Here is a 144,179-nt window from a genome sequence, read left to right as displayed (position 1 = left end):
CCTACTCTCATGAATTCTCGCTAAATATAACAAAGTAAATATATACCTGAATAACAAGAAAGATCAAGCCCTTGATAGTAAACCAACACAGCCCTTCAGTCACAGCCTGTAATAATATCCTAAGAACACAGAAACATAGGGTGAATGAAGGTCCACACATAACAGACACATTTGTACTCTATTGAACCCTCGTATTCAATCATATCACACATACCACAGACTGTTAGAAGGACTCAATGTATAAATGGGGGTCCAAGTATTCCGTAAATACTGTAAATATGTTCCAGACAATGTTCCATGGAAACGGTAGTGTGTAGGAAGCAAGAACTACAACACTCCGCTCTCTTTACTTCAGAGGAACCACAAATAATGACCCACTAGTACATAAGGCTTTCACAACAGTAAAACGTAGTTGCGACCACTACTGAATTCTGTTCATGTGCTCCAATAATAAAACAAGAACATAGATCCTAGGAACGTGTAGTTAGCCTCACCACAACGCTCCCGCTTGTATTGCTCCCAGTAATAGCCAGGAATGTAACGGTGACACGTAGTTAACCTCACTACCGTGCCCCGCTACCTACACCAACATGAATGAATATTAAAGTATGGTAACGCGTGGTTTCGACCGCCTCCGGGCTCCGCTAAATCTCAAGTCAGGAAGTCTCCAGGAAGCATTCTCTAGCTTCCAGAATACCAAAACCAGAACAGGTCACGAATGCAGAAATGCAAGCCGCCAGGGGCGGCGGAGATAATGTGCAACGATACCTTCGGGAATGACTCAAACCTCTCGGCAGGAGATTCAGGCAGGAGTACACCGGAGACCAGCACAGTCGCTCTCCGATCGGCAGATACAGGAACCAGGGATTAGCGTGTAGAGCAGCCGCTCTCACGCTTGAGACAAACAGGACACGGAATAACGCGCAACCGGAAGCGCATCCCTCCCATAGTTGTACTTCCTGAAAGAAGCCTCGAGGCTCATGGGAAGTGTAGTTGTTTGTGTGGCAGGCGCGATAGACAGCGTATCCTGACACACTACTCTGCACTCACTACTCACACTCTGCACTCACTACTCACACTCTGCACTCACTACTCTGCACTCACTACTCTGCACTCACTACTCTGCACTCTGCATTCACTACTCTGCACTCACTACTCTGCACTCACAACTCTGCACTCACTACTCTGCACTCAGAACTCTGCACTCACTACTCTGCACTCACAACTCTGCACTCACACTCTGCACTCACTACTCACACTCTGCACTCACTACTCACACTCTGCACTCACTTCTCACACTCTGCACTCACTTCTCACACTCTGCACTCACTTCTCACACTCTGCACTCACTACTCTGCACTCACTACTCTGCACTCTGCACTCACTACTCTGCACTCACTACTCTGCACTCACTACTCTGCACTCACTACTCACACTCTGCACTCACTACTCTGCACTCTGCACTCACTACTCTGCACTCACTACTCTGCACTCACTACTCTGCACTCTGCACTCACTACTCTGCACTCTGCACTCACTACTCTGCACTCTGCACTCACTACTCTGCACTCACTACTCTGCAATCTGCAATCACTACTCTGCACTTTGCCCTCACTACTCTGCAATCACTACTCTGCAATCACTACTCTGCACTCTGCACTCACTACTCTGCACTCACTACTCTGCACTCACTACTCTGCACTCACTACTCTGCACTCACTACTCTGCACTCTGCACTCACTACTTGTTAGATGGACCTGGAGAGTCGACCGAGGACAAGGGGAGAGGTCTCCGGGGAGAGCCGTCTCCAGCGATCGTACAGACGAGTAACTTCCCCCCCACAGATGTACACCACACAAAGATAAGGTTTAACGTTCTTAATAAGCAATCTTTAGGTACGGTAGAATGGTACAAGGAGGTCAGGACTCAGGGGTCCCCTCGATTCTAGTCTCTTGGATGGGAAAGGGGGTAGCGGGACAGTCTTGTTACCAATCTGGTAGTTGCGATGATATGATGGGTAGCTCACAATCCTCGAGCTCGGCGTTCTAGAAGGACGGGCCGCTGCAGCGCCGGCAGGTCCCGAGATGATCGAAGGTAGCGACGGTCCGCGGCAGCGCCAGCAGGTCCCGGTGGAGGTGGTAGTTACAACGGTCCGCGGCAGCACCAGCAGGTCCCGACGAGGATGAAGGATGCAGAAGGTTGCGGCAGCGCCAGCAGGCAGGACGATAGTTCACAAGGCCGGGCTGCGGCAGCGCCAGCAGTCCGTCAAGGATGAGTTCTTCACGGTGTCTCTCGACTCCAGGATACAACTGCCTTCCTGCTCTGGAGCTGCCCCAGTTATAGGGCTGGCGCCCTTTGATGTCCGGACCCTCGCACTTGGAGGTCGGGGGTCTGGGATGAGGGAGTCCAGACACCCAGCAGGGGGGTGGAGCCAGCGCCCGAGGGAGCTGGGAGCGATCGGCACCTGGCGGGGGAGAGCCATCGACACTTCTTTCTCCCATTGACCTGCCAAGTGGTCCGCTCACCTCCTGGGTGGATGGTGGTGCCGGGATGTCGGGGCCTAGCCAGGCCCAGGGTTAGGGTCGAGTTGAGGCCGCGCTGCCTCGTGGTGCAGTGTCCAAGTTGGCGGCCGGGCCGGGCGATGGAGCTGACAGTGGCTCGGCCCAATGATACAGAGATGTCCGGGGGCAGGAGTCCCGTAGGGGACGGGGTGCGGGTTGCTTCTGGGGGTAACACCTGGAGAGCCGGTGTCCTGGCCCTGGCATGCGGGGAGGGAGGGAGCCCTTCATGTGGCCTGTCCAACATGCGTCCCCCCCAGCTGAAGGCGGGGAGAGTCACCCATCCTCTTGGGGACTCTCCTCGTCGAGGCGGAAAAAGCGTGACAGGCCATCCGCGTTGGCATGGTCTTGGCCAGCTCGGTGCTCCACAGTGAAGACCATCCCCTGCAGAGAGATGGACCAACGCAATAGTTTGGGATTTTCCCCCCGCATCTGCATTAGCCACTGCAGGGGCCGATGATCTGTTTGCACCCGGAAGTGGGTACCGAAGAGATAGGGCCGGAGCTTCTTGAGGGCCCACACTACTGCGAAGGCCTCCCTCTCGATGGTGCTCCAGCGCTGTTCTCGGGCCAGTAGGCGTCTGCTGATGAAGGCCACCGGTTGGTCAAGTCCCTCGGGGTTCAACTGGGAGAGGACCGCCCCGATGCCATGGTCGGAGGCATCAGTTTGTACGATGAATTCCCGGCTGTAGTCGGGGGCCTGGAGCACAGGGGCAGTGCACATGGCGGCCTTCAGCTTCTTGAAGGCCGCTTGACAGTCGGGAGTCCAGTTGACCTTCTTCAGGTGGTTTTTGGATGTGAGTTCTGTGAGGGGCCCCACAATGCTGCCATAGTCCTTCACAAACCGCCGGTAGTATCCGGTGAGCCCCAAGAAGGCTCGGACCTCGGTTTGCGTGACTGGAGGTTGCCAGGACTGGATGGCAGCGATCTTGAGTTGAAGAGGTGCCACCAGACCGCTTCCCACTTGGTGTCCGAGATAGGTCACGGACCCTTGGACAATTTGGCACTTGCTGGCCTTGATTGTGAGGCCAGCCTGTTGGAGGGCCTGCAGGACCTCTCGGAGGTGGCGGAGGTGGTCTTACCAGTGGCGGCTGTACACAGCGATATCGTCCAGGTAGGCGGCGCTGAACTCCTCGAGTCCCGCCAATACCTGGTTCACCAGTCGCTGAAAAGTAGCTGGAGCGTTCTTCATGCCGAATGGCATGACCTTGCAGTGGTAGTGGCCATCGGGGGTGGAAAAAGCGGATCGTTCTTGAGCCCGGGGGGTGAGGCCGATCTGCCAGTAGCCCGCTGTCAGGTCGAAGATGCTGAGGTAGCGGGCAGCCCCCATGCGGTCGATCAGTTCATCTGCTCGGGGGATAGGGTGAGCGTCGGTTCTGGTGACAGCGTTCAGACCCCGATAGTCGACGCAGAATCGGAGCTCAGGAGTGGTGCCTGGGGCAGCAGCTTTGGGGACCAGCACGACCGGGGGCTCGATGACCCCGAGCGTGAGCATTTTTGACACTTCCTCTTGGATGCAGGCACGTACCTGATCTGGTACGCGGTACGCCCGATGTCTGATAGGGGTACTGTCCCCAGTGTCCACGTCGTGCAAGCACCAGGGGGTGACCCCTGGGGTGAGGGAAAACAGGGTCGCAAATTGCAGCAGGAGGCCCCGGCAATCTTGGCGCTGCTCCGGGGTGAGGGCATCTGAGAGTCGGACCCCGTCCACGGAACCATCTTTCTCATGGGTCCTTAGGAGGTCAGGGAGGGGCTCGGAGTCTTCTTCCGCTCCACTGTCGGTAGCCATCAGTAGGCTGAGCTCCGAGCGCACAAAGTGGGGTTTGAGTCTGTTGGCGTGGAGGACCCGGAGAGGTTTCCGGGGAGATTCCATATCGATGAGATAGGTGACGGGGCTCTTGCGCTCGACTACCTTGAAGGGCCCCGTCCACTTGTCCTGCAAGGCACATGGTTCGGTGGGGGACATCACCCATACTTGTTGGCCAGGTTCGAATTCGATGGAGGAGGCATTTTGATCGTACCATTTCTTCATGTCCTCCTGACTGGCCTCCAGATTCGCTTTGGCTATTTCTCTGAATCGTCTGGTCTGATTGCGTAGGGTCAGGAGGTACTTGAAGACGTCTGGAGGGGTCTTCAGGGGGGCCATCTCCCAACCTTCTTTGACTAGGCTGAGGGGCTCTCAAACAGGGTGTCCGTACAAGAGTTCGAAAGGGCTGAAGCCTAGGGACTTCTGGGGGACTTCTCGATATGCGAAGAGGAGGCACGGGAGTAGCACATCCCATTGGCGACGGAGGGGCTCTTCCAACCCCCGATCATCCCCTTGAGTGTGCGGTTGAACCGCTCGACTAGTCTGTTTCCTTGAGGGTGATAGGGGGTCGTGAATCGGTAGGTGACCCCGCACTGTTGCCAGAGGGATTTCATATATTTTGAAATAAAGTTTGTGCCTCTGTCGCTGAAGACTTCTCGGGGGAAGCCCACCCGGGAGAAGATCCCCATTAAGGCCCGGCCGACCACCGGGGCTGTTACAGTTCGCAGGGGGACAGCCTCGGGGTAGCGGGTGGCGTGGTCCACCAGTACCAGGATGAACCGATGTCCTTGTGCTGTTCGGGGGTCCAGGGGCCCCACAATGTCTATTCCCACCCTTTCGAACGGGGTGGTAACAACTGGGAAGGGTTGCAGAGGTGCTTTGAGTTTGCGGCCGCTCTTCCCGCTGGCCTGGCACGTGGGGCAGGACCGGCAGTGGTTGAGGACGTCGTTTCTCATCTTTGGCCAGAAAAAGTGGGTCACCAGGCGACTGTAGGTTTTGTCTTGTCCCAAGTGTCCAGCCAGGGGGACATTGTGGGCCAAATTCAACAGGAAGTCTCTAAAACGGAGGGGCACCACCAACACTCGACTGGCCCCTAACTCCGCGATTCTCTGTTCACTATACAACAGGTCGTTGTCCCAATAGATCCAATGGGCTCCGGCGGTATCTCCCGCGCTCTGGGTGAGGGCTTGCTGTCGTAGTCCCTCGAGGGAGGGACAGGTCTTCTGCTCTTGACGGAACTGTTCCTGGGTGGGCCCCCCCTCTTGACGCCACTGGGCCTGGTCGGGAAGGTCCTGGAGCTGAGCGAGCCCTTCGGGGGTTTGCTCTGGGGGGTCGGTATGGTCGGAGTCTTCCACTGGAGCGATCGGGGGAGGAGGTGCTGGCCATTCTGGTTCTTCAGGTCGGGAGATGGCACAGGCGGCCATGGACCGGGTGGTTACGCACGCCCAGTCCGGGAGGCCCAACATCCCCAGGTGCTCTCTTCTTTCCACGGCGGCCCACGGTGAACTCTCGAGATCATTCCCCAGGAGACAGTCCACGGGGGCATCATCTCGGACTGTCACCTTCAACATGCCGGAGACTCCTCCCCATTCGAAGGGGATGCAGGCCATCCGACACAGACTCTCGGAATCGTCGGCTGAACGGACGGGGCAGAGGATGTTCGGCAGGATCTGTTCTGGGGTCACCAGGTGACAGCCGACGGCCGTCACACTGGCCCCCGTGTCACGTAGGGCTTCAGCCCTGCGCCCATTAATGTTCACCCACTGACTGTATTTTCTGGTGTTGGTGGGTAGGGGAGCCCGCTGGATCATGTCTCTTCCCCCTAGGCACGCTAGAACCATGGCGGCCGGTTCCCACTCTTGTTGTTCTTGTTCGTATTCTTCCTGTTCTTCGGAGATTTGCTCTCCTCCCAGGGCGACGGCAGCTACCTGGCAGGTCCCCGGAGTCTGGTTCTTTGGGCAATTCGGATCATTGGCGTAGTGGCCGACTCGCTGTCATCGGTGACACGTGACATTGGCTCGGAACCCCGGGCGCATCGGGGGGTTGCCCCGGCTGGCCGGGGGCGGGGTGCTGGTAGCGGGAGTGGCCGGGACGGTGTCTCTTCTCCGTCCCTGGCCTCCTCCTCCTCCTCGGGGACGTTGCTGACCTTGGTTGTTCCTGTTCTGCTCGTTCGGCCCACTCCGGCCTACTCGGGTGCTCTCCCATCGGTCAGCCTCGGTGGCGAGCTGCCGTGGATCAGTCAATTTACTGTTGAGGAGGTGCTGCCTGAGCTCGACGAAGCAGTTGTTGGAGAGGTGCTCCCACACCATAAGATTAAAAAGTTGCTCGTAGGTCATTACGTGGCTCCCCTTGATCCAACCCTCGAAGGCTCGGCTGAAATAGTTCACATATTCCACCCAAGTTGTACCCGGGATTCGGGTGCAGTCTCGGAACCTCTGGCGGTACATTTCGGGTGTGAGCCCATATCGAGTAAGGAGGGCAGCCTTCATGTGGTCATAGGACATCATTAGATGGTCTGGGAGCTGTAACAGGGCATCGCGGCCTTCATTGACGAACCTCCCCCATAGACCGGCTCCCCAGTCACTTCGACCGATCCGGTGGGAGGTCATGGCGATCTCGTAGGCCTTGAACCACTGTTGTATGTCGTTGTCTCGGAAATACTGTCGGACGACATCCTTGGGGATGTGGACCTTTTTTTCTGTCACTCCTGGGGTGCGCGGTTGCTCGGGCACCCCCAGGTCTTTGTTTTGCTTCCGTAGGTCTAACTCTGCCAGTTTGCGCTCGTGTTCGTACGCCAGTCTCTTTTTTTTCGAGTTCTCTTTGTCTCTGTTTTTCTTCCCGTTCTTCTCGGAGCCGCAGATGTTCTAGGTTCAGTTTTTGTTCGGCTAATTTTAGTTCAACGTCCATTTTGAGCCGTGCCATTTCTAACTCATGTAGTCTGCTTCTTTCTCTCTCTTGGATCTCTTCCTGCGAGAGACCCGTTCTTCGCTCTTCGGGAGCCGTGGTGTTCCTCTCTGATGCTGCAATGTTTTGGTCCGGGGGTCTGACGGCCCCGGTTTCTGCCCAAGACTCAATGGCGTGCTTGAAATCGTCTTTAGTGCTCAGACCGGTGGTAGCAATGCCTAGTTCGATGCAAAACTGTTTCAACTCACGATGGCTGTACTCTTCCAATTTCTCCATCTGGAATTTCTCGGTGGATCCGCTCTCTTTGGTTGTCATTGTGGTTTAGTCGTGGGGTGAGTTACTCTCTGTACGATTACGCATTGATTTGGATCGCGCCGCTGGCCACCAATGTTAGACGGACCTGGAGGGTCGGCCGAGGACAAGGGGAGAGGTCTCCGGGGAGAGCCGTCTCCAGCGATCGTACAGACGAGTAACTTCCCCCCCACAGATGTACACCACACAAAGATAAGGTTTAACGTTCTTTATAAGCAATCTTTAGGTACGGTAGAATGGTACAAGGAGGTCAGGACTCAGGGGTCCCCTCGATTCTAGTCTCTTGGATGGGAAAGGGGGTAGCAGGACAGTCTTGTTACCAATCTGGTAGTTGCGATTGTTGGACAGGCCCCGTGAAGGGCTTGCCCCCTCCCCGCACGACCGGGCCCGAGCCCGGCTCCTCAGGTGTGACACGCAACAACCACCCGTTTTCCGTCTCATATGGGACCCCTGCTCCTGGACATCTCCACATCATGGACCCGAATCACTACCGGCCCCCTCGCCCGGCTTGGGCGCCATCTTGGACACAGCACCACGAGGCCGAGTGGCCTACGATCGACCCTAACCCTGGGCCTGGCCAGGCCCCGACATCCCGGCACCACCATCCACCCAGGAGGTGAGCGGACTACTTGGCAGGTCAATGGGAGAAAGAGGTGTCGATGGCTCTCCCCCGCCAGGTGCCGATCGCCCCCGGCTCCCCCGGGCACTGGCTCCACCCCTGTTGGACAGGCCACATGAAGGGCCGCTCCCCCTCGGCCCGACCAGGCCCGAGCCCGGTCACGCAAGTGCCACACACCACCACTGCACGTCTTCCGTCCCCTCCGGGACCCCTGCCCCTGAACATATCGACCTCGTGGGCCCGACCCACTACTGGCCCGCGCGCCCAGCCTGGGCGCCATCTTGGACACTCCACCACGAGGCCGCCTGGCCCCCGATCGACCTCAACCCTGGGCCTAGCCAGGCCTCAGACATCCCGGCACCACCATCCACCCAGGAGGTGAGCGGGCTACTTGGCAAGTCAATGGGAGAAAGAGGTGTCGATGGCTCTCCCCCGCCAAGTGCCGCTCGCCCATCGCCTCCCCGGGCGCTGGCTCCACCCCCCTGCTGGGTGTCTGGACTCCCTCATCCCGGACCTCCCGACCTCCAAGTGCGAGGGTCCGGACATCAAAGGGCACCAGCCCTATAACTGGGGCAGCTCCAGAGCAGGAAGGCAGTTGTATCCTGGAGTCGAGAGACGCAGAGAAGAACTCATCCTTGACGGACTACTGGCGCTGCCGTAGCTCTGCCCTGCGCATCATCGTCCTGCCTGCTGGCGCTGCCGCAACCTTCGTAACCTTCGTAATCCTTCATCGTCGTCGGGACCTGCTAGCGTGGCCGCGGACCGTTTGTAACTACCATCTTCATCGGGACCTGCTGGCTCCGCCGCGGACCGTCGCTTCCTTCGTCCATCTCGGGACCTGCTGGCTCCGCCGCGGCCCGATCATCTAGAACGCCGAGCTCGAGGATTGAGAGCTATTTCCATCTTTTGGTAACAAGACTGTCCCGCTACCCTTTTCCCAAACCAGAGACCAGAATCGAGGGGACCCCTGAGTCCAGACCTCCTTGTACCATTCTATCGTACTTAAAGAATTGCCTATAAAGTATCGTTGAACTTTGCCCTTGTGTGGTGTCCGTCTTTGGGGGGGGGAAGTTACTTGTCTGTACGATCGCTGGAGACGGCTCTCCCCGGAGACCTCTCCCCTTATCCTCGGCCGACCCTCCCGGTCCGTCTAACATTGGTGGCCAGCGGCGCGATCCGAATCACCGCATAATCGTACAGAAGTAGCTCACCCCACGACGAAATCACGATGTCAAACAAAGAAAGCGGATCCACCGAGAAATTTCAGATGGAGAAATTGGACGAGTACAGCCATCGTGAATTAAAACAATTCTGCATCGAACTAGGTATCGCTACCACCGGTCTAAGTACCAAAGACGATTTCAAGCATGCCCTAGAGTCTTGGGCAGAAACCGGGGCTGCCGGAACCCCCGACCAAAACATCGCAGCAATAGAAAAAGACACCACGGCCCCTGAGGAGCGAAGAACGGGTCTCTCGCAAGACGAGATCCAGGAACGAGAAAGAACCCGACTACACGAGCTAGAAATGGCCCGGCTCAAAATGGATGTTGAACTTAAGTTGGCCGAACAAAAAATAAACTTAGAGCACCTGCGTCTCAGAGAAGAAAGAGAGGAAAAACAGAGACAAAGGGAGCTCGAGGAAAAGAAACTGGCATATGAACACGAGCGAAAATTAGCTGAGATCGACTTACGCAAGCAGAATAAAGAAGTAGGGGTGCCCGAGCAACCCCACACCCCAGGGGCAACAGAGAAAAAGGTACACATCCCCAAGGATGTCGTTCGAGAATACTTCCGAGAGGACGACATCCAGCAATGGTTTAAGGCCTACGAAATCGCTATGACCGCCCACCGGATCGATAGAAGCGACTGGGGAGCCGGTCTATGGGGGAGATTCCTCAATGAGGGCCGCGATGCCCTGCTACAGCTCCCGGACCACCAGATGACCTCCTATGACCATATGAAAGCTGCACTCCTCACCCGCTATGGCCTCACACCCGAGATGTACCGTCAGAGGTTCCGAGACTGCACCCGCATCCCGGGTACAACTTGGGTGGACTATGTAAACTATTTTAGCCGAGCCTTCGAGGGCTGGATCAAAGGAAGCAAGGTCACAACTTACGAACAACTCTTCAATCTCATGGTATGGGAGCATCTATCGAACAATTGCTTCATTGAGCTCCGCCAGCACCTCCTCGACAGCAAATTGACCGATCCCCGGCAGCTCGCAGCCGAGGCTGACCGGTGGGAAATCACCAGAGTGGGCCGAAATGGGTCCTATGAACAGAGCCGGAACAACAACGGTCAGCACCGTCCCCGAGGAGGAGGAGGAGGCCAAGGACGCGGAAGAGACAACGCTCCGGTCGCCCCCGCTACCAGCACCACCCCCCCGGCCAACCGGGGCAGCACCCCGGCGCGACCGGGATACCGAGCCACTGTTACGTGCCATCGATGCCAACGAGTCGGCCACTATGCAAACGACCCAAACTGCCCCCAGTACCAGAGCCCAAGACCCCGCCAAGTAGCCGCTGCTGCTCTGGGGGAAGAACAGATCTCAGAGGAGCAAGAAGAATACGAGCAAGAGCATCAAGAATGGGAGCCAGCCGCCATGGCTCTAGCATGCTTAGGGGGGAAAGACATGGTCCCGCGGGTCCCCCTACCCGCTAACACCCAGAAGTACAGCCAATGGGTGAGCATCAATGGACGCCGGGCCGAAGCCCTCCGTGACACCGGGGCCAGTGTGACAGCCGTCCGCTGTCACCTGGTGGCCCCAGAACAGTTCCTACCAAACATTCTCTGCCCTGTCCGTTCAGCCGATAACTCGGAAAGTCTGTGTCGGATGGCCTGCGTCCCTTTCGAATGGGGAGGGGTCTCCGGCATGTTGAAAGTAACGGTCCGAGACGATGCCCCCGTAGACTGCCTCCTGGGGAATGACCTTGAAAGCTCTCCGTGGGCAGCCGTAGAACGAAGAGAACACCTGGGGATGTTAGGCATCCCGGACTGGGCGTGCGTCACCACCCGGTCCATGGCCGCCCGTGCCAAACCCCGACCCGAGGAACCCGAATGGCCGGCGCCTCCGCCTCCGGTCGCCCCAGTCGAAACCACCGACCGTGACGTCCCCCCAGAACCAGCTCAACCTCCAGACCTCGCTAACCTCGACCAGTGGCCTCAAGAGGGGGGGCCCACGCAAGAACAGTTTCGCCAAGAACAGAAGACCTGTCCCTCCCTCGAGGGACTCCGCCAACAAGCCCTCGCCCAAAGCGCAGGGGATACCTCCGGAACACATTGGATCTACTGGGACAATGATCTGCTGTACAGTGAACAAAGAATCGCGGAGTTGGGGGCCAGCCGAGTGCTAGTGGTGCCCCTCCGTTTTAGAGACTTTCTGCTAAACCTGGCCCACGATGTCCCCCTGGCTGGACACCTGGGTCAAGATAAAACCTACAGCCGCCTGGTGACCCACTTCTTCTGGCCCAAAATGAGGAACAATGTACACCAGCATTGCCGATCTTGCCCCACGGGCCAAGCCAGTGGAAAGAGCGGCCGCAAACTAAAAGCCCCCCTGCAACCTTTTCCCGTGGTCACCACCCCGTTCGAGAGGGTCGGGATAGACATTGTGGGGCCCCTGGACCCGCGTACAAAACAAGGCCATCGGTTCATCCTGGTGCTAGTGGACCACGCCACCCGCTACCCCGAGGCTGTTCCCCTGCGAACTGTGACAGCCCCGGTAGTCGGCCGGGCTCTGATGGGAATCTTCTCCCGTGTGGGCTTCCCCCGAGAAGTCGTCAGCGACAGAGGCACGAACTTTATTTCCAAATATATGAAGTCCCTCTGGCAACAGTGTGGGGTTACCTACCGATTCACGACCCCCTATCACCCTCAAGGAAACGGACTTGTTGAGCGGTTCAACCGCACGCTCAAAGGGATGATTGGGGGGTTGGAAGAGCCCCTCCGTCGCCAGTGGGATGTGCTGCTGCCGTGCCTCCTCTTCGCATATCGAGAGGTCCCCCAGAAGTCCCTCGGTTTCAGCCCGTTTGAACTGCTGTATGGACATCCAGTACGGGGGCCGCTCAGCCTAGTCAAGGAAGGCTGGGAGATGCCCCCTCTAAAGAACCCCCCAGATGTCTTCAGGTACCTCCTAACCCTCCGCAACCAGACCCGGCGGTTCAGAGAGCTGGCAAAAGCCAACCTAGAGGCCAGTCAAGAGGACATGAAAAAGTGGTATGACCGGAATGCCTCCTCCATCGAATTTGAACCTGGGCAACAGATATGGGTGATGTCCCCCACCGAACCCTGCGCCCTGCAAGACAAGTGGACGGGGCCCTTCAAAGTAGTCGAGCGCAAGGGTCCTGCCACCTATCTCATCGACATGGAATCTTCCCGGAACCCCCTCCGGGTCCTCCACGTGAATAGACTGAAACCCCACTTTGTGCGTTCAGAACTCAGCCTCCTGATGGCCACCGACAATGGATCCGAAGAAGACTCCGAGCCCCTCCCTGACCTCCTACGGACTCGGGAGAAAGACGGCTCCGTGGATGGGGTCTGACTCTCGGAGGCCCTCACCCGGGAACAACGCCAGGAGTGTCGAGACCTTCTGTTGCAGTTCGCCAGCCTGTTTTCCCTCACCCCAGGTGTCACTTCCTGGTGTGTGCACGACGTGGACACGGGGGACAGCCCCCCTATCCGCCACCGGGCCTACCGCGTGCCAGATCGGGTACGGGCCTGCATCCAGGAAGAAGTAACCAAAATGCTCACGCTCGGGGTCATCGAGCCCTCAGACAGCCCCTGGGCCAGCCCTGTAGTGCTGGTCCCCAAAGCAGCCGCTCCCGGCGCCACACCAGAACTCCGGTTCTGCGTCGACTACCGGGGCTTGAATGCGGTCACCAGAACAGACGCACATTCCATCCCCCGAGCAGACGAACTAATCGACCGCATGGGAGCTGCCCGCTACCTCAGTATTTTCGACCTGACGGCGGGCTACTGGCAGATCGGCCTCACACCCCGGGCCCAAGAACGTTCTGCCTTTTCCACCCCTGATGGCCATTACCATTTCAAGGTCATGCCCTTCGGCATGAAGAATGCTCCAGCAACATTTCAGCGGCTCGTCAATCAGGTCTTGGCAGGGCTCGAAGGATTCAGCGCCGCCTACCTAGACGACATCGCTGTATACAGCCACCATTGGCCCGAGCACCTCCACCACCTCCGAGCGGTGCTACAGGCCCTTCAGCGGGCTGGCCTCACGATCAAGGCCAGCAAATGCCAAATTGGTCAGGGGTCCGTAACCTACCTCGGACACCAGGTGGGAAGCGGCCTGGTGGCCCCTCTGCAGCTCAAGATTGCCGCCATCCAGTCCTGGCAGCCCCCCATCACCCAGACCGAGGTACGCGCCTTCCTGGGCCTCACGGGCTATTACCGAAGGTTCGTGAAAGACTATGGTACCATAGTGGGGCCCCTCACAGAACTCACGTCCAAAAATCAACCCAAGAAAGTCAACTGGACCCCAGATTGTCAAACAGCCTTCGAACAATTGAAGGCCGCCATGTGCTCCGCCCCTGTGCTCCAGGCCCCCGACTACAGCCGGGAGTTCGTCGTCCAGACGGATGCCTCCGACCATGGCATTGGGGCAGTCCTGTCTCAAGTGAACACCGAAGGCCTTGATCAGCCAGTGGCCTTCATCAGCAGGCGACTCCTACCCCGAGAACAACGCTGGAGCACCATAGAGAGGGAGGCCTTCGCTGTGGTATGGGCCCTCAAAAAGCTCCGGCCCTACCTCTTTGGCACACACTTTCGGGTGCAGACCGACCATCGACCCCTGCAGTGGCTGATGCAGATGCGGGGGGAAAACCCGAAACTACTACGTTGGTCCATCTCCCTACAAGGGATGGACTTCACTGTTGAACACCGGCCTGGGCCAGATCACGCCAACGCGGATGGCCTGTCCCGGTTTTTCCGCCTCGACGAGGAGAGTCCCCAAGAGGATGGGTGACTCTCCCCGCCTTCAGCTGGGGGGGACGCATGTTGGACAGGCCACATGAAGGGCCGCTCCCCCTCGGCCCGACCAGGCCCGAGCCCGGTCACGCAAGTGCCACACACCACCACTGCACGTCTTCCGTCCCCTCCGGGACCCCTGCCCCTGAACATATCGACCTCGTGGGCCCGACCCACTACTGGCCCGCGCGCCCAGCCTGGGCGCCATCTTGGACACTCCACCACGAGGCCGCCTGGCCCCCGATCGACCTCAACCCTGGGCCTAGCCAGGCCTCAGACATCCCGGCACCACCATCCACCCAGGAGGTGAGCGGGCTACTTGGCAAGTCAATGGGAGAAAGAGGTGTCGATGGCTCTCCCCCGCCAAGTGCCGCTCGCCCATCGCCTCCCCGGGCGCTGGCTCCACCCCCCTGCTGGGTGTCTGGACTCCCTCATCCCGGACCTCCCGACCTCCAAGTGCGAGGGTCCGGACATCAAAGGGCACCAGCCCTATAACTGGGGCAGCTCCAGAGCAGGAAGGCAGTTGTATCCTGGAGTCGAGAGACGCAGGGAAGAACTCATCCTTGACGGACTACTGGCGCTGCCGTAGCTCTGCCCTGCGCATCATCGTCCTGCCTGCTGGCGCTGCCGCAACCTTCGTAACCTTCGTAATCCTTCATCGTCGTCGGGACCTGCTGGCGTGGCCGCGGACCGTCGCTTCCTTCGTCCATCTCGGGACCTGCTGGCTCCGCCGCGGCCCGATCATCTAGAACGCCGAGCTCGAGGATTGAGAGCTATTTCCATCTTTTGGTAACAAGACTGTCCCGCTACCCTTTTCCCAAACCAGAGACCAGAATCGAGGGGACCCCTGAGTCCAGACCTCCTTGTACCATTCTATCGTACTTAAAGAATTGCCTATAAAGTATCGTTGAACTTTGCCCTTGTGTGGTGTCCGTCTGTGGGGGGGGAAGTTACTTGTCTGTACGATCGCTGGAGACGGCTCTCCCCGGAGACCTCTCCCCTTATCCTCGGCCGACCCTCCCGGTCCGTCTAACAACCCCTGTTGGACAGGCCACATGAAGGGCCGCTCTCCCCCAGCCCAACCAGGCCCGAGAGCCGCCACGACAGTACCACGCATCATCATTGTACACCTGCTGCCCTCTCAGGGCCCCTGCCTGCGAGGCAAGCTAACCTCGTGGGCCCGATCCCCTGCCGGCCCACGCGGCCAACCTGAACCGCCATCTTGGACACTTCACCACGAGGTCGCCTGGCCTCCGATCAACCCCGACCCTGGGCCTGGCCCGGCCTCAGACATCTCGGCACCACCATCCACCCAGGAGGTGAGCGGGCTACTTGGCAAGTCAATGGGAGAAAGAGGTGTCGATGGCTCCCCCCGCCAAGTGCCGCTCGCCCATCGCCTCCCCGAGCGCTGGCTCCACCCCCCTGCTGGGTGTCTGGAATCCCGCATCCCGGACCCCCGACCTCCAAGTGCGAGGGTCCGGACATCAAAGCACGCCAGCCCTATAACTGGGGCAGCTCCAGAGCAGGAAGGCAGTTGTATCTTGGAGTCGAGAGACGTAAAGAGGAACTCATCCTGAACAGACTACTGGCGCTGCCGTAGCTCTGTCCTGTGCACCATCATCCTGCCTGTTGGCGCTGCCACAGCCGTCGTAACCTTCACCCTTCATCGTCGTCCGGATCTGCTGGCGTGGCCGCGGACCGTTGTAACCGTCATCTTCATCGGGACCTGCAGGCTCCGCCGCGGACCGTCATCTTTCATCCGACCATCTCGGGACCTGCTTGGCTCCTCCACGGCCCGATCATCAAGAACGCCGAGCTCAAGGATTAAGAGCTATTTTTGGACTCACCGGTAACTAAAGACTGTCCCGCTACCCTTTTCCTCAACCAAAGACTAAGCTAGAGGGGACCCCTGCGTCCAGACCTCCTTGTACCATATCATCGTAACCTAAGAATTGCATATAAAGTCTCGTTAACCTTCAGTCTTGTGTGGTGTCCGTCTGTGGGGGGGAAGTTATTCATCTGTACAGTCGTTGGAGACGGCTCTCCCTGGAGACCTCTCCCCGTACCTCGGCCGACCCTCCCGGTCCGTCTAACATTGGTGGCCAGCGGCGCGATTCGAATCACCGCATAACGTACAGAAAATAGCTCACCCCACAACGAACCATAATGACAACTAAAGAAAGCGGATCAACCGAGAAGTTCCAAATGGAAAAACTAGAGGAGTACAGCCACCGTGAACTAAAGCAGTTCTGCATCGAACTAGGTATCGCTACCACCGGACTAAGCACCAAGGACGATTTTAAACATGCCCTACAATCTTGGGCAGAGACCGGGGATACCGAAGCCCCTGAGCAAACCACCACAGCCCCTGAAGGGCAAAGAACCGGTCTCCCGCAAGACGAGATCCAAGAAAGAGAAAAAATCCGACTACACGAGCTAGAAATGGCCCGACTCAAGATGGAAATAGAACTCAAGTTGGCCGAACAAAAAATCAACTTAGAGCACCTACGTCTCCGAGAAGAAAGAGAAGAGAAACAGAGACAAAGGGAGCTCGAGGAAAAGAAACTGGCGTACGAGCACGAACGGAACATAGCCGAGATCAACCTGCGCAAACAGAATAAAGAGTTAGGGGTGCCCGAGAGACCACACACCCCGGGGACCGCGGAGAAAAAAGTACACATCCCCAAGGATGTGGTCCGAGAATATTTCCGAGAGGACGACATCCAACAATGGTTTGAGGCCTATGAAATCGCTATGACTGCGCATCGGATCGATAGAACCGACTGGGGTGCCGGCCTATGGGGCAGATTCCTCAATGAGGGCCGCGATACCCTGTTACAGCTCCCAGACCACCAGATGACCTCCTACGACCATATGAAAGCGGCCCTCCTCACCCGCTATGGTCTCACGCCCGAGATGTACCGCCAGAGGTTCCGAGACTGCACACGCATCCCGGGTACAACTTGGGTGGACTATGTAACGTACTTTAGCAGGGCTTTCGAAGGCTGGATCAAAGGAAACAACGTCACGACATACGAGCAGCTGTTCAATCTGATGGTATGGGAGCATCTGTCCAACAATTGCTTCATCGAACTACGCCAACACCTCCTCGACAGCAAGTTGACCGATCCCCGGCAGCTCGCAGCCGAAGCTGACCGGTGGGAGATAACCAGAGTGGGCCGGAATGGGTCCTACGAGCAAAACAGGAACAACAATGGACACCACCGACCGAGAGGAGGGGGAGGGGGCCAAGGACGAGGGAGAGACAACACTCCGGCCGCCCCCGCTGCCAGCACCACCCCCCCGGCCAACCGGGGCAGCACCCCGGCGCGACCGGGGTACAGAGCCAATGTCACATGTCACCGATGCCAGCGAGTCGGCCACTATGCAAATGACCCAAGCTGCCCGCAGTATCAGAGTCCAAAACCCCGCCAAATGGCCGCCGCGGCACTAGGGGAAGAACAGATCCCCGAGGAACAAGAAACAGACCAGCAAGAGTATCAAGAGTGGGAGCCAGCCGCCATGACTCTCGCGTGCTTAGGGGGAAGAGACATGGTCCCGCGGGTCCCCCTACCCGCTAACACCCAGAAGTACAGCCAATGGGTAAGCATCAATGGACAACGGGCCGAAGCCCTTCGAGACACCGGGGCCAGTGTGACAGCCGTCCGCTGTCACCTGGTGACCCCAGAACAATATCTACCGAACACCCTCTGCCCTGTGCGATCAGCCGACAACTCGGAAAGTCTGTGTCGGATGGCCTGCGTCCCCTTTGAGTGGGGGGGGGTCTCCGGCATGCTGAAGGTGACGGTCCGAGACGACTCCCCCGTGGACTGCCTACTCGGAAATGACCTGGAGAGCTCCCCGTGGGCAGCCGTGGAGCGAAAAGAACACTTGGGGATGTTAGGCGTCCCGGACTGGGCGTGCGTCACCACCCGGTCCATGGCCGCCCGGGCCAACCCTCACCCAGAAGAACCAGAATGGCCGGCGCCGCCGCCTCCGGTCGCCCCAGCCGAGACCACCGACCCTGACACCCCCCTCGAACCTGCTCAACCTTCCGACATCGCTAACCTTGACCAGTGGGCCCAAGAGGGGGGACCCACCCAAGAACAATTTCGCCGGGAGCAGAAGACCTGTCCCTCCCTAGAGGGACTCCGCCAACAAGCGCTCGCCCAAGGCGCAGGGGATACTTCCGGAACTCATTGGGTCTACTGGGACAATGATCTACTGTACAGCGAGCAAAGAATCGCCGAGCTGGGGGCCAACAGAGTACTAGCGGTACCCCTCCGTTTCAGAGACTTCCTGTTAAACTTGGCCCACGATGTCCCCCTGGCAGGGCACCTCGGACAAGATAAAACTTACAGCCGCCTAGTGACCCACTTCTTCTGGCCCAAAATGAGAAACGATGTGCACCAGCATTGCCGATCTTGCCCCACGTGCCAAGCCAGTGGGAAGAGCGGCCGCAAACTAAAGGCCCCCTTGCAACCCTTTCCAGTAGTCACGACCCCATTTGAGAGGGTCGGAATAGACATTGTGGGACCCCTAGACCCGCGTACAAAACAAGGCCATCGCTTTATTCTGGTGCTGGTGGACCACGCCACCCGCTACCCTGAGGCTATACCTCTCCGAACCGTGACAGCCCCAGTGGTCGGCCGGGCCCTGATGGGGATCTTCTCCCGTGTGGGGTTCCCCCGAGAAGTCGTCAGCGACAGAGGCACGAACTTTATTTCTAAATACATGAAATCACTCTGGCAACAGTGTGGGGTCACCTACCGATTCACGACCCCCTATCACCCCCAAGGGAACGGACTGGTTGAGCGGTTCAACCGCACACTAAAAGGGATGATCGGGGGATTGGAAGAGCCCCTCCGTCGCCAGTGGGATGTACTGCTGCCGTGCCTCCTCTTCGCCTACCGGGAGGTCCCACAAAAATCACTAGGCTTCAGCCCATTTGAACTGCTATACGGGCACCCAGTGCGGGGGCCGCTCAGCCTGATCAAAGAAGGCTGGGAGATGCCTCCGGCCAAGAACCCTCCAGACGTCTTCCGGTACCTCCTCACCCTCCGCAACCAGTCACAGCGGTTCAGAGACCTAGCAAAAGTCAACCTAGAGGCCAGTCAAGAGGATATGAAAAAATGGTATGACCAGAACGCCTCATCCATTGAATTCGAGCCGGGGCAACAAGTATGGGTAATGTCCCCCACAGAACCTTGCGCTCTCCAAGACAAATGGACGGGGCCCTTCAAGGTGATCGAGCGCAAGGGCCCTGCCACCTATCTGATCGATATGGGGTCCTCCCGGAACCCACTCCGGGTCCTCCACACCAACAGGCTGAAACCTCACTTTGCACGAACCGAACTCAGCCTACTGATGGCCACAGACAACGGGGCTGAAGACGACTCCGAGCCTCTCCCTGACCTCCTGCGGACCCAGGAGCAAGACGGCTCCGTAGATGGGGTCCGCCTCTCGGAGACCCTCACCAGAGAACAACGCCAAGAGTGCCAAGCCCTCCTGTCACAGTTCGCCAGCCTGTTCTCCCTCACCCCAGGTGTCACGTCCTGGTGTGTGCACGATGTGGACACCGGAGGTAGCCCTCCTATCCGCCACCGGGCCTACCGCGTACCTGATCGGGTACGGGCCTGCATCCAGGCGGAAGTGGCCAAGATGCTCACGCTCGGGGTCATCGAGCCCTCAGACAGTCCATGGGCCAGCCCGGTCGTGCTGGTCCCCAAAGCAGCCGCCCCCGGAACCACCCCAGAACTCCGGTTCTGTGTCGACTACCGGGGCCTGAATGAGGTCACCCGGACGGACGCACATCCCATCCCCCGGGCAGATGAACTGGTCGACCGAATGGGAGCTGCCCGCTACCTCAGCATCTTCGACCTGACAGCAGGTTATTGGCAGATCGGCCTCACACCCCGAGCACAGGAACGTTCTGCCTTCTCCACCCCCGATGGCCACTATCATTTTACGGTCATGCCTTTCGGCATGAAAAATGCACCAGCGACTTTCCAACGGCTCGTCAATAAAGTCCTGGCGGGGCTCGAAGGGTTCAGCGCCGCCTACCTAGACGACATCGCTGTGTACAGCCACCACTGGACCGAACACCTCCACCACCTCCGAGCAGTGCTGCAAGCCCTTCAACGAGCTGGCCTCACGATCAAGGCCAGCAAATGTCAAATTGGACAAGGGTCTGTGACCTACCTCGGGCACCAGGTGGGAAGCGGCCTAGTGGCCCCTCTACAGCTAAAAATTGCTGCCATCCAGGACTGGCAGCCCCCTATCACCCAAACCGAGGTACGAGCATTCCTGGGCCTCACAGGCTATTACCGAAGGTTTGTAAAAGACTATGGAACCATAGTGGGGCCTCTCACGGAACTCACGTCAAAGACTCAACCAAAGAAAGTGAACTGGACCCCAGAGTGTCAAACGGCATTCGAACAATTGAAGGCCGCCATGTGTTCCGCTCCTGTGCTCCAGGCCCCCGACTACAGCCGGGAGTTCCTCGTCCAGACGGACGCCTCCGACCAGGGCATTGGGGCGGTCCTGTCCCAAGTAAACACCGAAGGCCTTGATCAACCCGTGGCCTTCATCAGCCGGAGGCTCCTACCCCGGGAGCAACGCTGGAGCACCATAGAGAGAGAAGCATTCGCAGTGGTATGGGCCCTCAAAAAGCTCCGGCCCTACCTTTTTGGCACCCACTTCCGGGTGCAGACCGACCACCGACCCCTGCAGTGGCTGATGCATATGCGGGGGGAAAACCCAAAATTGCTGCGCTGGTCCATCTCCCTGCAAGGTATGGACTTCACAGTCGAACACCGGCCAGGACCAGACCACGCCAACGCAGACGGCCTGTCCCGGTTTTTCCGCCTCGACGACGAGAGTCCCCAGGAAGATGGGTAACTCTCCCCGCCTTCAGCTGGGGGGGACGCATGTTGGACAGGCCACATGAAGGGCCGCTCTCCCCCAGCCCAACCAGGCCCGAGAGCCGCCACGACAGTACCACGCATCATCATTGTACACCTGCTGCCCTCTCAGGGCCCCTGCCTGCGAGGCAAGCTAACCTCGTGGGCCCGATCCCCTGCCGGCCCACGCGGCCAACCTGAACCGCCATCTTGGACACTTCACCACGAGGTCGCCTGGCCTCCGATCAACCCCGACCCTGGGCCTGGCCCGGCCTCAGACATCTCGGCACCACCATCCACCCAGGAGGTGAGCGGGCTACTTGGCAAGTCAATGGGAGAAAGAGGTGTCGATGGCTCCCCCCGCCAAGTGCCGCTCGCCCATCGCCTCCCCGAGCGCTGGCTCCACCCCCCTGCTGGGTGTCTGGAATCCCGCATCCCGGACCCCCGACCTCCAAGTGCGAGGGTCCGGACATCAAAGCACGCCAGCCCTATAACTGGGGCAGCTCCAGAGCAGGAAGGCAGTTGTATCTTGGAGTCGAGAGACGTAAAGAGGAACTCATCCTGAACAGACTACTGGCGCTGCCGTAGCTCTGTCCTGTGCACCATCATCCTGCCTGTTGGCGCTGCCACAGCCGTCGTAACCTTCACCCTTCATCGTCGTCCGGATCTGCTGGCGTGGCCGCGGACCGTTGTAACCGTCATCTTCATCGGGACCTGCAGGCTCCGCCGCGGACCGTCATCTTTCATCCGACCATCTCGGGACCTGCTTGGCTCCTCCACGGCCCGATCATCAAGAACGCCGAGCTCAAGGATTAAGAGCTATTTTTGGACTCACCGGTAACTAAAGACTGTCCCGCTACCCTTTTCCTCAACCAAAGACTAAGCTAGAGGGGACCCCTGCGTCCAGACCTCCTTGTACCATATCATCGTAACCTAAGAATTGCATATAAAGTCTCGTTAACCTTCAGTCTTGTGTGGTGTCCGTCTGTGGGGGGGAAGTTATTCATCTGTACAGTCGTTGGAGACGGCTCTCCCTGGAGACCTCTCCCCGTACCTCGGCCGACCCTCCCGGTCCGTCTAACAACCCCCTTGCTGGGTGTCTGGACTCCCTCATCCCGGACCTCCCGACCTCCAAGTGCGAGGGTCCGGACATCAAAGGGAGCCAGACCTATAACTGGGGCAGCTCCAGAGCAGGAAGGCAGTTGTATCCTGGAGTCGAGAGACGCAGTGAAGAACTCATCCTTGATGGACTACTGGCGCTGCCGTAGTCCTGCCTTGTGAACTATCGTCCTGCCTGCTGGCGCTGCCGCAACCTTCTGAAACCTTCATCGTCGTCGGGACCTGCTGGCGTGGCCGCGGACCGTTTGTAACCACCACCTTCATCGGGACCTGCTGGCTCCGCCGAGGACCGTCGCTACCTTCAACCATCCCGGGACCTGCTGGCTCCGCCGCGGCCCAATCATCTAGAACGCCGAGCTCGAGGATTGTGAGCTATTTCATCTACCAGATTGGTAACAAGACTGTCCCGCTACCCTTTTCCCAATCCAGAGACTAAAACCGAGGGGACCCCTGAGTCCAGACCTCCTTGTACCATTTCACCGTACTTAAAGAATTGCTTATAAAGAACGTTAAACCTTATCCTTGTGTGGTGTACATCTGTGGGGGGGAAGTTACTCGTCTGTACGATCGCTGGAGATGGCTCTCCCCGGAGACCTCTCCCCTTATTCTCGGCCGACCCTCCCGGTCCGTCTAACATTGGTGGCCAGCGGCGGGATCCGAATCAACGCATAATCGTACAGAGAGTAGCTCACCCCACGACGAAACCACAATGACAACCAAAGAGAGCGGATCCACCGAGAAATTCCAGATGGAGAAATTGGAAGAGTACAGCCATCGTGAGTTGAAACAATTCTGCATTGAACTAGGTATCGCTACCACCGGTCTGAGTACTAAGGACGATTTCAAGCACGCCATTGAGTCATGGGCGGAAACCGGGGCCGTCAGACCCCCGGACCAAAATGTCGCAGCAGCAGAGAAAAACACCACAGCTCCCGAGGAGCAAAGAACGGGTCTTTCGCAAAACGAAATCCAAGAACGAGAGAGAAACAGACTACATGAACTAGAAATGGCCCGGCTCAAAATGGATGGCGAACTCAAACTAGCCGAACAAAAACTGAACCTAGAACATCTACGGCTCCGAGAAGAAAGGGAAGAAAAACAGAGACAAAGAGAGCTCGAAGAGAAGAGACTGGCGTATGAACACGAGCGCAAACTAGCAGAGATAGAATTACGTAAGCAAAACAAAGAATTAGGGGTGCCCGAGCAACCGTGCACCCCGGGAGCAACAGAAAAAAAAGTACACATCCCCAAGGATGTCGTTCGAGAATATTTCCGAGATGACGACATACAGCAGTGGTTCAAGGCCTACGAGGTCACTATGACCTCCCACCGGATCGATCGAAGCGACTGGGGAGCCGGTCTATGGGGAGGTTCGTCAATGAGGGCCGCGATGCCCTGTTACAGCTCCCAGACCATCTGATGACCTCCTATGACCACATGAAAGCTACCCTCCTCACCCGCTATGGGCTCACACCCGAAATGTACCGCCAGAGGTTCCGAGACTGCACCCGGATCCCGGGTACAACTTGGGTGGAGTACGTGAACTATTTCAGCCGAGCCTTCGAGGGTTGGATCAAGGGGAGCAATGTAACGACCTACGAGCAACTCTTCAATCTCATGGTATGGGAGCATCTATCTAACAACTGCTTCGTCGAGCTCAGGCAGCACCTCCTCGACAGTAAATTGACTGATCCACGACAGCTCGCCGCCGAGGCTGACCGGTGGGAAATCACCCGCGTGGGCCGAAATGGGTCACATGAACAGAACCGGAACCACCCAGGTCAGCACCGTCCCCGAGGAGGAGGGGGCCAGGGACGAGGAAGAGACAACGCCCCGGCCGCTCCCGCTGCCAACACACCACCCCCGGCCAACCGGGGCAACACCCCGGCGCGCCCGGGGTACAGAGCCAATGTCACGTGTCACCGATGCCAGCGAGTCGGCCACTACGCAAATGACCCGAATTGTCCACAGAGCCAGACTCCGAGACCCCGCCAGATGGCTGCCGCCGCCCTGGGGGAAGAACAAATCTCCGAAGAACACGAGGAACGTGAGCAAGAACACCAAGAATAGGAACCAGCTGCCATGGTTCTAGCGTGCCTAGGGGGAAAAGACATGGTCCCGCGGGCCCCTCTACCCGCCAACACCCGGAAGTACAGTCAGTGGGTGAACATTAATGGACGAAGGGCCGAAGCCCTACGTGACACCGGGGCCAGTGTGACAGCCATCCGCTGTCACCTGGTGACCCCAGAACAGATCCTGCCGAACGTTCTCTGCCCTGTCTGTTCAGCCGACAATTCGGAGAGTCTATGTCGGATGGCCTGCGTCCCCTTCGAGTGGGGAGGAGTCTCCTGCATGTTGAAGGTAACGGTCCGAGATGATGCCCCCGTGGACTGTCTCCTGGGAAATGATCTGGAGAGTTCCCCGTGGGCCGCCGTAGAGAGAAGAGAGCACCTGGGGATGTTGGGCCTCCCGGACTGGGCGTGCGTAACCACCCGGTCCATGGCCGCCCGTGCCATCCCCCGACCCGAAGAACCTGAATGGCCGGCACCTCCTCCCCCAGTCGCTCCAGTAGAAGACACCGACCGTGCCGACCCTCCAGAGCAAACCCCCGAAGGGCTCGCCCAGCTCCAGGACCTTCCCGACCAGGCTCAGTGGCGTCAGGAAGGGGGGTGTTGGACAGGCCACATGAAGGGCTCGCTCCCCCTCCGCCCGACCGGGCCCGAGCCCGGCCCCTCAAGTGTTACACGCCACCGTCCCCCGTTCTCCGTCCCCTCTGGGACCCCTGCCTCCGAACATCTCGACCTCATGGGCCCGATCCCCTACCGGCCCACTCGCCCGACCTGGGCGCCATCTTGGACACAGCACCACGAGGCCGCGTGGCCTACGATCGACCCTAACCCTGGGCCTGGCCAGGCCTCCGACATCCCGGCACCACCATCCACCCAGGAGGTGAGCGGACTACTTGGCAGGTCAATGGGAGAGAGAGGTGTCGATGGCTCTCCCCCGCCAGGTGCCGATCGCCCCCAGCCTCCCCGGGCGCTGGCTCCACCCCCCTGCTGGGTGTCTGGACTCCCCCATCCCGGACCTCCCGACCTCCAAGTGCGAGGGTCCGGACATCAAAGGGCGCCAGACCTATAACTGGGGCAGCTCCAGAGCAGGAAGGCAGTTGTATCCTGGAGTCGAGAGACACAGAGAAGAACTCATCCTTGACGGACTACTGGCGCTGCCGTAGCCCTGCCTTGTGAACTATCGTCCTGCCTGCTGGCGCTGCCGCAACCTCTTTGAACCTTCATCGTCGTCGGGACCTGCTGGCGTGGCCGCGGACCGTTTTGCAACTACCACCTTCATCGGGACCTGCTGGCTCCGCCGCGGACCGTCGCTACCTTCCACCATCTCGGGACCTGCTGGCTCCGCCGCGGCCCGATCATCTAGAACGCCGAGCTCGAGGATTGAGAGCTATTTCATCTATGCAATTGGTAACAAGACTGTCCCGCTACCCTTTTCCCAATCCAGAGACCAGAACCGAGGGGACCCCTGAGTCCAGACCTCCTTGTATCATTACACCATACTTGAAGAATTGCTTATAAAGTATCGTTGAACCTTATCCTTGTGTGGTGTACGTCTGTGGGGGGGAAGTTACTTGTCTGTACGATCGCTGGAGACGGCTCTCCCCGGAGACCTCTCCCTTATCCTCGGCCGACCCTCCCGGTCCGTCTAACAGGGGGCCCACCCAAGAACAGTTTCGTCAAGAGCAGAAGACCTGTCCCTCCCTCGAGGGACTCCGCCAACAAGCCCTCGCCCAGAGCGCAGTGGATACCTCCGGAACCCATTGGGTCTATTGGGACAATGACCTGTTGTACAGCGAACAGAGAATCGCGGAGTTAGGGGCCAGTCGAGTGCTAGTGGTGCCCCTCCGCTTTAGAGACTTCTTGCTGAACCTGGCCCCCGATGTCCCCCTGGCTGGTCACCTGGGTCAGGACAAAACCTACAGTCGCCTGGTGACCCACTTTTTCTGGCCCAAGATGAGGAACGACGTACTCCAGCACTGCCGGTCTTGCCCCACGTGCCAGGCCAGCGGGAACTGAACGTGCTCTCGGCACAGTCCCCCCATCGCATCCTGCTTGTTCTTCGCCACTAGTTCGCTCACCCGCATAGCCCCATGGAATGCCAGCGCAAAAGCGGCTCGGAATAACACAGTTTCATACCGGGATGAACATGTTTCAGGAAGTACAGATAATAACAGGGCCAACCTATCCAGACCTATCGGGCGCCTTTCATCTACTCTGCGACCCTCAAGGCGTTGCCACCCACGTAACGCTTTTTGCACAACAAAAGACGCTGTTGGGTCCTGGATCCCATGAGCCCTTGCCACAAAGGAAATGGCGGCCCGATGCCTCTGGGCCGTGGCCACTGACTTGCCTGCCTGACGTAAAGACAGCAGAAATTTTACTACCAACTCCTCCTGGCCCCAAAGCTCCCCCCTAGCAGCCCCCAAAAAGGCCCAATAGGAACGGAACGCCCCTTCATATGCCTTCCTCGTCCTGGGTGCTAAACTCTCTCCCACGAGGTTTCGTAGTTCGGGGCACCGAGAGACCAGAGAGCTTCGGGAAAGGGTGCCGCCACCGGGTCCGCTGTGGGCAGAAAACCCCAGAAGGCCTGCATACGAAAACGAGAAAGGGCATCAGCCGCTTGGTTCATCACCCCCGGCACATGTCTTGCCTTAAATAGCACATTCAATTGCATACATAATAACACAATTTCTTTGAGCAGTCTCAAAATCCATTTGCATCGTGCTGACTGGCTATTGATACACTCAACCACGGTCATGTTATCAGACCAGAACACCACAGAGTGATCTCTGAACCCCTCGGGCCAAGTTTTCAGGGCCACCAGAATGGGAAAAAGTTCAAGAAAAGCAATGTTACTTGTCAGCCCGCCCTCATGCCACCATGACGGCCATTTTTGAGCCGACCATTGTGTGCCGAATATGGCACCAAAACCAATACTCCCTGCCGAATCTGTCCACAGTCCCAGCTCCTCGGAGGACACCGCCGGTTTGTTCCAGACAATTCGACCATTGAAATCCGCCAGAAATGCCAACCAAATGCGCATGTCCTGGCGAACCTCTGCCGAGAGCCTCGTGCGGTGATGACCCTCCTTCAGGCCGACCATGGCCTGAGCGATCGAGCGGGAAAAGGGGCGGGCCATCGGTATTACTCTTGCAAAATTCAACTGTCCCACCAATTGTTGTAACTGATGTAACTTAACTTTAGACTGACTAATACACGTTCCCAGGGATGCCCTGAACCTTAGCACTTTGTCTCCTGGTAACCGAAAACAACCTTCCTCCGAGTCGAGCTCGATCCCCAGAAACTCGAGGCAAGTCGAAGGACCCACAGTCTTACCTGGTGCCAATGGCACACCAAAATGATTCATCAAAACACAAAAGTCATTCAAAGCCTGACCACATTCCGGATCCCCGGCTGCCCCCAGAAACAAAAAGTCATCGAGATAATGCATAACCTGTTGAAACCCCGTCTTCCTCGTGAAGGCCCATTGCAGGAAACAACTGAACTGCTCAAAGTAGGCACAAGATATAGAGCACCCCATCGGCATACATCTGTCCATGTAATAGTGACCCTGAAACATGAAACCAAGAAGACGCTGATCGTCTGGGTGTACCGGGAGCAACCGGAACGCTGACTCGATATCAGATTTCGCCATCAGCGCACCGGGCCCTAGGCGATTCAAAATGGCTACGGCCTCATCGAAGGATGCGTACCGCACTGAACACACTTCCGGGTCTATCGCATCGTTTACGGAAAGACCACGTGGGGCTGACAAATTATGTATCAGCCGAAACTCACCCGGGTCCTTCTTGGGGACCACCCCTAAAGGGGAACAAACAAAGGTAGCAACCGGTGGCACGTTAAACGGACCGGCGACTCGACCACGAGCGACCTCTTTCCCAATCTTCTCCTGTACCACGGTCGTATGTTGCAAGACTGATATCTGGTTTTTACATTTCGCTACACCCTGAAACTCCCCCACTGGGATGCGGAAACCATACGAAAAACCGTTCCGCAACACCCCAGCGGAAGCGTGATCCGGGTATTCGCTGAGCCAAGGAATCATTGCCATGGTATCAATTGGAGTAGGTAAAGGCGCCCCTCGGACCATTTCAGACCTGTTTGGCGCCTCCTCTACCCCCGTTTTCACCCGTTTTGGCTCTGCACATGGACTCAGGATGGGATGATTGCCCACACCCACCACATTCGTGCCTAAATTTGCAGGACCCATGGGGCCTCGTACACTTACCCCTGTTAAAGTTCCAACAAATCCCCCTTTTACCTGTGGTGGCGTTCGGCCTCGAGTGGTGGTCGTTACTCGTACCTGATCGAAAGGGCGTCCCAGCATATTGGCGGGAGGATTCCCCCACACTACTCCCTACCAATGGCAAATTCAACATACCAGTATCCTCCATTTTTGACCATGACATAGAATCGTAACAATCCCAAGTTAAGTTTTTATCATGTTCTTTCGCTTTTCTAAAAATATTATCGTAACAGAACCACTGATTGCCCCCATATGACACAGAATACCCCATGATCCGTGACTGATAAATCGGCAATTCGGACAGCAACTCGGGCCTACGTTCGCCCAGGATGGACGTAAAAATCCCCCACGCCTTGCCCCAGTTGCCAATGTTTTCATTTACCTTAAAGGCGGCCATCTTTGCGCGCCAAACACTCGGATGCATGAGGTCCTTTTGGGTCTTAACATGCTCCATCTCATAATGATCGGTAAGCAACGAGAAGATGTTTACATACTCCTCTGCCCATATCTTCTCCTTAATAGCCAGAGGGACATGTTGACCCAACTTTTCCCTTCGTGAAGGTGCAGACTCATCCCTCGCAATCGGCAATGGCCGCTTACCTGAACCGGAAGCTGTATCTGCCGCCGAGCCTGTCCCAGGTGGTTTTTCTACAGCCGCAGCCGGCGTGATAACGGGCGATGCTGCCTTCGCCGCCTCCCTTGTTTCACGCAGTTGCCTCATCAACACCTGTGCGTCGTCAGCCGTGGTGCCCTCGCTATCTTTACCCAACCACGCTGCTAATTGTGCTGCCAGCTCAGGCGGCATATCCTCCCCGGACACGGGGGTGACGACTACGGGAATCGGATTCCCCTCTGCCGGCACCGGAGTTGGCTCTTCGAGCGGGGTACATGGAACCGGGATGCTTCCCCCAGCTGGTCCCCTTCTGGGCCTCTTATCTTTTCCTCCCGGAGCTGCTCCAGCCAAAGGACGTTTCGGTCCATCTTCCCCGTCTTTATCCGCCATTCGCTTTTTTAGGTCGGTCACCTCTTTCATAAGAACACGCAGCATCTGGTCGGTAGTCATTCGCTTTCCAACTTTCTTAGGCATTCTCCAACAGAGTATCTGTAAGACAAACAAGAAAGATTACCACACTCAAAATTGGCTCTTCGTTCCGTCTCGAGCTCACGTGTAGCGAGAGGTGCAGCTTCCGAGCACAGGAACAAGAGGATGCGTTCTTGGCTTGTTGCTCCTTTTATCCGTCTTCAGGGCGGGCGTAAACCCGCCCCTGCCTGACCCTAGGGCGTGGCTGGCCGCGTCAGTGTCTAGGCCAGCCCACTCTAGGGCGGGAAAAAGCACGCCCCGGTGTTAGACGGACCGGGAGGGTCGGCCGAGGACAAGGGGAGAGGTCTCCGGGGAGAGCCGTCTCCAGCGATCGTACAGACAAGTAACTTCCCCCCCACAGACGGACACCACACCAGGATAAGGTTCAACGATACTTTATCAGCAATTCTTTAGTTACGGTAAAATTATACAAGGAGGTCTGGACTCAGGGGTCCCCTCGATTCTGGTCTCTGGATTGGGAAAAGGGTAGCGGGACAGTCTTGTTACCAATAGATGAAAATAGCTCTCAATCCTCGAGCTCGGCGTTCTAGATGATCGGGCCGCGGCGGAGCCAGCAGGTCCCGAGATGGATGAAGGAAGCGACGGTCCGCGGCGGAGCCAGCAGGTCCCGATGAAGATGGTGGTTACAAACGGTCCGCGGCCACGCCAGCAGGTCCCGACGACGATGATGATTACGAAGGTTTCGGCAGCGCCAACAGGCAGGACGATGGTTCGCAAGGCAGGGCTACGGCAGCGCCAGTAGTCCGTCAAGGATGAGTTCTTCACTGCGTCTCTCGACTCCAGGATACAACTGCCTTCCTGCTCTGGAGCTGCCCCAGTTATAGGGCTGATCCTCTTTGATGTCCGGACCCTCGCCCTTGGAGGTTGGGGGTCCGGGATGAAGGGGTCCAGACACCCAGCAGGGGGGTGGAGCCAGCGCCCGGGGAGATGGTGGGCGAGCGGCACCTGGCGAGGGAGAACCATCGACACCTCTTTCTCCCATTGACCTGCCAAGTGGTCCGCTCACCTCCTGGGTGGATGATGGTGCCGGGATGTCTGAGGCCTGGCCAGGCCCAGGGTTGGGGTCGTTCGGGGGCCACGCGGCCTCGTGGCGGAGTGTCCAAGATGGCGCCCAGGCTGGGCGCGCGGGCCAGTGAGAGATCGGGCCCACGAGGTCGATATGTTCAGAGGCAAGGGTCCCGGAGGGGACGGAAAGCGTGAAGTGGTGGTGGTGACACTGGAGGGACCGGGCTCGGTCGGGCAGAGGGGGAGCGGCCCTTCACGTGGCCTGTCCAACATGCGTCCCCCCCAGCTGAAGGCGGGGAGAGTCACCCATCCTCTTGGGGACTCTCCTCGTCGAGGCGGAAAAACCGGGACAGGCCTTCTGCGTTGGCGTGGTCTGGCCCAGGCCGGTGTTCAACAGTGAAGTCCATCCTTTGTAGGGAGATGGACCAACGTAGTAGCTTTGGGTTTTCCCCCCGCATCTGCATCAGCCACTGCAGGGGTCGATGGTCGGTCTGCACCCGGAAGTGTGTGCCAAAGAGGTAGGGCCGGAGTTTTTTGAGGGCCCACACCACGGCGAAGGCCTCCCTCTCGATGGTGCTCCATCGTTGTTCTCGAGGCAGGAGTCGCCTGCTGATGAAGGCCACTGGCTGATCAAGGCCTTCGGTGTTCAATTGAGACAGGACCGCCCCAATGCCGTGGTCGGAGGCATCCGTCTGTACGACGAATTCCCGGCTGTAGTCGGGGGCCTGGAGCACAGGGGCGGAGCACATGGCGGCCTTCAGTTGTTCGAAGGCTGTTTGACAATCTGGGGTCCAGTTGACCTTCTTGAGTTGATTTTTGGACGTGAGCTCCGTGAGGGGCCCCACTATGGTACCATAGTCTTTCACGAACCGTCTGTAATAGCCCGTGAGTCCCAAAAAGGCGCGGACCTCGGTCTGGGTGATGGGGGGCTGCCAGGACTGGATGGCGGCAATCTTAAGCTGCAGGGGGGCCACCAGGCCGCTTCCCACCTGGTGTCCGAGGTAGGTTACGGACCCCTGACCAATTTGGCATTTGCTGGCCTTGATCGTGAGGCCGGCTTGCTGAAGGGCCTGTAGCACCGCTCGGAGGTGGTGGAGGTGGTCGGACCAGTGGTGGCTGTACACAGCGATGTCGTCTAGGTAGGCGGCGCTGAATCCTTCGAGCCCGGCCAAGACCTGGTTGACTAGCCGCTGAAATGTTGCGGGGGCATTCTTCATGCCGAAGGGCATGACCTTGAAATGATAATGGCCATCAGGAGTGGAAAATGCAGATCGTTCTTGGGCCCGGGGTGTGAGGCCGATCTGCCAGTAGCCCGCCGTCAGGTCGAAAATGCTGAGGTAGCGGGCAGCTCCCATGCGGTCGATTAGTTCATCTGCCCGGGGGATGGGATGTGCGTCTGTTCTGGTGACCGCATTCAAGCCCCGGTAGTCGACGCAGAACCGGAGTTCCGGTGTGGTGCCGGGAGCGGCTGCTTTGGGGACCAGTACTACTGGGCAGGCCCAGGGGCTGTCTGAGGGCTCAATGACCCCGAGGGTGAGCATTTTGGTCACTTCTTCCTGGATGCAAGCCCGTACCCGATCTGGTACGCGGTAGGCCCGGTGGCGGATAGGGGGGCTGTCCCCCGTGTCCACATCGTGCACACACCAGGAGGTGACACCTGGGGTGAGGGAAAACAGGTTGGTGAACTGCAACAGAAGGTCCCGACATTCCTGGCGTTGTTCCAGGGTGAGGGCCTCCGAGAGTCGGACCCCATCCACGGAACCATCTTTCTCCCGAGTCCGTAGGAGGTCAGGAAGGGGTTCAGAGTCTTCTTCGGCTCCATTGTCTGTGGCCATCAGGAGGCTGAGTTCTGAACGCACAAAGTGGGGTTTCAGCCTATTAGCGTGGAGGACCCGGAGGGGGTTTCGTGAAGATTCCATGTCGATGAGATAGGTGACAGGACCCTTACGTTCGACTACTTTGAAGGGCCCTGTCCACTTGTCTTGCAGGGCGCAGGGCTCGGTGGGGGACATCACCCATACCTGTTGTCCGGGTTCAAATTCGATGGAGGAGGCATTTTGGTCATACCACTTTTTCATGTCCTCTTGACTGGCCTCCAGGTTTGCTTTTGCCAGTTCTCTGAACCGTCGGGTCTGGTTGCGGAGGGTCAGGAGGTATTTGAAGACATCCGGGGGGTTCTTTAGAGGGGGCAATTCCCAGCCTTCCTTGACTAGACTGAGAGGCCCCCGTACGGGGTGTCCATACAACAACTCAAACGGGCTGAAGCCGAGGGACTTCTGGGGGACCTCTCGATATGCGAAGAGGAGGCACGGCAGCAGCACATCCCACTGGCGACGGAGGGGCTCTTCCAACCCCCCAATCATTCCTTTGAGCGTGCGGTTGAACCGCTCAACGAGTCCGTTTCCTTGAGGGTGATAGGGGGTCGTGAATCGGTAGGTGACCCCACACTGTTGCCAGAGGGGCTTCATATACTTGGAAATAAAGTTTGTGCCCCTGTCGCTGACGACTTCTCTGGGGAAGCCCACACGGGAGAAGATCCCCATCAGGGCCCGACCGACCACCGGGGCTGTCACAGTTCGCAGGGGAATAGCCTCGGGGTAGCGGGTGGCGTGGTCCACTAGTACTAGGATGAACCGATGTCCTTGTTTTGTACGGGGGTCCAGGGGCCCCACAATGTCTATCCCGACCCTCTCGAACGGGGTGGTGACCACGGGAAATGGTTGCAGGGGGGCTTTTAGTTTGCGGCCGCTCTTTCCACTGGCTTGGCACGTGGGGCAAGATCGGCAATGCTGGAGAACATCATTCCTCATTTTGGGCCAGAAGAAGTGGGTTACTAGGCGGCTGTAGGTTTTATCCTGACCCAGGTGTCCCGCCAGGGGGACATCGTGGGCTAGGTTTAGCAAGAAGTCTCTAAAACGGAGGGGCACCACTAGCACTCGGCTGGCCCCCAACTCCGCGATCCTCTGTTCACTGTATAGCAGATCATTGTCCCAGTAGACCCAATGTGTTCCGGAGGTATCCCCTGCGCTCTGGGCGAGGGCTTGTTGGCGGAGTCCCTCGAGGGAGGGACAGGTCTTTTGCTCTTGGCGAAACTGTTCCTGTGTGGGTCCCCCTTCTTGATGCCACTGGTCGAGGCCAGCGAGGTCCGGAGATTGAGCTGGTTCTGGGGGGACGGCACGGTCGGTGTCTTCGATTGGGGCGACCGGGGGAGGAGGTGCCGGCCATTCGGGTTCCTCCTGTCGGGGATTGGCACGGGCGGCCATGGACCGGGTGGTGACGCACGCCCAGTGCGGGACGCCCAACATCCCCAGGTGTTCTCTTCGTTCTACGGCTGCCCAGGGCGAGCTTTCAAGGTCATTTCCCAGGAGACAGTCTACGGGAGCATCATCTCGGACCGTTACTTTCAACATGCCGGAGACCCCCCCCATTCGAAAGGGACGCAGGCCATCCGACACAGACTTTCCGAGTTATCGGCTGAACGGACAGGGCAGAGAATGTTTGGTATGAACTGTTCTGGGGTCACCAGGTGACAGCGGACGGCTGTTACACTGGCCCCGGTGTCACGGAGGGCTTCGGCCCGGCGTCCATTGATGCTCACCCATTGGCTGTACTTCCGGGTGTTAGCGGGTAGGGGGACCCGCGGGACCATGTCTTTCCCCCCTAAGCATGCTAAAGTCATAGCGGCTGGCTCCCATTCTTGATGCTCTTGTTCGTATTCTTCCTGCTCCTCGGAGATCTGTTCTTCCCCTAGGGCAGCAGCGGCCATTTGGCGGGGTCTTGGGCTCTGGTACTGCGGGCAATTTGGGTCGTTTGCATAGTGGCCAACTCGTTGGCACCGGTGACACGTGACATTGGCTCTGTATCCCGGTCGCGCTGGGGTGCTGCCCCGGTTGGCCGGGGGGGTGGAGCTGGTAGTGGGGGCGACCGGAGCGTTGTCTCTTCCTCGCCCTTGGCCCCCTCCTCCTCCTCGGGGACGGTGCTGACCGTTGTTGTTCCGGTTCTGTTCATAGGATCCATTTCGGCCCACTCTGGTGATTTCCCACCGGTCAGCCTCGGCTGCGAGCTGCCGTGGAACAGTCAATTTGCTGTCGAGGAGGTGCTGCCGGAGCTCAATGAAGCAATTGTTTGATAGATGCTCCCACACCATGAGGTTGAAGAGTTGTTCGTACGTTGTGACATTGCTTCCTTTGATCCAGCCCTCGAAGGCTCGGCTAAAATAGTTCACGTAGTCCACCCAAGTTGTACCCGGGATGCGTCTCCAGCGATCGTACAGACAAGTAACTTCCCCCCCACAGACGGACACCACACCAGGATAAGGTTCAACGATACTTTATCAGCAATTCTTTAGTTACGGTAAAATTATACAAGGAGGTCTGGACTCAGGGATCCCCTCGATTCTGGTCTCTGGATTGGGAAAAGGGTAGCGGGACAGTCTTGTTACCAATAGATGAAAATAGCTCTCAATCCTCGAGCTCGGCGTTCTAGATGATCGGGCCGCGGCGGAGCCAGCAGGTCCCGAGATGGATGAAGGAAGCGACGGTCCGCGGCGGAGCCAGCAGGTCCCGATGAAGATGGTGGTTACAAACGGTCCGCGGCCACGCCAGCAGGTCCCGACGACGATGATGATTACGAAGGTTTCGGCAGCGCCAACAGGCAGGACGATGGTTCGCAAGGCAGGGCTACGGCAGCGCCAGTAGTCCGTCAAGGATGAGTTCTTCACTGCGTCTCTCGACTCCAGGATACAACTGCCTTCCTGCTCTGGAGCTGCCCCAGTTATAGGGCTGATCCTCTTTGATGTCCGGACCCTCGCCCTTGGAGGTTGAGGGGTCCGGGATGAAGGGGTCCAGACACCCAGCAGGGGGGTGGAGCCAGCGCCCGGGGAGATGGTGGGCGAGCGGCACCTGGCGAGGGAGAACCATCGACACCTCTTTCTCCCATTGACCTGCCAAGTGGTCCGCTCACCTCCTGGGTGGATGATGGTGCCGGGATGTCTGAGGCCTGGCCAGGCCCAGGGTTGGGGTCGTTCGGGGGCCACGCGGCCTCGTGGCGGAGTGTCCAAGATGGCGCCCAGGCTGGGCGCGCGGGCCAGTGAGAGATCGGGCCCACGAGGTCGATATGTTCAGAGGCAAGGGTCCCGGAGGGGACGGAAAGCGTGAAGTGGTGGTGGTGACACTGGAGGGACCGGGCTCGGGCCTGGTCGGGCAGAGGGGGAGCGGCCCTTCACGTGGCCTGTCCAACACCCGGCTACGCCGCTTCGGGCATACCAGCCGAGGCTCGCCTCCCGCCCAAAATGGCTTCCCGGGGGGCTCGTGGTACTCCGCCATACGTTCGGGGGGACCGAATGGTCGCCCCTTTCCACACTCACTACTCTGCACTCACTACTCACACTCTGCACTCACTACTCAGCACTCTGCACTCACTACTCTGCACTCTGCACTCACTACTCTGCATTCACTACTCTGCACTCACTACTCTGCACTCACTACTCTGCACTCACTACTCACACTCTGCACTCACTACTCACACTCTGCACTCACTACTCACACTCTGCACTCACTACTCTGCACTTTGCACTCACTACACTGCACTCACTACTCTGCACTCTGCACTCACTACTCTGGACTCTGCACTCACTACTCTGCGCTCACTACTCTGCACTCACTACTCTGCACTCACTACTCTGCACTCACTACTCTGCACTCTGCACTCAATACTCTGCACTCTGCATTCACTACTCTGCACTCACTACTCTGCACTCACTACTCTGCACTCACTACTCACACTCTGCACTCACTACTCACACTCTGCACTCACTACTCTGCACTCACTACTCTGCACTCACTACTCTGCACTCTGCACTCACTACTCTGCACTCTGCACTCATTACTCTGCACTCTGCGCTGACTACTCACACTCTGCACTCACTACTCTGCACTCACTACTAACTACTCTGAACTCACTACTCTGCACTCACTACTCTGCACTCTGCACTCACTACTCTGCACTCTGCACTCATTACTCACACTCTGCACTCACTACTCTGCACTCACTACTCACACTCTGCACTCACTACTCTGCACTCTGCACTCTGCACTCACTACTCTGCATTCACTACTCTGCACTCACTACTCTGCACTCACTACTCTGCACTCACTACTCACACTCTGCACTCACTACTCACACTCTGCACTCACTACTCACACTCTACACTCACTACTCTGCACTCTGCACTCACTACGCTGCACTCACTACTCTGCACTCACTACTCTGCACTCTGCACTCACTACTCTGCACTCTGCACTCACTACTCTGCGCCTACTACTCTGCACTCACTACTCTGCACTCACTACTCTGCACTCTGCACTCAATACTCTGCACTCTGCACTCACTACTCGGCACTCACTACTCTGCACTCACTACTTGCACTCTGCACTCACTACTCACACTCTGCACTCACTACTCACACTCTGCACTCATTACTCACACTCTGCACTCACTACTCTGGACTCTGCACTCACTAATCTGCACTCTGCACTCACTACTCTGCACTCACTACTCTGCACTCTGCACTCTGCACTCACTACTCTGCACTCTGTACTTACTACTCTGCGCTCACTACTCTGTACTCACTACTTTTCACTCACTACTCTGCACTCACTACTCGCACTCTGCACTCACTACTCACACTCTGCACTCACTTCTCACACTCTGCACTCACTACTCTGCACTCACTACTCACTACTCTGCACTCACTACTCACACTCTGCACTCACTTCTCACACTCTGCACTCACTACTCTGCACTCTGCACTCACTACTCTGCACTCTACACTCAATACTCTGCACTCACTACTCTGCACTCACTACTCTGCACTCTGCACTCACTACTCTGCACTCTGCACTTACTACTCTGCACTCTGCACTCACTACTCTGCACTCTGCACTCACTACTCTGCACTCACTACTCTGCACTCTGCACTCACTACTCTGCACTCTGCACTCACTACTCTGCACTCTGCACTCACTACTCACACTCTGCACTCACTACTCTGCACTCACTACTCACTACTCTGCACTCACTACTCTGCACTCACTACTCTGCACTCACTACTCACACTCTGCACTCACTACTCACACTCTGCACTCACTACTCTGCACTCTGCACTCACTACTCTGCATTCACTACTCTGCACTCACTACTCTGCACTCACTACTCACACTCTGCACTCACTACTCACACTCTGCACTCACTACTCTGCACTCTGCACTCACTACTCTGCATTCACTACTCTGCACTCACTACTCTGCACTCACTACTCTGCACTCACTACTCACACTCTGCACTCACTACTCACACTCTGCACTCACTACTCACACTCTACACTCACTACTCTGCACTCTGCACTCACTACACTGCACTCACTACTCTGCACTCTGCACTCACTACTCTGGACTCAGCACTCACTACTCTGCGCTCACTACTCTGCACTCACTACTCTGCACTCACTACTCTGCACTCTGCACTCAATACTCTGCACTCTGCACTCACTACTCTGCACTCACTACTCTGCACTCACTACTCTGCACTCACTACTCACACTCTGCACTCACTTCTCACACTCTGCACTCACTACTCTGCACTCACTACTCTGCACTCACTACTCTGCACTCAATACTCTGCACTCACTACTCACACTCTGCACTCACTACTCACACTCTGCACTCACTACTCTGCACTCACTACTCTGCACTCTGTACTCACTACTCTGCACTCACTACTCTGCACTCCTTACTCTGCACTCACTACTCTGCACTCACTACTCTGCACTCTGCACTCACTACTTTGCATTCCCTACTCTGCACTCTGCACTCACTACTCTGCACTCACTACTCTGCACTCTGAACTCACTACTCTGCACTCACTACTCTGCACTCACTACTCTACACTCACCACTCTGCACTCACCACTCTGCACTCACCACTCTGCACTCACCACTCTGCACTCACCACTCTGCACTCACCACTCTGCACTCACTACTCTGCACTCACTACTCTGCATTCATTACTCTGCACTCTGCACTCACTACTCTGCACTCACTACTCACACTCTGCACTCACTACTCACACTCTGCACTCACTACTCACTACTCTGCACTCACTACTCTGCACTCAATACTCTGCACTCACTACTCTGCACTCACTACTCTGCACTCTGCACTCACTACTCTGCACTCTGCACTTACTACTCTGCACTCTGCACTCACTACTCTGCACTCTGCACTCACTACTCTGCACTCACTTCTCTGCACTCTGCACTCACTACTCTGCACTCTGCACTCACTACTCTGCACTCTGCACTCATTACTCACACTCTGCACTCACTACTCTGCACTCACTACTCACTACTATGCACTCACTACTCTGCACTCACTACTCATACTTTGCACTCACTACTCACACTCTGCACTCACTACTCACACTCTGCACTCACTACTCTGCACTCTGCACAAACTACTCTGCATTCACTACTCTGCACTCACTACTCTGCACTCACTACTCACACTCTGCACTCACTACTCACACTCTGCACTCACTACTCTGCACTCTGCACTCACTACTCTGCATTCACTACTCTACACTCACTACTCTGCACTCACTACTCTGCACTCACTACTCACACTCTGCACTCACTACTCACACTCTGCACTCACTACTCACACTCTACACTCACTACTCTGCACTCTGCACTCACTACACTGCACTCACTACTCTGCACTCACTACTCTGCACTCACTACTCTGCACTCACTACTCTGCACTCACTACTCTTCACTCACTACTCTGCACTCAATACTCTGCACTCACTACTCACACTCTGCACTCACTACTCACACTCTGCACTCACTACTCTGCACTCACTACTCTGCACTCTGTACTCACTACTCTGCACTCACTACTCTGCACTCCTTACTCTGCACTCACTACTCTGCACTCTGCACTCACTACTTTGCATTTCCTACTCTGCACTCTGCACTCACTACTCTGCACTCACTACTCTGCACTCTGAACTCACTACTCTGCACTCACTACTCTGCACTCACTACTCTGCACTCACTACTCTGCACTCACTACTCTGCACTCACTACTCTGCACTCACTACTCTGCACTCACTACTCTGCACTCTGCACTCTGCACTCACTACTCTGCACTCACTACTCTGCACTCACTACTCTGCCCTCTGCACTCACTACTATGCACTCTGCACTCACTACTCTGCACTCTGCACTCACTACTCTGCACTCTGCACTCACTACTCTGCACTCTACAATCAAAACTCTGCACTCTCTACTCTGCACTCACTACTCTGCACTCTGCACTCACTACTCTGCACTCTGCACTCACTACTCTGCACTCTGCACTCACTACTCTGCACTCACTACTCTGCACTCACTACTCTGCACTTTGCACTCACTACTCTGCACTCTGCACTCATTACTCTGCACTCTGCGCTGACTACTCACACTCTGCACTCAATACTCTGCACTCACTACTCTGCACTCACTACTCTGCACTCTGCACTCACTACTCTGCACTCTGCACTCATTACTCACACTCTGCACTCACTACTCACTACTATGCACTCACTACTCTGCACTCACTACTCTGCACTCACTACTCATACTCTGCACTTACTACTCACACTCTGCACTCACTACTCACACTCTGCACTCTGCACTCACTACTCTGCACTCACTACTCTGCATTCACTACTCTGCACTCACTACTCTGCACTCACTACTCTGCACTCACTACTCACACTCAGCACTCACTACTCACACTCTGCACTCACTACTCACACTCTGCACTCACTACTCTGCACTCTGCACTCTGCACTCACTACTCTGCATTCACTACTCTGCACTCACTACTCTGCACTCACTACTCTGCACTCACTACTCACACTCTGCACTCACTACTCACACTCTGCACTCACTACTCACACTCTACACTCACTACTCTGCACTCTGCACTCACTACGCTGCACTCACTACTCTGCACTCACTACTCTGCACTCTGCACTCACTACTCTGCACTCTGCACTCACTACTCTGCGCTCACTACTCTGCACTCACTACTCTGCACTCACTACTCTGCACTCTGCACTCAATACTCTGCACTCTGCACTCACTACTCTGCACTCACTACTCTGCACTCACTACTTGCACTCTGCACTCACTACTCACACTCTGCACTCACTACTCACACTCTGCACTCATTACTCACACTCTGCACTCACTACTCTGGACTCTGCACTCACTAATCTGCACTCTGCACTCACTACTCTGCACTCACTACTCTGCACTCTGCACTCTGCACTCACTACTCTGCACTCTGTACTTACTACTCTGCACTCACTACTCTGCACTCACTACTTTTCACTCACTACTCTGCACTCACTACTCGCACTCTGCACTCACTACTCACACTCTGCACTCACTTCTCACACTCTGCACTCACTACTCTGCACTCACTACTCACTACTCTGCACTCACTACTCACACTCTGCACTCACTTCTCACACTCTGCACTCACTACTCTGCACTCTGCACTCACTACTCTGCACTCTACACTCAATACTCTGCACTCACTACTCTGCACTCACTACTCTGCACTCTGCACTCACTACTCTGCACTCACTACTCACACTCTGCACTCACTACTCACACTCTGCACTCACTACTCTGCACTCTGCACTCACTACTCTGCATTCACTACTCTACACTCACTACTCTGCACTCACTACTCTGCACTCACTACTCACACTCTGCTCTCAATACTCACACTCTGCACTCACTACTCACACTCTACACTCACTACTCTGCACTCTGCACTCACTACACTGCACTCACTACTCTGCACTCACTACTCTGCTCTCTGCACTCACTACTCTGGACTCTGCACTCACTACTCTGCGCTCACTACTCTGCACTCACTACTCTGCACTCACTACTCTGCACTCTGCACTCAATACTCTGCACTCTGCACTCACTACTCTGCACTCACTACTCTGCACTCACTACTCTGCACTCACTACTCACACTCTGCACTCACTTCTCACACTCTGCACTCACTACTCTGCACTCACTACTCTGCACTCACTACTCTTCACTCACTACTCTGCACTCAATACTCTGCACTCACTACTCACACTCTGCACTCACTACTCACACTCTGCACTCACTACTCTGCACTCACTACTCTGCACTCTGTACTCACTACTCTGCACTCACTACTCTGCACTCCTTACTCTGCACTCACTACTCTGCACTCTGCACTCACTACTCACACTCTGCACTCACTACTCACACTCTGCACTCACCACTCTGCACTCACCACTCTGCACTCACTACTCTGTACTCACTACTCTGCACTCACTACTCTGCACTCCTTACTCTGCACTCACTACTCTGCACTCTGCACTCACTACTTTGCATTCCCTACTCTGCACTCTGCACTCACTACTCTGCACTCACTACTCTGCACTCTGAACTCACTACTCTGCACTCACTACTCTGCACTCACTACTCTGCACTCACTACTCTGCACTCACTACTCTGCACTCTGCCCTCTGCGCTCACTACTCTGCACTCACTACTCTGCACTCACTACTCTGCCCTCTGCACTCACTACTATGCACTCTGCACTCACTACTCTGCACTCTGCACTCACTACTCTGCACTCTGCACTCACTACTCTGCACTCTACAATCAAAACTCTGCACTCTCTACTCTGCACTCACTACTCTGCACTCTGCACTCACTACTCTGCACTCTGCACTCACTACTCTGCACTCTGCACTCACTACTCTGCACTCACTACTCTGCACTCTGCACTCACTACTTTGCACTCTGCACTCATTACTCTGCACTCTGCGCTGACTACTCACACTCTGCACTCAATACTCTGCACTCACTACTCTGCACTCACTACTCTGCACTCTGCACTCACTACTCTGCACTCTGCACTCATTACTCACACTCTGCACTCACTACTCACTACTATGCACTCACTACTCTGCACTCACTACTCTGCACTCACTACTCATACTCTGCACTTACTACTCACACTCTGCACTCACTACTCACACTCTGCACTCACTACTCTGCACTCACTACTCTGCATTCACTACTCTGCACTCACTACTCTGCACTCACTACTCTGCACTCACTACTCACACTCAGCACTCACTACTCACACTCTGCACTCACTACTCACACTCTGCACTCACTACTCTGCACTCTGCACTCTGCACTCACTACTCTGCATTCACTACTCTGCACTCACTACTCTGCACTCACTACTCTGCACTCACTACTCACACTCTGCACTCACTACTCACACTCTGCACTCACTACTCACACTCTACACTCACTACTCTGCACTCTGCACTCACTACGCTGCACTCACTAATCTGCACTCACTACTCTGCACTCTGCACTCACTACTCTGCACTCTGCACTCACTACTCTGCGCTCACTACTCTGCACTCACTACTCTGCACTCACTACTCTGCACTCACTACTCTGCACTCTGCACTCAATACTCTGCACTCTGCACTCACTACTCTGCACTCACTACTCTGCACTCACTACTTGCACTCTGCACTCACTACTTGCACTCTGCACTCACTACTCACACTCTGCACTCATTACTCACACTCTGCACTCACTACTCTGGACTCTGCACTCACTAATCTGCACTCTGCACTCACTACTCTGCACTCACTACTCTGCACTCTGCACTCTGCACTCACTACTCTGCACTCTGTACTTACTACTCTGCGCTCACTACTCTGCGCTCACTACTTTTCACTCACTACTCTGCACTCACTACTCGCACTCTGCACTCACTACTCACACTCTGCACTCACTTCTCACACTCTGCACTCACTACTCTGCACTCACTACTCACTACTCTGCACTCACTACTCACACTCTGCACTCACTTCTCACACTCTGCACTCACTACTCTGCACTCTGCACTCACTACTCTGCACTCTACACTCAATACTCTGCACTCACTACTCTGCACTCACTACTCTGCACTCACTACTCTGCACTCTGCACTCACTACTCTGCACTCTGCACTCACTACTCTGCACTCTGCACTCACTACTCTGCACTCTGCACTCACTACTCTGCACTCACTACTCTGCACTCTGCACTCACTACTCTGCACTCTGCACTCACTACTCTGCACTCTGCACTCACTACTCACACTCTGCACTCACTACTCTGCACTCACTACTCACTACTCTGCACTCACTACTCTGCACTCACTACTCTGCACTCACTACTCACACTCTGCACTCACTACTCACACTCTGCACTCACTACTCTGCACTCTGCACTCACTACTCTGCATTCACTACTCTGCACTCACTACTCTGCACTCACTACTCACACTCTGCACTCACTACTCACTCTCTGCACTCACTACGCTGCATTCACTACTCTGCACTCACTACTCTGCACTCACTACTCTGCACTCACTACTCACACTCTGCACTCACTACTCACACTCTGCACTCACTACTCACACTCTACACTCACTACTCTGCACTCTGCACTCACTACACTGCACTCACTACTCTGCACTCTGCACTCACTACTCTGGACTCACTACTCTGCACTCACTACTCACACTCTGCACTCACTACTCACACTCTGCACTCACTACTCACACTCTACACTCACTACTCTGCACTCTGCACTCTGCACTCACTACTCTGGACTCAGCACTCACTACTCTGCGCTCACTACTCTGCACTCACTACTCTGCACTCACTACTCTGCACTCTGCACTCAATACTCTGCACTCTGCACTCACTACTCTGCACTCACTACTCTGCACTCACTACTCTGCACTCACTACTCACACTCTGCACTCACTTCTCACACTCTGCACTCACTACTCTGCACTCACTACTCTGCACTCACTACTCTGCACTCACTACTCTGCACTCACTACTCTTCACCCACTACTCTGCACTCAATACTCTGCACTCACTACTCACACTCTGCACTCACTTCTCACACTCTGCACTCACTACTCTGCACTCACTACTCTGCACTCTGTACTCACTACTCTGCACTCACTACTCTGCACTCCTTACTCTGCACTCACTACTCTGCACTCTGCACTCACTACTTTGCATTCCCTACTCTGCACTCTGCACTCACTACTCTGCACTCACTACTCTGCACTCTGAACTCACTACTCTGCACTCACTACTCTGCACTCACTACTCTGCACTCACTACTCTGCACTCACTACTCTGCACTCTGCCCTCTGCACTCACTACTCTGCACTCACTACTCTGCACTCACTACTCTGCACTCACTACTCTGCACTCACTACTCTGCCCTCTGCACTCACTACTATGCACTCTGCACTCACTACTCTGCACTCACTACTCTGCACTCTGCACTCACTACTCTGCACTCTACACTCAAAACTCTGCACTCTCTACTCTGTACTCACTACTCTGCACCCTGCACTCACTACTCTGCACTCTGCACTCACTACTCTGCACTCACTACTCTGCACTCACTACTCTGCACTCTGCACTCACTACTCTGCACTCTGCACTCATTACTCTGCACTCTGCGCTCACTACTCACACTCTGCACTCACTACTCTGCACTCACTACTAACTACTCTGCACTCACTACTCTGCACTCTGCACTCACTACTCTGCACTCTGCACTCACTACTCTGCACTCTGCACTCATTACTCACACTCTGCACTCACTACTCTGCACTCACTACTCACTACTATGCACTCACTACTCTGCACTCACAACTCAGCACTCACTACTCATACTCTGCACTCACTACTCACACTCTGCACTGACTACTCACACTCTGCACTCACTACTCTGCACTCTGCACTCACTACTCTGCATTCACTACTCTGCACTCACTACTCTGCACTCACTACTCACACTCTGCACTCACTACTCACACTCTGCACTCACTACTCACACTCTGCACTCACTACTCTGCACTCTGCACTCACTACTCTGCATTCACTACTCTGCACTCACTACTCTGCACTCACTACTCTGCACTCACTACTCACACTCTGCACTCACTACTCACACTCTGCACTCACTACTCTGCATTCACTACTCTGCACTCACTACTCTGCACTCACTACTCTGCACTCACTACTCACACTCTGCACTCACTACTCACACTCTGCACTCACTACTCACACTCTGCACTCACTACTCTGCACTCTGCACTCACTACTCTGCATTCACTACTCTGCACTCACTACTCTGCACTCACTACTCTGCACTCACTACTCTGCACTCACTACTCTGCACTCACCACTCTTCACTCACCACTCTGCACTCACCACTCTGCACTCACTACTCTGCACTCACTACTCTGCACTCACTACTCTGCATTCATTACTCTGCACTCTGCACTCACTACTCTGCACTCACTACTCACACTCTGCACTCACTACTCACACTCTGCACTCACTACTCACTACTCTGCACTCACTACTCTGCACTCAATACTCTGCACTCACTACTCTGCACTCACTACTCTGCACTCTGCACTCACTACTCTGCACTCTGCACTCACTACTCTGCACTCTGCACTCACTACTCTGCACTCTGCACTCTGCACTCACTACTCTGCACTCACTACTCTGCACTCTGCACTCACTACTCTGCACTCACTACTCACTACTATGCACTCACTACTCTGCACTCACTACTCTGCACTCACTACTCATACTTTGCACTCACTCACACTCTGCACTCACTACTCACACTCTGCACTCACTACTCTGCACTCTGCACTCACTACTCTGCATTCACTACTCTGCACTCACTACTCTGCACTCACTACTCACACTCTGCACTCACTACTCACACTCTGCACTCACTACTCTGCACTCTGCACTCACTACTCTGCATTCACTACTCTACACTCACTACTCTGCACTCACTACTCTGCACTCACTACTCACACTCTGCACTCACTACTCACACTCTGCACTCACTACTCACACTCTACACTCACTACTCTGCACTCTGCACTCACTACACTGCACTCACTACTCTGCACTCACTACTCTGCACTCTGCACTCACTACTCTGGACTCTGCACTCACTACTCTGCGCTCACTACTCTGCACTCACTACTCTGCACTCACTACTCTGCACTCTGCACTCAATACTCTGCACTCTGCACTCACTACTCTGCACTCACTACTCTGCACTCACTACTCACACTCTGCACTCACTTCTCACACTCTGCACTCACTACTCTGCACTCACTACTCTGCACTCACTACTCTTCACTCACTACTCTGCACTCACTACTCTGCACTCAATACTCTGCACTCACTACTCACACTCTGCACTCACTACTCACACTCTGCACTCACTACTCTGCACTCACTACTCTGCACTCTGTACTCACTACTCTGCACTCACTACTCTGCACTCCTTACTCTGCACTCACTACTCTGCACTCTGCACTCACTACTTTGCATTCCCTACTCTGCACTCTGCACTCACTACTCTGCACTCACTACTCTGCACTCTGCACTCACTACTCTGCACTCACTACTCTGCACTCTGCACTCTGCACTCACTACTCTGCACTCACTACTCTGCACTCACTACTCTGCCCTCTGCACTCACTACTATGCACTCTGCACTCACTACTCTGCACTCTGCACTCACTACTCTGCACTCTGCACTCACTACTCTGCACTCTACAATCAAAACTCTGCACTCTCTACTCTGCACTCACTACTCTGCACTCTGCACTCACTACTCTGCACTCTGCACTCACTACTCTGCACTCTGCACTCACTACTCTGCACTCACTACTCTGCACTCACTACTCTGCACTCTGCACTCACTACTCTGCACTCTGCACTCATTACTCTGCACTCTGCGCTGACTACTCACACTCTGCACTCAATACTCTGCACTCACTACTCTGCACTCACTACTCTGCACTCACTACTCTGCACTCTGCACTCACTACTCTGCACTCTGCACTCATTACTCACACTCTGCACTCACTACTCACTACTATGCACTCACTACTCTGCACTCACTACTCTGCACTCACTACTCATACTCTGCACTTACTACTCACACTCTGCACTCACTACTCACACTCTGCACTCTGCACTCACTACTCTGCACTCACTACTCTGCATTCACTACTCTGCACTCACTACTCTGCACTCACTACTCTGCACTCACTACTCACACTCAGCACTCACTACTCACACTCTGCACTCACTACTCACACTCTGCACTCACTACTCACACTCTGCACTCACTACTCTGCACTCTGCACTCTACACTCACTACTCTGCATTCACTACTCTGCACTCACTACTCGGCACTCACTACTCTGCACTCACTACTCACACTCTGCACTCACTACTCACACTCTGCACTCACTACTCACACTCTACACTCACTACTCTGCACTCTGCACTCACTACGCTGCACTCACTACTCTGCACTCACTACTCTGCACTCTGCACTCACTACTCTGCACTCTGCACTCACTACTCTGCGCTCACTACTCTGCACTCACTACTCTGCACTCACTACTCTGCACTCTGCACTCAATACTCTGCACTCTGCACTCACTATTCTGCACTCACTACTCTGCACTCACTACTTGCACTCTGCACTCACTACTCACACTCTGCACTCACTACTCACACTCTGCACTCATTACTCACACTCTGCACTCACTACTCTGGACTCTGCACTCACTAATCTGCACTCTGCACTCACTACTCTGCACTCACTACTCTGCACTCTGCACTCTGCACTCACTACTCTGCACTCTGTACTTACTACTCTGCGCTCACTACTCTGCACTCACTACTTTTCACTCACTACTCTGCACTCACTACTCGCACTCTGCACTCACTACTCACACTCTGCACTCACTTCTCACACTCTGCACTCACTACTCTGCACTCACTACTCACTACTCACTACTCTGCACTCACTACTCACACTCTGCACTCACTTCTCACACTCTGCACTCACTACTCTGCACTCTGCACTCACTACTCTGCACTCTACACTCAATACTCTGCACTCACTACTCTGCACTCACTACTCTGCACTCTGCACTCACTACTCTGCACTCTGCACTTACTACTCTGCACTCTGAACTCACTACTCTGCACTCTGCACTCACTACTCTGCACTCACTACTCTGCACTCTGCACTCACTACTCTGCACTCTGCACTCACTACTCTGCACTCTGCACTCACTACTCACACTCTGCACTCACTACTCTGCACTCACTACTCACTACTCTGCACTCACTACTCTGCACTCACTACTCTGCACTCACTACTCACACTCTGCACTCACTACTCACACTCTGCACTCACTACTCTGCACTCTGCACTCACTACTCTGCATTCACTACTCTGCACTCACTACTCTGCACTCACTACTCACACTCTGCACTCACTACTCACACTCTGCACTCACTACTCTGCACTCTGCACTCACTACTCTGCATTCACTACTCTGCACTCACTAATCTGCACTCACTACTCTGCACTCACTACTCACACTCTGCACTCACTACTCACACTCTGCACTCACTACTCACACTCTGCACTCACTACTCTGCACTCTGCACTCACTACTCTGCACTCTGCACTCACTACTCTGCACTCTGCACTCACTACTCACACTCTGCACTCACTACTCTGCACTCACTACTCACTACTCTGCACTCACTACTCTGCACTCACTACTCTGCACTCACTACTCACACTCTGCACTCACTACTCACACTCTGCACTCACTACTCTGCACTCTGCACTCACTACTCTGCATTCACTACTCTGCACTCACTACTCCGCACTCACTACTCACACTCTACACTCACTACTCACACTCTGCACTCACTACTCTGCACTCACTACTCTGCACTCTGTACTCACTACTCTGCACTCACTACTCTGCACTCCTTACTCTGCACTCACTACTCACACTCTGCACTCACTACTCTGCACTCACTACTCTGCACTCTGTACTCACTACTCTGCATTCACTACTCTGCACTCACTACTCACACTCTGCACTCACTACTCTGCACTCACTACTCTGCACTCTGTACTCACTACTCTGCATTCACTACTCTGCACTCACTACTCCGCACTCACTACTCACACTCTACACTCACTACTCACACTCTGCACTCACTACTCTGCACTCACTACTCTGCACTCTGTACTCACTACTCTGCACTCACTACTCTGCACTCCTTATTCTGCACTCACTACTCTGCACTCTGCACTCACTACTTTGCATTCCCTACTCTGCACTCTGCACTCACTACTCTGCACTCACTACTCTGCACTCTGAACTCACTACTCTGCACTCACTACTCTGCACTCACTACTCTGCACTCACTACTCTGCACTCTGCACTCTGCACACACTACTCTGCACTCACTACTCTGCACTCACTACTCTGCCCTCTGCACTCACTACTATGCACTCTGCACTCACTACTCTGCACTCTGCACTCACTACTCTGCACTCTACAATCAAAACTCTGCACTCTCCACTCTGCACTCACTACTCTGCAGTCTACACTCACTACTCTGCACTCTGCACTCACTACTCTGCACTCTGCACTCACTACTCTGCACTCACTACTCTGCACTCACTACTCTGCACTCTGCACTCACTACTCTGCACTCTGCACTCATTACTCTGCACTCTGCGCTGACTACTCACACTCTGCACTCAATACTCTGCACTCACTACTCTGCACTCACTACTCTGCACTCTGCACTCACTACTCTGCACTCTGCACTCATTACTCACACTCTGCACTCACTACTCACTACTATGCACTCACTACTCTGCACTCACTACTCTGCACTCACTACTCATACTCTGCACTTACTACTCACACTCTGCACTCACTACTCACACTCTGCACTCTGCACTCACTACTCTGCACTCACTACTCTGCATTCACTACTCTGCACTCACTACTCTGCACTCACTACTCTGCACTCACTACTCACACTCAGCACTCACTACTCACACTCTGCACTCACTACTCACACTCTGCACTCACTACTCTGCACTCTGCACTCTGCACTCACTACTCTGCATTCACTACTCTGCACTCACTACTCTGCACTCACTACTCTGCACTCACTACTCACACTCTGCACTCACTACTCACACTCTGCACTCACTACTCACACTCTACACTCACTACTCTGCACTCTGCACTCACTACGCTGCACTCACTACTCTGCACTCACTACTCTGCACTCTGCGCTCACTACTCTGCGCTCACTACTCTGCACTCACTACTCTGCACTCACTACTCTGCACTCTGCACTCAATACTCTGCACTCTGCACTCACTACTCTGCACTCACTACTCTGCACTCACTACTTGCACTCTGCACTCACTACTCACACTCTGCACTCACTACTCACACTCTGCACTCATTACTCACACTCTGCACTCACTACTCTGGACTCTGCACTCACTAATCTGCACTCTGCACTCACTACTCTGCACTCACTACTCTGCACTCACTACTCTGCACTCTGCACTCTGCACTCACTACTCTGCACTCTGTACTTACTACTCTGCGCTCACTACTCTGCACTCACTACTTTTCACTCACTACTCTGCACTCACTACTCGCACTCTGCACTCACTACTCACACTCTGCACTCACTTCTCACACTCTGCACTCACTACTCTGCACTCACTACTCACTACTCTGCACTCACTACTCACACTCTGCACTCACTTCTCACACTCTGCACTCACTACTCTGCACTCACTACTCTGCACTCTGCACTCACTACTCTGCACTCCGCACTCACTACTCTGCACTCTGCACTCACTACTCACACTCTGCACTCACTACTCTGCACTCACTACTCACTACTCTGCACTCACTACTCTGCACTCACTACTCTGCACTCACTACTCACACTCTGCACTCACTACTCACACTCTGCACTCACTACTCTGCACTCTGCACTCACTACTCTGCATTCACTACTCTGCACTCACTACTCTGCACTCACTACTCACACTCTGCACTCACTACTCACACTCTGCACTCACTACTCTGCACTCTGCACTCACTACTCTGCATTCACTACTCTGCACTCACTACTCTGCACTCACTACTCTGCACTCACTACTCACACTCTGCACTCACTACTCACACTCTGCACTCACTACTCACACTCTACACTCACTACTCTGCACTCTGCACTCACTACACTGCACTCACTACTCTGCACTCACTACTCTGCACTCACTACTCTGCACTCACTACTCTGCACTCACTACTCTGCCCTCTGCACTCACTACTATGCACTCTGCACTCACTACTCTGCACTCACTACTCTGCACTCTGCACTCACTACTCTGCACTCTACACTCAAAACTCTGCACTCTCTACTCTGTACTCACTACTCTGCACCCTGCACTCACTACTCTGCACTCTGCACTCACTACTCTGCACTCACTACTCTGCACTCACTACTCTGCACTCTGCACTCACTACTCTGCACTCTGCACTCATTACTCTGCACTCTGCGCTCACTACTCACACTCTGCACTCACTACTCTGCACTCACTACTAACTACTCTGCACTCACTACTCTGCACTCTGCACTCACTACTCTGCACTCTGCACTCACTACTCTGCACTCTGCACTCATTACTCACACTCTGCACTCACTACTCTGCACTCACTACTCACTACTATGCACTCACTACTCTGCACTCACAACTCAGCACTCACTACTCATACTCTGCACTCACTACTCACACTCTGCACTGACTACTCACACTCTGCACTCACTACTCTGCACTCTGCACTCACTACTCTGCATTCACTACTCTGCACTCACTACTCTGCACTCACTACTCACACTCTGCACTCACTACTCACACTCTGCACTCACTACTCACACTCTGCACTCACTACTCTGCACTCTGCACTCACTACTCTGCATTCACTACTCTGCACTCACTACTCTGCACTCACTACTCTGCACTCACTACTCACACTCTGCACTCACTACTCACACTCTGCACTCACTACTCTGCATTCACTACTCTGCACTCACTACTCTGCACTCACTACTCTGCACTCACTACTCACACTCTGCACTCACTACTCACACTCTGCACTCACTACTCACACTCTGCACTCACTACTCTGCACTCTGCACTCACTACTCTGCATTCACTACTCTGCACTCACTACTCTGCACTCACTACTCTGCACTCACTACTCTGCACTCACTACTCTGCACTCACCACTCTTCACTCACCACTCTGCACTCACCACTCTGCACTCACTACTCTGCACTCACTACTCTGCACTCACTACTCTGCATTCATTACTCTGCACTCTGCACTCACTACTCTGCACTCACTACTCACACTCTGCACTCACTACTCACACTCTGCACTCACTACTCACTACTCTGCACTCACTACTCTGCACTCAATACTCTGCACTCACTACTCTGCACTCACTACTCTGCACTCTGCACTCACTACTCTGCACTCTGCACTCACTACTCTGCACTCTGCACTCACTACTCTGCACTCTGCACTCTGCACTCACTACTCTGCACTCACTACTCTGCACTCTGCACTCACTACTCTGCACTCACTACTCACTACTATGCACTCACTACTCTGCACTCACTACTCTGCACTCACTACTCATACTTTGCACTCACTCACACTCTGCACTCACTACTCACACTCTGCACTCACTACTCTGCACTCTGCACTCACTACTCTGCATTCACTACTCTGCACTCACTACTCTGCACTCACTACTCACACTCTGCACTCACTACTCACACTCTGCACTCACTACTCTGCACTCTGCACTCACTACTCTGCATTCACTACTCTACACTCACTACTCTGCACTCACTACTCTGCACTCACTACTCACACTCTGCACTCACTACTCACACTCTGCACTCACTACTCACACTCTACACTCACTACTCTGCACTCTGCACTCACTACACTGCACTCACTACTCTGCACTCACTACTCTGCACTCTGCACTCACTACTCTGGACTCTGCACTCACTACTCTGCGCTCACTACTCTGCACTCACTACTCTGCACTCACTACTCTGCACTCTGCACTCAATACTCTGCACTCTGCACTCACTACTCTGCACTCACTACTCTGCACTCACTACTCACACTCTGCACTCACTTCTCACACTCTGCACTCACTACTCTGCACTCACTACTCTGCACTCACTACTCTTCACTCACTACTCTGCACTCACTACTCTGCACTCAATACTCTGCACTCACTACTCACACTCTGCACTCACTACTCACACTCTGCACTCACTACTCTGCACTCACTACTCTGCACTCTGTACTCACTACTCTGCACTCACTACTCTGCACTCCTTACTCTGCACTCACTACTCTGCACTCTGCACTCACTACTTTGCATTCCCTACTCTGCACTCTGCACTCACTACTCTGCACTCACTACTCTGCACTCTGCACTCACTACTCTGCACTCACTACTCTGCACTCTGCACTCTGCACTCACTACTCTGCACTCACTACTCTGCACTCACTACTCTGCCCTCTGCACTCACTACTATGCACTCTGCACTCACTACTCTGCACTCTGCACTCACTACTCTGCACTCTGCACTCACTACTCTGCACTCTACAATCAAAACTCTGCACTCTCTACTCTGCACTCACTACTCTGCACTCTGCACTCACTACTCTGCACTCTGCACTCACTACTCTGCACTCTGCACTCACTACTCTGCACTCACTACTCTGCACTCACTACTCTGCACTCTGCACTCACTACTCTGCACTCTGCACTCATTACTCTGCACTCTGCGCTGACTACTCACACTCTGCACTCAATACTCTGCACTCACTACTCTGCACTCACTACTCTGCACTCACTACTCTGCACTCTGCACTCACTACTCTGCACTCTGCACTCATTACTCACACTCTGCACTCACTACTCACTACTATGCACTCACTACTCTGCACTCACTACTCTGCACTCACTACTCATACTCTGCACTTACTACTCACACTCTGCACTCACTACTCACACTCTGCACTCTGCACTCACTACTCTGCACTCACTACTCTGCATTCACTACTCTGCACTCACTACTCTGCACTCACTACTCTGCACTCACTACTCACACTCAGCACTCACTACTCACACTCTGCACTCACTACTCACACTCTGCACTCACTACTCACACTCTGCACTCACTACTCTGCACTCTGCACTCTACACTCACTACTCTGCATTCACTACTCTGCACTCACTACTCTGCACTCACTACTCTGCACTCACTACTCACACTCTGCACTCACTACTCACACTCTGCACTCACTACTCACACTCTACACTCACTACTCTGCACTCTGCACTCACTACGCTGCACTCACTACTCTGCACTCACTACTCTGCACTCTGCACTCACTACTCTGCACTCTGCACTCACTACTCTGCGCTCACTACTCTGCACTCACTACTCTGCACTCACTACTCTGCACTCTGCACTCAATACTCTGCACTCTGCACTCACTATTCTGCACTCACTACTCTGCACTCACTACTTGCACTCTGCACTCACTACTCACACTCTGCACTCACTACTCACACTCTGCACTCATTACTCACACTCTGCACTCACTACTCTGGACTCTGCACTCACTAATCTGCACTCTGCACTCACTACTCTGCACTCACTACTCTGCACTCTGCACTCTGCACTCACTACTCTGCACTCTGTACTTACTACTCTGCGCTCACTACTCTGCACTCACTACTTTTCACTCACTACTCTGCACTCACTACTCGCACTCTGCACTCACTACTCACACTCTGCACTCACTTCTCACACTCTGCACTCACTACTCTGCACTCACTACTCACTACTCACTACTCTGCACTCACTACTCACACTCTGCACTCACTTCTCACACTCTGCACTCACTACTCTGCACTCTGCACTCACTACTCTGCACTCTACACTCAATACTCTGCACTCACTACTCTGCACTCACTACTCTGCACTCTGCACTCACTACTCTGCACTCTGCACTTACTACTCTGCACTCTGAACTCACTACTCTGCACTCTGCACTCACTACTCTGCACTCACTACTCTGCACTCTGCACTCACTACTCTGCACTCTGCACTCACTACTCTGCACTCTGCACTCACTACTCACACTCTGCACTCACTACTCTGCACTCACTACTCACTACTCTGCACTCACTACTCTGCACTCACTACTCTGCACTCACTACTCACACTCTGCACTCACTACTCACACTCTGCACTCACTACTCTGCACTCTGCACTCACTACTCTGCATTCACTACTCTGCACTCACTACTCTGCACTCACTACTCACACTCTGCACTCACTACTCACACTCTGCACTCACTACTCTGCACTCTGCACTCACTACTCTGCATTCACTACTCTGCACTCACTAATCTGCACTCACTACTCTGCACTCACTACTCACACTCTGCACTCACTACTCACACTCTGCACTCACTACTCACACTCTGCACTCACTACTCTGCACTCTGCACTCACTACTCTGCACTCTGCACTCACTACTCTGCACTCTGCACTCACTACTCACACTCTGCACTCACTACTCTGCACTCACTACTCACTACTCTGCACTCACTACTCTGCACTCACTACTCTGCACTCACTACTCACACTCTGCACTCACTACTCACACTCTGCACTCACTACTCTGCACTCTGCACTCACTACTCTGCATTCACTACTCTGCACTCACTACTCCGCACTCACTACTCACACTCTACACTCACTACTCACACTCTGCACTCACTACTCTGCACTCACTACTCTGCACTCTGTACTCACTACTCTGCACTCACTACTCTGCACTCCTTACTCTGCACTCACTACTCACACTCTGCACTCACTACTCTGCACTCACTACTCTGCACTCTGTACTCACTACTCTGCATTCACTACTCTGCACTCACTACTCACACTCTGCACTCACTACTCTGCACTCACTACTCTGCACTCTGTACTCACTACTCTGCATTCACTACTCTGCACTCACTACTCCGCACTCACTACTCACACTCTACACTCACTACTCACACTCTGCACTCACTACTCTGCACTCACTACTCTGCACTCTGTACTCACTACTCTGCACTCACTACTCTGCACTCCTTATTCTGCACTCACTACTCTGCACTCTGCACTCACTACTTTGCATTCCCTACTCTGCACTCTGCACTCACTACTCTGCACTCACTACTCTGCACTCTGAACTCACTACTCTGCACTCACTACTCTGCACTCACTACTCTGCACTCACTACTCTGCACTCTGCACTCTGCACACACTACTCTGCACTCACTACTCTGCACTCACTACTCTGCCCTCTGCACTCACTACTATGCACTCTGCACTCACTACTCTGCACTCTGCACTCACTACTCTGCACTCTACAATCAAAACTCTGCACTCTCCACTCTGCACTCACTACTCTGCACTCTACACTCACTACTCTGCACTCTGCACTCACTACTCTGCACTCTGCACTCACTACTCTGCACTCACTACTCTGCACTCACTACTCTGCACTCTGCACTCACTACTCTGCACTCTGCACTCATTACTCTGCACTCTGCGCTGACTACTCACACTCTGCACTCAATACTCTGCACTCACTACTCTGCACTCACTACTCTGCACTCTGCACTCACTACTCTGCACTCTGCACTCATTACTCACACTCTGCACTCACTACTCACTACTATGCACTCACTACTCTGCACTCACTACTCTGCACTCACTACTCATACTCTGCACTTACTACTCACACTCTGCACTCACTACTCACACTCTGCACTCTGCACTCACTACTCTGCACTCACTACTCTGCATTCACTACTCTGCACTCACTACTCTGCACTCACTACTCTGCACTCACTACTCACACTCAGCACTCACTACTCACACTCTGCACTCACTACTCACACTCTGCACTCACTACTCTGCACTCTGCACTCTGCACTCACTACTCTGCATTCACTACTCTGCACTCACTACTCTGCACTCACTACTCTGCACTCACTACTCACACTCTGCACTCACTACTCACACTCTGCACTCACTACTCACACTCTACACTCACTACTCTGCACTCTGCACTCACTACGCTGCACTCACTACTCTGCACTCACTACTCTGCACTCTGCGCTCACTACTCTGCGCTCACTACTCTGCACTCACTACTCTGCACTCACTACTCTGCACTCTGCACTCAATACTCTGCACTCTGCACTCACTACTCTGCACTCACTACTCTGCACTCACTACTTGCACTCTGCACTCACTACTCACACTCTGCACTCACTACTCACACTCTGCACTCATTACTCACACTCTGCACTCACTACTCTGGACTCTGCACTCACTAATCTGCACTCTGCACTCACTACTCTGCACTCACTACTCTGCACTCACTACTCTGCACTCTGCACTCTGCACTCACTACTCTGCACTCTGTACTTACTACTCTGCGCTCACTACTCTGCACTCACTACTTTTCACTCACTACTCTGCACTCACTACTCGCACTCTGCACTCACTACTCACACTCTGCACTCACTTCTCACACTCTGCACTCACTACTCTGCACTCACTACTCACTACTCTGCACTCACTACTCACACTCTGCACTCACTTCTCACACTCTGCACTCACTACTCTGCACTCACTACTCTGCACTCTGCACTCACTACTCTGCACTCCGCACTCACTACTCTGCACTCTGCACTCACTACTCACACTCTGCACTCACTACTCTGCACTCACTACTCACTACTCTGCACTCACTACTCTGCACTCACTACTCTGCACTCACTACTCACACTCTGCACTCACTACTCACACTCTGCACTCACTACTCTGCACTCTGCACTCACTACTCTGCATTCACTACTCTGCACTCACTACTCTGCACTCACTACTCACACTCTGCACTCACTACTCACACTCTGCACTCACTACTCTGCACTCTGCACTCACTACTCTGCATTCACTACTCTGCACTCACTACTCTGCACTCACTACTCTGCACTCACTACTCACACTCTGCACTCACTACTCACACTCTGCACTCACTACTCACACTCTACACTCACTACTCTGCACTCTGCACTCACTACACTGCACTCACTACTCTGCACTCTGCACTCACTACTCTGGACTCAGCACTCACTACTCTGCGCTCACTACTCTGCACTCACTACTCTGCACTCACTACTCTGCACTCTGCACTCAATACTCTGCACTCTGCACTCACTACTCTGCACTCACTACTCTGCACTCACTACTCTGCACTCACTACTCACACTCTGCACTCACTTCTCACACTCTGCACTCACTACTCTGCACTCACTACTCTGCACTCACTACTCTGCACTCACTACTCTTCACTCACTACTCTGCACTCAATACTCTGCACTCACTACTCACACTCTGCACTCACTACTCACACTCTGCACTCACTACTCTGCACTCACTACTCTGCACTCTGTACTCACTACTCTGCACTCACTACTCTGCACTCCTTACTCTGCACTCACTACTCTGCACTCTGCACTCACTACTTTGCATTCCCTACTCTGCACTCTGCACTCACTACTCTGCACTCACTACTCTGCACTCTGAACTCACTACTCTGCACTCACTACTCTGCACTCACTACTCTGCACTCACTACTCTGCACTCACTACTCTGCACTCTGCCCTCTGCACTCACTACTCTGCACTCACTACTCTGCACTCACTACTCTGCACTCACTACTCTGCCCTCTGCACTCACTACTATGCACTCTGCACTCACTACTCTGCACTCACTACTCTGCACTCTGCACTCACTACTCTGCACTCTACACTCAAAACTCTGCACTCTCTACTCTGTACTCACTACTCTGCACTCTGCACTCACTACTCTGCACTCACTACTCACACTCTGCACTCACTACTCACACTCTGCACTCACTACTCACACTCTACACTCACTACTCTGCACTCTGCACTCTGCACTCACTACTCTGGACTCAGCACTCACTACTCTGCGCTCACTACTCTGCACTCACTACTCTGCACTCACTACTCTGCACTCTGCACTCAATACTCTGCACTCTGCACTCACTACTCTGCACTCACTACTCTGCACTCACTACTCTGCACTCACTACTCACACTCTGCACTCACTTCTCACACTCTGCACTCACTACTCTGCACTCACTACTCTGCACTCACTACTCTGCACTCACTACGCTGCACTCACTACTCTTCACCCACTACTCTGCACTCAATACTCTGCACTCACTACTCACACTCTGCACTCACTACTCACACTCTGCACTCACTACTCTGCACTCACTACTCTGCACTCTGTACTCACTACTCTGCACTCACTACTCTGCACTCCTTACTCTGCACTCACTACTCTGCACTCTGCACTCACTACTTTGCATTCCCTACTCTGCACTCTGCACTCACTACTCTGCACTCACTACTCTGCACTCTGAACTCACTACTCTGCACTCACTACTCTGCACTCACTACTCTGCACTCTGCCCTCTGCACTCTGCCCTCTGCACTCACTACTCTGCACTCACTACTCTGCACTCACTACTCTGCACTCACTACTCTGCACTCACTACTCTGCCCTCTGCACTCACTACTATGCACTCTGCACTCACTACTCTGCACTCACTACTCTGCACTCTGCACTCACTACTCTGCACTCTACACTCAAAACTCTGCACTCTCTACTCTGTACTCACTACTCTGCACCCTGCACTCACTACTCTGCACTCTGCACTCACTACTCTGCACTCACTACTCTGCACTCACTACTCTGCACTCTGCACTCACTACTCTGCACTCTGCACTCATTACTCTGCACTCTGCGCTCACTACTCACACTCTGCACTCACTACTCTGCACTCACTACTAACTACTCTGCACTCACTACTCTGCACTCTGCACTCACTACTCTGCACTCTGCACTCACTACTCTGCACTCTGCACTCATTACTCACACTCTGCACTCACTACTCTGCACTCACTACTCACTACTATGCACTCACTACTCTGCACTCACAACTCAGCACTCACTACTCATACTCTGCACTCACTACTCACACTCTGCACTGACTACTCACACTCTGCACTCACTACTCTGCACTCTGCACTCACTACTCTGCATTCACTACTCTGCACTCACTACTCTGCACTCACTACTCACACTCTGCACTCACTACTCACACTCTGCACTCACTACTCACACTCTGCACTCACTACTCTGCACTCTGCACTCACTACTCTGCATTCACTACTCTGCACTCACTACTCTGCACTCACTACTCTGCACTCACTACTCACACTCTGCACTCACTACTCACACTCTGCACTCACTACTCTGCATTCACTACTCTGCACTCACTACTCTGCACTCACTACTCTGCACTCACTACTCACACTCTGCACTCACTACTCACACTCTGCACTCACTACTCACACTCTGCACTCACTACTCTGCACTCTGCACTCACTACTCTGCATTCACTACTCTGCACTCACTACTCTGCACTCACTACTCTGCACTCACTACTCTGCACTCACTACTCTGCACTCACCACTCTTCACTCACCACTCTGCACTCACCACTCTGCACTCACTACTCTGCACTCACTACTCTGCACTCACTACTCTGCATTCATTACTCTGCACTCTGCACTCACTACTCTGCACTCACTACTCACACTCTGCACTCACTACTCACACTCTGCACTCACTACTCACTACTCTGCACTCACTACTCTGCACTCAATACTCTGCACTCACTACTCTGCACTCACTACTCTGCACTCTGCACTCACTACTCTGCACTCTGCACTCACTACTCTGCACTCTGCACTCACTACTCTGCACTCTGCACTCTGCACTCACTACTCTGCACTCACTACTCTGCACTCTGCACTCACTACTCTGCACTCACTACTCACTACTATGCACTCACTACTCTGCACTCACTACTCTGCACTCACTACTCATACTTTGCACTCACTCACACTCTGCACTCACTACTCACACTCTGCACTCACTACTCTGCACTCTGCACTCACTACTCTGCATTCACTACTCTGCACTCACTACTCTGCACTCACTACTCACACTCTGCACTCACTACTCACACTCTGCACTCACTACTCTGCACTCTGCACTCACTACTCTGCATTCACTACTCTACACTCACTACTCTGCACTCACTACTCTGCACTCACTACTCACACTCTGCACTCACTACTCACACTCTGCACTCACTACTCACACTCTACACTCACTACTCTGCACTCTGCACTCACTACACTGCACTCACTACTCTGCACTCACTACTCTGCACTCTGCACTCACTACTCTGGACTCTGCACTCACTACTCTGCGCTCACTACTCTGCACTCACTACTCTGCACTCACTACTCTGCACTCTGCACTCAATACTCTGCACTCTGCACTCACTACTCTGCACTCACTACTCTGCACTCACTACTCACACTCTGCACTCACTTCTCACACTCTGCACTCACTACTCTGCACTCACTACTCTGCACTCACTACTCTTCACTCACTACTCTGCACTCACTACTCTGCACTCAATACTCTGCACTCACTACTCACACTCTGCACTCACTACTCACACTCTGCACTCACTACTCTGCACTCACTACTCTGCACTCTGTACTCACTACTCTGCACTCACTACTCTGCACTCCTTACTCTGCACTCACTACTCTGCACTCTGCACTCACTACTTTGCATTCCCTACTCTGCACTCTGCACTCACTACTCTGCACTCACTACTCTGCACTCTGCACTCACTACTCTGCACTCACTACTCTGCACTCTGCACTCTGCACTCACTACTCTGCACTCACTACTCTGCACTCACTACTCTGCCCTCTGCACTCACTACTATGCACTCTGCACTCACTACTCTGCACTCTGCACTCACTACTCTGCACTCTGCACTCACTACTCTGCACTCTACAATCAAAACTCTGCACTCTCTACTCTGCACTCACTACTCTGCACTCTGCACTCACTACTCTGCACTCTGCACTCACTACTCTGCACTCTGCACTCACTACTCTGCACTCTGCACTCACTACTCTGCACTCTGCACTCATTACTCTGCACTCTGCGCTGACTACTCACACTCTGCACTCAATACTCTGCACTCACTACTCTGCACTCACTACTCTGCACTCACTACTCTGCACTCTGCACTCACTACTCTGCACTCTGCACTCATTACTCACACTCTGCACTCACTACTCACTACTATGCACTCACTACTCTGCACTCACTACTCTGCACTCACTACTCATACTCTGCACTTACTACTCACACTCTGCACTCACTACTCACACTCTGCACTCTGCACTCACTACTCTGCACTCACTACTCTGCATTCACTACTCTGCACTCACTACTCTGCACTCACTACTCTGCACTCACTACTCACACTCAGCACTCACTACTCACACTCTGCACTCACTACTCACACTCTGCACTCACTACTCACACTCTGCACTCACTACTCTGCACTCTGCACTCTACACTCACTACTCTGCATTCACTACTCTGCACTCACTACTCTGCACTCACTACTCTGCACTCACTACTCACACTCTGCACTCACTACTCACACTCTGCACTCACTACTCACACTCTACACTCACTACTCTGCACTCTGCACTCACTACGCTGCACTCACTACTCTGCACTCACTACTCTGCACTCTGCACTCACTACTCTGCACTCTGCACTCACTACTCTGCGCTCACTACTCTGCACTCACTACTCTGCACTCACTACTCTGCACTCTGCACTCAATACTCTGCACTCTGCACTCACTATTCTGCACTCACTACTCTGCACTCACTACTTGCACTCTGCACTCACTACTCACACTCTGCACTCACTACTCACACTCTGCACTCATTACTCACACTCTGCACTCACTACTCTGGACTCTGCACTCACTAATCTGCACTCTGCACTCACTACTCTGCACTCACTACTCTGCACTCTGCACTCTGCACTCACTACTCTGCACTCTGTACTTACTACTCTGCGCTCACTACTCTGCACTCACTACTTTTCACTCACTACTCTGCACTCACTACTCGCACTCTGCACTCACTACTCACACTCTGCACTCACTTCTCACACTCTGCACTCACTACTCTGCACTCACTACTCACTACTCACTACTCTGCACTCACTACTCACACTCTGCACTCACTTCTCACACTCTGCACTCACTACTCTGCACTCTGCACTCACTACTCTGCACTCTACACTCAATACTCTGCACTCACTACTCTGCACTCACTACTCTGCACTCTGCACTCACTACTCTGCACTCTGCACTTACTACTCTGCACTCTGCACTCACTACTCTGCACTCTGCACTCACTACTCTGCACTCACTACTCTGCACTCTGCACTCACTACTCTGCACTCTGCACTCACTACTCTGCACTCTGCACTCACTACTCACACTCTGCACTCACTACTCTGCACTCACTACTCACTACTCTGCACTCACTACTCTGCACTCACTACTTTGCACTCACTACTCACACTCTGCACTCACTACTCACACTCTGCACTCACTACTCTGCACTCTGCACTCACTACTCTGCATTCACTACTCTGCACTCACTACTCTGCACTCACTACTCACACTCTGCACTCACTACTCACACTCTGCACTCACTACTCTGCACTCTGCACTCACTACTCTGCATTCACTACTCTGCACTCACTAATCTGCACTCACTACTCTGCACTCACTACTCACACTCTGCACTCACTACTCACACTCTGCACTCACTACTCACACTCTGCACTCACTACTCTGCACTCTGCACTCACTACTCTGCACTCTGCACTCACTACTCTGCACTCTGCACTCACTACTCACACTCTGCACTCACTACTCTGCACTCACTACTCACTACTCTGCACTCACTACTCTGCACTCACTACTCTGCACTCACTACTCACACTCTGCACTCACTACTCACACTCTGCACTCACTACTCTGCACTCTGCACTCACTACTCTGCATTCACTACTCTGCACTCACTACTCCGCACTCACTACTCACACTCTACACTCACTACTCACACTCTGCACTCACTACTCTGCACTCACTACTCTGCACTCTGTACTCACTACTCTGCACTCACTACTCTGCACTCCTTACTCTGCACTCACTACTCACACTCTGCACTCACTACTCTGCACTCACTACTCTGCACTCTGTACTCACTACTCTGCATTCACTACTCTGCACTCACTACTCACACTCTGCACTCACTACTCTGCACTCACTACTCTGCACTCTGTACTCACTACTCTGCATTCACTACTCTGCACTCACTACTCCGCACTCACTACTCACACTCTACACTCACTACTCACACTCTGCACTCACTACTCTGCACTCACTACTCTGCACTCTGTACTCACTACTCTGCACTCACTACTCTGCACTCCTTATTCTGCACTCACTACTCTGCACTCTGCACTCACTACTTTGCATTCCCTACTCTGCACTCTGCACTCACTACTCTGCACTCACTACTCTGCACTCTGAACTCACTACTCTGCACTCACTACTCTGCACTCACTACTCTGCACTCACTACTCTGCACTCTGCACTCTGCACACACTACTCTGCACTCACTACTCTGCACTCACTACTCTGCCCTCTGCACTCACTACTATGCACTCTGCACTCACTACTCTGCACTCTGCACTCACTACTCTGCACTCTACAATCAAAACTCTGCACTCTCCACTCTGCACTCACTACTCTGCACTCTACACTCACTACTCTGCACTCTGCACTCACTACTCTGCACTCTGCACTCACTACTCTGCACTCACTACTCTGCACTCACTACTCTGCACTCTGCACTCACTACTCTGCACTCTGCACTCATTACTCTGCACTCTGCGCTGACTACTCACACTCTGCACTCAATACTCTGCACTCACTACTCTGCACTCACTACTCTGCACTCTGCACTCACTACTCTGCACTCTGCACTCATTACTCACACTCTGCACTCACTACTCACTACTATGCACTCACTACTCTGCACTCACTACTCTGCACTCACTACTCATACTCTGCACTTACTACTCACACTCTGCACTCACTACTCACACTCTGCACTCTGCACTCACTACTCTGCACTCACTACTCTGCATTCACTACTCTGCACTCACTACTCTGCACTCACTACTCTGCACTCACTACTCACACTCAGCACTCACTACTCACACTCTGCACTCACTACTCACACTCTGCACTCACTACTCTGCACTCTGCACTCTGCACTCACTACTCTGCATTCACTACTCTGCACTCACTACTCTGCACTCACTACTCTGCACTCACTACTCACACTCTGCACTCACTACTCACACTCTGCACTCACTACTCACACTCTACACTCACTACTCTGCACTCTGCACTCACTACGCTGCACTCACTACTCTGCACTCACTACTCTGCACTCTGCGCTCACTACTCTGCGCTCACTACTCTGCACTCACTACTCTGCACTCACTACTCTGCACTCTGCACTCAATACTCTGCACTCTGCACTCACTACTCTGCACTCACTACTCTGCACTCACTACTTGCACTCTGCACTCACTACTCACACTCTGCACTCACTACTCACACTCTGCACTCATTACTCACACTCTGCACTCACTACTCTGGACTCTGCACTCACTAATCTGCACTCTGCACTCACTACTCTGCACTCACTACTCTGCACTCACTACTCTGCACTCTGCACTCTGCACTCACTACTCTGCACTCTGTACTTACTACTCTGCGCTCACTACTCTGCACTCACTACTTTTCACTCACTACTCTGCACTCACTACTCGCACTCTGCACTCACTACTCACACTCTGCACTCACTTCTCACACTCTGCACTCACTACTCTGCACTCACTACTCACTACTCTGCACTCACTACTCACACTCTGCACTCACTTCTCACACTCTGCACTCACTACTCTGCACTCTGCACTCACTACTCTGCACTCTACACTCAATACTCTGCACTCACTACTCTGCACTCACTACTCTGCACTCACTACTCTGCACTCTGCACTCACTACTCTGCACTCTGCACTCACTACTCTGCACTCTGCACTCACTACTCACACTCTGCACTCACTACTCTGCACTCACTACTCACTACTCTGCACTCACTACTCTGCACTCACTACTCTGCACTCACTACTCACACTCTGCACTCACTACTCACACTCTGCACTCACTACTCTGCACTCTGCACTCACTACTCTGCATTCACTACTCTGCACTCACTACTCTGCACTCACTACTCACACTCTGCACTCACTACTCACACTCTGCACTCACTACTCTGCACTCTGCACTCACTACTCTGCATTCACTACTCTGCACTCACTACTCTGCACTCACTACTCTGCACTCACTACTCACACTCTGCACTCACTACTCACACTCTGCACTCACTACTCACACTCTACACTCACTACTCTGCACTCTGCACTCACTACACTGCACTCACTACTCTGCACTCTGCACTCACTACTCTGGACTCAGCACTCACTACTCTGCGCTCACTACTCTGCACTCACTACTCTGCACTCACTACTCTGCACTCTGCACTCAATACTCTGCACTCTGCACTCACTACTCTGCACTCACTACTCTGCACTCACTACTCTGCACTCACTACTCACACTCTGCACTCACTTCTCACACTCTGCACTCACTACTCTGCACTCACTACTCTGCACTCACTACTCTGCACTCACTACTCTTCACTCACTACTCTGCACTCAATACTCTGCACTCACTACTCACACTCTGCACTCACTACTCACACTCTGCACTCACTACTCTGCACTCACTACTCTGCACTCTGTACTCACTACTCTGCACTCACTACTCTGCACTCCTTACTCTGCACTCACTACTCTGCACTCTGCACTCACTACTTTGCATTCCCTACTCTGCACTCTGCACTCACTACTCTGCACTCACTACTCTGCACTCTGAACTCACTACTCTGCACTCACTACTCTGCACTCACTACTCTGCACTCACTACTCTGCACTCACTACTCTGCACTCTGCCCTCTGCACTCACTACTCTGCACTCACTACTCTGCACTCACTACTCTGCACTCACTACTCTGCCCTCTGCACTCACTACTATGCACTCTGCACTCACTACTCTGCACTCACTACTCTGCACTCTGCACTCACTACTCTGCACTCTACACTCAAAACTCTGCACTCTCTACTCTGTACTCACTACTCTGCACTCTGCACTCACTACTCTGCACTCTGCACTCACTACTCTGCACTCACTACTCTGCACTCACTACTCTGCACTCTGCACTCACTACTCTGCACTCTGCACTCATTACTCTGCACTCTGTGCTCACTACTCACACTCTGCACTCACTACTCTGCACTCACTACTAACTACTCTGCACTCACTACTCTGCACTCTGCACTCACTGCTCTGCACTCTGCACTCACTACTCTGCACTCTGCACTCATTACTCACACTCTGCACTCACTACTCTGCACTCACTACTCACTACTATGCACTCACTACTCTGCACTCACAACTCAGCACTCAATACTCATACTCTGCACTCACTACTCACACTCTGCACTGACTACTCACACTCTGCACTCACTACTCTGCACTCTGCACTCACTACTCTGCATTCACTACTCTGCACTCACTACTCTGCACTCACTACTCTGCACTCACTACTCACACTCTGCACTCACTACTCACACTCTGCACTCACTACTCACACTCTGCACTCACTACTCTGCACTCTGCACTCACTACTCTGCATTCACTACTCTGCACTCACTACTCTGCACTCACTACTCTGCACTCACTACTCACACTCTGCACTCACTACTCACACTCTGCACTCACTACTCTGCATTCACTACTCTGCACTCACTACTCTGCACTCACTACTCTGCACTCACTACTCACTACTCTGCACTCACTACTCACACTCTGCACTCACTACTCACACTCTGCACTCACTACTCTGCACTCTGCACTCACTACTCTGCATTCACTACTCTGCACTCACTACTCTGCACTCACTACTCTGCACTCACTACTCTGCACTCACTACTCTGCACTCACCACTCTTCACTCACCACTCTTCACTCACCACTCTGCACTCACTACTCTGCACTCACTACTCTGCACTCACTACTCTGCACTCACTACTCTGCATTCATTACTCTGCACTCTGCACTCACTACTCTGCACTCACTACTCACACTCTGCACTCACTACTCACACTCTGCACTCACTACTCACTACTCTGCACTCACTACTCTGCACTCAATACTCTGCACTCACTACTCTGCACTCACTACTCTGCACTCACTACTCTGCACTCTGCACTTACTACTCTGCACTCTGCACTCACTACTCTGTACTCACTACTCTGCACTCACTACTCACACTCTGCACTCACTACTCTGCACTCTGCACTCACTACTCTGCATTCACTACTCTACACTCACTACTCTGCACTCACTACTCTGCACTCACTACTCACACTCTGCACTCACTACTCACACTCTGCACTCACTACTCACACTCTACACTCACTACTCTGCACTCTGCACTCACTACACTGCACTCACTACTCTGCACTCACTACTCTGCACTCTGCACTCACTACTCTGGACTCTGCACTCACTACTCTGCGCTCACTACTCTGCACTCACTACTCTGCACTCACTACTCTGCACTCTGCACTCAATACTCTGCACTCTGCACTCACTACTCTGCACTCACTACTCTGCACTCACTACTCTGCACTCACTACTCACACTCTGCACTCACTTCTCACACTCTGCACTCACTACTCTGCACTCACTACTCTGCACTCACTACTCTTCACTCACTACTCTGCACTCAATACTCTGCACTCACTACTCACACTCTGCACTCACTACTCACACTCTGCACTCACTACTCTGCACTCACTACTCTGCACTCACTACTCTGCACTCTGTACTCACTACTCTGCACTCACTACTCTGCACTCCTTACTTTGCATTCCCTACTCTGCACTCTGCACTCACTACTCTGCACTCTGCACTCACTACTCTGCACTCACTACTCTGCACTCTGCACTCTGCACTCACTACTCTGCACTCTGCACTCACTACTCTGCACTCACTACTCTGCACTCACTACTCTGCCCTCTGCACTCACTACTATGCACTCTGCACTCACTACTCTGCACTCTGCACTCACCACTCTGCACTCTGCACTCACTACTCTGCACTCTACAATCAAAACTCTGCACTCTCTACTCTGCACTCACTACTCTGCACTCTGCACTCACTACTCTGCACTCTGCACTCACTACTCTGCACTCACTACTCTGCACTCATTACTCTGCACTCTGCACTCACTACTCTGCACTCTGCACTCATTACTCTGCACTCTGCGCTGACTACTCACACTCTGCACTCAATACTCTGCACTCACTACTCTGCACTCACTACTCTGCACTCACTACTCTGCACTCTGCACTCACTACTCTGCACTCTGCACTCATTACTCACACTCTGCACTCACTACTCACTACTATGCACTCACTACTCTGCACTCACTACTCTGCACTCACTACTCATACTCTGCACTTACTACTCACACTCTGCACTCACTACTCACACTCTGCACTCTGCACTCACTACTCTGCACTCACTACTCTGCACTCACTACTCTGCACTCACTACTCTGCATTCACTACTCTGCACTCACTACTCTGCACTCACTACTCTGCACTCACTACTCACACTCTGCACTCACTACTCACACTCTGCACTCACTACTCTGCACTCTGCACTCACTACTCTGCACTCTGCACTCTGCACTCTGCACTCACTACTCTGCATTCACTACTCTGCACTCACTACTCTGCACTCACTACTCTGCACTCACTACTCACACTCTGCACTCACTACTCACACTCTGCACTCACTACTCACACTCTACACTCACTACTCTGCACTCTGCACTCACTACGCTGCACTCACTACTCTGCACTCACTACTCTGCACTCTGCACTCACTACTCTGCACTCTGCACTCACTACTCTGCGCTCACTACTCTGCACTCACTACTCTGCACTCACTACTCTGCACTCTGCACTCAATACTCTGCACTCTGCACTCACTACTCTGCACTCACTACTCTGCACTCACTACTTGAACTCTGCACTCACTACTCACACTCTGCACTCACTACTCACACTCTGCACTCATTACTCACACTCTGCACTCACTACTCTGGACTCTGCATTCACTAATCTGCACTCTGCACTCACTACTCTGCACTCACTACTCTGCACTCTGCACTCTGCACTCACTACTCTGCACTCTGTACTTACTACTCTGCGCTCACTACTCTGCACTCACTACTTTTCACTCACTACTCTGCACTTACTACTCGCACTCTGCACTCACTACTCACACTCTGCACTCACTTCTCACACTCTGCACTCACTACTCTGCACTCACTACTCACTACTCACTACTCTGCACTCACTACTCACACTCTGCACTCACTTCTCACACTCTGCACTCACTACTCTGCACTCTGCACTCACTACTCTGCACTCTACACTCAATACTCTGCACTCACTACTCTGCACTCACTACTCTGCACTCTGCACTCACTACTCTGCACTCTGCACTTACTACTCTGCACTCTGCACTCACTACTCTGCACTCTGCACTCACTACTCTGCACTCACTACTCTGCACTCTGCACTCACTACTCTGCACTCTGCACTCACTACTCTGCACTCTGCACTCACTACTCACACTCTGCACTCACTACTCTGCACTCACTACTCACTACTCTGCACTCACTACTCTGCACTCACTACTCTGCACTCACTACTCACACTCTGCACTCACTACTCACACTCTGCACTCACTACTCTGCACTCTGCACTCACTACTCTGCATTCACTACTCTGCACTCACTACTCTGCACTCACTACTCACACTCTGCACTCACTACTCACACTCTGCACTCACTACTCTGCACTCTGCACTCACTACTCTGCACTCACTACTCTGCACTCACTACTCTGCACTCACTACTCTGCACTCACTACTCACACTCTGCACTCACTACTCACACTCTGCACTCACTACTCACACTCTGCACTCACTACTCTGCACTCTGCACTCACTACTCTGCACTCTGCACTCACTACTCTGCACTCTGCACTCACTACTCACACTCTGCACTCACTACTCTGCACTCACTACTCACTACTCTGCACTCACTACTCTGCACTCACTACTCTGCACTCTGCACTCACTACTTTGCATTCCCTACTCTGCACTCTGCACTCACTACTCTGCACTCACTACTCTGCACTCTGAACTCACTACTCTGCACTCACTACTCTGCACTCACTACTCTGCACTCACTACTCTGCACTCACTACTCTGCACTCTGCCCTCTGCACTCACTACTCTGCACTCACTACTCTGCACTCACTACTCTGCACTCACTACTCTGCCCTCTGCACTCACTACTATGCACTCTGCACTCACTACTCTGCACTCACTACTCTGCACTCTGCACTCACTACTCTGCACTCTACACTCAAAACTCTGCACTCTCTACTCTGTACTCACTACTCTGCACTCTGCACTCACTACTCTGCACTCTGCACTCACTACTCTGCACTCACTACTCTGCACTCACTACTCTGCACTCTGCACTCACTACTCTGCACTCTGCACTCATTACTCTGCACTCTGTGCTCACTACTCACACTCTGCACTCACTACTCTGCACTCACTACTAACTACTCTGCACTCACTACTCTGCACTCTGCACTCACTGCTCTGCACTCTGCACTCACTACTCTGCACTCTGCACTCATTACTCACACTCTGCACTCACTACTCTGCACTCACTACTCACTACTATGCACTCACTACTCTGCACTCACAACTCAGCACTCAATACTCATACTCTGCACTCACTACTCACACTCTGCACTGACTACTCACACTCTGCACTCACTACTCTGCACTCTGCACTCACTACTCTGCATTCACTACTCTGCACTCACTACTCTGCACTCACTACTCTGCACTCACTACTCACACTCTGCACTCACTACTCACACTCTGCACTCACTACTCACACTCTGCACTCACTACTCTGCACTCTGCACTCACTACTCTGCATTCACTACTCTGCACTCACTACTCTGCACTCACTACTCTGCACTCACTACTCACACTCTGCACTCACTACTCACACTCTGCACTCACTACTCTGCATTCACTACTCTGCACTCACTACTCTGCACTCACTACTCTGCACTCACTACTCACTACTCTGCACTCACTACTCACACTCTGCACTCACTACTCACACTCTGCACTCACTACTCTGCACTCTGCACTCACTACTCTGCATTCACTACTCTGCACTCACTACTCTGCACTCACTACTCTGCACTCACTACTCTGCACTCACTACTCTGCACTCACCACTCTTCACTCACCACTCTTCACTCACCACTCTGCACTCACTACTCTGCACTCACTACTCTGCACTCACTACTCTGCACTCACTACTCTGCATTCATTACTCTGCACTCTGCACTCACTACTCTGCACTCACTACTCACACTCTGCACTCACTACTCACACTCTGCACTCACTACTCACTACTCTGCACTCACTACTCTGCACTCAATACTCTGCACTCACTACTCTGCACTCACTACTCTGCACTCACTACTCTGCACTCTGCACTTACTACTCTGCACTCTGCACTCACTACTCTGTACTCACTACTCTGCACTCACTACTCACACTCTGCACTCACTACTCTGCACTCTGCACTCACTACTCTGCATTCACTACTCTACACTCACTACTCTGCACTCACTACTCTGCACTCACTACTCACACTCTGCACTCACTACTCACACTCTGCACTCACTACTCACACTCTACACTCACTACTCTGCACTCTGCACTCACTACACTGCACTCACTACTCTGCACTCACTACTCTGCACTCTGCACTCACTACTCTGGACTCTGCACTCACTACTCTGCGCTCACTACTCTGCACTCACTACTCTGCACTCACTACTCTGCACTCTGCACTCAATACTCTGCACTCTGCACTCACTACTCTGCACTCACTACTCTGCACTCACTACTCTGCACTCACTACTCACACTCTGCACTCACTTCTCACACTCTGCACTCACTACTCTGCACTCACTACTCTGCACTCACTACTCTTCACTCACTACTCTGCACTCAATACTCTGCACTCACTACTCACACTCTGCACTCACTACTCACACTCTGCACTCACTACTCTGCACTCACTACTCTGCACTCACTACTCTGCACTCTGTACTCACTACTCTGCACTCGCTACTCTGCACTCCTTACTTTGCATTCCCTACTCTGCACTCTGCACTCACTACTCTGCACTCTGCACTCACTACTCTGCACTCACTACTCTGCACTCTGCACTCTGCACTCACTACTCTGCACTCTGCACTCACTACTCTGCACTCACTACTCTGCACTCACTACTCTGCCCTCTGCACTCACTACTATGCACTCTGCACTCACTACTCTGCACTCTGCACTCACCACTCTGCACTCTGCACTCACTACTCTGCACTCTACAATCAAAACTCTGCACTCTCTACTCTGCACTCACTACTCTGCACTCTGCACTCACAACTCTGCACTCTGCACTCACTACTCTGCACTCACTACTCTGCACTCATTACTCTGCACTCTGCACTCACTACTCTGCACTCTGCACTCATTACTCTGCACTCTGCGCTGACTACTCACACTCTGCACTCACTACTCTGCACTCACTACTCTGCACTCACTACTCTGCACTCTGCACTCACTACTCTGCACTCTGCACTCATTACTCACACTCTGCACTCACTACTCACTACTATGCACTCACTACTCTGCACTCACTACTCTGCACTCACTACTCATACTCTGCACTTACTACTCACACTCTGCACTCACTACTCACACTCTGCACTCTGCACTCACTACTCTGCACTCACTACTCTGCACTCACTACTCTGCATTCACTACTCTGCACTCACTACTCTGCACTCACTACTCTGCACTCACTACTCTGCACTCACTACTCACACTCTGCACTCACTACTCACACTCTGCACTCACTACTCTGCACTCTGCACTCACTACTCTGCACTCTGCACTCTGCACTCTGCACTCACTACTCTGCATTCACTACTCTGCACTCACTACTCTGCACTCACTACTCTGCACTCACTACTCACACTCTGCACTCACTACTCACACTCTGCACTCACTACTCACACTCTACACTCACTACTCTGCACTCTGCACTCACTACGCTGCACTCACTACTCTGCACTCACTACTCTGCACTCTGCACTCACTACTCTGCACTCTGCACTCACTACTCTGCGCTCACTACTCTGCACTCACTACTCTGCACTCACTACTCTGCACTCTGCACTCAATACTCTGCACTCTGCACTCACTACTCTGCACTCACTACTCTGCACTCACTACTTGCACTCTGCACTCACTACTCACACTCTGCACTCACTACTCACACTCTGCACTCATTACTCACACTCTGCACTCACTACTCTGGACTCTGCATTCACTAATCTGCACTCTGCACTCACTACTCTGCACTCACTACTCTGCACTCTGCACTCTGCACTCACTACTCTGCACTCTGTACTTACTACTCTGCGCTCACTACTCTGCACTCACTACTTTTCACTCACTACTCTGCACTTACTACTCGCACTCTGCACTCACTACTCACACTCTGCACTCACTTCTCACACTCTGCACTCACTACTCTGCACTCACTACTCACTACTCACTACTCTGCACTCACTACTCACACTCTGCACTCACTTCTCACACTCTGCACTCACTACTCTGCACTCTGCACTCACTACTCTGCACTCTACACTCAATACTCTGCACTCACTACTCTGCACTCACTACTCTGCACTCTGCACTCACTACTCTGCACTCTGCACTTACTACTCTGCACTCTGCACTCACTACTCTGCACTCTGCACTCACTACTCTGCACTCACTACTCTGCACTCTGCACTCACTACTCTGCACTCTGCACTCACTACTCTGCACTCTGCACTCACTACTCACACTCTGCACTCACTACTCTGCACTCACTACTCACTACTCTGCACTCACTACTCTGCACTCACTACTCTGCACTCACTACTCACACTCTGCACTCACTACTCACACTCTGCACTCACTACTCTGCACTCTGCACTCACTACTCTGCATTCACTACTCTGCACTCACTACTCTGCACTCACTACTCACACTCTGCACTCACTACTCACACTCTGCACTCACTACTCTGCACTCTGCACTCACTACTCTGCACTCACTACTCTGCACTCACTACTCTGCACTCACTACTCTGCACTCACTACTCACACTCTGCACTCACTACTCACACTCTGCACTCACTACTCACACTCTGCACTCACTACTCTGCACTCTGCACTCACTACTCTGCACTCTGCACTCACTACTCTGCACTCTGCACTCACTACTCACACTCTGCACTCACTACTCTGCACTCACTACTCACTACTCTGCACTCACTACTCTGCACTCACTACTCTGCACTCACTACTCACACTCTGCACTCACTACTCACACTCTGCACTCACTACTCTGCACTCTGCACTCACTACTCTGCATTCACTACTCTGCACTCACTACTCCGCACTCACTACTCACACTCTACACTCACTACTCACACTCTGCACTCACTACTCTGCACTCTGCACTCACTACTCTGCATTCACTACTCTGCACTCACTACTCTGCACTCACTACTCACACTCTGCACTCACTTCTCACACTCTGCACTCACTACTCTGCACTCACTACTCTGCACTCACTACTCTTCACTCACTACTCTGCACTCAATACTCTGCACTCACTACTCACACTCTGCACTCACTACTCACACTCTGCACTCACTACTCTGCACTCACTACTCTGCACTCTGTACTCACTACTCTGCACTCACTACTCTGCACTCCTTACTCTGCACTCACTACTCTGCACTCTGCACTCACTACTTTGCATTCCCTACTCTGCACTCTGCACTCACTACTCTGCACTCACTACTCTGCACTCTGAACTCACTACTCTGCACTCACTACTCTGCACTCACTACTCTGCAATCACTACTCTGCACTCACTACTCTGCACTCTGCACTCTGCACACACTACTCTGCACTCACTACTCTGCACTCACTACTCTGCCCTCTGCACTCACTACTATGCACTCTGCACTCACTACTCTGCACTCTGCACTCACTACTCTGCACTCTACAATCAAAACTCTGCACTCTCCACTCTGCACTCACTACTCTGCACTCTGCACTCACTACTCTGCACTCACTACTCTGCACTCTGCACTCACTACTCTGCACTCACTACTCTGCACTCTGCACTCACTACTCTGCACTCTGCACTCATTACTCTGCACTCTGCGCTGACTACTCACACTCTGCACTCAATACTCTGCACTCACTACTCTGCACTCACTACTCTGCACTCTGCACTCACTACTCTGCACTATGCACTCATTACTCACACTCTGCACTCACTACTCACTACTATGCACTCACTACTCTGCACTCACTACTCTGCACTCACTACTCATACTCTGCACTTACTACTCACACTCTGCACTCACTACTCACACTCTGCACTCTGCACTCACTACTCTGCACTCACTACTCTGCATTCACTACTCTGCACTCACTACTCTGCACTCACTACTCTGCACTCACTACTCACACTCAGCACTCACTACTCACACTCTGCACTCACTACTCACACTCTGCACTCACTACTCTGCACTCTGCACTCTGCACTCACTACTCTGCATTCACTACTCTGCACTCACTACTCTGCACTCACTACTCTGCACTCACTACTCACACTCTGCACTCACTACTCACACTCTGCACTCACTACTCACACTCTACACTCACTACTCTGCACTCTGCACTCACTACGCTGCACTCACTACTCTGCACTCACTACTCTGCACTCTGCACTCACTACTCTGCGCTCACTACTCTGCACTCACTACTCTGCACTCACTACTCTGCACTCACTACTCTGCACTCTGCACTCTGCACTCACTACTCTGCACTCACTACTCTGCACTCACTACTCTGCACTCACTACTTGCACTCTGCACTCACTACTCACACTCTGCACTCACTACTCACACTCTGCACTCATTACTCACACTCTGCACTCACTACTCTGGACTCTGCACTCACTAATCTGCACTCTGCACTCACTACTCTGCACTCACTACTCTGCACTCTGCACTCTGCACTCACTACTCTGCACTCTGTACTTACTACTCTGCGCTCACTACTCTGCACTCACTACTTTTCACTCACTACTCTGCACTCACTACTCGCACTCTGCACTCACTACTCACACTCTGCACTCACTTCTCACACTCTGCACTCACTACTCTGCACTCACTACTCACTACTCTGCACTCACTACTCACACTCTGCACTCACTTCTCACACTCTGCACTCACTACTCTGCACTCTGCACTCACTACTCTGCACTCTACACTCAATACTCTGCACTCACTACTCTGCACTCACTACTCTGCACTCTGCACTCACTACTCTGCACTCTGCACTTACTACTCTGCACTCTGCACTCACTACTCTGCACTCTGCACTCACTACTCTGCACACACTACTCTGCACTCTGCACTCACTACTCTGCACTCTGCACTCACTACTCTGCACTCTGCACTCACTACTCACACTCTGCACTCACTACTCTGCACTCACTACTCACTACTCTGCACTCACTACTCTGCACTCCCTACTCTGCACTCACTACTCACACTCTGCACTCACTACTCACACTCTGCACTCACTACTCTGCACTCTGCACTCACTACTCTGCATTCACTACTCTGCACTCACTACTCTGCACTCACTACTCACACTCTGCACTCACTACTCACACTCTGCACTCACTACTCTGCACTCTGCACTCACTACTCTGCATTCACTACTCTGCACTCACTACTCTGCACTCACTACTCTGCACTCACTACTCACACTCTGCACTCACTACTCACACTCTGCACTCACTACTCACACTCTGCACTCACTACTCTGCACTCTGCACTCACTACACTGCACTCACTACTCTGCACTCTGCACTCACTACTCTGGACTCAGCACTCACTACTCTGCGCTCACTACTCTGCACTCACTACTCTGCACTCACTACTCTGCACTCACTACTCTGCACTCTGCACTCAATACTCTGCACTCTGCACTCACTACTCTGCACTCACTACTCTGCACTCACTACTCTGCACTCACTACTCACACTCTGCACTCACTTCTCACACTCTGCACTCACTACTCTGCACTCACTACTCTGCACTCACTACTCTGCACTCACTACTCTTCACTCACTACTCTGCACTCAATACTCTGCACTCACTACTCACACTCTGCACTCACTACTCACACTCTGCACTCACTACTCTGCACTCACTACTCTGCACTCTGTACTCACTACTCTGCACTCACTACTCTGCACTCCTTACTCTGCACTCACTACTTTGCATTCCCTACTCTGCACTCTGCACTCACTACTCTGCACTCACTACTCTGCACTCTGAACTCACTACTCTGCACTCACTACTCTGCACTCACTACTCTGCACTCTGCCCTCTGCACTCACTACTCTGCACTCACTACTCTGCACTCACTACTCTGCACTCACTACTCTGCACTCACTACTCTGCCCTCTGCACTCACTACTATGCACTCTGCACTCACTACTCTGCACTCACTACTCTGCACTCTGCACTCACTACTCTGCACTCTACACTCAAAACTCTGCACTCTCTACTCTGTACTCACTACTCTGCACTCTGCACTCACTACTCTGCACTCTGCACTCACTACTCTGCACTCTGCACTCACTACTCTGCACTCACTACTCTGCACTCACTACTCTGCACTCACTACTCTGCACTCTGCACTCACTACTCTGCACTCTGCACTCATTACTCTGCACTCTGTGCTCACTACTCACACTCTGCACTCACTACTCTGCACTCACTACTAACTACTCTGCACTCACTACTCTGCACTCTGCACTCACTGCTCTGCACTCTGCACTCACTACTCTGCACTCTGCACTCATTACTCACACTCTGCACTCACTACTCTGCACTCACTACTCACTACTATGCACTCACTACTCTGCACTCACAACTCAGCACTCACTACTCATACTCTGCACTCACTACTCACACTCTGCACTGACTACTCACACTCTGCACTCACTACTCTGCACTCTGCACTCACTACTCTGCATTCACTACTCTGCACTCACTACTCTGCACTCACTACTCTGCACTCACTACTCACACTCTGCACTCACTACTCAGCACTCTGCACTCACTACTCTGCACTCTGCACTCACTACTCTGCATTCACTACTCTGCACTCACTACTCTGCACTCACTACTCTGCACTCACTACTCACACTCTGCACTCACTACTCACACTCTGCACTCACTACTCTGCATTCACTACTCTGCACTCACTACTCTGCACTCACTACTCTGCACTCACTACTCACTACTCTGCACTCACTACTCACACTCTGCACTCACTACTCACACTCTGCACTCACTACTCACACTCTGCACTCACTACTCTGCACTCTGCACTCACTACTCTGCATTCACTACTCTGCACTCACTACTCTGCACTCACTACTCTGCACTCACTACTCTGCACTCACTACTCTGCACTCACCACTCTGCACTCACCACTCTGCACTCACCACTCTGCACTCACCACTCTGCACTCACCACTCTGCACTCACTACTCTGCACTCACTACTCTGCACTCACTACTCTGCATTCATTACTCTGCACTCTGCACTCACTACTCTACACTCACTACTCACACTCTGCACTCACTACTCACACTCTGCACTCACTACTCACTACTCTGCACTCACTACTCTGCACTCAATACTCTGCACTCACTACTCTGCACTCACTACTCTGCACTCTGCACTCACTACTCTGCACTCTGCACTTACTACTCTGCACTCTGCACTCACTACTCTGTACTCACTACTCTGCACTCACTACTCTGCACTCCTTACTCTGCACTCACTACTCTGCACTCACTACTCTGCACTCACTACTCTGCACTCTGCACTCACTACTTTGCATTCCCTACTCTGCACTCTGCACTCACTACTCTGCACTCACTACTCTGCACTCTGAACTCACTACTCTGCACTCACTACTCTGCACTCACTACTCTGCACTCACTACTCTGCACTCACTACTCTGCACTCACTACTCTGCACTCACTACTCTGCACTCACTACTCTGCACTCTGCACTCACTACTTTGCATTCCCTACTCTGCACTCTGCACTCACTACTCTGCACTCACTACTCTGCACTCTGAACTCACTACTCTGCACTCACTACTCTGCACTCACTACTCTGCACTCACTACTCTGCACTCACTACTCTGCACTCTGCCCTCTGCACTCACTACTCTGCACTCACTACTCTGCACTCACTACTCTGCCCTCTGCACTCACTACTCTGCACTCTGCACTCACTACTCTGCACTCTACACTCAAAACTCTGCACTCTCTACTCTGTACTCACTACTCTGCACTCTGCACTCACTACTCTGCACTCTGCACTCACTACTCTGCACTCACTACTCTGCACTCACTACTCTGCACTCTGCACTCACTACTCTGCACTCTGCACTCATTACTCTGCACTCTGCGCTCACTACTCACACTCTGCACTCACTACTCTGCACTCACTACTAACTACTCTGCACTCACTACTCTGCACTCTGCACTCACTACTCTGCACTCTGCACTCACTACTCTGCACTCTGCACTCATTACTCACACTCTGCACTCACTACTCTGCACTCACTACTCACTACTATGCACTCACTACTCTGCACTCACAACTCAGCACTCACTACTCACACTCTGCACTGACTACTCACACTCTGCACTCACTACTCTGCACTCTGCACTCACTACTCTGCATTCACTACTCTGCACTCACTACTCTGCACTCACTACTCTGCACTCACTACTCTGCACTCACTACTCACACTCTGCACTCACTACTCACACTCTGCACTCACTACTCACACTCTGCACTCACTACTCTGCACTCTGCACTCACTACTCTGCATTCACTACTCTGCACTCACTACTCTGCACTCACTACTCTGCACTCACTACTCACACTCTGCACTCACTACTCACACTCTGCACTCACTACTCTGCATTCACTACTCTGCACTCACTACTCTGCACTCACTACTCTGCACTCACTACTCACACTCTGCACTCACTACTCACACTCTGCACTCACTACTCAGCACTCTGCACTCACTACTCTGCACTCTGCACTCACTACTCTGCATTCACTACTCTGCACTCACTACTCTGCACTCACTACTCTGCACTCACTACTCTGCACTCACTACTCTGCACTCACCACTCTTCACTCACCACTCTTCACTCACCACTCTGCACTCACTACTCTGCACTCATTACTCTGCACTCACTACTCTGCATTCATTACTCTGCACTCTGCACTCACTACTCTGCACTCTGCACTCACTACTCTGCACTCACTACTCACACTCTGCACTCACTACTCACACTCTGCACTCACTACTCACTACTCTGCACTCACTACTCTGCACTCAATACTCTGCACTCACTACTCTGCACTCACTACTCTGCACTCTGCACTCACTACTCTGCACTCTGCACTTACTACTCTGCACTCTGCACTCACTACTCTGCACTCTGCACTCACTACTCTGCACTCACTACTCTGCACTCACCACTCTTCACTCACCACTCTGCACTCACCACTCTGCACTCACCACTCTGCACTCACTACTCTGCACTCACTACTCTGCACTCACTACTCTGCACTCACTACTCTGCACTCACTACTCACTACTATGCACTCACTACTCTGCACTCACTACTCTGCACTCACTACTCATACTTTGCACTCACTACTCACACTCTGCACTCACTACTCACACTCTGCACTCACTACTCTGCACTTATGCACAAACTACTCTGCATTCACTACTCTGCACTCACTACTCTGCACTCACTACTCACACTCTGCACTCACTACTCACACTCTGCACTCACTACTCTGCACTCTGCACTCACTACTCTGCATTCACTACTCTACACTCACTACTCTGTACTCACTACTCACACTCTGCACTCACTACTCACATTCTGCACTCAATACTCACACTCTACACTCACTACTCTGCACTCTGCACTCACTACACTGCACTCACTACTCTGCACTCACTACTCTGCACTCACTACTCTGCACTCACTACTCTGCACTCTGCACTCAATACTCTGCACTCTGCACTCACTACTCTGCACTCACTACTCTGCACTCACTACTCACACTCTGCACTCACTTCTCACACTCTGCACTCACTACTCTGCACTCACTACTCTGCGCTCACTACTCTTCACTCACTACTCTGCACTCAATACTCTGCACTCAATACTCTGCACTCACTACTCACACTCTGCACTCACTACTCACACTCTGCACTCACTACTCTGCACTCACTACTCTGCACTCTGTACTCACTACTCTGCACTCACTACTCTGCACTCCTTACTCTGCACTCACTACTCTGCACTCTGCACTCACTACTTTGCATTTCCTACTCTGCACTCTGCACTCACTACTCTGCACTCACTACTCTGCACTCTGAACTCACTACTCTGCACTCACTACTCTGCACTCACTACTCTGCACTCACTACTCTGCACTCACTACTCTGCACTCTGCACTCTGCACTCACTACTCTGCACTCACTACTCTGCACTCACTACTCTGCCCTCTGCACTCACTACTATGCACTCTGCACTCACTACTCTGCACTCTGCACTCACTACTCTGCACTCTGCACTCACTACTCTGCACTCTACAATCAAAACTCTGCACTCTCTACTCTGCACTCACTACTCTGCACTCTGCACTCACTACTCTGCACTCTGCACTCACTACTCTGCACTCTGCACTCACTACTCTGCACTCTGCACTCACTACTCTGCACTCTGCACTCACTACTCTGCACTCACTACTCTGCACTCACTACTCTGCACTTTGCACTCACTACTCTGCACTCTGCACTCATTACTCTGCACTCTGCGCTGACTACTCACACTCTGCACTCTTTACTCTGCACTCACTACTCTGCACTCACTACTCTGCACTCTGCACTCACTACTCTGCACTCTGCACTCATTACTCACACTCTGCACTCACTACTCACTACTATGCACTCACTACTCTGCACTCACTACTCTGCACTCACTACTCATACTCTGCACTTACTACTCACACTCTGCACTCACTACTCACACTCTGCACTCTGCACTCACTACTCTGCACTCACTACTCTGCATTCACTACTCTGCACTCACTACTCTGCACTCACTACTCTGCACTCACTACTCACACTCAGCACTCACTACTCACACTCTGCACTCACTACTCACACTCTACACTCACTACTCTGCACTCTGCACTCACTACGCTGCACTCGCTACTCTGCACTCACTACTCTGCACTCTGCACTCACTACTCTGCACTCTGCACTCACTACTCTGCGCTCACTACTCTGCACTCACTACTCTGCACTCACTACTCTGCACTCTGCACTCAATACTCTGCACTCTGCACTCACTACTCTGCACTCACTACTCTGCACTCACTACTTGCACTCAGCACTCACTACTCACACTCTGCACTCACTACTCACACTCTGCACTCATTACTCACACTCTGCACTCACTACTCTGGACTCTGCACTCACTAATCTGCACTCTGCACTCACTACTCTGCACTCACTAATCTGCACTCTGCACTCACTACTCTGCACTCACTACTCTGCACTCTGCACTCTGCACTCACTACTCTGCACTCACTACTCTGCACTCACTACTCTGCACTCACTACTCTGCACTCTGCACTCACTACTCTGCACTCTGCACTCATTACTCTGCACTCTGCGCTGACTACTCACACTCTGCACTCAATACTCTGCACTCACTACTCTGCACTCACTACTCTGCACTCTGCACTCACTACTCTGCACTCTGCACTCATTACTCACACTCTGCACTCACTACTCACTACTATGCACTCACTACTCTGCACTCACTACTCTGCACTCACTACTCATACTCTGCACTTACTACTCACACTCTGCACTCACTACTCACACTCTGCACTCTGCACTCACTACTCTGCATTCACTACTCTGCACTCACTACTCTGCACTCACTACTCTGCACTCACTACTCACACTCAGCACTCACTACTCACACTCTGCACTCACTACTCACACTCTACACTCACTACTCTGCACTCTGCACTCACTACGCTGCACTCACTACTCTGCACTCACTACTCTGCACTCTGCACTCACTACTCTGCACTCTGCACTCACTACTCTGCGCTCACTACTCTGCACTCACTACTCTGCACTCACTACTCTGCACTCTGCACTCAATACTCTGCACTCTGCACTCACTACTCTGCACTCACTACTCTGCACTCACTACTTGCACTCTGCACTCACTACTCACACTCTGCACTCACTACTCACACTCTGCACTCATTACTCACACTCTGCACTCACTACTCTGGACTCTGCATTCACTAATCTGCACTCTGCACTCACTACTCTGCACTCACTACTCTGCACTCTGCACTCTGCACTCACTACTCTGCACTCTGTACTTACTACTCTGCGCTCACTACTCTGCACTCACTACTTTTCACTCACTACTCTGCACTTACTACTCGCACTCTGCACTCACTACTCACACTCTGCACTCACTTCTCACACTCTGCACTCACTACTCTGCACTCACTACTCACTACTCACTACTCTGCACTCACTACTCACACTCTGCACTCACTTCTCACACTCTGCACTCACTACTCTGCACTCTGCACTCACTACTCTGCACTCTACACTCAATACTCTGCACTCACTACTCTGCACTCACTACTCTGCACTCTGCACTCACTACTCTGCACTCTGCACTTACTACTCTGCACTCTGCACTCACTACTCTGCACTCTGCACTCACTACTCTGCACTCACTACTCTGCACTCTGCACTCACTACTCTGCACTCTGCACTCACTACTCTGCACTCTGCACTCACTACTCACACTCTGCACTCACTACTCTGCACTCACTACTCACTACTCTGCACTCACTACTCTGCACTCACTACTCTGCACTCACTACTCACACTCTGCACTCACTACTCACACTCTGCACTCACTACTCTGCACTCTGCACTCACTACTCTGCATTCACTACTCTGCACTCACTACTCTGCACTCACTACTCACACTCTGCACTCACTACTCACACTCTGCACTCACTACTCTGCACTCTGCACTCACTACTCTGCACTCACTACTCTGCACTCACTACTCTGCACTCACTACTCTGCACTCACTACTCACACTCTGCACTCACTACTCACACTCTGCACTCACTACTCACACTCTGCACTCACTACTCTGCACTCTGCACTCACTACTCTGCACTCTGCACTCACTACTCTGCACTCTGCACTCACTACTCACACTCTGCACTCACTACTCTGCACTCACTACTCACTACTCTGCACTCACTACTCTGCACTCACTACTCTGCACTCACTACTCACACTCTGCACTCACTACTCACACTCTGCACTCACTACTCTGCACTCTGCACTCACTACTCTGCATTCACTACTCTGCACTCACTACTCCGCACTCACTACTCACACTCTACACTCACTACTCACACTCTGCACTCACTACTCTGCACTCTGCACTCACTACTCTGCATTCACTACTCTGCACTCACTACTCTGCACTCACTACTCACACTCTGCACTCACTTCTCACACTCTGCACTCACTACTCTGCACTCACTACTCTGCACTCACTACTCTTCACTCACTACTCTGCACTCAATACTCTGCACTCACTACTCACACTCTGCACTCACTACTCACACTCTGCACTCACTACTCTGCACTCACTACTCTGCACTCTGTACTCACTACTCTGCACTCACTACTCTGCACTCCTTACTCTGCACTCACTACTCTGCACTCTGCACTCACTACTTTGCATTCCCTACTCTGCACTCTGCACTCACTACTCTGCACTCACTACTCTGCACTCTGAACTCACTACTCTGCACTCACTACTCTGCACTCACTACTCTGCACTCACTACTCTGCACTCACTACTCTGCACTCTGCACTCTGCACACACTACTCTGCACTCACTACTCTGCACTCACTACTCTGCCCTCTGCACTCACTACTATGCACTCTGCACTCACTACTCTGCACTCTGCACTCACTACTCTGCACTCTACAATCAAAACTCTGCACTCTCCACTCTGCACTCACTACTCTGCACTCTGCACTCACTACTCTGCACTCACTACTCTGCACTCTGCACTCACTACTCTGCACTCACTACTCTGCACTCTGCACTCACTACTCTGCACTCTGCACTCATTACTCTGCACTCTGCGCTGACTACTCACACTCTGCACTCAATACTCTGCACTCACTACTCTGCACTCACTACTCTGCACTCTGCACTCACTACTCTGCACTATGCACTCATTACTCACACTCTGCACTCACTACTCACTACTATGCACTCACTACTCTGCACTCACTACTCTGCACTCACTACTCATACTCTGCACTTACTACTCACACTCTGCACTCACTACTCACACTCTGCACTCTGCACTCACTACTCTGCACTCACTACTCTGCATTCACTACTCTGCACTCACTACTCTGCACTCACTACTCTGCACTCACTACTCACACTCAGCACTCACTACTCACACTCTGCACTCACTACTCACACTCTGCACTCACTACTCTGCACTCTGCACTCTGCACTCACTACTCTGCATTCACTACTCTGCACTCACTACTCTGCACTCACTACTCTGCACTCACTACTCACACTCTGCACTCACTACTCACACTCTGCACTCACTACTCACACTCTACACTCACTACTCTGCACTCTGCACTCACTACGCTGCACTCACTACTCTGCACTCACTACTCTGCACTCTGCACTCACTACTCTGCGCTCACTACTCTGCACTCACTACTCTGCACTCACTACTCTGCACTCACTACTCTGCACTCTGCACTCTGCACTCACTACTCTGCACTCACTACTCTGCACTCACTACTCTGCACTCACTACTTGCACTCTGCACTCACTACTCACACTCTGCACTCACTACTCACACTCTGCACTCATTACTCACACTCTGCACTCACTACTCTGGACTCTGCACTCACTAATCTGCACTCTGCACTCACTACTCTGCACTCACTACTCTGCACTCTGCACTCTGCACTCACTACTCTGCACTCTGTACTTACTACTCTGCGCTCACTACTCTGCACTCACTACTTTTCACTCACTACTCTGCACTCACTACTCGCACTCTGCACTCACTACTCACACTCTGCACTCACTTCTCACACTCTGCACTCACTACTCTGCACTCACTACTCACTACTCTGCACTCACTACTCACACTCTGCACTCACTTCTCACACTCTGCACTCACTACTCTGCACTCTGCACTCACTACTCTGCACTCTACACTCAATACTCTGCACTCACTACTCTGCACTCACTACTCTGCACTCTGCACTCACTACTCTGCACTCTGCACTTACTACTCTGCACTCTGCACTCACTACTCTGCACTCTGCACTCACTACTCTGCACACACTACTCTGCACTCTGCACTCACTACTCTGCACTCTGCACTCACTACTCTGCACTCTGCACTCACTACTCACACTCTGCACTCACTACTCTGCACTCACTACTCACTACTCTGCACTCACTACTCTGCACTCCCTACTCTGCACTCACTACTCACACTCTGCACTCACTACTCACACTCTGCACTCACTACTCTGCACTCTGCACTCACTACTCTGCATTCACTACTCTGCACTCACTACTCTGCACTCACTACTCACACTCTGCACTCACTACTCACACTCTGCACTCACTACTCTGCACTCTGCACTCACTACTCTGCATTCACTACTCTGCACTCACTACTCTGCACTCACTACTCTGCACTCACTACTCACACTCTGCACTCACTACTCACACTCTGCACTCACTACTCACACTCTGCACTCACTACTCTGCACTCTGCACTCACTACACTGCACTCACTACTCTGCACTCTGCACTCACTACTCTGGACTCAGCACTCACTACTCTGCGCTCACTACTCTGCACTCACTACTCTGCACTCACTACTCTGCACTCACTACTCTGCACTCTGCACTCAATACTCTGCACTCTGCACTCACTACTCTGCACTCACTACTCTGCACTCACTACTCTGCACTCACTACTCACACTCTGCACTCACTTCTCACACTCTGCACTCACTACTCTGCACTCACTACTCTGCACTCACTACTCTGCACTCACTACTCTTCACTCACTACTCTGCACTCAATACTCTGCACTCACTACTCACACTCTGCACTCACTACTCACACTCTGCACTCACTACTCTGCACTCACTACTCTGCACTCTGTACTCACTACTCTGCACTCACTACTCTGCACTCCTTACTCTGCACTCACTACTTTGCATTCCCTACTCTGCACTCTGCACTCACTACTCTGCACTCACTACTCTGCACTCTGAACTCACTACTCTGCACTCACTACTCTGCACTCACTACTCTGCACTCACTACTCTGCACTCTGCCCTCTGCACTCACTACTCTGCACTCACTACTCTGCACTCACTACTCTGCACTCACTACTCTGCACTCACTACTCTGCCCTCTGCACTCACTACTATGCACTCTGCACTCACTACTCTGCACTCACTACTCTGCACTCTGCACTCACTACTCTGCACTCTACACTCAAAACTCTGCACTCTCTACTCTGTACTCACTACTCTGCACTCTGCACTCACTACTCTGCACTCTGCACTCACTACTCTGCACTCTGCACTCACTACTCTGCACTCACTACTCTGCACTCACTACTCTGCACTCACTACTCTGCACTCTGCACTCACTACTCTGCACTCTGCACTCATTACTCTGCACTCTGTGCTCACTACTCACACTCTGCACTCACTACTCTGCACTCACTACTAACTACTCTGCACTCACTACTCTGCACTCTGCACTCACTGCTCTGCACTCTGCACTCACTACTCTGCACTCTGCACTCATTACTCACACTCTGCACTCACTACTCTGCACTCACTACTCACTACTATGCACTCACTACTCTGCACTCACAACTCAGCACTCACTACTCATACTCTGCACTCACTACTCACACTCTGCACTGACTACTCACACTCTGCACTCACTACTCTGCACTCTGCACTCACTACTCTGCATTCACTACTCTGCACTCACTACTCTGCACTCACTACTCTGCACTCACTACTCACACTCTGCACTCACTACTCAGCACTCTGCACTCACTACTCTGCACTCTGCACTCACTACTCTGCATTCACTACTCTGCACTCACTACTCTGCACTCACTACTCTGCACTCACTACTCACACTCTGCACTCACTACTCACACTCTGCACTCACTACTCTGCATTCACTACTCTGCACTCACTACTCTGCACTCACTACTCTGCACTCACTACTCACTACTCTGCACTCACTACTCACACTCTGCACTCACTACTCACACTCTGCACTCACTACTCACACTCTGCACTCACTACTCTGCACTCTGCACTCACTACTCTGCATTCACTACTCTGCACTCACTACTCTGCACTCACTACTCTGCACTCACTACTCTGCACTCACTACTCTGCACTCACCACTCTGCACTCACCACTCTGCACTCACCACTCTGCACTCACCACTCTGCACTCACCACTCTGCACTCACTACTCTGCACTCACTACTCTGCACTCACTACTCTGCATTCATTACTCTGCACTCTGCACTCACTACTCTACACTCACTACTCACACTCTGCACTCACTACTCACACTCTGCACTCACTACTCACTACTCTGCACTCACTACTCTGCACTCAATACTCTGCACTCACTACTCTGCACTCACTACTCTGCACTCTGCACTCACTACTCTGCACTCTGCACTTACTACTCTGCACTCTGCACTCACTACTCTGTACTCACTACTCTGCACTCACTACTCTGCACTCCTTACTCTGCACTCACTACTCTGCACTCACTACTCTGCACTCACTACTCTGCACTCTGCACTCACTACTTTGCATTCCCTACTCTGCACTCTGCACTCACTACTCTGCACTCACTACTCTGCACTCTGAACTCACTACTCTGCACTCACTACTCTGCACTCACTACTCTGCACTCACTACTCTGCACTCACTACTCTGCACTCACTACTCTGCACTCACTACTCTGCACTCACTACTCTGCACTCTGCACTCACTACTTTGCATTCCCTACTCTGCACTCTGCACTCACTACTCTGCACTCACTACTCTGCACTCTGAACTCACTACTCTGCACTCACTACTCTGCACTCACTACTCTGCACTCACTACTCTGCACTCACTACTCTGCACTCTGCCCTCTGCACTCACTACTCTGCACTCACTACTCTGCACTCACTACTCTGCCCTCTGCACTCACTACTCTGCACTCTGCACTCACTACTCTGCACTCTACACTCAAAACTCTGCACTCTCTACTCTGTACTCACTACTCTGCACTCTGCACTCACTACTCTGCACTCTGCACTCACTACTCTGCACTCACTACTCTGCACTCACTACTCTGCACTCTGCACTCACTACTCTGCACTCTGCACTCATTACTCTGCACTCTGCGCTCACTACTCACACTCTGCACTCACTACTCTGCACTCACTACTAACTACTCTGCACTCACTACTCTGCACTCTGCACTCACTACTCTGCACTCTGCACTCACTACTCTGCACTCTGCACTCATTACTCACACTCTGCACTCACTACTCTGCACTCACTACTCACTACTATGCACTCACTACTCTGCACTCACAACTCAGCACTCACTACTCACACTCTGCACTGACTACTCACACTCTGCACTCACTACTCTGCACTCTGCACTCACTACTCTGCATTCACTACTCTGCACTCACTACTCTGCACTCACTACTCTGCACTCACTACTCTGCACTCACTACTCACACTCTGCACTCACTACTCACACTCTGCACTCACTACTCACACTCTGCACTCACTACTCTGCACTCTGCACTCACTACTCTGCATTCACTACTCTGCACTCACTACTCTGCACTCACTACTCTGCACTCACTACTCACACTCTGCACTCACTACTCACACTCTGCACTCACTACTCTGCATTCACTACTCTGCACTCACTACTCTGCACTCACTACTCTGCACTCACTACTCACACTCTGCACTCACTACTCACACTCTGCACTCACTACTCAGCACTCTGCACTCACTACTCTGCACTCTGCACTCACTACTCTGCATTCACTACTCTGCACTCACTACTCTGCACTCACTACTCTGCACTCACTACTCTGCACTCACTACTCTGCACTCACCACTCTTCACTCACCACTCTTCACTCACCACTCTGCACTCACTACTCTGCACTCACTACTCTGCACTCACTACTCTGCATTCATTACTCTGCACTCTGCACTCACTACTCTGCACTCTGCACTCACTACTCTGCACTCACTACTCACACTCTGCACTCACTACTCACACTCTGCACTCACTACTCACTACTCTGCACTCACTACTCTGCACTCAATACTCTGCACTCACTACTCTGCACTCACTACTCTGCACTCTGCACTCACTACTCTGCACTCTGCACTTACTACTCTGCACTCTGCACTCACTACTCTGCACTCTGCACTCACTACTCTGCACTCACTACTCTGCACTCACCACTCTTCACTCACCACTCTGCACTCACCACTCTGCACTCACCACTCTGCACTCACTACTCTGCACTCACTACTCTGCACTCACTACTCTGCACTCACTACTCTGCACTCACTACTCACTACTATGCACTCACTACTCTGCACTCACTACTCTGCACTCACTACTCATACTTTGCACTCACTACTCACACTCTGCACTCACTACTCACACTCTGCACTCACTACTCTGCACTTATGCACAAACTACTCTGCATTCACTACTCTGCACTCACTACTCTGCACTCACTACTCACACTCTGCACTCACTACTCACACTCTGCACTCACTACTCTGCACTCTGCACTCACTACTCTGCATTCACTACTCTACACTCACTACTCTGTACTCACTACTCACACTCTGCACTCACTACTCACATTCTGCACTCAATACTCACACTCTACACTCACTACTCTGCACTCTGCACTCACTACACTGCACTCACTACTCTGCACTCACTACTCTGCACTCACTACTCTGCACTCACTACTCTGCACTCTGCACTCAATACTCTGCACTCTGCACTCACTACTCTGCACTCACTACTCTGCACTCACTACTCACACTCTGCACTCACTTCTCACACTCTGCACTCACTACTCTGCACTCACTACTCTGCGCTCACTACTCTTCACTCACTACTCTGCACTCAATACTCTGCACTCAATACTCTGCACTCACTACTCACACTCTGCACTCACTACTCACACTCTGCACTCACTACTCTGCACTCACTACTCTGCACTCTGTACTCACTACTCTGCACTCACTACTCTGCACTCCTTACTCTGCACTCACTACTCTGCACTCTGCACTCACTACTTTGCATTTCCTACTCTGCACTCTGCACTCACTACTCTGCACTCACTACTCTGCACTCTGAACTCACTACTCTGCACTCACTACTCTGCACTCACTACTCTGCACTCACTACTCTGCACTCACTACTCTGCACTCTGCACTCTGCACTCACTACTCTGCACTCACTACTCTGCACTCACTACTCTGCCCTCTGCACTCACTACTATGCACTCTGCACTCACTACTCTGCACTCTGCACTCACTACTCTGCACTCTGCACTCACTACTCTGCACTCTACAATCAAAACTCTGCACTCTCTACTCTGCACTCACTACTCTGCACTCTGCACTCACTACTCTGCACTCTGCACTCACTACTCTGCACTCTGCACTCACTACTCTGCACTCTGCACTCACTACTCTGCACTCTGCACTCACTACTCTGCACTCACTACTCTGCACTCACTACTCTGCACTTTGCACTCACTACTCTGCACTCTGCACTCATTACTCTGCACTCTGCGCTGACTACTCACACTCTGCACTCTTTACTCTGCACTCACTACTCTGCACTCACTACTCTGCACTCTGCACTCACTACTCTGCACTCTGCACTCATTACTCACACTCTGCACTCACTACTCACTACTATGCACTCACTACTCTGCACTCACTACTCTGCACTCACTACTCATACTCTGCACTTACTACTCACACTCTGCACTCACTACTCACACTCTGCACTCTGCACTCACTACTCTGCACTCACTACTCTGCATTCACTACTCTGCACTCACTACTCTGCACTCACTACTCTGCACTCACTACTCACACTCAGCACTCACTACTCACACTCTGCACTCACTACTCACACTCTACACTCACTACTCTGCACTCTGCACTCACTACGCTGCACTCGCTACTCTGCACTCACTACTCTGCACTCTGCACTCACTACTCTGCACTCTGCACTCACTACTCTGCGCTCACTACTCTGCACTCACTACTCTGCACTCACTACTCTGCACTCTGCACTCAATACTCTGCACTCTGCACTCACTACTCTGCACTCACTACTCTGCACTCACTACTTGCACTCAGCACTCACTACTCACACTCTGCACTCACTACTCACACTCTGCACTCATTACTCACACTCTGCACTCACTACTCTGGACTCTGCACTCACTAATCTGCACTCTGCACTCACTACTCTGCACTCACTAATCTGCACTCTGCACTCACTACTCTGCACTCACTACTCTGCACTCTGCACTCTGCACTCACTACTCTGCACTCACTACTCTGCACTCACTACTCTGCACTCACTACTCTGCACTCTGCACTCACTACTCTGCACTCTGCACTCATTACTCTGCACTCTGCGCTGACTACTCACACTCTGCACTCAATACTCTGCACTCACTACTCTGCACTCACTACTCTGCACTCTGCACTCACTACTCTGCACTCTGCACTCATTACTCACACTCTGCACTCACTACTCACTACTATGCACTCACTACTCTGCACTCACTACTCTGCACTCACTACTCATACTCTGCACTTACTACTCACACTCTGCACTCACTACTCACACTCTGCACTCTGCACTCACTACTCTGCATTCACTACTCTGCACTCACTACTCTGCACTCACTACTCTGCACTCACTACTCACACTCAGCACTCACTACTCACACTCTGCACTCACTACTCACACTCTACACTCACTACTCTGCACTCTGCACTCACTACGCTGCACTCACTACTCTGCACTCACTACTCTGCACTCTGCACTCACTACTCTGCACTCTGCACTCACTACTCTGCGCTCACTACTCTGCACTCACTACTCTGCACTCACTACTCTGCACTCTGCACTCAATACTCTGCACTCTGCACTCGCTACTCTGCACTCACTACTCTGCACTCACTACTTGCACTCAGCACTCACTACTCACACTCTGCACTCACTACTCACACTCTGCACTCATTACTCACACTCTGCACTCACTACTCTGGACTCTGCACTCACTAATCTGCACTCTGCACTCACTACTCTGCACTCACTACTCTGCACTCTGCACTCTGCACTCACTACTCTGCACTCTGTACTTACTACTCTGCACTCACTACTCTGCACTCACTACTTTTTACTCACTACTCTGCACTCACTACTCGCACTCTGCACTCACTACTCACACTCTGCACTCACTTCTCACACTCTGCACTCACTACTCTGCACTCACTACTCACTACTCTGCACTCACTACTCACACTCTGCACTCACTTCTCACACTCTGCACTCACTACTCTGCACTCACTACTCTGCACTCACTACTCTTCACTCACTACTCTGCACTCAATACTCTGCACTCAATACTCTGCACTCAATACTCTGCACTCACTACTCACACTCTGCACTCACTACTCACACTCTGCACTCACTACTCTGCACTCACTACTCTGCACTCTGTACTCACTACTCTGCACTCACTACTCTGCACTCCTTACTCTGCACTCACTACTCTGCACTCTGCACTCACTACTTTGCATTCCCTACTCTGCACTCTGCACTCACTACTCTGCACTCACTACTCTGCACTCTGAACTCACTACTCTGCACTCACTACTCTGCACTCACTACTCTGCACTCACTACTCTGCACTCACTACTCTGCACTCTGCACTCTGCACTCACTACTCTGCACTCACTACTCTGCACTCACTACTCTGCCCTCTGCACTCACTACTATGCACTCTGCACTCACTACTCTGCACTCTGCACTCGCTACTTAGCACTCTGCACTCACTACTCTGCACTCTACAATCAAAACTCTGCACTCTCTACTCTGCACTCACTACTCTGCACTCTGCACTCACTACTCTGCACTCTGCACTCACTACTCTGCACTCTGCACTCACTACTCTGCACTCACTACTCTGCACTCACTACTCTGCACTCTGCACTCACTACTCTGCACTCTGCACTCATTACTCTGCACTCTGCGCTGACTACTCACACTCTGCACTCACTACTCTGCACTCACTACTCTGCACTCTGCACTCACTACTCTGCACTCTGCACTCATTACTCACACTCTGCACTCACTACTCACTACTATGCACTCACTACTCTGCACTCACTACTCTGCACTCACTACTCATACTCTGCACTTACTACTCACACTCTTCACTCACTACTCACACTCTGCACTCTGCACTCACTACTCTGCACTCACTACTCTGCATTCACTACTCTGCACTCACTACTCTGCACTCACTACTCTGCACTCACTACTCTGCACTCACTACTCTGCACTCAGCACTCACTACTCACACTCTGCACTCACTACTCACACTCTGCACTCACTACTCTGCACTCTGCACTCTGCACTCACTACTCTGCATTCACTACTCTGCACTCACTACTCTGCACTCACTACTCTGCACTCACTACTCACACTCTGCACTCACTACTCACACTCTACACTCACTACTCTGCACTCTGCACTCACTACGCTGCACTCACTACTCTGCACTCACTACTCTGCACTCTGCACTCACTACTCTGCACTCTGCACTCACTACTCTGCGCTCACTACTCTGCACTCACTACTCTGCACTCACTACTCTGCACTCTGCACTCAATACTCTGCACTCACTACTCTGCACTCACTACTCTGCACTCACTACTTGCACTCTGCACTCACTACTCACACTCTGCATTCACTACTCACACTCTGCACTCATTACTCACACTCTGCACTCACTACTCTGGACTCTGCACTCACTAATCTGCACTCTGCACTCACTACTCTGCACTCACTACTCTGCACTCTGCACTCTGCACTCACTACTCTGCACTCACTACTTTTCACTCACTACTCTGCACTCACTACTCGCACTCTGCACTCACTACTCACACTCTGCACTCACTTCTCACACTCTGCACTCACTACTCTGCACTCACTACTCACTACTCTGCACTCACTACTCACACTCTGCACTCACTTCTCACACTCTGCACTCACTACTCTGCACTCTGCACTCACTACTCTGCACTCTACACTCAATACTCTGCACTCACTACTCTGCACTCACTACTCTGCACTCACTACTCTGCACTCTGCACTCACTACTCTGCACTCTGCACTTACTACTCTGCACTCTGCACTCACTACTCTGCACTCTGCACTCACTACTCTGCACTCACTACTCTGCACTCTGCACTCACTACTCTGCACTCTGCACTCACTACTCTGCACTCTGCACTCACTACTCACACTCTGCACTCACTACTCTGCACTCACTACTCACTACTCTGCACTCACTACTCTGCACTCACTACTCTGCACTCACTACTCACACTCTGCACTCACTACTCACACTCTGCACTCACTACTCTGCACTCTGCACTCACTACTCTGCATTCACTACTCTGCACTCACTACTCACACTCTGCACTCACTACTCACACTCTGCACTCACTACTCTGCACTCTGCACTCACTACTCTGCATTCACTACTCTGCACTCACTACTCGGCACTCACTACTCGGCACTCACTACTCTGCACTCACTACTCACACTCTGCACTCACTACTCACACTCTGCACTCACTACTCACACTCTACACTCACTACTCTGCACTCTGCACTCACTACACTGCACTCACTACTCTGCACTCTGCACTCACTACTCTGGACTCAGCACTCACTACTCTGCGCTCACTACTCTGCACTCACTACTCTGCACTCTGCACTCAATACTCTGCACTCTGCACTCACTACTCTGCACTCACTACTCTGCACTCACTACTCTGCACTCACTACTCACACTCTGCACTCACTTCTCACACTCTGCACTCACTACTCTGCACTCACTACTCTGCACTCACTACTCTGCACTCACTACTCTGCACTCACTACTCTTCACTCACTACTCTGCACTCAATACTCTGCACTCACTACTCACACTCTGCACTCACTACTCACACTCTGCACTCACTACTCTGTACTCACTACTCTGCACTCACTACTCTGCACTCCTTACTCTGCACTCCTTACTCTGCACTCACTACTCTGCACTCTGCACTCACTACTTTGCATTCCCTACTCTGCACTCTGCACTCACTACTCTGCACTCACTACTCTGCACTCTGAACTCACTACTCTGCACTCACTACTCTGCACTCACTACTCTGCACTCACTACTCTGCACTCATTACTCTGCACTCTGCCCTCTGCACTCACTACTCTGCACTCACTACTCTGCACTCACTACTCTGCACTCACTACTCTGCACTCACTACTCTGCCCTCTGCACTCACTACTATGCACTCTGCACTCACTACTCTGCACTCACTACTCTGCACTCTGCACTCACTACTCTGCACTCTACACTCAAAACTCTGCACTCTCTACTCTGTACTCACTACTCTGCACTCTGCACTCACAACTCTGCACTCTGCACTCACTACTCTGCACTCACTACTCTGCACTCACTACTCTGCACTCTGCACTCATTACTCTGCACTCTGCGCTCACTACTCACACTCTGCACTCACTACTCTGCACTCACTACTAACTACTCTGCACTCACTACTCTGCACTCTGCACTCACTACTCTGCACTCTGCACTCACTACTCTGCACTCTGCACTCATTACTCACACTCTGCACTCACTACTCTGCACTCACTACTCACTACTATGCACTCACTACTCTGCACTCACTACTCTGCACTCACTACTCACACTCAGCACTCACTACTCACACTCTGCACTCACTACTCACTACTCTGCACTCACTACTCTGCACTCTGCACTCACTACTCTGCATTCACTACTCTGCACTCACTACTCTGCACTCACTACTCTGCACTCACTACTCTGCACTCTGCACTTACTACTCTGCACTCTGCACTCACTACTCTGCACTCTGCACTCACTACTCTGCACTCACTACTCTGCACTCTGCACTCACTACTCTGCACTCACTACTCACTACTATGCACTCACTACTCTGCACTCACTACTCTGCACTCACTACTCATACTCTGCACTCACTACTCACACTCTGCACTCACTACTCTGCACTCACTACTCACTAATCTGCACTCACTACTCTGCACTCACTACTCTGCACTCACTACTCACACTCTGCACTCACTACTCACACTCTGCACTCACTACTCTGCACTCTGCACTCACTACTCTGCATTCACTACTCTGCACTCACTACTCTGCACTCACTACTCTGCACTCACTACTCACACTCTGCACTCACTACTCACACTCTGCACTCACTACTCTGCACTCTGCACTCACTACTCTGCATTCACTACTCTGCACTCACTACTCTGCACTCACTACTCTGCACTCACTACTCACACTCTGCACTCACTACTCACACTCTGCACTCACTACTCACACTCTACACTCACTACTCTGCACTCTGCACTCACTACACTGCACTCACTACTCTGCACTCTGCACTCACTACTCTGGACTCAGCACTCACTACTCTGCGCTCACTACTCTGCACTCACTACTCTGCACTCACTACTCTGCACTCACTACTCTGCACTCAATACTCTGCACTCTGCACTCACTACTCTGCACTCACTACTCTGCACTCACTACTCTGCACTCACTACTCACACTCTGCACTCACTTCTCACACTCTGCACTCACTACTCTGCACTCACTACTCTGCACTCACTACTCTGCACTCACTACTCTGCCCTCTGCACTCACTACTATGCACTCTGCACTCACTACTCTGCACTCACTACTCTGCACTCTGCACTCACTACTCTGCACTCACTACTCTGCACTCACTACTCTTCACTCACTACTCTGCACTCAATACTCTGCACTCACTACTCACACTCTGCACTCACTACTCACACTCTGCACTCACTACTCTGCACTCACTACTCTGCACTCTGTACTCACTACTCTGCACTCACTACTCTGCACTCCTTACTCTGCACTCACTACTCTGCACTCTGCATTCACTACTTTGCATTCCCTACTCTGCACTCTGCACTCACTACTCTGCACTCACTACTCTGCACCCTGAACTCACTACTCTGCACTCACTACTCTGCACTCACTACTCTGCACTCACTACTCTGCACTCACTACTCTGCACTCACTACTCTGCACTCTGCCCTCTGCACTCACTACTCTGCACTCACTACTCTGCACTCACTACTCTGCACTCACTACTCTGCCCTCTGCACTCACTACTATGCACTCTGCACTCACTACTCTGCACTCACTACTCTGCACTCTGCACTCACTACTCTGCACTCTACACTCAAAACTCTGCACTCTCTACTCTGTACTCACTACTCTGCACTCTGCACTCACTACTCTGCACTCTGCACTCACTACTCTGCACTCACTACTCTGCACTCACTACTCTGCACTCTGCACTCACTACTCTGCACTCTGCACTCATTACTCTGCACTCTGCGCTCACTACTCACACTCTGCACTCACTACTCTGCACTCACTACTAACTACTCTGCACTCACTACTCTGCACTCTGCACTCACTACTCTGCACTCTGCACTCACTACTCTGCACTCACTACTCTGCACTCACTACTCTGCACTGTGCACTCACTACTCTGCACTCTGCACTGACTACTCCGCACTCACAACTCTGCACTCTGCACTCACTACTCTGCACTCACTACGCTGCAATCTGCAATCACTACTCTGCACTTTGCACTCACTACTCTGCACTCACTACTCTGCACTCACTACTCTGCTATCACTACTCTGCACTCTGCACTCACTACTCTGCACTCTGCACTCACTACTCTGCACTCTGCACTCACTACTCACACTCTGCACTCACTACTCCGCACTCACTACTCTGCACTCACTACTCTACACTCACTACTCTGCACTCACTACTCAGCACTCTTCACTCACTACTCTGCACTCTGCATCACTACTCTGCACTCATTACTCTGCACTTTGCACTCACTACTCTGCACTCACTACTCTGCACTCACTACTCACACTCTGCACTCTGCACTCACTACTCACACTCTGCACTCACTACTCACACTCTGTACTCACTACTCTGCACTCTGCACTCACTACTCTGCACTCACTACTCTGCACTCTGCACTCACTACTCTGCACTCACTAATCTGCACTCACTACTCTGCACTCATTACTCTGCACTCACTACTCTGCACTCTGCACTCACTACTCTGCACTCACTACTCTGCACTCTGCACTCACTACTCTGCACTCTGCACTCACTACTCTGCACTCACTACTCACACTCTGCACTCACTACTCTGCACTCACTACTCTGCACTCTGTACTCACTACCCTGCACTCTGCACTCACTACTCTGCACTCACTACTCTGCACTCACTACTCTGCACTCTGCACTCACTACTTTGCATTCCCTACTCTGCACTCTGCACTCACTACTCTGCACTCTGAACTCACTACTCTGCACTCACTACTATGCACTCACTACTCTGCACTCACTACTCTGCACTCACTACTCTGCACTCACGTCTCTGCACTCTGCACTCACTACTCTGCACTCACTACTCTGCACTCACTACTCACACTCTGAACTTACTACTCAGACTCTGCACTCACTGCTCTGCACTGTGCACTCACTACTCTGCACTCACTACTATGCACTCACTACTCTGCACTCACTACTCTGCACTCACTACTCTGCACTCATGTCTCTGCACTCTGCACTCACTACTCTGCACTCACTACTCTGCACTCACTACTCACACTCTGAACTTACTACTCAGACTCTGCACTCACTGCTCTGCACTGTGCACTCACTACTCTGCACTCACTTCTCTGTACTCACTACTCTGCACTCTGCACTCACCACTCTGCACTCACTACTCTGCACTCACTACTCTGCACTCACTACTCACACTCTGCACTCACTACTCACACTCTGCACTCACTACTCTGCACTCACCACTCTGCACTCACTACTCTGCACTCACTACTCTGCACTCTGCACTCTGCACTCACTACTCACACTCTGCACTCACTACTCACACTCTAGACTCACTACTCACACTCTGCACTCACTACTCTGCACTCACTACTCTGCACTCAACACTCTGCACTCACTACTCTGCACTCACTACTCTGCACTCACTACTCTGCACTCTGCACTCACTACTCTGCACTCTCCACTCACTACTCTGCACTCACTACTCTGCACTCACTACTCTGCAATCACTACTCTGCACTCTGCACTCACTACTCTGCACTCACTACTCTGCACTCACTACTCTTTACTGTGCAGTCTGCACTCACTACTCACACTCTGCACTCACTACTCACACTCTAGACTCACTACTCACACTCTGCACTCACTACTCTGCACTCACTATTCTGCACTCACTACTCTGCACTCACTACTCTGCACTCTGCACTCACTACTCTGCACTCACAACTCCGCACTCACTACTCTGCACTCACAACTCTGCACTCACTACTCTGCACTCACAACTCTGCACTCACACTCTGCACTCACTACTCACACTCTGCACTCACTACTCAAACTCTGCACTCACTACTCTGCACTCTGCACTCACTACTCTGCACTCACTTCTCTGCACTCTGCACTCATTACTCTGCACTCACTACTCTGCACTCACTACTCACACTCTGAACTTACTACTCAGACTCTGCACTCACTGCTCTGCACTCTGCACTCACTACTCTGCACTCACTTCTCTGCACTCACTACTCTGCACTCTGCACTCACCACTCTGCACTCACTACTCTGCACTCACTACTCTGCACTCACTACTCACACTCTGCACTCACTACTCACACTCTGCACTCACTACTCACACTCTGCACTCACTACTCTGCACTCACAACTCTGCACTCACTACTCTGCACTCACAACTCTGCACTCACACTCTGCACTCACTACTCACACTCTGCACTCACTACTCACACTCTGCACTCACTACTCAAACTCTGCACTCACTACTCTGCACTCTGCACTCACTACTCTGCACTCACTTCTCTGCACTCACTACTCTGCACTCACTACTCACACTCTGCACTCACTACTCTGCACTCACCACTCTGCACTCACTACTCTGCACTCACTACTCTGCACTCTGCACTCTGCACTCACTACTCACACTCTGCACTCACTACTCACACTCTAGACTCACTACTCACACTCTGCACTCACTACTCTGCACTCACTACTCTGCACTCAACACTCTGCACTCACTACTCTGCACTCACTACTCTGCACTCACTACTCTGCACTCTCCACTAACTACTCTGCACTCACTACTCTGCACTCACTACTCACACTCTAGACTCACTACTCACACTCTGCACTCACTACTCTGCACTCACTACTCTGCACTCACTACTCTGCACTCCGCACTCACTACTCTGCACTCACTACTCTGCACTCACAACTCTGCACTCACAACTCTGCACTCATTACTCTGCATTCAGAACTCTGCACTCACTACTCTGCACTCACAACTCTGCACTCACACTCTGCACTCACTACTCAAACTCTGCACTCACTACTCACACTCTGCACTCACTACTCACACTCTGCACTCACTACTCACACTCTGCACTCACTTCTCACACTCTGCACTCACTACTCTGCACTCACTAGTCTGCACTCTGCACTCACTACTCTGCACTCTGCACTCACTACTCTGCACTCTGCACTCACTACTCTGCACTCACTACTCTGCACTCACTACTCACACTCTGCACTCACTACTCACACTCTGCACTCACTACTCTGCACTCTGCACTCACTACTCTGCACTCACTACTCTGCACTGTGCACTCACTACTCTGCACTCTGCACTCACTACTCCGCACTCACAACTCTGCACTCTGCACTCACTACTCTGCACTAACTACTCACACTCTGAACTTACTACTCAGACTCTGCACTCACTGCTCTGCACTCTGCACTCACTACTCTGCACTCACTTCTCTGCACTCACTACTCTGCACTCTGCACTCACCACTCTGCACTCACTACTCTGCACTCACTACTCTGCACTCACTACTCACACTCTGCACTCACTACTCACACTCTGCACTCACTACTCACACTCTGCACTCACTACTCTGCACTCACAACTCTGCACTCACTACTCTGCACTCACAACTCTGCACTCACACTCTTCACTCACTACTCACACTCTGCACTCACTACTCACACTCTGCACTCACTACTCAAACTCTGCACTCACTACTCTGCACTCTGCACTCACTACTCTGCACTCACTTCTCTGCACTCACTACTCTGCACTCACTACTCACACTCTGCACTCACTACTCTGCACTCACCACTCTGCACTCACTACTCTGCACTCACTACTCTGCACTCACTACTCTGCACTCTGCACTCTGCACTCACTACTCACACTCTGCACTCACTACTCACACTCTAGACTCACTACTCACACTCTGCACTCACTACTCTGCACTCACTACTCTGCACTCAACACTCTGCACTCACTACTCTGCACTCACTACTCTGCACTCACTACTCTGCACTCACTACTCTGCACTCTCCACTAACTACTCTGCACTCACTACTCTGCACTCACTACTCACACTCTAGACTCACTACTCACACTCTGCACTCACTACTCTGCACTCACTACTCTGCACTCACTACTCTGCACTCCGCACTCACTACTCTGCACTCACTACTCTGCACTCACAACTCTGCACTCATTACTCTGCATTCAGAACTCTGCACTCACTACTCTGCACTCACAACTCTGCACTCACACTCTGCACTCACTACTCAAACTCTGCACTCACTACTCAAACTCTGCACTCACTACTCACACTCTGCACTCACTACTCACACTCTGCACTCACTTCTCACACTCTGCACTCACTACTCTGCACTCACTAGTCTGCACTCTGCACTCACTACTCTGCACTCTGCACTCACTACTCTGCACTCTGCACTCACTACTCTGCACTCACTACTCTGCACTCACTACTCACACTCTGCACTCACTACTCACACTCTGCACTCACTACTCTGCACTCTGCACTCACTACTCTGCACTCACTACTCTGCACTGTGCACTCACTACTCTGCACTCTGCACTCACTACTCCGCACTCACAACTCTGCACTCTGCACTCACTACTCTGCACTAACTACTCACACTCTGCACTCACTACTCACACTCTGCACTCACTACTCTGCACTCTGCACTCACTACTCTGCACTCACTACTCTGCACTCACTACTCTGCACTGTGCAGTCACTACTCTGCACTCTGCACTGACTACTCCGCACTCTGCACTCTGCACTCACTACTCTGCACTCACTACGCTGCAATCTGCAATCACTACTCTGCACTTTGCACTCACTACTCTGCACTCACTACTCTGCACTCACTACTCTGCAATCACTACTCTGCACTCTGCACTCACTACTCTGCACTCACTACTCTGCACTCTGCACTCTGCATTCACTACTCACACTCTGCACTCACTACTCACGCTCTAGACTCACTACTCACACTCTGCACTCACTACTCTGCACTCACTACTCTGCACTCACTACTCTGCACTCTGCACTCACTACTCTGCACTCACAACTCTGCACTCACTACTCTGCACTCACAACTCTGCACTCACTACTCTGCACTCACAACTCTGCACTCACACTTTGCACTCACTACTCACACTCTGCATTCACTACTCACACTCTGCACTCACTACTCAAACTCTGCACTCACTACTATGCACTCTGCACTCACTACTCTGCACTCTGCACGCACTACTCTGCACTCACTACTCTGCATTCACTACTCTGCACTCTGCACTCACTACTCTGCACTTTGCACTCACTACTCTGCGCTCACTACTCTGCACTCACTACTCTGCACTCACTACTCTGCACTCTGCACTCACTACTCTGCACTCTGCACTCACTACTCACACTCTGCACTCACTACTCACACTCTGCACTCACTACTCTGCACTCACTACTCTGCACTCACTACTCTGCACTCACTACTCACACTCTGCACTCATTACTCACACTATGCACTCACTACTCACACTCTGCACTCACTACTCTGCACTCACTACTCTGCACTCTATACTCACTACTCTGCACTCTGCACTCACTACTCTGCACTCACTACTCTGCACTCACTACTCTGCACTCTGCACTCTGCACTCAATACTTTGCATTCCCTACTCTGCACTCTGCACTCACTACTCTGCACTCACTACTATGCACTCACTACTCTGCACTCACTACTCTGCACTCACTACTCTGCACTCACTACTCTGCACTCTGCACTCACTTCTCTGCACTCATTACTCTGCACTCACTACTCAGCACTCTGAACTCACTACTCAGACTCTGCACTCACTACTCTGCACTCTGCACTTACTACTCTGCACTCACTACTCTGCACTCACTACTCTGCACTCTGCACTCACCACTCTGCACTCACTACTCTGCACTCACTACTCACACTCTGCACTCACTACTCACACTCTGCACTCACTACTCACACTCTGCACTCACCACTCTGCACTCACCACTCTGCACTCACCACTCTGCACTCACCACTCTGCACTCACTACTCTGCACTCACTACTCTGTACTCACTACTCTGCACTCTGCACTCACTACTCTGCACTCTGCACTCACTACTCTATACTCTGCACTCACTACTCTGCACTCACTACTCACACTCTGCACACACTACTCTGCACTCACAACTCTGCACTCACACTTTGCACTCACTACTCACACTCTGCACTCACTACTCACACTCTGCACTCAATTCAATTCAATTCAAAATAACTTTATTTCGGATATATTGCAATCCATAAAAGTACGATACATTATACATTTCATTTAAAAACATCACAAAGTTACCAAGTCAGTATAAAATAAGTACATAAGACATATGAATTTCTTGACAGAGTGAGTAAACAAGATCGGTACACACTCTGCACTCACTACTCAAACTCTGCACTCACTACTATGCACTCTGCACTCACTACTCTGCACTCTGCACACACTACTCTGCACTCACTACTCTGCATTCACTACTCTGCACTCTGTACTCACTACTCTGCAATTTGCACTCACTACTCTGCGCTCACTACTCTGCACTCACTACTCTGCACTCACTACTCTGCACTCTGCACTCACTACTCTGCACTCTGCACTCACTACTCACACTCTGCACTCACTACTCACACTCTGCACTCACTACTCTGCACTCACTACTCTGCACTCACTACTCTGCACTCACTACTCACACTCTGCACTCATTACTCACACTATGCACTCACTACTCACACTCTGCACTCACTACTCTGCACTCACTACTCTGCACTCTATACTCACTACTCTGCACTCTGCACTCACTACTCTGCACTCACTACTCTGCACTCACTACTCTGCACTCACTACTCTGCACTCTGCACTCTGCACTCACTACTTTGCATTCCCTACTCTGCACTCTGCACTCACTACTCTGCACTCACTACTATGCACTCACTACTCTGCACTCACTACTCTGCACTCACTACTCTGCACTCACTACTCTGCACTCTGCACTCACTTCTCTGCACTCACTACTCTGCACTCACTACTCACACTCTGAACTCACTACTCAGACTCTGCACTCACTACTCTGCACTCTGCACTTACTACTCTGCACTCACTACTCTGCACTCACTACTCTGCACTCTGCACTCACTACTCACACTCTGCACTCACTACTCACACTCTGCACTCACTACTCTGCACTCACCACTCTGCACTCACCACTCTGCACTCACTACTCTGCACTCACTACTCTGCACTCACTACTCTGCACTCACTACTCTGTACTCACTACTCACACTCTGCACTCACTACTCACACTCTGCACTCACTACTCTGCACTCACCACTCTGCACTCACCACTCTGCACTCACTACTCTGCACTCACTACTCTGCACTCACTACTCTGTACTCACTACTCTGCACTCTGCACTCACTACTCTGCACTCTGCACTCACTACTCTGCACTCACTACTCACACTCTGCACACACTACTCACACTCTGCACTCACTACTCACACTCTGCACTCACTACTCACACTCTGCACTCACTACTCTGCACTCACACTTTGCACTCACTACTCACACTCTGCACTCACTACTCACACTCTGCACTCACTACTCAAACTCTGCACTCACTACTATGCACTCTGCACTCACTACTCTGCACTCTGCACGCACTACTCTGCACTCACTACTCTGCATTCACTACTCTGCACTCTGCACTCACTACTCTGCACTTTGCACTCACTACTCTGCGCTCACTACTCTGCACTCACTACTCTGCACTCACTACTCTGCACTCTGCACTCACTACTCTGCACTCTGCACTCACTACTCACACTCTGCACTCACTACTCACACTCTGCACTCACTACTCTGCACTCACTACTCTGCACTCACTACTCTGCACTCACTACTCACACTCTGCACTCATTACTCACACTATGCACTCACTACTCACACTCTGCACTCACTACTCTGCACTCACTACTCTGCACTCTATACTCACTACTCTGCACTCTGCACTCACTACTCTGCACTCACTACTCTGCACTCACTACTCTGCACTCTGCACTCTGCACTCACTACTTTGCATTCCCTACTCTGCACTCTGCACTCACTACTATGCACTCACTACTCTGCACTCACTACTCTGCACTCACTACTCTGCACTCACTACTCTGCACTCACTACTCTGCACTCTGCACTCACTTCTCTGCACTCACTACTCTGCACTCACTACTCACACTCTGAACTCACTACTCAGACTCTGCACTCACTACTCTGCACTCTGCACTTACTACTCTGCACTCACTACTCTGCACTCACTACTCTGCACTCTGCACTCACCACTCTGCACTCACTACTCTGCACTCACTACTCACACTCTGCACTCACTACTCACACTCTGCACTCACTACTCACACTCTGCACTCACTACTCTGCACTCACCACTCTGCACTCACCACTCTGCACTCACTACTCTGCACTCACTACTCTGCACTCACTACTCTGCACTCACTACTCTGTACTCACTACTCTGCACTCTGCACTCACTACTCTGCACTCTGCACTCACTACTCTGCACTCTGCACTCACTACTCTGCACTCACTACTCACACTCTGCACACACTACTCTGCACTCACAACTCTGCACTCACACATTGCACTCACTACTCACACTCTGCACTCACTACTCACACTCTGCACTCACTACTCAAACTCTGCACTCACTACTATGCACTCTGCACTCACTACTCTGCACTCTGCATGCACTACTCTGCACTCACTACTCTGCATTCACTACTCTGCACTCTGTATTCACTACTCTGCAATTTGCACTCACTACTCTGCGCTCACTACTCTGCACTCACTACTCTGCACTCACTACTCTGCACTCTGCACTCACTACTCTGCACTCTGCACTCACTACTCACACTCTGCACTCACTACTCACACTCTGCACTCACTACTCTGCACTCACTACTCTGCACTCACTACTCTGCACTCACTACTCACACTCTGCACTCATTACTCACACTATGCACTCACTACTCACACTCTGCACTCACTACTCTGCACTCACTACTCTGCACTCTATACTCACTACTCTGCACTCTGCACTCACTACTCTGCACTCACTACTCTGCACTCACTACTCTGCACTCTGCACTCTGCACTCACTACTTTGCATTCCCTACTCTGCACTCTGCACTCACTACTCTGCACTCACTACTATGCACTCACTACTCTGCACTCACTACTCTGCACTCACTACTCTGCACTCACTACTCTGCACTCTGCACTCACTTCTCTGCACTCACTACTCTGCACTCACTACTCACACTCTGAACTCACTACTCAGACTCTGCACTCACTACTCTGCACTCTGCACTTACTACTCTGCACTCACTACTCTGCACTCACTACTCTGCACTCTGCACTCACTACTCACACTCTGCACTCACTACTCACACTCTGCACTCACTACTCTGCACTCACCACTCTGCACTCACTACTCTGCACTCACTACTCTGCACTCACTACTCTGCACTCACTACTCTGTACTCACTACTCACACTCTGCACTCACTACTCACACTCTGCACTCACTACTCTGCACTCACCACTCTGCACTCACCACTCTGCACTCACTACTCTGCACTCACTACTCTGCACTCACTACTCTGCACTCTGCACTCACTACTCACACTCTGCACTCACTACTCACACTCTGCACTCACTACTCTGCACTCACCACTCTGCACTCACCACTCTGCACTCACTACTCTGCACTCACTACTCTGCACTCACTACTCTGTACTCACTACTCACACTCTGCACTCACTACTCACACTCTGCACTCACTACTCTGCACTCACCACTCTGCACTCACCACTCTGCACTCACTACTCTGCACTCACTACTCTGCACTCACTACTCTGTACTCACTACTCTGCACTCTGCACTCACTACTCTGCACTCTGCACTCACTACTCTGCACTCATTACTCTGCACTTTGCACTCACTACTCTGCACTCACTACTCTGCACTCACTACTCACACTCTGCACTCTGCACTCACTACTCACACTCTGCACTCACTACTCACACTCTGTACCCACTACTCTGCACTCTGCACTCACTACTCTGCACTCACTACTCTGCACTCTGCACTCACTAATCTGCACTCACTACTCTGCACTCATTACTCTGCACTCACTACTCTGCACTCTGCACTCACTACTCTGCACTCTGCACTCACTACTCTGCACTCTGCACTCACTACTCTGCACTCTGCACTCACTACTCTGCACTCACTACTCACACTCTGCACTCACTACTCTGCACTCACTACTCTGCACTCTGTACTCACTACTCTGCACTCTGCACTCACTACTCTGCACTCACTACTCTGCACTCACTACTCTGCACTCACTACTCTGCACTCTGCACTCACTACTTTGCATTCCCTACTCTGCACTCTGCACTCACTACTCTGCACTCTGAACTCACTACTCTGCACTCACTACTATGCACTCACTACTCTGCACTCACTACTCTGCACTCACGTCTCTGCACTCTGCACTCACTACTCTGCACTCACTACTCTGCACTCACTACTCACACTCTGAACTTACTACTCAGACTCTGCACTCACTGCTCTGTACTCTGCACTCACTACTCTGCACTCACTTCTCTGCACTCACTACTCTGCACTCTGCACTCACCACTCTGCACTCACTACTCTGCACTCACTACTCTGCACTCACTACTCACACTCTGCACTCACTACTCACACTCTGCACTCACTACTCACACTCTGCACTCACTACTCTGCACTCACCACTCTGCACTCACTGCTCTGCACTCACTACTCTGCACTCTGCACTCTGCACTCACTACTCACACTCTGCACTCACTACTCACACTCTAGACTCACTACTCACACTCTGCACTCACTACTCTGCACTCACTACTCTGCACTCAACACTCTGCACTCACTACTCTGCACTCACTACTCTGCACTCACTACTCTGCACTCTGCACTCACTACTCTGCACTCTCCACTCACTACTCTGCACTCACTACTCTGCACTCACTACTCTGCAATCACTACTCTGCACTCTGCACTCACTACTCTGCACTCACTACTCTGCACTCACTACTCTTTACTGTGCACTCTGCACTCACTACTCACACTCTGCACTCACTACTCACACTCTAGACTCACTACTCACACTCTGCACTCACTACTCTGCACTCACTACTCTGCACTCAACACTCTGCACTCACTACTCTGCACTCACTACTCTGCACTCACTACTCTGCACTCTGCACTCACTACTCTGCACTCTCCACTCACTACTCTGCACTCACTACTCTGCACTCACTACTCTGCAATCACTACTCTGCACTCTGCACTCACTACTCTGCACTCACTACTCTGCACTCACTACTCTTTACTGTGCACTCTGCACTCACTACTCACACTCTGCACTCACTACTCACACTCTAGACTCACTACTCACACTCTGCACTCACTACTCTGCACTCACTATTCTGCACTCACTACTCTGCACTCACTACTCTGCACTCTGCACTCACTACTCTGCACTCACAACTCTGCACTCACTACTCTGCACTCACAACTCTGCACTCACTACTCTGCACTCACTACTCTGCACTCACAACTCTGCACTCACACTCTGCACTCACTACTCACTACTCACTACTCTGCACTCACTACTCAAACTCTGCACTCACTACTCAAACTCTGCACTCACTACTCAAACTCTGCACTCACTACTCTGCACTCACTTCTCTGCACTCACTACTCTGCACTCACTACTCACACTCTGAACTTACTACTCAGACTCTGCACTCACTGCTCTGCACTCTGCACTCACTACTCTGCACTCACTTCTCTGCACTCACTACTCTGCACTCTGCACTCACCACTCTGCACTCACTACTCTGCACTCACTACTCTGCACTCACTACTCACACTCTGCACTCACTACTCACACTCTGCACTCACTACTCACACTCTGCACTCACTACTCTGCACTCACCACTCTGCACTCACTACTCTGCACTCTGCACTCTGCACTCACTACTCACACTCTGCACTCACTACTCACACTCTAGACTCACTACTCACACTCTGCACTCACTACTCTGCACTCACTACTCTGCACTCAACACTCTGCACTCACTACTCTGCACTCACTACTCTGCACTCACTACTCTGCACTCTGCACTCACTACTCTGCACTCTCCACTCACTACTCTGCACTCACTACTCTGCACTCACTACTCACACTCTAGACTCACTACTCACACTCTGCACTCACTACTCTGCACTCACTACTCTGCACTCAACACTCTGCACTCACTACTCTGCACTCACTACTCTGCACTCACTACTCTGCATTCTGCACTCACTACTCTGCACTCTCCACTCACTACTCTGCACTCACTACTCTGCACTCACTACTCACACTCTAGACTCACTACTCACACTCTGCACTCACTACTCTGCACTCACTACTCTGCACTCACTACTCTGCACTCACAACTCTGCACTCACTACTCTGCATTCAGAACTTTGCACTCACTACTCTGCACTCACAACTCTGCACTCACACTCTGCACTCACTACTCAAACTCTGCACTCACTACTCACACTCTGCACTCACTACTCACAGTCTGCACTCACTACTCTGCACTCACTACTCTGCACTCACTACTCTGCACTCACTACTCACACTCTGCACTCATTACTCACACTATGCACTCACTACTCACTCTCTGCACTCACTACTCTGCACTCACTACTCTGCACTCTATACTCACTACTCTGCACTCTGCACTCACTACTCTGCACTCACTACTCTGCACTCACTACTCTGCACTCACTACTCTGCACTCTGCACTCACTACTTTGCATTCCCTACTCTGCACTCTGCACTCACTACTCTGCACTCACTACTATGCACTCACTACTCTGCACTCACTACTCTGCACTCACTACTCTGCACTCACTACTCTGCACTCTGCACTCACTTCTCTGCACTCACTACTCTGCACTCACTACTCACACTCTGAACTCACTACTCAGACTCTGCACTCACTACTCTGCACTCTGCACTTACTACTCTGCACTCACTACTCTGCACTCACTACTCTGCACTCTGCACTCACTACTCACACTCTGCACTCACTACTCTGCACTCACCACTCTGCACTCACCACTCTGCACTCACTACTCTGCACTCACTACTCTGCACTCACTACTCTGTACTCACTACTCACACTCTGCACTCACTACTCACACTCTGCACTCACTACTCTGCACTCACCACTCTGCACTCACCACTCTGCACTCACTACTCTGCACTCACTACTCTGCACTCACTACTCTGTACTCACTACTCTGCACTCTGCACTCACTACTCTGCACTCTGCACTCACTACTCTGCACACACTACTCACACTCTGCACTCACTACTCACACTCTGCACTCACTACTCACACTCTGCACTCACTACTCACACTCTGCACTCACTACTCACACTCTGCACTCACTACTCACACTCTGCTCTCACTACTCTGCACTCACACTTTGCACTCACTACTCACACTCTGCACTCACTACTCACACTCTGCACTCACTACTATGCACTCTGCACTCACTACTCAAACTCTGCACTCACTACTATGCACTCTGCACTCACTACTCTGCACTCTGCACGCACTACTCTGCACTCACTACTCTGCATTCACTACTCTGCACTCTGCACTCACTACTCTGCACTTTGCACTCACTACTCTGCGCTCACTACTCTGCACTCACTACTCTGCACTCACTACTCTGCACTCACTACTCTGCACTCTGCACTCACTACTCTGCACTCTGCACTCACTACTCACACTCTGCACTCACTACTCACACTCTGCACTCACTACTCTGCACTCACTACTCTGCACTCACTACTCTGCACTCATTACTCACACTATGCACTCACTACTCACACTATGCACTCACTACTCACACTCTGCACTCACTACTCTGCACTCACTACTCTGCACTCTATACTCACTACTCTGCACTCTGCACTCACTACTCTGCACTCACTACTCTGCACTCACTACTCTGCACTCTGCACTCTGCACTCACTACTTTGCATTCCCTACTCTGCACTCACTACTCTGCACTCACTACTATGCACTCACTACTCTGCACTCACTACTCTGCACTCACTACTCTGCACTCACTACTCTGCACTCTGCACTCACTTCTCTGCACTCACTACTCTGCACTCACTACTCACACTCTGAACTCACTACTCAGACTCTGCACTCACTACTCTGCACTCTGCACTTACTACTCTGCACTCACTACTCTGCACTCACTACTCTGCACTCTGCACTCACCACTCTGCACTCACTACTCTGCACTCACTACTCACACTCTGCACTCACTACTCACACTCTGCACTCACTACTCTGCACTCACCACTCTGCACTCACCACTCTGCACTCACTACTCTGCACTCACTACTCTGCACTCACTACTCTGCACTCACTACTCTGCACTCACTACTCTGCAATTTGCACTCACTACTCTGCGCTCACTACTCTGCACTCACTACTCTGCACTCACTACTCTGCACTCTGCACTCACTACTCTGCACTCTGCACTCACTACTCACACTCTGCACTCACTACTCACACTCTGCACTCACTACTCTGCACTCACTACTCACACTCTGCACTCACTACTCACACTCTGCACTCACTACTCACACTCTGCACTCACTACTCTGCACTCACAACTCTGCACTCACTACTCTGCACTCACAACTCTGCACTCACACTCTGCACTCACTACTCACACTCTGCACTCACTACTCACACTCTGCACTCACTACTCAAACTCTGCACTCACTACTCTGCACTCTGCACTCACTACTCTGCACTCACTTCTCTGCACTCACTACTCTGCACTCACTACTCACACTCTGCACTCACTACTCTGCACTCACCACTCTGCACTCACTACTCTGCACTCACTACTCTGCACTCACTACTCTGCACTCTGCACTCTGCACTCACTACTCACACTCTGCACTCACTACTCACACTCTAGACTCACTACTCACACTCTGCACTCACTACTCTGCACTCACTACTCTGCACTCAACACTCTGCACTCACTACTCTGCACTCACTACTCTGCACTCACTACTCTGCACTCACTACTCTGCACTCTCCACTAACTACTCTGCACTCACTACTCTGCACTCACTACTCACACTCTAGACTCACTACTCACACTCTGCACTCACTACTCTGCACTCACTACTCTGCACTCACTACTCTGCACTCCGCACTCACTACTCTGCACTCACTACTCTGCACTCACAACTCTGCACTCATTACTCTGCATTCAGAACTCTGCACTCACTACTCTGCACTCACAACTCTGCACTCACACTCTGCACTCACTACTCAAACTCTGCACTCACTACTCAAACTCTGCACTCACTACTCACACTCTGCACTCACTACTCACACTCTGCACTCACTTCTCACACTCTGCACTCACTACTCTGCACTCACTAGTCTGCACTCTGCACTCACTACTCTGCACTCTGCACTCACTACTCTGCACTCTGCACTCACTACTCTGCACTCACTACTCTGCACTCACTACTCACACTCTGCACTCACTACTCACACTCTGCACTCACTACTCTGCACTCTGCACTCACTACTCTGCACTCACTACTCTGCACTGTGCACTCACTACTCTGCACTCTGCACTCACTACTCCGCACTCACAACTCTGCACTCTGCACTCACTACTCTGCACTAACTACTCACACTCTGCACTCACTACTCACACTCTGCACTCACTACTCTGCACTCTGCACTCACTACTCTGCACTCACTACTCTGCACTCACTACTCTGCACTGTGCAGTCACTACTCTGCACTCTGCACTGACTACTCCGCACTCTGCACTCTGCACTCACTACTCTGCACTCACTACGCTGCAATCTGCAATCACTACTCTGCACTTTGCACTCACTACTCTGCACTCACTACTCTGCACTCACTACTCTGCAATCACTACTCTGCACTCTGCACTCACTACTCTGCACTCACTACTCTGCACTCACTACTCTGCACTCTGCACTCTGCATTCACTACTCACACTCTGCACTCACTACTCACGCTCTAGACTCACTACTCACACTCTGCACTCACTACTCTGCACTCACTACTCTGCACTCACTACTCTGCACTCTGCACTCACTACTCTGCACTCACAACTCTGCACTCACTACTCTGCACTCACAACTCTGCACTCACTACTCTGCACTCACAACTCTGCACTCACACTTTGCACTCACTACTCACACTCTGCATTCACTACTCACACTCTGCACTCACTACTCAAACTCTGCACTCACTACTATGCACTCTGCACTCACTACTCTGCACTCTGCACGCACTACTCTGCACTCACTACTCTGCATTCACTACTCTGCACTCTGCACTCACTACTCTGCACTTTGCACTCACTACTCTGCGCTCACTACTCTGCACTCACTACTCTGCACTCACTACTCTGCACTCTGCACTCACTACTCTGCACTCTGCACTCACTACTCACACTCTGCACTCACTACTCACACTCTGCACTCACTACTCTGCACTCACTACTCTGCACTCACTACTCTGCACTCACTACTCACACTCTGCACTCATTACTCACACTATGCACTCACTACTCACACTCTGCACTCACTACTCTGCACTCACTACTCTGCACTCTATACTCACTACTCTGCACTCTGCACTCACTACTCTGCACTCACTACTCTGCACTCACTACTCTGCACTCTGCACTCTGCACTCAATACTTTGCATTCCCTACTCTGCACTCTGCACTCACTACTCTGCACTCACTACTATGCACTCACTACTCTGCACTCACTACTCTGCACTCACTACTCTGCACTCACTACTCTGCACTCTGCACTCACTTCTCTGCACTCATTACTCTGCACTCACTACTCAGCACTCTGAACTCACTACTCAGACTCTGCACTCACTACTCTGCACTCTGCACTTACTACTCTGCACTCACTACTCTGCACTCACTACTCTGCACTCTGCACTCACCACTCTGCACTCACTACTCTGCACTCACTACTCACACTCTGCACTCACTACTCACACTCTGCACTCACTACTCACACTCTGCACTCACCACTCTGCACTCACCACTCTGCACTCACCACTCTGCACTCACCACTCTGCACTCACTACTCTGCACTCACTACTCTGTACTCACTACTCTGCACTCTGCACTCACTACTCTGCACTCTGCACTCACTACTCTATACTCTGCACTCACTACTCTGCACTCACTACTCACACTCTGCACACACTACTCTGCACTCACAACTCTGCACTCACACTTTGCACTCACTACTCACACTCTGCACTCACTACTCACACTCTGCACTCAATTCAATTCAATTCAAAATAACTTTATTTCGGATATATTGCAATCCATAAAAGTACGATACATTATACATTTCATTTAAAAACATCACAAAGTTACCAAGTCAGTATAAATAAGTACATAAGACATATGAATTTCTTGACAGAGTGAGTAAACAAGATCGGTACACACTCTGCACTCACTACTCAAACTCTGCACTCACTACTATGCACTCTGCACTCACTACTCTGCACTCTGCACACACTACTCTGCACTCACTACTCTGCATTCACTACTCTGCACTCTGTACTCACTACTCTGCAATTTGCACTCACTACTCTGCGCTCACTACTCTGCACTCACTACTCTGCACTCACTACTCTGCACTCTGCACTCACTACTCTGCACTCTGCACTCACTACTCACACTCTGCACTCACTACTCACACTCTGCACTCACTACTCTGCACTCACTACTCTGCACTCACTACTCTGCACTCACTACTCACACTCTGCACTCATTACTCACACTATGCACTCACTACTCACACTCTGCACTCACTACTCTGCACTCACTACTCTGCACTCTATACTCACTACTCTGCACTCTGCACTCACTACTCTGCACTCACTACTCTGCACTCACTACTCTGCACTCACTACTCTGCACTCTGCACTCTGCACTCACTACTTTGCATTCCCTACTCTGCACTCTGCACTCACTACTCTGCACTCACTACTATGCACTCACTACTCTGCACTCACTACTCTGCACTCACTACTCTGCACTCACTACTCTGCACTCTGCACTCACTTCTCTGCACTCACTACTCTGCACTCACTACTCACACTCTGAACTCACTACTCAGACTCTGCACTCACTACTCTGCACTCTGCACTTACTACTCTGCACTCACTACTCTGCACTCACTACTCTGCACTCTGCACTCACTACTCACACTCTGCACTCACTACTCACACTCTGCACTCACTACTCTGCACTCACCACTCTGCACTCACCACTCTGCACTCACTACTCTGCACTCACTACTCTGCACTCACTACTCTGCACTCACTACTCTGTACTCACTACTCACACTCTGCACTCACTACTCACACTCTGCACTCACTACTCTGCACTCACCACTCTGCACTCACCACTCTGCACTCACTACTCTGCACTCACTACTCTGCACTCACTACTCTGTACTCACTACTCTGCACTCTGCACTCACTACTCTGCACTCTGCACTCACTACTCTGCACTCACTACTCACACTCTGCACACACTACTCACACTCTGCACTCACTACTCACACTCTGCACTCACTACTCACACTCTGCACTCACTACTCTGCACTCACACTTTGCACTCACTACTCACACTCTGCACTCACTACTCACACTCTGCACTCACTACTCAAACTCTGCACTCACTACTATGCACTCTGCACTCACTACTCTGCACTCTGCACGCACTACTCTGCACTCACTACTCTGCATTCACTACTCTGCACTCTGCACTCACTACTCTGCACTTTGCACTCACTACTCTGCGCTCACTACTCTGCACTCACTACTCTGCACTCACTACTCTGCACTCTGCACTCACTACTCTGCACTCTGCACTCACTACTCACACTCTGCACTCACTACTCACACTCTGCACTCACTACTCTGCACTCACTACTCTGCACTCACTACTCTGCACTCACTACTCACACTCTGCACTCATTACTCACACTATGCACTCACTACTCACACTCTGCACTCACTACTCTGCACTCACTACTCTGCACTCTATACTCACTACTCTGCACTCTGCACTCACTACTCTGCACTCACTACTCTGCACTCACTACTCTGCACTCTGCACTCTGCACTCACTACTTTGCATTCCCTACTCTGCACTCTGCACTCACTACTATGCACTCACTACTCTGCACTCACTACTCTGCACTCACTACTCTGCACTCACTACTCTGCACTCACTACTCTGCACTCTGCACTCACTTCTCTGCACTCACTACTCTGCACTCACTACTCACACTCTGAACTCACTACTCAGACTCTGCACTCACTACTCTGCACTCTGCACTTACTACTCTGCACTCACTACTCTGCACTCACTACTCTGCACTCTGCACTCACCACTCTGCACTCACTACTCTGCACTCACTACTCACACTCTGCACTCACTACTCACACTCTGCACTCACTACTCACACTCTGCACTCACTACTCTGCACTCACCACTCTGCACTCACCACTCTGCACTCACTACTCTGCACTCACTACTCTGCACTCACTACTCTGCACTCACTACTCTGTACTCACTACTCTGCACTCTGCACTCACTACTCTGCACTCTGCACTCACTACTCTGCACTCTGCACTCACTACTCTGCACTCACTACTCACACTCTGCACACACTACTCTGCACTCACAACTCTGCACTCACACATTGCACTCACTACTCACACTCTGCACTCACTACTCACACTCTGCACTCACTACTCAAACTCTGCACTCACTACTATGCACTCTGCACTCACTACTCTGCACTCTGCATGCACTACTCTGCACTCACTACTCTGCATTCACTACTCTGCACTCTGTATTCACTACTCTGCAATTTGCACTCACTACTCTGCGCTCACTACTCTGCACTCACTACTCTGCACTCACTACTCTGCACTCTGCACTCACTACTCTGCACTCTGCACTCACTACTCACACTCTGCACTCACTACTCACACTCTGCACTCACTACTCTGCACTCACTACTCTGCACTCACTACTCTGCACTCACTACTCACACTCTGCACTCATTACTCACACTATGCACTCACTACTCACACTCTGCACTCACTACTCTGCACTCACTACTCTGCACTCTATACTCACTACTCTGCACTCTGCACTCACTACTCTGCACTCACTACTCTGCACTCACTACTCTGCACTCTGCACTCTGCACTCACTACTTTGCATTCCCTACTCTGCACTCTGCACTCACTACTCTGCACTCACTACTATGCACTCACTACTCTGCACTCACTACTCTGCACTCACTACTCTGCACTCACTACTCTGCACTCTGCACTCACTTCTCTGCACTCACTACTCTGCACTCACTACTCACACTCTGAACTCACTACTCAGACTCTGCACTCACTACTCTGCACTCTGCACTTACTACTCTGCACTCACTACTCTGCACTCACTACTCTGCACTCTGCACTCACTACTCACACTCTGCACTCACTACTCACACTCTGCACTCACTACTCTGCACTCACCACTCTGCACTCACTACTCTGCACTCACTACTCTGCACTCACTACTCTGCACTCACTACTCTGTACTCACTACTCACACTCTGCACTCACTACTCACACTCTGCACTCACTACTCTGCACTCACCACTCTGCACTCACCACTCTGCACTCACTACTCTGCACTCACTACTCTGCACTCACTACTCTGCACTCTGCACTCACTACTCACACTCTGCACTCACTACTCACACTCTGCACTCACTACTCTGCACTCACCACTCTGCACTCACCACTCTGCACTCACTACTCTGCACTCACTACTCTGCACTCACTACTCTGTACTCACTACTCACACTCTGCACTCACTACTCACACTCTGCACTCACTACTCTGCACTCACCACTCTGCACTCACCACTCTGCACTCACTACTCTGCACTCACTACTCTGCACTCACTACTCTGTACTCACTACTCTGCACTCTGCACTCACTACTCTGCACTCTGCACTCACTACTCTGCACTCATTACTCTGCACTTTGCACTCACTACTCTGCACTCACTACTCTGCACTCACTACTCACACTCTGCACTCTGCACTCACTACTCACACTCTGCACTCACTACTCACACTCTGTACCCACTACTCTGCACTCTGCACTCACTACTCTGCACTCACTACTCTGCACTCTGCACTCACTAATCTGCACTCACTACTCTGCACTCATTACTCTGCACTCACTACTCTGCACTCTGCACTCACTACTCTGCACTCTGCACTCACTACTCTGCACTCTGCACTCACTACTCTGCACTCTGCACTCACTACTCTGCACTCACTACTCACACTCTGCACTCACTACTCTGCACTCACTACTCTGCACTCTGTACTCACTACTCTGCACTCTGCACTCACTACTCTGCACTCACTACTCTGCACTCACTACTCTGCACTCACTACTCTGCACTCTGCACTCACTACTTTGCATTCCCTACTCTGCACTCTGCACTCACTACTCTGCACTCTGAACTCACTACTCTGCACTCACTACTATGCACTCACTACTCTGCACTCACTACTCTGCACTCACGTCTCTGCACTCTGCACTCACTACTCTGCACTCACTACTCTGCACTCACTACTCACACTCTGAACTTACTACTCAGACTCTGCACTCACTGCTCTGTACTCTGCACTCACTACTCTGCACTCACTTCTCTGCACTCACTACTCTGCACTCTGCACTCACCACTCTGCACTCACTACTCTGCACTCACTACTCACACTCTGCACTCACTACTCACACTCTGCACTCACTACTCACACTCTGCACTCACTACTCTGCACTCACCACTCTGCACTCACTGCTCTGCACTCACTACTCTGCACTCTGCACTCTGCACTCACTACTCACACTCTGCACTCACTACTCACACTCTAGACTCACTACTCACACTCTGCACTCACTACTCTTCACTCACTACTCTGCACTCAACACTCTGCACTCACTACTCTGCACTCACTACTCTGCACTCACTACTCTGCACTCTGCACTCACTACTCTGCACTCTCCACTCACTACTCTGCACTCACTACTCTGCACTCACTACTCTGCAATCACTACTCTGCACTCTGCACTCACTACTCTGCACTCACTACTCTGCACTCACTACTCTTTACTGTGCACTCTGCACTCACTACTCACACTCTGCACTCACTACTCACACTCTAGACTCACTACTCACACTCTGCACTCACTACTCTGCACTCACTACTCTGCACTCAACACTCTGCACTCACTACTCTGCACTCACTACTCTGCACTCACTACTCTGCACTCTGCACTCACTACTCTGCACTCTCCACTCACTACTCTGCACTCACTACTCTGCACTCACTACTCTGCAATCACTACTCTGCACTCTGCACTCACTACTCTGCACTCACTACTCTGCACTCACTACTCTTTACTGTGCACTCTGCACTCACTACTCACACTCTGCACTCACTACTCACACTCTAGACTCACTACTCACACTCTGCACTCACTACTCTGCACTCACTATTCTGCACTCACTACTCTGCACTCACTACTCTGCACTCTGCACTCACTACTCTGCACTCACAACTCTGCACTCACTACTCTGCACTCACAACTCTGCACTCACTACTCTGCACTCACTACTCTGCACTCACAACTCTGCACTCACACTCTGCACTCACTACTCACTACTCACTACTCTGCACTCACTACTCAAACTCTGCACTCACTACTCAAACTCTGCACTCACTACTCAAACTCTGCACTCACTACTCTGCACTCACTTCTCTGCACTCACTACTCTGCACTCACTACTCACACTCTGAACTTACTACTCAGACTCTGCACTCACTGCTCTGCACTCTGCACTCACTACTCTGCACTCACTTCTCTGCACTCACTACTCTGCACTCTGCACTCACCACTCTGCACTCACTACTCTGCACTCACTACTCTGCACTCACTACTCACACTCTGCACTCACTACTCACACTCTGCACTCACTACTCACACTCTGCACTCACTACTCTGCACTCACCACTCTGCACTCACTACTCTGCACTCACTACTCTGCACTCACTACTCTGCACTCAACACTCTGCACTCACTACTCTGCACTCACTACTCTGCACTCACTACTCTGCACTCTGCACTCACTACTCTGCACTCTCCACTCACTACTCTGCACTCACTACTCTGCACTCACTACTCACACTCTAGACTCACTACTCACACTCTGCACTCACTACTCTGCACTCACTACTCTGCACTCAACACTCTGCACTCACTACTCTGCACTCACTACTCTGCACTCACTACTCTGCATTCTGCACTCACTACTCTGCACTCTCCACTCACTACTCTGCACTCACTACTCTGCACTCACTACTCACACTCTAGACTCACTACTCACACTCTGCACTCACTACTCTGCACTCACTACTCTGCACTCACTACTCTGCACTCACAACTCTGCACTCACTACTCTGCATTCAGAACTTTGCACTCACTACTCTGCACTCACAACTCTGCACTCACACTCTGCACTCACTACTCAAACTCTGCACTCACTACTCACACTCTGCACTCACTACTCACAGTCTGCACTCACTACTCTGCACTCACTACTCTGCACTCACTACTCTGCACTCACTACTCACACTCTGCACTCATTACTCACACTATGCACTCACTACTCACTCTCTGCACTCACTACTCTGCACTCACTACTCTGCACTCTATACTCACTACTCTGCACTCTGCACTCACTACTCTGCACTCACTACTCTGCACTCACTACTCTGCACTCACTACTCTGCACTCTGCACTCACTACTTTGCATTCCCTACTCTGCACTCTGCACTCACTACTCTGCACTCACTACTATGCACTCACTACTCTGCACTCACTACTCTGCACTCACTACTCTGCACTCACTACTCTGCACTCTGCACTCACTTCTCTGCACTCACTACTCTGCACTCACTACTCACACTCTGAACTCACTACTCAGACTCTGCACTCACTACTCTGCACTCTGCACTTACTACTCTGCACTCACTACTCTGCACTCACTACTCTGCACTCTGCACTCACTACTCACACTCTGCACTCACTACTCTGCACTCACCACTCTGCACTCACCACTCTGCACTCACTACTCTGCACTCACTACTCTGCACTCACTACTCTGTACTCACTACTCACACTCTGCACTCACTACTCACACTCTGCACTCACTACTCTGCACTCACCACTCTGCACTCACCACTCTGCACTCACTACTCTGCACTCACTACTCTGCACTCACTACTCTGTACTCACTACTCTGCACTCTGCACTCACTACTCTGCACTCTGCACTCACTACTCTGCACACACTACTCACACTCTGCACTCACTACTCACACTCTGCACTCACTACTCACACTCTGCACTCACTACTCACACTCTGCACTCACTACTCACACTCTGCACTCACTACTCACACTCTGCTCTCACTACTCTGCACTCACACTTTGCACTCACTACTCACACTCTGCACTCACTACTCACACTCTGCACTCACTACTATGCACTCTGCACTCACTACTCAAACTCTGCACTCACTACTATGCACTCTGCACTCACTACTCTGCACTCTGCACGCACTACTCTGCACTCACTACTCTGCATTCACTACTCTGCACTCTGCACTCACTACTCTGCACTTTGCACTCACTACTCTGCGCTCACTACTCTGCACTCACTACTCTGCACTCACTACTCTGCACTCACTACTCTGCACTCTGCACTCACTACTCTGCACTCTGCACTCACTACTCACACTCTGCACTCACTACTCACACTCTGCACTCACTACTCTGCACTCACTACTCTGCACTCACTACTCTGCACTCATTACTCACACTATGCACTCACTACTCACACTATGCACTCACTACTCACACTCTGCACTCACTACTCTGCACTCACTACTCTGCACTCTATACTCACTACTCTGCACTCTGCACTCACTACTCTGCACTCACTACTCTGCACTCACTACTCTGCAATCTGCACTCTGCACTCACTACTTTGCATTCCCTACTCTGCACTCACTACTCTGCACTCACTACTATGCACTCACTACTCTGCACTCACTACTCTGCACTCACTACTCTGCACTCACTACTCTGCACTCTGCACTCACTTCTCTGCACTCACTACTCTGCACTCACTACTCACACTCTGAACTCACTACTCAGACTCTGCACTCACTACTCTGCACTCTGCACTTACTACTCTGCACTCACTACTCTGCACTCACTACTCTGCACTCTGCACTCACCACTCTGCACTCACTACTCTGCACTCACTACTCACACTCTGCACTCACTACTCACACTCTGCACTCACTACTCTGCACTCACCACTCTGCACTCACCACTCTGCACTCACTACTCTGCACTCACTACTCTGCACTCACTACTCTGCACTCACTACTCTGCACTCACTACTCTGCAATTTGCACTCACTACTCTGCGCTCACTACTCTGCACTCACTACTCTGCACTCACTACTCTGCACTCTGCACTCACTACTCTGCACTCTGCACTCACTACTCACACTCTGCACTCACTACTCACACTCTGCACTCACTACTCTGCACTCACTACTCTGCACTCACTACTCTGCACTCACTACTCACACTCTGCACTCATTACTCACACTATGCACTCACTACTCACACTCTGCACTCACTACTCTGCACTCACTACTCTGCACTCTATACTCACTACTCTGCACTCTGCACTCACTACTCTGCACTCACTACTTTGCATTCCCTACTCTGCACTCTGCACTCACTACTCTGCACTCACTACTATGCACTCACTACTCTGCACTCTGCACTCACTTCTCTGCACTCACTACTCTGCACTCACTACTCACACTCTGAACTCACTACTCAGACTCTGCACTCACTACTCTGCACTCTGCACTTACTACTCTGCACTCACTACTCTGCACTCACTACTCTGCACTCTGCACTCACTACTCACACTCTGCACTCACTACTCACACTCTGCACTCACTACTCTGCACTCACCACTCTGCACTCACCACTCTGCACTCACTACTCTGCACTCACTACTCTGTACTCACTACTCTGCACTCTGCACTCACTTCTCTGCACTCACTACTCTGCACTCACTACTCACACTCTGAACTCACTACTCAGACTCTGCACTCACTACTCTGCACTCTGCACTTACTACTCTGCACTCACTACTCTGCACTCACTACTCTGCACTCTGCACTCACTACTCACACTCTGCACTCACTACTCACACTCTGCACTCACTACTCTGCACTCACCACTCTGCACTCACCACTCTGCACTCACTACTCTGCACTCACTACTTTGCATTCCCTACTCTGCACTCTGCACTCACTACTCTGCACTCACTACTCTGCACTCACTACTCTGCACTCACTACTCTGCACTCTGCACTCACTTCTCTGCACTCACTACTCTGCACTCACTACTCACACTCTGAACTCACTACTCAGACTCTGCACTCACTACTCTGCACTCTGCACTTACTACTCTGCACTCACTACTCTGCACTCACTACTCTGCACTCTGCACTCACTACTCACACTCTGCACTCACTACTCACACTCTGCACTCACTACTCTGCACTCACCACTCTGCACTCACCACTCTGCACTCACTACTCTGCACTCACTACTCTGTACTCACTACTCTGCACTCTGCACTCACTACTCTGCACTCTGCACTCACTACTCTGCACTCACTACTCACACTCTGCACACACTACTCTGCACTCACAACTCTGCACTCACACTTTGCACTCACTACTCACACTCTGCACTCACTACTCACACTCTGCACTCACTACTCTGCACTCTGCATGCACTACTCTGCACTCACTACTCTGCATTCACTACTCTGCACTCTGTACTCACTACTCTGCAATTTGCACTCACTACTCTGCGCTCACTACTCTGCACTCACTACTCTGCACTCACTACTCTGCACTCTGCACTCACTACTCTGCACTCTGCACTCACTACTCACACTCTGCACTCACTACTCACACTCTGCACTCACTACTCTGCACTCACTACTCTGCACTCACTACTCTGCACTCACTACTCACACTCTGCACTCATTACTCACACTATGCACTCACTACTCACACTCTGCACTCACTACTCTGCACTCACTACTCTGCACTCTATACTCACTACTCTGCACTCTGCACTCACTACTCTGCACTCACTACTCTGCACTCACTACTCTGCACTCTGCACTCTGCACTCACTACTTTGCATTCCCTACTCTGCACTCTGCACTCACTACTCTGCACTCACTACTATGCACTCACTACTCTGCACTCACTACTCTGCACTCACTACTCTGCACTCACTACTCTGCACTCTGCACTCACTTCTCTGCACTCACTACTCTGCACTCACTACTCACACTCTGAACTCACTACTCAGACTCTGCACTCACTACTCTGCACTCTGCACTTACTACTCTGCACTCACTACTCTGCACTCACTACTCTGCACTCTGCACTCACTACTCACACTCTGCACTCACTACTCACACTCTGCACTCACTACTCTGCACTCACCACTCTGCACTCACCACTCTGCACTCACTACTCTGCACTCACTACTCTGCACTCACTACTCTGTACTCACTACTCACACTCTGCACTCACTACTCACACTCTGCACTCACCACTCTGCACTCACCACTCTGCACTCACCACTCTGCACTCACTACTCTGCACTCACTACTCTGTACTCACTACTCTGCACTCTGCACTCACTACTCTGCACTCTGCACTCACTACTCTGCACTCACTACTCACACTCTGCACACACTACTCACACTCTGCACTCACTACTCACACTCTGCACTCACTACTCACACTCTACACTCACTACTCCGCACTCACTACTCTGCACTCACTACTCTACACTCACTACTCTGCACTCACTACTCACACTCTGCACACACTACTCACACTCTGCACTCACTACTCACACTCTGCACTCACTACTCACACTCTGCACTCACTACTCCGCACTCACTACTCTGCACTCACTACTCTACACTCACTACTCTGCACTCACTACTCAGCACTCTTCACTCACTACTCTGCACTCTGCACTCACTACTCTGCACTCATTACTCTGCACTTTGCACTCACTACTCTGCACTCACTACTCTGCACTCACTACTCACACTCTGCACTCTGCACTCACTACTCACACTCTGCACTCACTACTCACACTCTGTACCCACTACTCTGCACTCTGCACTCACTACTCTGCACTCACTACTCTGCACTCTGCACTCACTACTCTGCACTCATTACTCTGCACTTTGCACTCACTACTCTGCACTCACTACTCTGCACTCACTACTCACACTCTGCACTCTGCACTCACGACTCACACTCTGCACTCACTACTCACACTCTGCACTCACTACTCTGCACTCACTACTCTGCACTCACTACTCTGCACTCACTACTCACACTCTGCACTCATTACTCACACTATGCACTCACTACTCACACTCTGCACTCACTACTCTGCACTCACTACTCTGCACTCTATACTCACTACTCTGCACTCTGCACTCACTACTCTGCACTCACTACTCTGCACTCACTACTCTGCACTCTGCACTCTGCACTCACTACTTTGCATTCCCTACTCTGCACTCTGCACTCACTACTCTGCACTCACTACTATGCACTCACTACTCTGCACTCACTACTCTGCACTCACTACTCTGCACTCACTACTCTGCACTCTGCACTCACTTCTCTGCACTCACTACTCTGCACTCACTACTCACACTCTGAACTCACTACTCAGACTCTGCACTCACTACTCTGCACTCTGCACTTACTACTCTGCACTCACTACTCTGCACTCACTACTCTGCACTCTGCACTCACTACTCACACTCTGCACTCACTACTCACACTCTGCACTCACTACTCTGCACTCACCACTCTGCACTCACCACTCTGCACTCACTACTCTGCACTCACTACTCTGCACTCACTACTCTGTACTCACTACTCACACTCTGCACTCACTACTCACACTCTGCACTCACCACTCTGCACTCACCACTCTGCACTCACCACTCTGCACTCACTACTCTGCACTCACTACTCTGTACTCACTACTCTGCACTCTGCACTCACTACTCTGCACTCTGCACTCACTACTCTGCACTCACTACTCACACTCTGCACACACTACTCACACTCTGCACTCACTACTCACACTCTGCACTCACTACTCACACTCTGCACTCACTACTCCGCACTCACTACTCTGCACTCACTACTCTACACTCACTACTCTGCACTCACTACTCACACTCTGCACACACTACTCACACTCTGCACTCACTACTCACACTCTGCACTCACTACTCACACTCTGCACTCACTACTCCGCACTCACTACTCTGCACTCACTACTCTACACTCACTACTCTGCACTCACTACTCAGCACTCTTCACTCACTACTCTGCACTCTGCACTCACTACTCTGCACTCATTACTCTGCACTTTGCACTCACTACTCTGCACTCACTACTCTGCACTCACTACTCACACTCTGCACTCTGCACTCACTACTCACACTCTGCACTCACTACTCACACTCTGTACCCACTACTCTGCACTCTGCACTCACTACTCTGCACTCACTACTCTGCACTCTGCACTCACTACTCTGCACTCACTAATCTGCACTCACTACTCTGCACTCATTACTCTGCACTCACTACTCTGCACTCTGCACTCACTACTCTGCACTCTGCACTCACTACTCTGCACTCTGCACTCACTACTCTGCACTCTGCACTCACTACTCTGCACTCACTACTCACACTCTGCACTCACTACTCTGCACTCACTACTCTGCACTCTGTACTCACTACTCTGCACTCTGCACTCACTACTCTGCCCTCACTACTCTGCACTCACTACTCTGCACTCTGCACTCACTACTTTGCATTCCCTACTCTGCACTCTGCACTCACTACTCTGCACTCTGAACTCACTACTCTGCACTCACTACTATGCACTCACTACTCTGCACTCACTACTCTGCACTCACGTCTCTGCACTCTGCACTCACTACTCTGCACTCACTACTCTGCACTCACTACTCACACTCTGAACTTACTACTCAGACTCTGCACTCACTGCTCTGCACTCTGCACTCACTACTCTGCACTCACTTCTCTGCACTCACTACTCTGCACTCTGCACTCACCACTCTGCACTCACTACTCTGCACTCACTACTCTGCACTCACTACTTGTTGGACAGGCCACATGAAGGGCCGCTCTCCCCCGGCCCGACCAGGCCCGAGCCCGGTCACGCAAGTACCACACACCACCATTGCACGTCCTCCGTCCCCTCAGGGACCCCTGCCTTCGAACATATCGACCTCGTGGGCCCGATCCACTGCTGGCCCGCGCGCCCATCCGGGGCGCCATCTTGGACACTCCACCACGAGGCCGCCTGGCCCCCGATCGACCTCAACCCTGGGCCTAGCCAGGCCTCAGACATCCCGGCACCACCATCCACCCAGGAGGTGAGCGGGCTACTTGGCAAGTCAATGGGAGAAAGAGGTGTCGATGGCTCTCCCCCGCCAAGTGCCGCTCGGCCATCGCCTCCCCGGGCGCTGGCTCCACCCCCCTGCTGGGTGTCGGGACTCCCTCATCCCGGACCTCCCGACCTCCAGGTGCGAGGGTCCGGACATCAAAGAACATCAGCCCTATAACTGGGGCAGCTCCAGAGCAGGAGGGCAGTGGTATCTTGGAGTCGAGAGACGCAAAGAAGAACTCATCCTTGACGGACTACTGGCGCTGCCGTAGCTCTGCCTTGTGCACCTTCGTCCTGCCTGCTGGCGCTGCCGCAACCTTCGTAACCTTCCGATCCTTCATCATCGTCGTCGGGACCTGCTGGCGTGGCCGCGGACCGTTTGTAACCATCATCTCATCGGGACCTGCTGGCTCCGCCGCGGACCGTCGTTTCCTTCGTCCATCTCGGGACCTGCTGGCTCCGCCGCGGCCCGATCATCTAGAACGCCGAGCTCGAGGATTGAGAGCTATTTCCACCTTTTTGGTAACAAGACTGTCCCGCTACCCTTTTCACAAACCAGAGACCAGAATCGAGGGGACCCCGGAGTCCAGACCTCCTTGTACCATTCCATCGTACTTAAAGAATTGCCTATAAAGTCTCGTTGAACTTTACCCTTGTGTGGTGTCCGTCTGTGGGGGGGGAAGTTACTTGTCTGTACGATCGCTGGAGACGGCTCTCCCCGGAGACCTCTCCCCTTATCCTCGGCCGACCCTCCCGGTCCGTCTAACATTGGTGGCCAGCGGCGCGATCCGAATCACCGCATAATCGTACAGAGAGTAGCTCACCCCACGACGAAATCACGATGACAACTAAAGAAAGCGGAGCAACCGAGAAATTCCAGATGGAGAAATTGGACGAGTACAGCCATCGTGAACTAAAACAATTCTGCATCGAACTTGGTATCGCTACCACCGGACTAAGTACCAAAGACGATTTTAAGCATGCCTTAGAATCTTGGGCAGAAACCGGGGCTGCCGGAACCCCCGATCAAAGCATCGCAGCAAAAACCACCACGGCCCCTGAAGAGCAAAGAACGGGTCTCTCGCAAGACGAGATCCAGGAACGAGAAAAAACCCGACTACACGAGCTGGAAATGGCCCGGCTCAAAATGAACATTGAACTTAAGTTGGCCGAACAAAAAATCAACTTAGAGCACCTGCGTCTCCGAGAAGAAAGAGAGGAGAAACAGAGACAAAGGGAGCTCGAGGAAAAGAAGCTGGCATATGAACACGAGCGAAAACTAGCTGAGATCGACTTACGCAAGCAGAATAAAGAAGTAGGGGTGTCCGAGCAACCCCACACCCCAGGGGCAACAGAGAAAAAGGTACACATCCCTAAGGATGTCGTTCGAGAATACTTCCGAGAGGACGACATCCAGCAATGGTTTAAGGCCTATGAAATCGCTATGACTGCACACCGGATCGATAGAAGCGATTGGGGAGCCGGTCTATGGGGGAGATTCCTCAATGAGGGCCGCGACGCCCTGCTACAGCTCCCGGACCACCAGATGACCTCCTATGACCATATGAAAACTGCACTCCTCACTCGCTATGGCCTCACACCCGAGATGTACCGTCAGAGGTTCCGAGACTGCACCCGCATCCCGGGTACAACTTGGGTGGACTATGTAAACTACTTTAGCCGAGCCTTCGAGGGCTGGATCAAAGGAAGCAAGGTCACAACCTACGAACAACTGTTCAATCTTATGGTATGGGAGCACCTGTCGAACAATTGCTTCATTGAACTCCGCCAGCACCTCCTCGACAGCAAGTTAACGGATCCCCGGCAGCTCGCAGCCGAAGCTGACCGGTGGGAAATCACCAGAGTGGGCCGGAATGGGTCCTACGAACAGAACCGGAACAACAATGGTCAACACCGTCCCCGAGGAGGAGGAGGGGGCCAAGGACGAGGAAGAGACAACGCCCCGGTCGCCCCCGCTACCAGCACCACCCCCCCGGCCAACCGGGGCAGCACCCCGGCGCGACCGGGATACCGAGCCAATGTTACGTGCCATCGATGCCAACGAGTCGGTCACTATGCAAACGACCCAAACTGCCCCCAGTACCAGAGCCCAAGACCCCGCCAAGTAGCCGCTGCTGCTCTGGGGGAGGAACAGATCTCAGAGGAACAAGAGGAATATGAACAGGAACATCAAGAATGGGAGCCAGCCGCCATGGCTCTAGCCTGCTTAGGGGGGAAAGACATGGTCCCGCGGGTCCCCCTACCCGCTAACACCCAGAAGTACAGCCAATGGGTGAGCATCAATGGACGCCGGGCCGAAGCCCTTCGTGACACCGGGGCCAGTGTAACAGCCGTCCGCTGTCACCTGGTGACCCCAGAACAGTATCTACCAAACATTCTCTGCCCTGTACGTTCCGCCGATAACTCGGAAAGTCTGTGCCGGATGGCCTGCGTCCCCTTCGAATGGGGAGGGGTCGCCGGCATGTTGAAGGTAACGGTCCGAGACGATGCCCCCGTAGACTGCCTCCTGGGGAATGACCTTGAAAGCTCTCCGTGGGCAGCCGTAGAACGAAGAGAACACCTGGGGATGTTAGGCGTCCAGGACTGGGCGTGTGTCACCACCCGGTCCATGGCCGCCCGTGCCAACCCCCGCCCAGAGGAACCCGATTGGCCGGCGCCGCCGCCTCCGGTCGCCCCGGCCGAAACCACCGACCGTGACGTCCCCCCAGAACCAGCTCAACCTCCAGACCTCGCTAACCTCGACCAGTGGCCTCAAGAGGGGGGGCCCACGCAAGAACAATTTCGCCAAGAACAGAAGACCTGTCCCTCCCTCGAGGGACTCCGCCAGCAAGCGCTCGCCCAGAGCGCAGGGGATACCTCCGGAACACACTGGATCTACTGGGACAATGATCTGCTGTACAGTGAGCAAAGAATCGCGGAGCTGGGGGCCAGCCGAGTACTAGTGGTGCCCCTCCGTTTTAGAGACTTTCTGCTAAACCTGGCCCACGATGTCCCCCTGGCGGGACACCTGGGTCAAGATAAAACCTACAGTCGTCTGGTGACCCACTTCTTCTGGCCCAAAATGAGGGACGATGTACACCAGCATTGCCGATCTTGCCCCACGTGCCAAGCCAGTGGAAAGAGCGGCCGCAAACTAAAAGCCCCCCTGCAACCTTTTCCCGTGGTCACCACCCCGTTCGAGAGGGTCGGGATCGACATCGTGGGGCCCCGGGACCCGCGTACAAAACAAGGCCATCGATTCATCCTGGTGCTAGTGGACCACGCCACCCGCTACCCCGAGGCTGTTCCCCTGCGAACTGTGACAGCCCCGGTAGTCGGCCGGGCTCTAATGGGGATCTTCTCCCGTGTGGGCTTCCCTCGAGAAGTCGTCAGCGACAGAGGCACGAACTTTATTTCTAAATATATGAAGTCCCTCTGGCAACAGTGCGGGGTTACCTACCGATTCACGACCCCCTATCACCCTCAAGGAAACGGACTCGTTGAGCGGTTCAACCGCACGCTCAAAGGGATGATCGGGGGGTTGGAAGAGCCCCTCCGTCGCCAGTGGGATGTGCTGCTGCCGTGCCTCCTCTTCGCATATCGAGAGGTCCCCCAGAAGTCCCTGGGCTTCAGCCCGTTTGAACTGCTGTATGGACACCCAGTACGGGGGCCGCTCAGCCTAGTCAAGGAAGGCTGGGAGATGCCCCCTCTCAAGAACCCACCAGATGTCTTCCGGTACCTCCTAACCATCCGCAACCAGACCCGGCGGTTCAGAGAGCTGGCAAAAGCCAACCTAGAGGCCAGTCAAGAGGACATGAAAAAGTGGTATGACCGGAATGCCTCCTCCATCGAATTTGAACCTGGGCAACAGGTATGGGTGATGTCCCCCACCGAACCCTGCGCCCTGCAAGACAAGTGGACGGGGCCCTTCAAAGTAGTCGAGCGCAAGGGTCCTGCCACCTATCTCATCGACATGGAATCTTCCCGGAACCCCCTCCGGGTCCTCCACGCTAACAGACTGAAGCCCCACTTTGTGCGTTCAGAACTCAGCCTCCTGATGGCCACAGACAATGGGGCTGAAGAAGACTCCGAGCCCCTCCCTGACCTCCTACGGACTCGGGAGAAAGACGGCTCCGTGGATGGGGTCCGACTCTCAGAGGCCCTCACCCGAGAGCAACGCCAGGAGTGTCGAGTCCTCCTGTCACAGTTCGCCAGCCTGTTCTCCCTCACCCCAGGTGTCACTTCCTGGTGTGTGCACGATGTGGACACGGGGGACAGCCCCCCTATCCGCCACCGGGCCTACCGCGTGCCAGATCGGGTACGGGCCTGCGTCCAGGAAGAGGTAGCAAAAATGCTCACGCTCGGGGTCATCGAGCCCCCAGACAGCCCCTGGGCCAGCCCTGTAGTACTGGTCCCCAAAGCGGCCGCCCCAGGCACCACACCGGAGCTCCGGTTCTGCGTTGACTACCGGGGCTTGAATGCGGTCACCCGAACGGACGCACATCCCATCCCCCGGGCAGATGAACTAATTGACCGCATGGGAGCTGCCCGCTACCTCAGTATTTTCGACCTGACGGCGGGTTACTGGCAAATCGGCCTCACACCCCGGGCCCAAGAACGTTCTGCCTTTTCCACCCCCGATGGCCATTACCATTTCAAGGTCATGCCCTTCGGCATGAAGAATGCTCCCGCAACATTTCAGCGGCTCGTCAATCAGGTCCTGGCGGGGCTCGAAGGGTTCAGCGCCGCCTACCTAGACGACATCGCTGTATACAGCCACCATTGGCCCGAGCACCTCCACCACCTCCGAGCAGTGCTACAAGCCCTTCAGCGAGCTGGCCTCACGATCAAGGCCAGCAAATGTCAAATTGGTCAAGGGTCTGTAACCTACCTCGGACACCAGGTGGGAAGCGGCCTGGTGGCCCCTCTGCAGCTCAAAATTGCCGCCATCCAGTCCTGGCAGCCCCCCATCACCCAGACCGAGGTACGAGCCTTCCTGGGCCTCACGGGCTATTACCGAAGGTTTGTGAAAGACTATGGTACTATAGTGGGGCCCCTCACAGAACTCACGTCCAAGAATCAACCCAAGAAAGTCAACTGGACCGCAGATTGTCAAACAGCATTCGAACAATTGAAAGCCGCCATGTGTTCCGCCCCTGTGCTCCAGGCCCCCGACTACAGCAAGGAGTTCGTCGTCCAGACGGATGCCTCCGACCATGGCATTGGGGCAGTCCTGTCTCAAGTGAACACCGAAGGCCTTGATCAGCCAGTGGCCTTCATTAGCAGACGACTCCTACCACGAGAACAACGCTGGAGCACCATAGAGAGGGAGGCCTTCGCTGTGGTATGGGCCCTCAAGAAGCTCCGGCCCTACCTCTTTGGCACACACTTTCGGGTGCAGACCGACCACCGACCCCTGCAGTGGCTGATGCAAATGCGGGGGGAAAACCCGAAGTTACTACGTTGGTCCATCTCCCTACAAGGGATGGACTTCACTGTTGAACACCGGCCTGGGCCAGATCACGCCAACGCGGATGGCCTGTCCCGGTTTTTCCGCCTCGACGAGGAGAGTCCCCAAGAGGATGGGTAACTCTCCCCGCCTTCAGCTGGGGGGGACGCATGTTGGACAGGCCACATGAAGGGCCGCTCTCCCCCGGCCCGACCAGGCCCGAGCCCGGTCACGCAAGTACCACACACCACCATTGCACGTCCTCCGTCCCCTCAGGGACCCCTGCCTTCGAACATATCGACCTCGTGGGCCCCATCCACTGCTGGCCCACGCGCCCATCCGGGGCGCCATCTTGGACACTCCACCACGAGGCCGCCTGGCCCCCGATCGACCTCAACCCTGGGCCTAGCCAGGCCTCAGACATCCCGGCACCACCATCCACCCAGGAGGTGAGCGGGCTACTTGGCAAGTCAATGGGAGAAAGAGGTGTCGATGGCTCTCCCCTGCCAAGTGCCGCTCGGCCATCGCCTCCCCGGGCGCTGGCTCCACCCCCCTGCTGGGTGTCGGGACTCCCTCATCCCGGACCTCCCGACCTCCAGGTGCGAGGGTCCGGACATCAAAGAACATCAGCCCTATAACTGGGGCAGCTCCAGAGCAGGAGGGCAGTGGTATCTTGGAGTCGAGAGACGCAAAGAAGAACTCATCCTTGACGGACTACTGGCGCTGCCGTAGCTCTGCCTTGTGCACCTTCGTCCTGCCTGCTGGCACTGCCGCAACCTTCGTAACCTTCCGATCCTTCATCATCGTCGTCGGGACCTGCTGGCGTGGCCGCGGACCATTTGTAACCATCATCTCATCGGGACCTGCTGGCTCCGCCGCGGACCGTCGTTTCCTTCGTCCATCTCGGGACCTGCTGGCTCCGCCGCGGCCCGATCATCTAGAACGCCGAGCTCGAGGATTGAGAGCTATTTCCACCTTTTTGGTAACAAGACTGTCCCGCTACCCTTTTCCCAAACCAGAGACCAGAATCGAGGGGACCCCGGAGTCCAGACCTCCTTGTACCATTCCATCGTACTTAAAGAATTGCCTATAAAGTCTCGTTGAACTTTACCCTTGTGTGGTGTCCGTCTGTGGGGGGGGAAGTTACTTGTCTGTACGATCGCTGGAGACGGCTCTCCCCGGAGACCTCTCCCCTTATCCTCGGCCGACCCTCCCGGTCCGTCTAACACTACTCACACTCTGCACTCACTACTCACACTCTGCACTCACTACTCACACTCTGCACTCACTACTCTGCACTCACCACTCTGCACTCACCACTCTGCACTCACTACTCTGCACTCTGCACTCACTACTCACACTCTGCACTCACTACTCACACTCTAGACTCACTACTCACACTCTGCACTCACTACTCTGCACTCACTACTCTGCACTCAACACTCTGCACTCACTACTCTGCACTCACTACTCTGCACTCACTACTCTGCACTCTGCACTCACTACTCTGCACTCTCCACTCACTACTCTGCACTCACTACTCTGCACTCACTACTCTGCAATCACTACTCTGCACTCTGCACTCACTACTCTGCACTCACTACTCTGCACTCACTACTCTTTACTGTGCACTCTGCACTCACTACTCACACTCTGCACTCACTACTCACACTCTAGACTCACTACTCACACTCTGCACTCACTACTCTGCACTCACTACTCTGCACTCACTATTCTGCACTCACTACTCTGCACTCACAACTCTGCACTCACAACTCTGCACTCACAACTCTGCACTCACTACTCTGCACTCACAACTCTGCACTCACTACTCTGCACTCACAACTCTGCACTCACACTCTGCACTCACTACTCACACTCTGCACTCACTACTCACACTCTGCACTCACTACTCAAACTCTGCACTCACTACTCAAACTCTGCACTCACTACTCAAACTCACTTCTCTGCACTCTGCACTCTGCACTCACTACTCTGCACTCACTACTCTGCACTCACTACTCACACTCTGAACTTACTACTCAGACTCTGCACTCACTGCTCTGCACTCACTACTCTGCACTCACTTCTCTGCACTCACTACTCTGCACTCTGCACTCACCACTCTGCACTCACTACTCTGCACTCACTACTCTGCACTCTGCACTCACCACTCTGCACTCACTACTCTGCACTCACTACTCTGCACTCACTACTCACACTCTGCACTCACTACTCACACTCTGCACTCACTACTCACACTCTGCACTCACTACTCTGCACTCACCACTCTGCACTCACTACTCTGCACTCACTACTCTGCACTCTGCACTCTGCACTCACTACTCACACTCTGCACTCACTACTCACACTCTAGACTCACTACTCACACTCTGCACTCACTACTCTGCACTCACTACTCTGCACTCACTACTCTGCACTCACTACTCTGCACTCACTACTCTGCACTCACTACTCTGCACTCTGCACTCACTACTCTGCACTCTCCACTCACTACTCTGCACTCACTACTCTGCACTCTGCACTCACTACTCTGCACTCACTACTCTGCACTCACAACTCTGCACTCACAACTCTGCACTCACTACTCTGCATTCAGAACTCTGCACTCACTACTCTGCACTCACAACTCTGCACTCACACTCTGCACTCACTACTCAAACTCTGCACTCACTACTCACACTCTGCACTCACTACTCACACTCTGCACTCACTACTCTGCACTCTGCACTCACTACTCTGCACTCACTACTCTGCACTGTGCACTCACTACTCTGCACTCTGCACTCACTACTCCGCACTCACAACTCTGCACTCTGCACTCACTACTCTGCACTAACTACTCACACTCTGCACTCACTACTCACACTCTGCACTCACTACTCTGCACTCTGCACTCACTACTCTGCACTCACTACTCTGCACTCACTACTCTGCACTGTGCACTCACTACTCTGCACTCTGCACTGACTACTCCGCACTCACAACTCTGCACTCTGCACTCACTACTCTGCACTCACTACGCTGCAATCTGCAATCACTACTCCGCACTTTGCACTCACTACTCTGCACTCACTACTCTGCACTCACTACTCTGCAATCACTACTCTGCACTCACTACTCTGCACTCACTACTCTGCACTCACTACTCTGCACTCTGCACTCACTACTCACACTCTGCACTCACTACTCACGCTCTAGACTCACTACTCACACTCTGCACTCACTACTCTGCACTCACTACTCTGCACTCACTACTCTGCACTCTGCACTCACAACTCTGCACTCACTACTCTGCACTCACAACTCTGCACTCACAACTCTGCACTCACTACTCTGCACTCACAACTCTGCACTCACACTTTGCACTCACTACTCACACTCTGCACTCACTACTCACACTCTGCACTCACTACTCAAACTCTGCACTCACTACTATGCACTCTGCACTCACTACTCTGCACTCTGCACGCACTACTCTGCACTCACTACTCTGCATTCACTACTCTGCACTCTGCACTCACTACTCTGCACTTTGCACTCACTACTCTGCGCTCACTACTCTGCACTCACTACTCTGCACTCACTACTCTGCACTCTGCACTCACTACTCTGCACTCTGCACTCACTACTCACACTCTGCACTCACTACTCTGCACTCACTACTCTGCACTCACTACTCTGCACTCACTACTCACACTCTGCACTCATTACTCACACTATGCACTCACTACTCACACTCTGCACTAACTACTCTGCACTCACTACTCTGCACTCTATACTCACTACTCTGCACTCTGCACTCACTACTCTGCACTCACTACTCTGCACTCACTACTCTGCACTCTGCACTCTGCACTCACTACTTTGCATTCCCTACTCTGCACTCTGCACTCACTACTCTGCACTCACTACTATGCACTCACTACTCTGCACTCACTACTCTGCACTCACTACTCCGCACTCACTACTCTGCACTCTGCACTCACTTCTCTGCACTCACTACTCTGCACTCACTACTCACACTCTGAACTCACTACTCAGACTCTGCACTCACTACTCTGCACTCTGCACTTACTACTCTGCACTCACTACTCTGCACTCACTACTCTGCACTCTGCACTCACCACTCTGCACTCACTACTCTGCACGCACTACTCTGCACTCACTACTCACACTCTGCACTCACTACTCTGCACTCACCACTCTGCACTCACCACTCTGCACTCACTACTCTGCACTCACTACTCTGCACTCACTACTCTGCACTCACTACTCTGTACTCACTACTCTACACTCTGCACTCACTACTCTGCACTCTGCACTCACTACTCTGCACTCTGCACTCACTACTCTGCACTCTGCACTCACTACTCACACTCTGCACACACTACTCACACTCTGCACTCACTACTCACACTCTGCACTCACTACTCACACTCTGCACTCACTACTCCGCACTCACTACTCTGCACTCACTACTCTGCACTCACTACTCTGCACTCACTACTCAGCACTCACTACTCAGCACTCTTCACTCACTACTCTGCACTCTGCACTCACTACTCTGCACTCATTACTCAGCACTTTGCACTCACTACTCTGCACTCACTACTCTGCACTCACTACTCACACTCTGCACTCTGCACTCACTACTCACACTCTGCACTCACTACTCACACTCTGTACTCACTACTCTGCACTCTGCACTCACTACTCTGCACTCACTACTCTGCACTCTGCACTCACTACTCTGCACTCACTAATCTGCACTCACTACTCTGCACTCATTACTCTGCACTCACTACTCTGCACTCTGCACTCACTACTCTGCACTCTGCACTCACTACTCTGCACTCTGCACTCACTACTCTGCACTCTGCACTCACTACTCTGCACTCACTACTCACACTCTGCACTCACTACTCTGCACTCACTACTCTGCACTTTGTACTCACTACTCTGCACTCTGCACTCACTACTCTGCACTCACTACTCTGCACTTTGTACTCACTACTCTGCACTCTGCACTCACTACTCTGCACTCACTACTCTGCACTCACTACTCTGCACTCTGCACTCACTACTTTGCATTCCCTACTCTGCACTCTGCACTCACTACTCTGCACTCTGAACTCACTACTCTGCACTCACTACTATGCACTCACTACTCTGCACTCACTACTCTGCACTCACTACTCTGCACTCACTTCTCTGCACTCTGCACTCTGCACTCACTAATCTGCACTCACTACTCTGCACTCACTACTCACACTCTGAACTTACTACTCAGACTCTGCACTCTCTGCTCTGCACTCTGCACTCACTACTCTGCACTCACTTCTCTGCACTCACTACTCTGCACTCACTACTCTGCACTCACTACTCTGCACTCTGCACTCACCACTCTGCACTCACTACTCTGCACTCACTACTCTGCACTCACTACTCACACTCTGCACTCACTACTCACACTCTGCACTCACTACTCACACTCTGCACTCACTACTCTGCACTCACCACTCTGCACTCACTACTCTGCACTCACTACTCTGCACTCTGCACTCACTACTCACACTCTGCACTCACTACTCACACTCTAGACTCACTACTCACACTCTGCACTCACTACTCTGTACTCACTACTCTGCACTCAACACTCTGCACTCACTACTCTGCACTCACTACTCTGCACTCACTACTCTGCACTCACTACTCTGCACTCTGCACTCACTACTCTGCACTCTCCACTCACTACTCTGCACTCACTACTCTGCACTCACTACTCTGCAATCACTACTCTGCACTCTGCACTCACTACTCTGCACTCACGACTCTGCACTTACTACTCTTTACTCTGCACTCTGCACTCACTACTCACACTCTGCACTCACTACTCACACTCT

This window comes from Lissotriton vulgaris, chromosome 3_1 (assembly GCF_964263255.1).
Source record: "Lissotriton vulgaris chromosome 3_1, aLisVul1.2, whole genome shotgun sequence".
Taxonomy (NCBI): domain Eukaryota; kingdom Metazoa; phylum Chordata; class Amphibia; order Caudata; family Salamandridae; genus Lissotriton; species Lissotriton vulgaris.
Note: the sequence above shows the minus strand (reverse complement) of the source record.